General features: G+C 37.2%; 1 pseudogene; it reads right to left on the bottom strand.

The window, feature by feature from the left end:
* Window positions 1-38,572: 38,572 nt before the first annotated feature.
* On the bottom strand, window positions 38,573-96,779 carry LOC114386152 (annotated as a pseudogene).
* Between the last annotated feature and the right edge of the window lie 47,400 nt (window positions 96,780-144,179).

The following is a 144,179-nucleotide window of genomic DNA, read 5'->3' as shown; positions in this document are numbered from 1 at the left end:
TACAATTAAATCAAATACACACCAGAGATTGCTCTCTGAACAATAGAGATCAACTCTACACACTCAGGTCCAACACTTGATGTTAGGATAACATCAAGGTGGCTCACAAAACACTCAAGTCCCAAAACTCACAAAATAACTCTTCAATCCCGGACTTGGTGGAAAACTCGTGCAGCCTTCATGTTTATATAGCAGTGTGCGTATCTGGGCTGCAACAACTTGCGCTGGATAAGATCTATCATTCTCCTGAAAATCTGCACTTAAAGATCTAAAAGATAAAGTTTGATCTTTTAGTTTTTATCTTTAATCTTTAATCCCTGAACGAACTATTCAAGTTTGTAATTCGAACTTTAATTATCTTTTAATTCGTTCCTAGAGATAGATCGTCTAATCTGTTGCTAACTGCACAATAATCTGTTAAAGAGATAACAGATTTATGTGTCCAGTATTTTCGGGCAGGATGTCCTGGACATTGTATCCGACATCGTGGATCCTGCACAATCTGTTAAAGATATAACAGATTTATGTGTCCAGTATTTTCGGGCAGGATGTCCTGGACATTGTATCCGACATCGTGGATCCTGCAGCTTCAATTCTTCATTTGACATTTTATCTTGCCTTGTGCATTGTGCAGCCCAATCTGATTCCTTAACATAACGTTGGACATCATGTGCAGCAACTCCAGCTTTCCTTCATTGTCTAAGTGCTTATGTTTTAACAAAATCTTAGCCAATCTTTTAAAACTCAGTAGAGCTAAGCACTAACAATCTCCCCCTTTGGCAAATTTTGTCTAAAACATACTTAGACACTTCCTGAGCAGGTACGAGCAGTTATGCAAGTGGGATCAGCAACTTGCATTATCAGAGTAATCAAGCACAGCGGTATCTGTAGTGGCGACAGCAAAATTCTGCAAGTTGCAAGTCGTTTCCAGGATGTCAAGACATCTCACGTGACATCAGCTTTCTGCTCCCCCTGTCTCCATGCTCTTACTGCAGCATCTTCTATCAGCTACTAGTCTTTTCCAGGATGTCAAGACATCTCATGTGACATCAGCTTTCTGCTCCCCCTGTCTCCATGCTCTTACTGCAGCATCTTCTATCAGCTACTAGTAGTTACAGTAGCTTACATCAGTCATCATCAGCAGCAGCAGTCTCCCCCTCAAAATCATATACATACAACTCCCCCTCAACATCATGAATCATGCATAATACTACTATCGCATACATAGTATCCTACTTACTCAAAATCATGAATCATGCATAATAATTACTCCCCCTTTTTAGACAGAATTTGACAAAAGTAGAATGCATGAAATTAATGTGCAAATATTACAGACCAATAACTAGTAAAAGTAAAAGCAAAAATAAAGGTCTGATGGTCATGGGGTGGCTTTAGAATCATCATCATCGGATTCTGTATCCTCTGCTGCATCTTCCTCAGCGGCTTCTTCTTCTTCTTCAGCTGCTTCTTCTTCTTCCTCAGCTGCTTCACCATCATCAATGCCACTGTCTGAGAGTCTTTTGATCAGGCGTTCCAGCTCCATTTTCTTCTCTGTGGTGGCTTTGATGGTTGCTTCCAGCACCTTGCATGTGTCCTTGAGTTCAGCAATCAAAGCATCCTTGGGCACAGCACCTGAAGCAGCAGCTTTCCCTGATGTCGAGACAATGTCTGGGACATGTGTCCCCTCAAACAGTTTGTAATGCAGGGATAGAGGAGATTCTCTCTTCATCACAGAGTCAATGTTGTTTAAGATATTGGGATGTTGACTCAACATAATGCCACACAATACAGTTGGGAAGGCAATGGGTAATTTGACAGCAAAAGATTCTGAATGCTTAACAGTTTGGTCAAAAATATAGTTTCCAAAATTAAATTTGGACTTGGTTCCAACAGCATACAGAAATTTACCCAAACCTGTGGCAACAGTGGAAGTGTGATTGGTGGGTACCCAGTTTGCAGCCCCAATCCTGTGCAGGATTGCATACTTCACACTTAGCTTCCCTGCAGAAAGCTTCCCTTTCTTTGGCCAATGCTGGACTCGTTTGGCAGTGATTTCCTTGGCAATATGATGCTCAGACACAGCAATATCCACCACTCCTTCAGTTGGTCTGCCCAGGTATTTGTTGATTACAGCAGGGGAGAATCTAACACATTTTCCTCTGACAAACACTTTCTGATACTCATCACTCTTTCTGTTTGTTATGTCAGAGGGAATGTTGACAATGAATTCCCTGACTAGACTTTCATAGCAATCTCCCAACTTGGTGACAGTTTTCAGCAGTCCAGCAGCCTTGATGAGGTCCATGATCTCCTTGCAATCCAAGGCATCTCTTCCCAGTTCTCTTTCAACAGCAAGCCTTCGTTGATATACAAATTTCCACCTTTCAACATTGCCAATGGAGTGGAAAGAGATGTTGTCCAATGGTGCATCAGGGACATTTCCAGGCACCTTTTTCCCTGATTTCTTGGCCCTCTTGATGTCGAGAACATCTAGTTCGACATCATCATCAGAATCAGATGAGGAAATTTCTTTCCTCTTCTTGGAAGGGATCGCAACTTTGCTCCATCTGGATGTGGTAGGAGTGATTGGAGTGCTCTTCTTCTGTGCCATAGTTTTGATTCGTCCAGACCTGGTAATGGGGGTTTTTCCCTTTCTGCTTTGTAGTCTTTCTGCAATGCCAGGTGCCAACTTGTTGGCAATGGGTTCCTCATCAGATTCTACCTCTTCTAGGTCAATGAGGTCACTTGGAGCAGGTTCTGGTGCCCTTGGTGCAGGGGTCTCCTCTGTGGCTTGATCCTCTTCATCTGTTGATTCCTCTTTACTGGATGAAGCGAGGACTTCAGTATTTGGGGTGGAAGATGTTGGAACATCTTTATCAGCATCAGGGACAGAAACATTTGGGGTGCAAGATGTTGGAACATCTTTATCAGCATCAGGGACAGAGGCATCTTTCAAAATGCTACTCACAATACTGCGGATCTTCTTATCCATCTCCATGTCTACTTCCCTAGGACTTGTTGCAAGGTTAGGGTTTTCAGAAATCTTCACTCCCTGTTGTCTTTTAGGGACCAGTTTCTCAGGAACAGGGGCTGAACCAGGAATCATTTGTATGGGTTGGATAGTGAATTCAGGTCGTTCCTGGTGTGATGGTGCTTTGGTGGATGATGGAGATGATGGTACAGAGGGTGAACCAGGAGCTGAAGTTTCTTTTGGTGCGGTAGCCATGGAGAAGCAGAGCCTTTGGAGTGGTTTCGTAAATCTCAGAGAGCTGTTGGGGAATGCTGATGAAACCGAGATTACCACGTAAATATGAGTTTGAATGAGGAATGTAGAGGGACGAGTGAAGCAACAGTCGAATTTGTTTTGGCCCAGTAGTGAACGCGCTATTAACGTTTGAGCACGTTCAGGTAGAAGTAATTGCTATAAATCCTCTAGCAGACAAATGCCCAGCTTGCCCCTCAGTTTTTCAAATTGATTTGCATCCAATGCCTTTGTGAAAATATCTGCTATTTGTTCCTCAGTGTCAACATGCTTCAGTGTGATCACTTTATCATCAACAAGATCTCTAATATAGTGATGTCTAATGTCAATGTGCTTGGTTCTGCTGTGTTGAACAGGGTTTTTAGAAATATTAATAGCACTCAAGTTGTCACAGTACAATGTCATGACATCTTGTTCGACATTGTACTCCTTGAGCATCTGCTTCATCCAAACTAGTTGTGAACAGCTGCTTCCTGCTGCAATATACTCTGCTTCTGCAGTAGATAGGGACACGCAGTTTTGCTTCTTGCTGAACCATGAAATAAGATTGTTTCCCAAATAGAAACATCCACCAGAAGTGCTTTTTCTGTCATCTGCACTTCCAGCCCAATCAGCATCACAATACCCAACCAACATTGAACCTGAACAATGACAGTACATAATCCCATAGTCACTGGTGCCATTTACATATTTCAGAATTCTCTTTACTTGATTCAAGTGACTTATCTTGGGATTGGCTTGATATCTTGCACAAACACCTACTGCATAGGTGATGTCAGGTCTGCTAGCTGTTAAATATAGTAAGCTCCCAATCATGCTTCTGTACAGACTTTGATCAACACTGGTGCCAGCTTCATCTTTTGACAGCTTCAAGTGAGTAGGTGCAGGTGTTCTTTTATGGCTGGCATTTTCCATCCCAAACTTTTTGACAATGTTCTTTGCATACTTGCTTTGTGAGAGGAATATGGAGTCTTCCATCTGCTTCACTTGGAGTCCCAGAAAATAAGTCAGCTCTCCAACAAGACTCATTTCAAATTCAGATTGCATCTGTTGGACAAAATGTCGAAGCATCTCATTCGACATCCCTCCAAACACAATGTCATCAACATATATCTGTGCTATCATCAAGTTTTCAGCATCTTGTTTGACAAAGAGAGTCTTGTCAATTCCTCCCTTCCTATACCCTTGCTGAGTAAGGAACTCTGTTAGCCTTTCATACCAAGCTCTTGGAGCTTGCTTCAATCCATAGAGAGCCTTCTTGAGCCTGTATACATGATCTGGATGAGTTGGATCTACAAATCCCTTTGGCTGCTCCACATAGACTTCTTCATTCAAGTACCCATTCAGAAACGCGCTCTTCACATCCATCTGGTACAGCTTGAATTTGAGGATGCAGGCTACACCAAGCAACAATCTGATGGACTCAAGTCTAGCAACAGGAGCGAAAGTTTCATCAAAGTCTACACCTTCAATCTGAGTGTAGCCTTGAGCAACAAGTCTGGCCTTGTTTCTGGTTATAACACCTTCTTCATTGGTTTTGTTCTTGAAGATCCACTTGGTGCCAATCACATTAGTTCCCTCGGGTCTAGGAACTAGCTCCCAAACTTCATTCCTTTTGAATTGCCCCAATTCTTCTTGCATAGCATTGATCCAGAACTCATCAGTCAGTGCCTCTTTCACATTCTTGGGCTCAATTTTGGAGACAAAACATGAATTGGAGACAATCTCAATCTCCCTTGATCTTGTAGTGACTCCTCTGTTTGGATCTCCTATAATCAGCTCCTTGGGGTGCATCTTTTGGATTCTAATGGAGGGACTCTTGTCAGGTTTATTGATGTTTGGTTCATCTGTAGCAGAATCAGAGTTTTCTGCATTTCCTGCACTTTTAGCTGTATCTGCTACATCATCTCCCGATGTTCTGACATCTTCTTCGACATCCTTCTTTCTTGCTGGAGTTAGATCATCAACAACCACATTGATAGATTCCATCACAGTTCTGGTTCTGGAATTGAAAACTCTATATGCTCTGCTGTTTGTAGAGTATCCCAAGAATATTCCTGCATCACTCTTGGGATCCATCTTTCTCCTTTGCTCTCTATCTGCCAAAATGTAACATGGACTTCCAAAGATGTGAAAGTGCTTGACAGTTGGCTTCCTCCCTTTCCAGATTTCATACAGTGTGGTTGGAGTCCCTCTTCTAAGTGTGACTCTGTTGTGGATGTAGCATGCTGTGTTCATGGCTTCAGCCCAGAGATTATAGGGAAGTTCTTTGGCATGAAGCATGACCCTAGCAGCCTCTTGCAAAGTCCTGTTTTTCCTTTCAACTATGCCATTTTGTTGTGGTGTAATGGCTGCAGAGAACTCATGAGTGATGCCTTCAGATGTGCAGAATTCAGTAAACTTGCTGTTTTCAAACTCTCTGCCATGGTCACTCCTGATTCTCTTGATGACACAGTCTTTTTCTCTTTGAAGTCTTAGACTCAACTCCTTGAATACTTCAAAGGTGTCTGATTTCTCTCTGATAAAGTTGACCCAGGTAAATCTGGAGAAATCATCCACAACAACATAGGCATACCTCTTTCCTCCAAGGCTTTCAACTTGCATAGGCCCCATCAAGTCCATGTGAAGTAGTTCCAGCACCCTGGAAGTGGTCTGATGTTGAAGCTTCTGGTGGGACATCTTGACTTGCTTTCCAATCTGACATTCACCACAGATTCTGCCTTCTTCTATTTTCAGATCGGGAATGCCTCTAACAGCACCTTTGTCAATGATTTTCTTCATGCCTCTTAAGTGCAGATGTCCAAATCTTTGATGCCATATTCTGACTTCATCTTCTTTGGAGGATAGACATGTGGAAGAGTAACTGGTTTCTTGAGGTGTCCATAGGTAACAGTTGTCCTTTGATCTGCTGCCCTTCATTAGAACTTCACTCTTCTCATTTGTCACCAAGCATTCTGACTTTGTGAAGTTTACATTGAATCCTTCATCACATAACTGACTGATGCTGATCAAGTTTGCAGTCAGTCCCTTCACCAGCAGTACTTTGTCCAGACTAGGAAGTCCATCATGGGCTAGCTTTCCCATCCCAGTGATCTTTCCTTTAGAGCCATCTCCAAATGTCACATAGCTAGTGGAGCAAGGTTCAATGTTCACCAGGAATTCTTTAACTCCTGTCATGTGTCTGGAACAGCCGCTATCTAGGTACCAATCTTCCTTAGCTGATGCTCTAAGTGAAGTATGAACAACAAGACTAACAGTCTTGTGTTTTGGAACCCACACCATCTTCCTTCCACTGCTGCTACTTTGAGTTCCATGATGTGGATGGCCATGTAAATGATAGCAAAAGGGCTTTATGTGACCATACTTGCCACAGTAGTGACACCTCCACTTCTTTCTTTTGCTCCTTTTCTGCTGCGTTCCATGATGTCGAGACCGATGTTGTGACATCGTGGCTCCAGTGCTGTTTTTGGCAGGAACAAGTTCTGTCATGGTCGTTCTGCCAGCAGATTTATGATTAAATCCAAGTCCTCTCTGGTTTCCAACATTCTTCCCAAGCTGTAGCACCTCATCAAGCAAATCTGAGCCTTTATTCAGCATCTTTATTGATTTTGTCATGTTTTCCAGTTTAGAGTTCAGAAAACCAATTTCTCCTTTAAGTTCAGAGATTTCCTCTTCATGTGCCTCCTTCTCAGCCTCCAGATTTGCAATGACCTTCTTTAGTTGTGCTTCTTGCTGAAGAATCTTCTCACTTTTGATGCATAGTTCTCTATAGGCTATAGCAAGCTCATCAAAAGTGATTTCACTATCTGTATCACTTGAATCTTCAGCAGATTCAAATCTCCCAGTGAGTGCATTCACATCTCTGTCAGAATCACTTTCTTGTTCACTCTCTGTATCATCAGACCGACATACAGAAAGTCCTTTCCTCTGCTTCTTGAGATGAGTGGGACATTCAGCTTTGATGTGTCCATAGCCTTCACACCCATGGCATTGAACTCCTTTGCTGTGACTGGGCTTTTCATCTGACCTTTTCTGGTATTCACTACCTTTCCTGATGTCGAAAGGGATGTTCCGGACATGTGGTTTCTGCCTCCTGTCCATTCTGTTCAGCACTTTGTTGAACTGTTTTCCAAGGAGCACAACTGCATTAGTCAGACCTTCATCAGTATCCAGGTCATACTCATCTTCTTCTCCTTCATCAATGGACACGAACGCCAGATTCTTGCTCTTCTTTTCAGTCCTATCCGAGAGTCCTAGCTCAAAGGTTTGAAGGGAACCAATGAGTTCATCTACTCTCATGTTGCAAATGTCTTGGGCCTCCTCTATTGCAGTGACTTTCATGTCAAATCTCTTAGGCAAAGATCTGAGGATCTTTCTCACCAGCTTTTCATCTGTCATCCTTTCTCCCAAGGCAGTGCAGGCATTGGCAATTTCAAGAATGTTCATGTGGAAGTCATGAATACACTCTTCCTCCTTCATCTTCAGATTTTCGAATTTTGTAGCCAATAGTTGCAATCTGGACATCTTCACTTTGGAGGTTCCTTCATGAGTGGTTTTCAGGATCTCCCATGCATCCTTGGCCACTGTGCATGTGTTGATCAGTCTGAAGATATTCTTGTCAACTCCATTGAATAGAGCATTCAAGGCTTTGGAGTTTCCAAGTGCCAATTCGTCTTCTTCTTTTGTCCAGTCTTCTTCTGGCTTCAATTCATTAGTGGGCTTTCCTTCTGTGTCCAGCATCTTGGGATGTTCCTAGCCTTTGATGACAACTTTCCAGGTTCTGCTATCCAGTGATTTCAGGAAGGCCACCATCCTTGCTTTCCAATATTCATAGTTGGTTCCATCCAGAATTGGTGGTCTGTTCACTGGTCCTCCTTCTTTCTCCATGTTCATCAGAATTTATCTCCCTAGATCTCACTCAGTGATTTCGAGTGCCAGCTCTGATACCAATTGAAATTCTGATACAGAGGTCAGATGTCGTACCAGATGTCACGACATCACGCTTCAGAACATGGAGATTATATTTGACTGTATGAACAGATTAAACAAGTAGATAACACAAGAGAATTGTTAACCCAGTTCGGTGCAACGTCACCTACATCTGGGGGCTACCAAGCCAGGGAGGAAATCCACTAAAATAGTGTTAGTTCGAAGATCTAACAGCCACTGTTTACAACCTTCTCACCTAACCACTACCCGTGCAACCTCTACCTAAGAGCCACTCTTAGATATGAGAACCCCTCTCACTCCCTCTCAAACACTCTCCCGTGTTTACAATTAAATCAAATACACACCAGAGATTGCTCTCTGAACAATAGAGATCAACTCTACACACTCAGGTCCAACACTTGATGTTAGGATAACATCAAGGTGGCTCACAAAACACTCAAGTCCCAAAACTCACAAAATAACTCTTCAATCCCGGACTTGGTGGAAAACTCGTGCAGCCTTCATGTTTATATAGCAGTGTGCGTATCTGGGCTGCAACAACTTGCGCTGGATAAGATCTATCATTCTCCTGAAAATCTGCACTTAAAGATCTAAAAGATAAAGTTTGATCTTTTAGTTTTTATCTTTAATCTTTAATCCCTGAACGAACTATTCAAGTTTGTAATTCGAACTTTAATTATCTTTTAATTCGTTCCTAGAGATAGATCGTCTAATCTGTTGCTAACTGCACAATAATCTGTTAAAGAGATAACAGATTTATGTGTCCAGTATTTTCGGGCAGGATGTCCTGGACATTGTATCCGACATCGTGGATCCTGCACAATCTGTTAAAGATATAACAGATTTATGTGTCCAGTATTTTCGGGCAGGATGTCCTGGACATTGTATCCGACATCGTGGATCCTGCAGCTTCAATTCTTCATTTGACATTTTATCTTGCCTTGTGCATTGTGCAGCCCAATCTGATTCCTTGACATAACGTTGGACATCATGTGCAGCAACTCCAGCTTTCCTTCATTGTCTAAGTGCTTATGTTTTAACAAAATCTTAGCCAATCTTTTAAAACTCAGTAGAGCTAAGCACTAACACCCACTACTGCATCTGGAAGCATTTAATTCACTAAGCTGACACATGGCCTGTTGAGCGAAAGTTGCAGACCAATCAGAGCTGCAGATCTCGCTAAGCGTATATCCTTCGCGCTAAGCCCAAATCCTTCTCGAGTTTTCTAATTTTTGCATTGGGCTGAGCGAGTCTGCTCGCTAGGCGCGTGAATTTGAATTTTGAAAACTCAAAATTCATTGAGTGCTCGCTTAGCGAGTCACCCGCGCTAAGCGAGGCAGTCGAAACTGCCAAAAATAAACATTACTGCCTTAGGTAGTTTCTTTTGTGCAAATTATAACTTCCCTATCATTGGCATTCCTCACTGCAATTTCTGCTTCATTGCTCTCATCTCGTCTACCTCCGCTTCTTTGCTTTCCTCCTGCTAATTCTACTCATCAATCCAAGTAAGTATCCTTTATATTGCTTTTAATTTTCGTTTTTGAATCATAGGATATAAGACATGCTTAGGTTTTTAAAAGCTTTTATTTTGTGTTGATTCTTTTGCTATTTGGTTAGTTAGTTGATAACATGTTCTTAGGGGTTTTGTTTTGCATATAATGTATGTCATTTTGATGTGATTTGATTAGGTTTTGAGGCCTAATATGGGGCTGAAAAGCCCCAACTTTTTCTGGAATTTTTGATGCTCTCACTAAGTGAGCCTGCTCGCTAAGCGAGTTCATCAATTTCTGATGAACTCGCTAAGTCGGCCCTGTCCCGCTAAGCGTGTTCATCATTTTTGTTCATATGTTTTAATGTCTATATGAACTCGCTAAGCCACTGCACTTCGGCTTAGCGAGTGTTTTAAATTTCCAAAATTTGTTTGTGTGTTCATATGAACTCGCTAAGCCGGCATGCCGCACTTAGTGAGTTATGTTGCTTGAGTCAAAGTCTAAGAGGCTTTTGGTCTTCTGTTAGTGGCTAAGCGAGTCAGTCTCGCTAAGCCCAAAGCAATTTCATTTTCTGAGTCTTTGTTCATGCACTAAGCGAGCCAGTCTCGCTAAGCGCAATTTCTTCTCTATTTTGGAATTAGGCTTAGTGAGCCTGCTCGCTAACCCAATTAAGTTCCAGTAGTGTATATAGGCTAAGCGCCTGCTGGCGCTAAGCCTGTTTAGTGTGTCGCACTAAGCGAGCATGTCTCACTAAGCGCAATTAGCTCTCTGTGAAAGAATAAGGCTTAGCGAGCCATGCTCGCTTAGCCATTGTGTTGTGTAAGCTAAGCGAGTGTGTCTTGCTTAGCCAAAGTCTTTGTTTTTGTGTTGTCGCGCTAAGTGTGCCATGTGCGCTAAGCGTGAGCTGTTATTTTCATAAGGCACACTAAGCGAGCTAGTCTCGCTAAGTGCCCAGTGTATTTTTCTGTTGTTAGTTTGAAATAAAACCTGTCTAACTTAATTCATGTTATTCTTTTTTCTTACAGATGGCCTCAAGGAAGAGAAAAGCCACCGCCTCCAGACCCAGGGAGCCCTATGACACTACCAGGTTCACATCTGAGGGCGCCTGGGAACGATATTCACAGAACATTCACTCCTGGAACATTTTTCCGAAGAGGAATGTTAACCTTTTCGTCACGGAGTATAATGAGTTCCGTCGGGAGCTCATTAGGCGGAACTGGCACAAGGCCTTGACCCAGCACATGGATGGTCACACTGACGTGGCCCTGGTCAAGGAATTCTACTCGAACCTTTATGATCCAGAAGATAAATCTCTCAGACAAGTTCAAGTCAGAGGGATGCTTATTAAATTTAATGGTGATTCACTGAACACATTCCTAGAGACGCCCCCCATTCTGGAGCCAGAGGAGCAGTATACCTCATATTCCCTCTTCTGTCGGACGCGTATAGACCCTCAAGAGTGGCCACTAGACTCTGCATTCCAGGGAGGGGGTTTGTTTTAAATGCAGAAGATGCACTGGAAGCTGCTTAGGAAAGACCTCACCACTCTTGCATAGACATGGAGTGTCCTTTCCTACTCCAACCTCGCTCCTATATCTCACACATCCGACCGTAATATGGATAGGGCGAGGTTGGTATATGGCTTGGTAATGAAGATGAACATGGACGTGGGCTCACTCATCTCAGGCCAGATTTCACAGATGGCCCAGTCCAACTCCTCTCGACTGGTTTTCTAGCCCTCATTACTGCACTTTGCATATCTAGAGGAGTGGTTTCAGACTCACTGACTTTTGAGTCTCTTAGCCCTGCCATTAATTTGTCATACATAAAGAAGAATTGCTGGAACCTGGATAATCCCACGATCACTATTCTAGGGGCCCGCAAAACTAGGACTAGGGGACTAGATTCTTCAGCACCTTCTTCTTCTACTCCTGCTCTTTCTCTAGCACCAGTTCCCTCTGTTCCACCACCATAAGCTCTAGTTCCTTCCAACACCTCCGTTTTGAGCTCAGATCTCACAGTGCCGATGTTGTAGAGCCTCCACCATGGCTTATGCCTGGTGATGCAGAGCATTCATAATCTGGCTCAGCATCGGCCCATCATCAGTATGGAGGAGTTTGCAGCACAGGTGTCCTGACAAGGAGTCCAACCTTCTTCTTTGGGGAGAGATGAGGCTTCTACAGCCCAGGAGTCCCAGCCACAGCCAGAGGTCGTTTCAGAGGTCACTCTAGAGTCCACTCCACAGGCTTTACCAGTTACGACACCAGTATTGAAGGTCTCTGATGAGGAGGATGGTGCTGTAGACGCAGATTATGAAGCTGATATGATAGCAACGCAAAGCACTTGAGATCCCTGGCCCGCTACAACACAGGAGACATCTCAGCCAGCCCAGAATGCTCCCTCCTTACCTCAGGACGCGCCTGCACCAGAACAGGAGGAGCCATGACAGGATTACCATTTACTTTTCTTCTTTTGATACATTTTATGTTCAGTCTATGTTTTTAATTTTAGTTTATATTTCAGTTTATTTAGTTAGCAAATTTTAAAGCTTGTTGAACAGTTTACAATTTTGATTGATTATGCAGTGGTTTGATTGTTTGAAAATTTTGTGCTTGTGAATGAAATTGGATTGATCAATGGCATGAATTGAGTGAATTGCGATGATTAGATCATGTGCTTTGAATGAGTATGCAGTAATTAGAAGAGAAAGAACATGAATTAGGGACATGATTGAAAATGTTAGTTGGTTTGACAGGTAAATTGTGAAGGTAATCACTAGCCACTACCCGATGAATGTGTGATCCTTAACTGTGAGAGAACGACTAGCATTGAGAACCGATTTTTGCATGAATCTCTAAATACTGAATGAATGCATGATTTTGGAGATGATGAAGGCCATCATTGATTGAAATAGCCACTTAGCCAAAGAGCTTACCTTGTTCATGAATGATTTATCCCTTGCACCCATGTTGAGCTTAAAATTTGATTGATTGACTTGAACCTTGAGCTTGTAAATTGTAATCTCCATCTACCTTTCCTTAGTTTGTAGGAGAGCGTCATGGTTCAAAGCAAATTTGTCACAAATTTGGGGGAAGTTTTTGGGTGACAATAATTGTGGCAAGACAAATAATAGCACACACAATAATATCAAGAAGCAGCAAGTACAAGCTACTAAAATAAAAAAAATAAAAAAAGAGAGAAATTTCAAGAATAAAAGCTAAGTGCGTGCTGTTATTGAAGCTAAGTGAAGCTAAGGGCCTTAAATGAAAAAGGCAAGTAATAGAAGCTGGAATAAAAGAGAAAAGAGTTAATCTAAGGATGAATGCTCTCCTAAAATCTAAGCTTTGCATCCTAGAAAAACCATGATTTGTTTGCAGCCCAGCCTCTTTACATGCTAGAAAAGTCCTTCAGATTCAAATTTGTGTGTTTGTGACTGTATGACATGAGATGAAATGCAAAAGTTGAGACTTATGTTTGTTGTTGATTGAGAAATAGCCTTAAACACTTGTGCTTGAGAGAAATAGTGACCATAAGGCATTGGCTTGATGAACCTTCCTTGATATCTGTCTTGCTTGCTAGCTTATTTCACTTGTGTTGCTTAATAATTATGTTCCTATCTTTGAAATTCTGCATATCTCTATGAGAAGCTGTTGGTTAACTAAAAGCATTGCTTGCCACTTGTGTTCATATGATTGAATTCTTTGGAACAAACACAATTTTGAATAACCACTGTGGTCTTATCACTTGAGGACAAGTGAACTGTTCTTTCTTTGCTTGAGGACACGCAAAACTGTAAATTTGGTAGAGTTGTTAGTTGTCATTTACGACTAACTTTTGTATTGAAAAGCTTTATAAAATTATGTCTTTTCCCCAATTTATGGTTCTTTTTGTAGGTTTGTACATATTTTTATGTTTAGTTTGGTTTTTATTCAGTAGATACTCCCTTCATTGTGAATTAATGTGGTTCAACTTCAGTTTCAGGTGAAAAGATGAAGAAAAAGAAGGTTGCAGCAGCAAGTGTCTCGCTAAGCGAGGCATATGTGCTTAGCGAGCAACAACTGCTAAGCGAGGCACTGAGCTCGCTTAGCGAGTTAGGGGAATCTGGAAAAGAATCTACTAAGCATGCACGTGCCCAGTGCATCATCAGCTCGCCCAGCGAGTCATTTGTCTTTTCTGGCGCTAAGCGCGCCTGGCTCACTAAGCCAAAATTCACTAACTCTCGCTTAGTGCGAAAATGGTGCTAAGCGAGCCTTCGAGGACAGAAAGCCCTTAAAAGCAGAATTGGTGAGAAAAAAAGAGAGCTTTTTGGGTAGAGCATAGAGAATAGAGTGCAGAGCGTAAGCAGAGATGTAGCAAGGCAAGGATACACCAAAAACCTCAGCTTTCAAGAGGATTATAGGTTTTAGAGTGATTTCTAGGTTCCTAGAGGTGGAGGAGACATCCCCACTACTATGTAATCTGAATTTTACTTCACAAGCCCCCTATTGTAGCTGAAAGGTGATAACTTGCCATGGAAGGCTAAGGTTCTTGTTGGGAATTTCTGCTGAGCCTTGATGTAAACTCTTTACTATCTATTTAAATTCTTTTTATGTGTTCATTGCTTCTATCTGAATTTAATTTTTGCATGCTTTTGGCTTGATCATCCATTTGTGTGTAAAGTTAGGATTTTTAGCATTGGAAAATGTTTTAAATCCTTAGAACTTGATAGGGCAGGCTAGAGAACTGTATGTCTGGACACGGAGTGCTAGGATCTAGTTTTTTATATGCTGTAATCTTAATGCAATTCGTTTAGGCTAAGTTTGAAGATGGATCCGAGAATGAAGTTTAAATAGAATTAGTCCATTCATGCGAGGAATCGTAGTTTGGGGTATTTGCCCTCAGCATAGAACACAGAAACAACCTTAAATAGAGAAAAATACCTAATTACACCAAGTTACTCAATAGAAGGACCTAACGTTTTAATCATCTATTTATCTCTCACAATTAGATAGTGTATTCTGTAGTTATTTTTAGAATCATAGACACAATACTCTTTGTTTTTATTTCCTAGTTTTATACAAATGCTTGCTTATTGAACGAACGCTTCACTAAATGACACAAGTTCCTCGAGGATACAATACTTGGTCTTACCATTTTACACTACTTGTGTGACTCGGTACACTTGCCGAAGGCCTGAACAATTATCCAGATCGCCCAGCCCAGTACGTCCAAGCTCGACTTCCTTACGTTGATCACGACACTATGTGATGCACAGGGGGTTGATTCAGACACTTTGACCTTTGAGTCCATCAACCCTATGATCAACTTTGCTTATATAAAGAAGAGCTGCTAGAAGCAGACCCATCTATTGTTTTTTTAGGGTCAAGGCGGGTCCAGACCCAAGCCACTCAGGATGCTCCACTAGCACCACCACCAGTCATTCCTCCACCAGCCACCTCATCTTCCATCAGCCAACTCTTCCCCATGTTGCAAAGCCTCCACCATGGCCAGTATCTCTTGATGCAGAGCCTTCACCAGTTATCTCTCCAGCAACAAGTGATGACACCATAGGCATTCCTATCTCAGGTTGCCTGGCCAGGAGTCCAGCTTCCTTCTGTAAGGGGGGTGATACCTTTGGTACTGGTAATGATGATGCCACAAAGATTGGAGCTGATGATGATTACTTTGGAGACATCACTGCTGCACATGTTGCTTGGGATCCATGGCCCACACAAGAATGAGGCGGAGGCTGATAAGGACTTTTCTTTATTTTTCTTTAATTTTTATTTTTATTCTTATTTTTATCTTTTCGTTATTTTATTTTATTTTATTTTCTTTCTATTATGATAGCTTAATTTCAGTAATTTAAAATTCAGTCACTTAATAATTTCAATTTAGTTGAATTTTGATAGAGAAGTAGGTACTTATTGATTGGTTGCAAAACTTTTTGAGTGAATCAATTGCATGAATGAGATGAACTGCACACTAATGAATATCTTTGTGAAATTTATGATTCTCGTGTAAGTAGGCATTAGTGTAAGTGATGGAGTGTGAATTAAATGTACAAGAGTGAAATGGTTAGTATTTCTGACAGAAAATCATGGAATAAGAAACTGAATGCTTCATAATAACTGGTGAGTTGTGAGAACATTAAATTGTGAGAGAATGACTCGCTTTAATTTCCCGATTTTGCATGATTCTTGGATTCTTGAATGCATGTATGATGTGGAGATGATCAGGCCCTGTTGATTATTTCATTTTAGCTACTTGGCCAAAAATGTATCTTGTGAAAGAATGTATCCCTTGCATATTTTTTAAGCCTAATGTGAATGATTTGTCATTGAAACTTAAGCCTAATGAAATTGATATTAAGTAACTACCCTGCCTTAGGTGTAGGAGAGCACTTATGAATCCAGACAAATTTTTCCCAAATTTGGGGGAGGGGGGGGGAGTGTTTTGGATAAACTTTTGTTACAGGAATTTTAATAACAGAAAAAGCTAATGTGAGTCACAATATATGCTATTACTCCAGTCCAATATTAGTGCTTATTATTTCATTGTAAAAAAAATTAATTAAATTTTTTTATTGTTGTTATTTTGAGGAATAAAATTTGGAGGCAACCATAATCAAAGAAAAATGCAAAACAATAAGGTTGGTGTAGTGAAAAAAAAATTGAGTTATGGTTTGTCAAGAATTAGGGAATGAATGCTCTCCTAGAACCTAAACTTTGAATCCTAGAAAAATCATGATTTCTTTGTTAGCCCAGCCACGTTACAAGCATGATAAAGTCCTTACTAATCCACATTGTGTATGTATGATTGCATTGACTGAGATGATGTGCAAAGTTGGGAATTATCGCAACCTACCTTACGACAGGACAGCGAAAGAAAATAAAAGAAAGCATGTTCATCTCCTAGGGAGAAAATGAGTGGGAGTCACAACCAACATTTATTCGAGGAAAACATTAGAAAAACCAAAAGAGGTATGCAAATTTTGAACATAAGGGTTTGAGAGTTGTTTACGCATAGGGAAGGTATTAATTATTTTTCCAAGATCAGTGAATTTCTTTTCTTTTACTATATTATTTTTTTTATTAAATATTATTTTCTTTTAATCGACAAAGGTGTTGCCCTTGCACCTACGTATCCTCAGGTGCAGCGAGGAAATCATACCTACGTAGTTCTTTAAGTCTGAATGTTTGTGTGTTGAATTAATTTTATGTAATTTTTTGAAAGATTTATTTTAATTGCAAACAAAGAGTCGTTAAGGCATTGAATCTTGAAACGATGTTTTAGATTTTGAAAAGCGGAGGGAGTCGTTAAGGCGTTGGACCTTGAAACGATCTCAAGTGATATTTGAGTAGAAAAGATTACATATATAATATCAAGAGGGATACATAAGGGTACAAAGATTACATCAAAATCTTAAGAAAAACTAACCGACTGTTGCACAGGGTAAGGGCTTGCAAGAGAAATGATGTAAGAAACGATCCACGATTCGATTCGGCAGCGCCTCGGCTTTTCTTTTTTTTCTTCTTCTCTTTCTCCTTTCTACGTTTTTCCTCTCTTTCTTCAGTTCTCAGAACCCTTAAACCCTTCCCTTGCATGGCTATTTATAGGAAAAGGCCATTTGGTGCAGGGGAAGCTTGCCCAGGCAAGCTGGTTGCTTTTGGCTAAAGCTTTCCCATGGCCCAGGTGAGCCAGATGCTGGCATGGGCGAGTTTAGGTCCAGAAAGTTCCGAAAAATGACCATTCTGCCCCTTTCCTTGTGGCTTTTGTTTCCGGATCTGACAATCAAACATCAACCCTGAGCGACCCCTCGGCCTTGCGCTACAACTGGTGCCAAACATCGTAATTCAATTAGAAATGATCAAAACATCATATCCAAATAAAAACATTATACCCGGATTGAAATTAGGGTCTGAAAGTTGTCCTCTTTACTTATCTTTTATTTTCTTTTATTGAAAATAAAAGATAAGATAATGACACTAATTTCATTCGAGCGATTTGGCTATTCAAAATCGGACACCAGAGAAAACAAAGAAATGAAAACCGAAAAAAGAAAAAGGACATTGAAGTCCTGTAACACCAAACAGAGGACCTTGAAGTCCTACAAAACATAAACTAGAGGATATTGGAGTCCTATAGCATAAGAGCAGAAGACACTTGAAGTCTTTGAAAGCATAAAAATATAGGACGTTGAGTCCTAAGAAACACAAAGACAAGGACATCGAGTCCTATGAAAAAAAGACGAGGACATTAAGTCCTATGAAAGATAAAGTAGAAGACGTTGAAGTCTTTGAAAAATCGTAAAATAGAAGACATTGAAGTCTTATAAATCATACAGCAGAAGACATTGAAGTCTTATAAATCATAAAGCAGAAGACATTGAAGTTTTTGAAAGCGTAAAAGACAAAAGACATTGAAGTCTTATAAATCATAAAGACATAAGACATTGAAGTCTTTCAAAAGCATAAAAGCAGAGGACATTGAGTCCTATAGAAGATAAAGGCGGAGGACATTGAGTCCTATGGAAACATAAAGGCGAGGAGGTTAAGTCCTATGAAAAATAAAGGCGATGACATTAAGTCCTATGGAAAAATAAAGGTGGAGGACATTGAGTCCAATGAAACATAAAGGCAAGGACGTTGAGTCCAATGAAACATAAAGACGAGGATGTTGAGTCCTATGCAAACATTAAGACAAAGAACATTGAGTCCTATGGAAACATAAAGGCGAGGACATTGAGTCCTATCGAAAGATAAATGCGAGGATGTTGAGTCCTATGAAAGATAAAGGCGAGGATGTTGAGTCCTATGGAAAGATAAAGGCGAGGATGTTGAGTCCTATGAAACATAGAGGCGAGGACGTTGAGTCCTATGGAACATAAAGACGAGGACGTTGAGTCCTATGAAAGCATAAAAACAGAGGACATTGAGTCCAAGGAGACATAAAGGCGGAGTGTGATGAGTCCTATGAAACATAAAGGCAAGGACATTGATTCCTATGAAACATAAAGATAGAGGATGTTGAGTCTTATGAAACATAAAGGTGAGGGCATTGAGTCCTATGAAAACATAAATACGAGGATGTTGAGTCCTATGAAAAATGCCAATAGGTACTGTACCTAAGGACTCAACCGTATAAGAAAGCAAGAGGTTGACTCTTTAAAAGGGTCACTCATCCCAAACTCAAAGGATAGGACATGGGATTTTGGAAACTGGCATATAAAGAGATATCTATGCACTTATAGCCTGATATGGAGCATGAGTTATGGAATGCAGAGGCATGCAAATTTCATCTTTAAATGTAGTAAATGTAGGCTTTGTATCTAGCAATGCAAAAGGTTTTGAATCATGAAAATTGTGCAACGCTCATGAAATTCTTTTCCTCTTTTGTGATTTTGATTTTTTTTGTGTCAAAAAACACAGATTGACTGTCTCTTTCTAAAAGACATGATAACTCATGCGACCTCATCCTATCTTTTGCAAATCTCTTTGGGGACTCCTTCAAAGTGTATGTTTTGTTTGATTTAGTCACTTGACAATTTTGGAGTGATGGCAGTGGAGTCGTTTGATATTTAATCAATAAACTAAAATATTGATCATAGGGTTTGTCCTTTTCTTTTTGTTTAAAAACTTCGATTATTCTACACAGTAAGAAAATATAAGGCTTTGGGACCGATCGTATGCACCACTGAATGATGGCAATGGATTGTTACACTTTGGTATATGACCAAGTGAAACTTTCTTGATTTAAGATCATAGAGTGATGCCAAAGGTCTGTCGATCCTGCTGAAACTTGATGACATGAGCTGATCCCAAAAGAATTTATATAACGAAGGCTACCCTTGGGTTCAAAAGGAATCCTAAGGAGTTTGCATGAGTGACTAACATTAGGTGTACCCTACTATCACAATTGTCTTTGGGCATCTTTCACAAGCTCTTGGTCGAATAGGTTTGCTTCTCAAATGTGCAAGTGCAAACCTTGAGGCTTCTCTCTCTCTCTTTCTCTCTCTCTCTCTCTCTCTCTCTCTCTATATATATATATATATATATATATATATATATATATATACACACACACATTCTTTTCATCAATCACTAGCGTGTGCGGGTTCCTTTCCAGAATCCAAACTTAAAAGCAAAATTAGTCATTCCTTGATCCACATGGGCTTTATTGGGCTTGTAACGTGGTCAGGGGTAAGAGGGCTATGAAAGAAAGGATCAGAGAGGCTCAAAGAATGTTTAAGAGTTATATTGAGTAAGAACCTTGAGAGTTTTGCTTGTACTTTTATTGATTTCAATTTTTTTGGGTTGGGCCCTACTCCTTTTGTTTTAATCCTTAATCTTTATTGCACTTTTGTGCCTTTCTTGTAAAATTTGGAGATCTTTTGTCTCTCTTTTTTTTACTTGCCCTTGGCGGATTTGCTTTTTGCTTCTTTTTTTTCTTAACATCATTTTTGCCCAACCTAGAGCTTGGTAAACCTTATGCATGTGTTCTTTGCATTGCCCTTTCCATCAGTTTAGCGGTGGTTCCCTCTTAGGTTTTTTTTGTTGTCTTTTTTTATAAAAAAAAAGAAAACAAATATACTTTGGCTCGAAAGAGGTAGCAAGGGATAAATTAGTGTTTGGGATGAAGAAACACGACTATGTGTCATTTCAAATCTTGACTATAGACTTTTACAATTTAGATTTTGGGACAAAACCTTTGATAACACGCCCTTGATTGTTTTTCCTTTTTTATTTCCCTAACTTTTGCCTAGGCCGCCCTTTTGGGTTTTCAACCTATCGAGTGAGGACTTCTTGTATGTCCCAAGGTTTGCTTGAAGCTCATGCATGGTGCTTGTCATTGCCCCAATATAGGGTTCAGAGGTATATGTTGTTGTCGTTTGTCATGACCTTGAAGCAAGAAGAAATGGAAGAAATTGTGCAGGTTCTCGAAAATGAATTTTCAAGGACAAGAAATATTTAAAGGATTTTCAATTAATAGATTAAGTCAAATGACTCTTGTTCTTCACAACTCATTTTTTTCTCGAGAAAGACAACTTTTAAGAATGATAAGGTGAGGTCACATGAATGTTTATAATTCTTATTTTTTATTTTGAAACACAATTAATCAAATGTTTATTCGAATTTACTCGACGCTTACAGCACCCTCACCAAAGGTGTAAAACGTGCAATTTCTGATTGGGCAGACTTGGAGATCAACTCAGGAGCGCAAGTCACTTGAGCAAACAAACCAATGGCGTACATTCACATCCCAGTGAAAGTTAAATAAGCAAAGAATGTAATTGTGAGAGAATGAGAGACAACAACATCAAATTCATCTATATTATTAACTTTGTGAATGTTGTTTACAGTAATAGCATAAACCTGAAAATCCTAATGAGTCATTGGAAAACAACCTTCAAATTTCCCCAAGTATCATGCATATTGCTTAAAGACATCAAAATTCACAAGTGATTTTCCTCGTCAAATCTCAGCCAACCTGCATCGATCAGACTTTAAACCTTATGTTTCAAGGTCATACAATACTCAATGGAATGCCTTGGGACTCCCCCATGATAAGCACATGTTACATTGGAGTTGTATCCTCTAGGAAATGGAGGTTGAGGAATCTTTGATGGGCTCACGACTACCATTGCATTATCGAGCAAATATGGGAGTAAGTCAGCATAAGATATTGGAATTGAGGTGAATTCTATAGGCTTCTTTTTTTTAAAGTTCCTTCCCTGATTGATGTTTTGATTGGTATTAGGGGTGGTCTTTGGTCTTGGATATACAACAGGTGGATTTTGTGGCTGATTTAGGGGTGGCCTTTGTGATTGATTGGGCGTTCATGGTTGGTAGGATGGTGAGTAATGGGAAGGACTGATATTAGTTGAGTATTGATATTTTTGGGGAGGATATTGGTACATGGGATTTAAAAGGGCTAGTGGGAAATTTGGCCATCTAGGAATGGCAGTCACAACATGGGTTTATCCTTCCTTCTTATTGTGAATGTATGTATACATGATTTTGATGATGTCAAAAGAAGAATCAAACAAGGCTCATTTGCTTCAAGATTAATACAAGATTTTTTCAACAAACAAAGCCTTGATTCAAGATTTCTTCAAGTTCAAGCCTTGCCTCAAAACGAAAGGTTTCAAGTCATCCAAGGCACATGTAATCGATTACCAATACATGTAATCGATTACCAATGATTTGAAAGTGGGTAATCGATTACGCATCATATGTAATCGATTACCAGAGACTCTGAACGTTGGGAATTCAAATTTTAAATGAAGAGTCACAACTGTTTAAGAAAAATAACTGTGTAATCAATTACACTAATGCTGTAATCGATTACCAGAGAGGATTTTCAAGGAATATCGCCAACAGTCACATCTTATTATTTGAATTTTGAATGGCCATCAAAGGCCTATATATATGTGTGACTTGGGATGAAATTGTAGAGAGTTTTGCTTGCTCAGAATGTCTTATCCTCTCAAAAGAAAATGAGAGAGATTCCAAGACAACTACATTGTCAAATGCTCTCTCAAAAGAAACTCTTGGGCAAACACTTGCAAATCCATTAAGAGTTTCTCCATGGACTTCAATTGTAATATCCTTCTCTTTAAGAGAGAATTCTTCTTTCTTTCTTCTCATTCAAATAGATTGTTTAAGGGACCGAGGGTCTCTTAAGTTGTATGGAATACTGAACACAAGGGAAGGGTTGTCCCTGTGTGGTTCAGACTTTGTAAACGGATTTTTACAAAGGGAGTGAAAAATCTCAAGTGGGTTGCTTGAGTACTGGACATAGGCACAGAATTTGCTGAACCAGTATAAAACTGTGTTTTCATTCTCTCTTCCCTTATCTTATTTATTTTGTTGCAATCAATTATGTCTTGCATGTTTAAAGAACATTATTAAATTGATTGCTGCTTCTTTTGCATTTTGAGCCTATCTCTTTTAGAAGGGGGTTAAAGTTTGTTAGTGGAAAATTGATTCACCCCTTCGTATTTTATTGAGGCCACAAGGTCTAACACTTATTCCCTCTACTCATCCCAGCTCTTCTATTACTAGAACTTGCAATAGCAGCATAATCAAATTTCCCTCTTCTCAAACCCACTTCAATCCTCTCGCCAGCAAACACTAAATCTGCAAAACTTGAAGGCACGTAACCTACCATCTTCTCATAGTAAAACATTGGCAATGTGTCCACTATCATTTCTCTCTCCATCATCGAGGACGTTACTTGAGTTTCCAGATCTCTCCACCTTTGAGTGTATTCTTTGAAAGATTCATTGTCTTTCTTGCACATATTCTGTAGTTGCATTATATCTGGAGTAATATCAGAGTTATATTGATACTGCCTAATGAAAGCAGTCATTAGGTCCTTCCAAGAATAGACTTGGGAAGGTTCCAAGTTAGTATACCAGGTAATAGTTGCCCCAACAAGACTCTCTTGGAAGAAATGCATCAACAACTTTTCATCTTTCGCATATGCCCTCATCTTCCTACAATACATTTTAAGATGATTCTTTGGGCAAGAGGTTCCCTTGTACTTATCAAAGTCTGGCACCTTGAACTTTGGAGAAATAACCATGTCGGGTACTAAGCACAATTTTGCCATGTCAGCAAAGGCATAATTTCCTCCTCCTTTAATGACGCGTAGCCTCTCCTCCATATGCTCAATCCTTTCCTTCTCAAGTACTATGGAAGGCCCCTCTCCCCTTACAAAATGCAAGAGTTGTGATAACGGGTGACATTGAGATATTCCAGGAGCGTTCAACATAGGGATGCCGGAAAATGCCTACCCTTCAGTGGTATATCCTGGATAAACCCCAAACCCAGCCGGAGTGTGGTCTTGGGGAACTTCATGTGTTTCCCCCATGGGTTGAGAGACATGTGCATGATCAGATTGGGGTTGCTGATTCTCAATGAGTACGGGTACAAAATTGCTGATATTCTCACCAGAAGTGTATACAACAGTCGGCGATGTGTAATTAGGAGGCAACCCATATGGTGGGAAGGAATGCTTGCTTTGAACCTGAACATGATGAGGCCCACATGCATTTTTCGCTACCTCGCCTCCTTAACCTACTACATCTGAGACTGGACGATTCACTTGATTGAAACCGGTCGGGTGGATCGGGTCCATCTCAGTAGCAGTACTTGCAGCAACAACTGTAGCAGTGTCATCCTCCATCATCTTCCTCATGCTCATCATTGCTTCCATCATCGTTGTCATTTGTTCCTTCATGGCCTCCATATTGACTGATTTCACTTATTATTCTGGTCTTGGCACACGTTTGATAAGGGTTTCGTAAAGTGCAATCTTTCTCTTTGGTTACAATGATTACAATTCTAATTTCAAGGAAAGAATGCAATGAGCAATGTAACCAAAGTGGAAAGACAAACAAGCATGAATGCATGTGAATGATACGTTGTTGAAGTATTGTGAATTTTACACAAGACATTCAATAGAACATAGGGTCAAATCAACTCTAATTTTCATTAAATCTCGTCAAAGTCAAAGTGCAAATAAAGCATGGACACATCAACGATTCCTAATTTTGTAAGTTATTAGCTCAATCATGTGTTGGCAGTAGTAGTCAAAGAAGCTATGTAAATTTGACCCATCTTCTGCCCTAACTTTCGCAAGCTAGTTACTTCCATACTTTGACCTTGACTTAATAAAATCCTTTTCTTAAAAGACTACGCTCAGGTCAACCCTATGTTCGCAGGAATAGAAATTTTGATCGCCAATATTTCAACAACCTATCATAGAGGAGATATAATGAATGATCAGGGCATAGTTATGCTATGCATGACAAATGTATTTATCAACCCGACACAACACACCTGAAAGACCACCCTTTCTTGTTAACAATGCATTGGGTACCATGTTCACGTGATTTCAATCATTTTCGGGAGAAAGGATTGTATAACCCCAACATGGTTTGTTTATAGCTACTACCATGGTACCCAACACATGAAACTAAAAACTCAGTGTAAACTTTCACACTTCATTGTGACTTTTGGCGACAAAGAAGGGAACGTAAGGCATGAGCAGCTATACGGTAGGATTATGCACAACATGCAAACGATGATAACATAATGTATGCAATTGGCTAGAAAAAAAAGCATGCTAAATAAATATGTATGACAATTCAATGACTTACGCAAATGCAATGCATGAATATGATAAATGATAAATGCAAGAATGATATGTCCATTATGACGTCATGAAGAGATGCATGATGCAATCAAGGAAACCAGATGTCATAACTTGCCCTCCGACGGGGGCGCAACGCGAGACTCGATGGTGCGTCTTCCAAGAAAGGAAAATGCATGGAGTTGCCACCAATGTTTATTTGAGGAAAACATCGAAAAAACCAAAATGGAAAAGGTCAAAGGTCTGTGTATTTTGAAATGAAGGTTCGAGAAACATTTACGCACGGGAAAGGTATTAGCACCACACGTGCCCATCACAATGGACGGTAGCCTCTAATCCAGTGTGCAAATCATGACTTCAAAGTTTGTGTATTTTCCCTTTAATCTTTATTTTCCATTTTTATATTTTTTACTTTTTTGGGGTCGACAAGGGTGTTTCCCTCACTCCTACATATCCTCGGGTGCAATAAGGAAATCAGACCTACGTAGTTCTTTAAGAACTGAAGGTTTGTTTGTTACATTGACTTTATCGTTTTTTGAAAGATTGATTTTAATTTTGAACAAAAGTCGTTTAAGGCATTGGACCTTTGAAATGATCTTTTGATTTTTGAAAAGAGGAGAAAGAGTCATTTAAGGTGTTGGACCTTGAAATGATCTTCTCAAGTTTGAAAGGAGAGAATCGTTAAGGCGTTGGACCTTTGAATGATCTCTTGATTTTTTTGATGAAATGAAGAAGTTTATGAGTTGGTTTTATTTGGTTTTGGCTCATTAATCTTCAATCCCTTTTTAAATATAACTTATGGCATTAAAACTTATTTTACTTTGATGAAAAGAGTTTACGACACAAACGATCGTTCGAAAATTATTTAAACAGTGATTAAGTGAAATTACAACACAAACGATCGGTTAAAATTCATCTAAATAGTGATTAAGTGTGATTACAACACCAACAATCGGTTGAATTTTATTTTGACAGTGATTAAACGAGATTACGGTATGAACGATCGGTCGAAACTCACTTTAAACAAAGAAAAAGATCACCGATGATCGAAGAAGGAGATGAAGATGCACAAACAATAAAAGGTACCCCTAAGGGTCCATAAATCAAATTCAAATCCTTAAAGAAAGCATTAATCGGATGAAGAACGAAGAACGAATGACATACAAATGAAGAACGACTGAAGAACGAATGATGGACGGTGTAGGAATCGATCATGGATGCGATTCATAAGCATTTCAGCCTTGTTTTCTCTTCTTTCTAGACCTCTGGACCTCAAGAAACCTTAGGGACCCTTTAGTTCATCCTTTCCATGCCTATTTATAGCAAAACAAAGCATTTGGGCTAAAGGTAGCTCGCCCAAGCGAGCTGGTTACTTCACCATGAAGTAATTTTGGTGGCTCAGGCGAGCCAGAGGTCTGAAAAAGTGTAAAAGTGACCCTTTTGACCTCCTTTTTGAGTATTTTCTATATTTTCTTCTGAAACATAGAAAAACCTTTCGGATTGTGCGAAAACTCATGTCAAGCAACTCAATTTGGCAGGCAAGAATCAAAACTTGAGCAAATGATAGTCTCCAGACGAAATTAGGGTATGACAGGTTCCCTTTTTTACTTATCTTTTATTGGAAATAAAAGAGAAGTAAAGATAAAGACACTAATTTTGTTCGAGCGATCTTGCTATTCGACCGGGCAACTGGCAAAAACCAAGGAGTGAAACTGAGGAAGCATAAGGACATTGAAGTTCCTCTTTTTTCATTTTCTTTTTTTTAATTTTCTATATATCTATTTTTTTTATTTTCTTCTCATTATTTTTTTAAAAGCATAGAAACAAAGGACATTGAGTCCTATGAAGCACAAGGACAAAAGTCATTGAAGTCTTTGAGATGAAGACATTGTCGTCTTCGAAAGCATAAATGAAGGTCATTGTCACCTTTTGAAAGCATTTAATGACTGAAGACATTGTCGTCTTCGAAATGTAAATGAGGGTCATTGTTGTCTTTTGAAAGCATGCAATGACTGAAGACATTGTCGTCTTCAAAATGTAAATGAAGGGTCATTGTCACCTTTTGAAAGCATGCAATGACTGAAGACATTGTCGTCTTTGAAATGTAAATGAGGGGTCATTGCCACCTTTTGAAAGCACGCAATGACTGAAGACATTGTCATCTTCGAAATGTAAATGAAGGGTCATTGCCGCCTTTTGAAAGCAAGCAATAAATGAAGATATTGTCGTCTTCAAAATGTAAATGAAGGTCATTGTCGCCTTTTGAAAGCATGCAATGACTAAAGACATTGTCATCTTCGAAATGTAAATGAGGGTCATTGTCGCCTTTTGAAAGCATGCAATAACTGAAGACATTATCGCCTTCGAAAAGTAAAAGAAGACATTGTCATCTTGTAAAGACATTGTCGTCTTCGAAAGTAAAGAGGTAGCTGACCATAATTTTCTTTACACACCATCGAACTTGATTGTCTCTGGATGGCAAAGAAGACTGCAATAGTCTTGAAAACAATGAAAATGGATGACTATGATAGTCTCTGCATGCCAACGGACTCATTTGTCTCTGGATGGCAAAGGAGACTGCAATAGTCTTGAAAACAATGAAAACGGATGACCATGATAGTCTCTGCGTGCCATCAGATAGATTGTCTCTGGATGGAGAAAAGGATGCGGATGACCATAATTTATCTCCGCGTGCCATCAGACTTGATTGTCTCTGGATAGCAAAAAGGGTGCAGATGACTATAATTTGTCTCTGCATGCCATCGGACTTGCATGTCTCAGGATAGCAAAAAGGGTGTGGATGACCATAATTTGTCTTTGCATGCCATCAGACTTAATTGTCTCTGGATAGCAAAAAGGGTGCGGATGACCATAATTTGTCTCCGCGTGCGATCAGACTTAATTGTCTCTGGATAGCAAAAAGGTGTGCATGACCATAATTTGTCTCCGCGTGCCATCCGACTCGATTGTCTCTGAATAGCAAAAAGGGTGTGGATGACCATAATTTGTCTCCATGTGTCATCGTACTTGATTGTCTATGGATAGCAAAAAGGGTGCGGATGACCATAATTTGTCTCCGCGTGTCAAAATACTATGTTAGTCTCCGAAAATGTAAATGACAGAGGACTTTGAGTCCTATGAAACATAAAGGTGAGGACTTTAAGTCCTATGAAGGATAAAGATGAGGACTTTGAGTCCTATGAAGGCAATGACTTTGAGTCCTATGAAAGAATAAAGTGAGGACTTTGAGTCCTATGAAGGTGAGGACTTTGAGTCCTATGAAAGATAAAAGCGAGGACTTTGAGTCCTATGAAAGATAAAGGTGAGGACTTTGAGTCCTATGAAGGCAAGGACGTTGAGTCCTATGAAAGAATAAAGTGAGGACTGAGTCCTATGAAACAAGCCAATAGGTACAAGTACCAAAGGATTTTAACCTTATGGGAAATCAAGAGGTTGACTCTTTGAGAGGGCCTCTCATCTTAAACTCAAAGATTAGATTTGGGAATGCATTCATAGCCCAATATGAACATGATGTTTGGGATGCAGATGCATGCAAATCTCAAAATGCAGTAAATGCAGGCTTTGTATGCAACAATGCAATGCAATGGAAAATTGTACAATGTTCATGACATTCTTTCCTATTTTTTTTGTGATTTTCATTTGATTTGATTTTTTTGATTTTTTTTTCTTTTGTGGAAAACACATATTGACTGTCCTCTGAAATACATGATAACTTATGCAACCCCATCCTATCTTTTGCAAACCTCTCAGGGGAGGACTCCCTCAGAGTGTATGTTTTGTTTGATTTAGTCACTTGACAATTTTGGATGACAGCAGTGGAGTCATTTGACACTTAATCAATCAATTGAAATATTGATCCTAGGGTTTTCCCCTTTTTTTTGTTTAAAACATTGGTTACCCTGCTCAACAAGAGAAATATAAGGTTTTGGGACCAATCGCTTGCACCATTGAAGGATGGCAATGGATTCTTACACTTTGGTATATGACCATGTGAAACTTTCTTGATTTAAGGTCATAGAGTGATGCCATGGGTCTATTGATCCCACTGAAACTTGATGGCATGGGCTAATCTTGAAAGAATTTATATAGTGAAGGCTATCCTTGGATTCGAAAGGAATCCTCAGGAGTTCTGCATAATGTGCCTTATTATCACAATTGGTTTCGGGCATTTTCCATGAGCTCTTGGTCAAATGAGCTTTCTTCTCAGATGTGCAAGTGTGAACCTCAGGGGTTTCTCTTTTTTGTTATATATATAACAATCACAAGCGTGCACGGGCTTCATTCCAGAATCCCAACTTAAAAGCAAATTAGTCATTCCTTTATCCACATGGGCTTTATTGGGCTTGTAACGTGGTCAGGGGTAAGAGGGCTTATGAAAGAAAGGATTAGACAGGCTCAAACTCGAGAGCGTTGCTCATACTTTTGTTCCTTTTAACTCTTGGGTCGGGCTCTACCCCTTTTGTCTTATGCATTAATCTTTCATTGCACTTTTGTGCCTTTTTTTGTAGAATCTGGAGATCTTTGTCTCTCTTTTCTTCCTCACTCGCCTTTTGGCGGATTTTTTATTTCATTCTTTTTTTTGTCCAACTTCATGCATGTGTAGTTTGCATTGCTCTTCCCGCTGGCTTAGCGGTGGTCCTTACTCAGGCTTTTTATTTTTGCTTTTGCTGTTTTTGTTTTTAGAAAACAAATATGCTTTGGCTCTGAAGGGGTAGCAAAGGATAAACTAGTGTTTGGGACATCGAAACATGGCCATGTGTCATTTCAAATCCTGACTTAGATCCTTTTGTAGTTTGGATTTTGGGATAAAACCTTAATAACACGCCCTTGATTATTTTTTTTCTTTTGTTTTTTTTGTTATATTTTTTTTTCAACCTTAATTTTTTCTTAGGCTACCCTTTCGGGTTTTCGACCTACCGGGTGAGAACTTTGATTTGCCCCTATGCTTACTTGAGGCTCACGCACTGTGCCTCTCATTGCCCCAGTGTAGGGCTCTGAGGTGTCTATCGTTGTCTTTCATCATGACCTTGTAGTAAGGAAGAAAAGAAAGAAACTGTGCAGATTCTCGAAAATGAATTTTGAAGGACGAGAAATATATACAAGTTTTTCATTTGACAGATTAAGTCAAATGACTCATGTTCTTGATAACTCACCTTTCTCTCAAAAAGACAAACTCTTAGGAATGATAAAATGAGGTCACATGAATGTCTATATTTTTTATTTGAAACACAGTCAATCAAACTTCTTTTTTTTTAACTTCTTTGTTTTTGTTTTTGTTTTTTTACTTTTTGTTTTGAACTTTACTCATCGTTCTACGACATCCTCACCAAACGAGCAATTTCTAATTGAATAGTCTTGGAAGTCAAAACTCAGGAGCACGCAGGTCACTTGAGCAAACAAACCAATGACTTACACTCACATTCCAGTGGAAGTTAAATAAGCAAAGATGTAATTGTGAGAGGATGAGAGACAAGGATGACAAATTTATCCATTTTATTAGCACTGTAACTGTGGTTTACAATAATGGCATAAACTTGAAAATCCTAATGAGTCATTAGAGACATCTAACAACAACCTTCAAACTGCCCTATGTATAATGTCATTTGCCAATGTCAGAATTCACAAGCAATTCTCTTCAAACTTCAGCCAGCCCGCATCAATTAGACCTTGCACCTTATGTTTCAGGGTCCTACAATGATCAATGGAATGCCCCGAAACACCTTCATGGTAAGCACATGTTGCGTTCGAGTCATATCCTCGAAAAAATGGAGGTTGAGGAACCTTGGATGAGGTTATGGCTACCATTGAATTATCGAGTACATATAGGAGCAAGTTAGCATAGGACACCGAAATTGGGGTGAATTCTACAGGCTTTTTCATTGGAAAACTCCCTCCCTGGTTGGTGTTTTGGTTTGTGTTAAGGGTGGCGTTTGGCATTAGATGTGCGGTAGGCGGGCTTTGTGGCTGATTTAGGGGTGGGTAATGATAAGGGTTGATATTGGCTGAGTAATGAGATTGTTGAGCTGGTGGAAAATTTGGCCATTTAGGAACGGCAGTCACAACATGGGTTCCTTCCTCCTTCTCATCCTCTTCATTTGCCCCAACTTTCTCATTCATCAAAGCAGGATAATTAAATTTCCCTCTTCCCAGACCCACTTCGATTCTTTCGCCAACGAAAACTAAATCTGCCAATTGGGCTGACAGGTCCCTCTACCTCTGGGCGTATACCTTGAACGACTCATTCTCCTTCTTGCACATGTTCTGTAGCTACATCCTATTCGGGGCCATATCAGAATTGTACTGATACTGCCTAACGAAGGCAACCATTAGGTCTTTCCAAGAATGGACTTGAGAAGGTTCCAAATTAGTGTACCAGGTGACGGCTGCCCCAATAAGACTTTCTTGGAAGAAATGCATCAACAATTTTTCATCTTTCGCATATGCTCTCATTTTCCTACAGTACACCTTTAGGTGATTCTTGGGGCAAGTTGTCCCCTTGTATTTATCGAAGTTCGGTACTTTGAACTTCAGAGGAATGACCATGTCAGGTACTAGGCACAAATCTTCCATGTCAGCAAAGGCATAATCTTCGCTTCCTTCAGCGATAGCAGTAGGGACTCTTCCCACAGCAAAATGCAAGGGTTGTGGTTGTGGGTGAAATTGAGGGCCCTCCAAAGTGTTTGGCAGGGGTACACCACCAACTGCTTTCCCCTCAGTGGCGTATCCGAGGCGAGGCTCGAAGTCAGCTAGATTGTGGTGGGGTATTTCATGTGTCTCCTCCATGGTTTGAGGGATATGTGCATAATAAAATTGAGGTTGTTGGCTGTCAATGAGTATTGGAGTGGAGTTATTGACATTCTCATCGGGAGTGTGCGCCACATTGGGTGGTGCATAGTTAGGAGGCAAGCCATATGGCGGGAAGGCATGTTGGTTCTGAACTTGCACAAAATGGGGGTCGCTCATAGTTCCCAACTCTTTGCCTCCCTGACCTATCATATCCAAGGTTGGATGATTTATTTGGTTGAGGCCAGATGGAGGAGTCAGGTCCACCTAAGCAATGGCGTTGGTAGCGGCAACTGTAGCCGCATTGACCTCCATTATCTTCTTCATGCTCATCATGGCCTCCATCATTGTGGCCATTTGCTCTTTCAGGGCCTCTATGTCGGCCTTTATCCACTCTTGCACCTCGTCTACTTCACCCATTACTCTAGCTCTAGCACGCATTCGGTAAGGGCCCCATAAAGCGCGTTCTTTCCTTTGGATAACAATTATTACACTTCGAATTTCAAGGAAAGAATGCAATGAGCAATGCAACCAATGAAAAGCATGGATGTATGCGAATGATGCATTGTTGAAGTATTGCAAATTTTACGCAAGACACAGGTCGAATCAATTCAGACGACATTGTTTATTACATCTTGTCAAAGTCAAAGTGAAATTGGAAGTAACAAGGACATCAACAATCCTAAATTTGTAAATCATGTGTTGGCAGGAGACAAAGGAGCGATGTAACTCGATTCATCTTTTGCCTCAATTTTTGCAAGCCGGTTACTTCCATACTTGACCTTGACTTGATGAACCTTTTCTTAAAAGCATGTGCTTGGTTCAACCCTATAATCCGAGGAAAAGAAATTTTGATTGGCAATACTTCAGCAACCTATCATAGAGATGAATGACTGAGGTATGTTCATGATATGCATAGCAAATGTAATTATGAGATTGAGATGCCCGAAGAAACATCATTTTCCTAGTTAACCATGCATTAGGTACCACATTCACATGATTTTCAATTTTTTTTTTAGACAAATGGGTGTATAATCCCAACATGGTTGGTTTATAGCCATTATCCTGGTACCCAACACATGTAACTAAGAATGTGGTGTGACCTTTTTTATTCTCTTTTGTTTTTTTTTTTGTTCCCTTTTTTTTTCAGAGGAAAATGTAAGGACCATGCATGAGTGAACATGAAAATAAAAGGCATGTAGTTCATAGAACAAAAAGCATGTTAAATGAAGATACATGATAATGCAGTGATTTATGCAAATGCAATGCATGAATATGATGCAAAAGTGATAAGCCCATTACGACGCCATGAAGAGATGCATGACATAATCAAGGAATATGCCACAGTAAGTTTTTTATGTGCCCCCAAATTGAGGAACCTAATGGAAATGATCCAAAAGTCCACTTCTAGTGATAATTCCAAAGGGTGGTTTCAAGTAACTTTACTGGCTTCTAGAGATATCATCCTCTTAGGTAATACATTGTGGCGATAGGGACTATCAGCGAGAATGCATCACTAAAAGAGGAAAACTCTAGATGAAGCTTCACTATCATAAAGTGAGTCGAGGACCCAGCATGACCACAAATCAACCTCCACTCCTTATGGCTCACATAGACCCGGGTATAGGGCCTAACATCTCAATGTGTGTGTGAGGTGTAGGTGTCATGTGTATGTAAAAAAAAGCATTTCTAACTATGACTATAATCGATAGACAAACACACACCAAACACAATAACAAAGCAAAGGTTATGTACAAATATGGACAAACAAAAGATAAAAGGGAAAATAAATAAAGAAGACATGATAAAAACATTACACACTGACTGAATGGCCTAACTTTCTAACAAGTCCCTAGTGGAGTCGCCAATTGTCGCAACCTGCCCTCCGGTGGGGGCACGACGCAAGACTCGATGGTGCATCTTCCAAGGAAGGAAAATGTGTGGAGTTGCTACCAACATTTATTTGAGGAAAACATTGGAAAAACCAAAATGGAAAAGGTCGAAGGTCTGCGTATTTTGAAAACAAGGGTTCTGGAGTCATTTACACACGAGAAAGGTATTAGCACCCCACGCCCGTCACAAGGGACAGCAACCTCTAATCGAGTGTGCAAATCATGATTTCAAAGTTTGTGTATTTTCCCTTTTATCTTTATTTTCCCTTTTTATATTTTTTACTTTTTTGGGGTCGACAAGGGTGTTTCCCTCGCTCCTACGTATCCTCGGGTGCAATGAGGAAATCAGGCCTACATAGTTCTTTAAGAACTGAAGTTTTGTTTGTTACATTGATTTTATCTTTTTTGAAAGATTGATTTTAATTGTGAACAAAAGTCGTTTAAGGCGTTGGACCTTTGAAACAATCTTTTGATTTTTGAAAAGAGGAGAAAGAGTCGTTTAAGACGTTGGACCTTGAAACGATCTTCTCAAGTTTGAAAGGAGAGAATCGTTAAGGCGTTGGAATCGGTCAAAACTCGCTTTAAACAAAGAAAAATATCACCGATGATCGAAGAAGGAGATGAATATGCACAAACAATAAAGGGGACCCCTAAGGGTCCATAAATCAAATTCAAATCCTTAAAGAAAGCACTAACGAGATGAAGAACGACTGAAGAACAAACGATGAACGGTGTAGGAATCGATCACGGATGCGATTCAAAAGCGTTTCGACCTTGTTTTCTCTTCTTTCTTCTTCTTTTCTCTTCTTTCTGGACCTCAAGGAACCTCAGGGACCCTTTACTTCAACCTTCCCACGCCTATTTATAGCAAAGCAAAGCATTTGGGCTGAAGGTAGCTCGCCCAAGCAAGCTGAGCTCGCCTAAGCGAGCTGGTTACTTCACCATGAAGTAATTCTGGTGGCCCAGGCGAGCCAGAGGCTAGCCTGGGGTCTAAAAAAGTGTAAAAATGACCCTTTTGCCCTCCTTTTTGAGTATTTTCCATATTCTCTTTCGAAATGTTGAAAAACCTTTCGGATTACGCGGAAACTCGTGTCAAGCAGCTCAATTTGGCTAGCAAGAATCAAAACTTGAGCAAATGATAGTCCCTAGACGAAATTAGGGTATGACACCAGACATGATGATTTTTTTCTGTGTCTTTAATTTAGGAACCTAATGGAAAGGATTCAAAAGTCCACTATCTAGTGACAACTCCCAAGGATATTTTCATGTAACCTTACCGACCTTTAGAGATATCATCTTCTTAGGTAATACACTGTAGCGATAAGGACTATCAGCGCCAATGCATCACCAAAAAAGGAAAACTCTGGATGAGGCTTCACTATTATCAAGCGAGTTGGGGACCCAGCATGACCACAGATCGACCTTCACTCCCTATGGCTAACATAGACCCGAGTATAGGGCCCAATACCACAAAGTTATTGCAAAAAGTGTGGGTGTCATGTGTGAATGGAGCAACCTAAGAATTACTCAACCCCACCTGCAAATGTCATCTATCATAGGGTCCAATGGCATAATTTATTTCCAACTACAAAGGTAATAGATACAAAGATACACACCAAGAAGTAACAATGTAGCAAAGGTTATATACAAACACGAGCGAAACAATGAATAAAGGAAATGAGTTTGAAGCTAAACCACAAAATGAACGGTAACAAAATGAAACTTTAAAGAACATGAGCATAATGCAGGAATTAAAGAGAAAGAAAAAATAAATAAATAAAAGGTCACGATAAAATTGCACACTCGATCAAATGACTTAACTCTTTAACGGTCCCCAGTGGAGTCGTCATCTGTCGCAACCTACCTTACGATGGGACAGTGAAAGCAAATAAAAGAAAGCACGTTCGTCTCCTAGGGAGAAATCGAGTGGGAGTTCCCACCAACGTTTATTCGAGAAAAACGTTAGAAAAACCAAAAGAAGTCTGCGAATTTTGAAAAGAAGGGTTCGGGAGTTGTTTACGAAGAACGACAGCCTTTAATCGAGTGTGCAAAACGTGACTTCAAAATTAATTATTTTTCCAAGAGCAGTGAATTTATTTTCCTTTACTATATTATTTTTATTTGCTTAATATTATTTTTTTAATCAACAAGGGTATTGCCCTTGCTCCTACGTATCCTTAGGTGCAATGAGGAAATCAAACCTACGCAGTTCTTTAAGTCTGAATGTTTGTGTGTTGAATTGATTTTATGTATTTTGTTTTTGAAAGATTTATTTTAATTGCAAACAAAGAGTTGTTATGGCATTGGACCTTGAAACGATGTTTTAGATTTTGAAAAACGGAGGGAGTCGTTAAGGCGTTGGACCTTGAAACGATCTCAAGTGATATTTGAGTAGAAAATATTACATATATAATATCAAGAGGGATACATAAGGGTACAAACAAAGATTACATCAAAATCTTAATAAAAACTAATCGATTGCTACACAGGGTAAGGGCTTGCAACAGAAATAATGTAGGAAACGATCCACGGTTTGATTCGGTAGTGCCTCGACTTTTCTTTTTTTTTATTCTTCTCTTTCTCTTTTCTGAGTTTTTCCTCTCTTTCTTCAGTTCTAAGAACCCTTAAACCCTTCCCCTGCATGGCTATTTATAAGAAAAGGTCATTTGGTGCAGGAGAAGCTCGCCCAGGCGAGTTGGAGCTCGCCCAAGCGAGCCAGTTGCTTGGGCTTGAAGGTATCAGCTCGCCCAGGCGAGCAGGGTGCTTAAGGCTAAAGCTTTCCCATGGCCCAGGTGAGCCAGATGCTGGCATGGGCGAGTTTAGGTCTAGAAAGTTCCAGAAAATGACCATTTTGACCCTTTCCTTGTGGTCGGCTTTTGTTTTCGGATCTGACAATCAAACATCAACCCTGAGCGACCCCTCAGCCTTGCACTGCAACTGATGCCAAACACCGTAATTCAATTAGCAATGATCAAAACATCATATCCAAATAAAAACATTATACCTGGATGAAATTAGGGTCTGACAGGAATTTTACTATTCCGTTGTTGTAATTGAAACACTTATAACCGAGACACTTGTGGGATTGAGAGAAACACTAGCCTTGTAAGGAATAAAGCTGGTGAATCTTTCGTGAGACTTGTCATTCATGCTAACTGATTCATCTCTAAGTGTCCTTTCATGCTCCTTTCATGAACTTATGACAATTGTGAACCAGAGGATTGACTAATGAAGCTTTTCAAAATGTTATGCAGTTATCTCATGTATTGTGATTGGTAAACTTTTAACTTTATCTTAGTATAATCAGTTTGCTTTTACTTGAGGACAAGCAAAGTATTAAATTTAGGGGAGTTTGATAATTGTTGTGCATAAGTATATTTTGGGATTAAATCATATAGGAATTGTTAATTTTCCTCTCTTATTTCTTGCTTTTTGTGTGAATAATTGGAATTTTAACATCATTTAAGTTTTTGTGCAGAGAGTGTTCAAGTTTATGAATTTATAGTGTTTGGTGAATAACTGCCGTAGAAAAACAAAGTAAAGCACGAAAAAATAAATTGAAGATCTGAAGTTGCTCGCTCAGCGCGTCTCAAGCGCTCAACACGACGCAGTCGCTCAATGAGCAGAACACGCTTAGGCCAAAAAGTATGGAGAAGTCTGATATGTGAAGGCGCGTTTAGTGCAAATTACTCCCTGAGCGCAAGATTACCACCATACTCACTAAGCGTGATCTGTAATCACGCATAGTGCGAAGGTTGTGTGAAATACAAGCTGAACTGCACCTATAAAAAGAGGAAGAGGAGAAGGAGAAAAGAAAGACAACTACACACAGAATATTCAAGAGAATACAATTGCTTGAGAATTATATATTCATCTACATAAGTACAAACAAAATTCATGTAAACTCGACACTCGGACTTTTATTTTACTTTACTACTTATACAAATTGGTGCACTTGTCAATCGATCAACAATACACTCCCATACTATACATTCATATTTTTCTCTTCTTCCTGGTTGCTATCTGTTGAGGATGTCCGGTAAAAAAGGTTCTCGGAAATATTGTATCCGAATTTAGCTAAATGACTATAGATATTGTTTTAAGAGATTACTTTAATGTTTGATTATAGATTATTTTTAGAGTTTATATTAATAATCGACTATAGATATAATGAATTTTCTTATAAATAAGTTTTATGTTTATGTTAGGTGAAAAGTGGTTTGAAGATATTGATAAAATAATCAATTTTTTAATAGCAAAATTACCAAAAAAAGGTATGGATTTATATGCAGTAATTGATTTTGTATTTAAATTAGTTCGATATGAAATGGAAAAACAAAAGTTAACTGAAAAATAATCTGTTAACTTTCAATCATAATTTTCAATTTTTATCTTCAATTTTGTTTTCCTTGTTACTAAATGCATTTGAATAGTAACTTTTTTTTAAAAAAAAATGATACATGTATAGCCTGAAGCATCAAAGAACCGATTTAAATAATTGTACTTGGTAGTTTTCACGTCCAACACTTGCAGACCTGGATGCAGTTATTGTCGCCATCAATTTAGAATCTCCACTATGTTAATTTGAAGAGATTATTTTTTTAGTCATGATATTATCGGTATAAAATATGTATCAGTTACCAAAAATTATTGATCTGAATGTGAGAAGAATTTTATTAAAGATAATTAGTGAAATTTTTTAATAGAAATTAATTATCAACAAATTCGATAAATACCTTATAGTAATAATATGGTAAAAAAAAGTATCTATCAATTTGTTAATGACTAAAATCAGCTTATGTTAATTACCTTTACTTGTTACAGACTTCTTTTGGTTGGATTGATTGATAGAAAAGTAAAGGTAGCAAATTTGTTAAAAGCTGGTGGATGGGGTTCACTTAATCACACGGAGGAATTCTTTGTCACGGGATAAAATAGTATGGTGCATCACACTAAAGCACTTTTTGTAACAGATTTTTCATGAGTGCTTTATTTAATAGAAATTTTCCAATGCTTACACACTTTCATTTGCCTCCTTTACTGACAGTTTTGTAGCAAACATGGTAGATGAGTATCTAAATGCAAGAGAAATACAAATGATATATAAAGGCAGAAAATAAAACTCAGGATTTATTTTTACATAATTATTATTATGTTGTTGTGCTCTTGACCCTTTGTTAATTGCTAGGACAAAGTAGTACACGACTACGATATTCTCCAAGGGCCCATATGGGAAAGATGTTTCTGTATGCAGAGGGAGCTGTAGCAATAGTTCTGTTGGTAATTCCTGTGAGTTCCTACATATGATCAAGTTAGGTATTTGTTAAATACACACAAATATTTTTTTGGTGACATAATATTTAAGTTTTGAAATTATATATAATTGGGTCGTCATATTAAAGAAGAATAAAACTAAAATGATATATCTTATATATTATTCAACAAATAGTATTAATATGTTATCTAAAATATTATTAAGAGAGATCATATTATGAATATATTATCATTAAAAACATAAATTTAAAGAAAACATGAAATGCCAATATAGATTCAGATAATTAAAAAATATAACTTGACTTACCGAGTTTAATCTTCAAACTTAAAACCTATAAAAACTAGTTGAGTCTGACCGAATTAATATGGCATATCTTAAAAATATCACGATGAATTTTAATTGTGACAAATATATTTAAAAGATCAAAATATCATGTAATATCGTATAGTTTCCCATCAATTTTTATTCACATGAGTTGATAATGTAAATATATCAGCAAGAATGCAATGACTTTATGAAAATAAATTGATCTAATTCATGATAACTAGAATTGCCTTGTTTGCTTGATATACACTGGCTTGGTTAATGCATAAGTAAGTTTGAACTCAATACTGCATATAAAGTACTCAACTTTTTAGTTCACTCTTCTTTTGGCTTGCGAATGAGTATACAGGATATAACGTATATCATATTTGTATTTTTATTATTTAGCAAATAACATAATACAACATTATACAGGTTTGAATACAATATGCGTAGCGTTTAATCATGTTTCAAAGCAGTCTCTAATGGCATGGGCACTACGGGGAAAGCAGATCTAACAAATAAATCTCTAAATTAGTTATTCATATATGTTAGTTTTCTAAAACAAAAATTATCAAATTAGTTTCCTTAAAATTTAAAAATATTGCTGGAGGAAGATTTGGCTAGAGTGTGACTCCAAGCTGCTGGTGGAGGCTTTTGCTGACTCTCAGTTGGTGACTTGCTAAGTGTGTCTTAGGTGGATAAACTGTTTATATTATTGTAAAAATAGGATTTTGCTTGTTTCTCACATTTTTAGAGAAGGAAACACCTGTGTCAAACTCCTTGCTAATCAAGGAGTTGCCTCTCAGTTAGGTTTTTTTAGTGGAAATTAGCTCAAAGTTTTGTTAGGAGTGAGTGTTTTAGCAATAGAGTTGCTCTCCTTTCTTATAGATAGATTCACCTTATTTTCAACATGTATTTTGGCTTTGTAACCTTATGCTTTATTTTGCTCCTTTCTTCATCCTAATGATATTCGGTTTGTCTCTAGTTGGTTAGTAAACAAGTGCCAACATAATTGAAATGTTTTCAAGGGCAGGACCAACAGAAACAAAAAATTCTTTGAATTATCATTCTTTAACAATTCAACTGCAATTTTTTTCAAACACAAACATAAATAATAATGAAAATATTATATAATAAATAAAGATAAAATAAAAATTATAGAAGTTCAAAGAAAATAATATGAAAATAAGAATGACAAGGAAAAGCAAAATAATATAATTTATAATATTAATCTATTATATAATATTTCAGAAAAATATATAATGAACAAAGTATAAACTTAATATAATAGTTAAATAACAGACAAAGTATAAGGTAATTTCTCTTTCTAAAATAGGCTTAAATATTTTTTCGTCTCTACAATTAAGTATTTTTTTTTTTCATTTTCATTTTTGTAATTTTTTTCATTTTAGTTATTATAAAATATGTTTATTTTATTTTTTTCTTCCATAAAATGCTTTAGTTAATATTTTTAAAAGTTAAAAAATGCTTTGAACTATAAAAAAATATTAAAATAAAAAAATTACAAGAATAAAAATGAAAAAAAATACTAAATTATGGGACTTTTTAATATAAAAACTACACACTTTTTAATAGCTAACTTTTAATATAAAAACTTTTACACTATTAGATAATTAAAAATTATTGTTAGAATGAATTTTTAGGTAGTTAATATAAAAATCAATAAATTTATCATAAGATAGTTCATAATGAAATGATAGCGTAAAATTATTTTATATTTATTGTTAATAATTAACCTATTTTCTCTTCAAAATAAATTATATTACTAATTTTTAACTAGTTGTCTTTCTTACATGTTAGATAATTCGTTTTATATTTTAAACTAAATATATAACTTTAAGTTTTTAATTTAATAAAATAAAATTCATTTTGTAGTGTGAAATAAATTATCATAAAAATACTTATAATCCAATAAAATCGTAATGTGAGGGCCGTATCTAAAATTTAATAATATAACTTATAAACTATGATTTTCTTATTTTTGTAAATTTTGATGAGTTTTTAATATAAGCTTATACGCATAATTCAACATATAAATATAAGTGGTGTAAATGGAGGAATAAATAAATAATTTGTACTGAAATTATGTAAAAATTTGGTAGTTAACATTTTTTTAATTTATACTAATAATAAATGAAATACCCTGATTTTGGTGTACACATTTTACTAAACCATTTTATCTTTTATCAATTTTAAATTTTTATTATTTCTCTCCTAATAACTATCCACTACTCTCATGTTATTATTTTTTTTAACTTCTATTTTTTTTCTTTTTAGTTAAAATAAGTAAAGAGGCACTTTCCAGTAGTAATATATATATTTTCTCAAAGATAGTTTAAGAATTAATATTCAACCTTTTCATAACATCTATAGGGCTAAATTGACACTTAACACAGTTTTCACTTTAGGGTATGCTTAGTGGAGTGATACAAAATTGTACGATATTAAATGAAATTTTCATTCGTAATTATATGTGATACAAAATTGATATGTATTAGGTGAGATGAGTGTTAGTATAAGAAAAAATCAAGGAGTAAATAAGAACTATGCAATCACATAGGAAAAAAGTTTTTTAATGATTGCAATACTACTTAAAAAAGGGTTAAATGACTTTATAATTCAATCTTAAACCTTTACAATTTGATTTTATGACTAAGATTAATCCTCCTTACTCTCTCATTGCTCCCCTTCCACATGAGATGTATTATTGATTGCTACTATATTGTATATCTATATGGTTGTTACTTGTTACCTGTTGAGGAAACTCCCCATTTTCTAGCTGTAAATCGATTAAAACCTTGGCCGCATGATGCAATGGGGCTGGATCTCTTTCTGCCTATACCACAAAATAAACAATGACTTTATAGTGGCTCTTGGTCTCATCTTAGAATTATGAATATTATTAATTGAACTTTGTTATACCTGCCCTGCTTCAATAAGTGCCAACATAGCCCATGCAGTGTTAACTACATTAGACTTGTTTCCTTCCATATTTGTGTATATCTATTTTAGTTGTACCATTAATTAGTGTAGTGAAACGTTATGCTACACTCAAAGAAAAACATATATAGTTATGTGTAAACTATTTTATAAAACATGAGACTTAGATGGGGACATAAGTTACCATCGTTTGGCATGTGATGTAGCTCTTTCCCCAACCACCACAAAGTTGTTGCTTGGAAAGCAAAAATTCACATCCTCTTCTAATGCTTTGGCTATCTTGATAACTCTTACCGGCTATGATGAGTCCCTTTATTCCAAACCATGTTCCATAAGTATAGCAGACTCCCCATGACCCATACCTAGTTAATTAAATGCAATTATTAGTACATTTGGTTTTATAGTAATGAAAAAAAAAACATTTTTACTCAATGCCTTCATTAGCTAATAAAATTTTTGAAGAGACATAAGGTTGGCTTAATTGTTGGAAGGTGGGCTTAAGGGAGAAGGGGAAAGGGAGAAGTCACGGGTTCAAATCACTATTAGAAAATACACTTTCAACATCGGTTATTTAGAACATTCTACATTGGTTTTAAAACCGATGTTGAAAGTGACGATGTTGAATGTATGAATGTTAACATTGGTTTTGGAGAACCGATGTTAACATACATATGACAACATCGATTCTCTAAATAACCGATGTTAAACACAATGAACAACAACAAAAAAAGTGGACGCATGATGAACGTTGACATCGGTTTTCCAGTAAAACCGATGTTAATATGTTAGTTTAACATCGGTTTTCGAGAAAAACCGATGTTAATATATACCCTTAACATCGGTTTTTCTAGAAAACCGATGTCAACGTTGATGATGCATACACTTATTTGGTGTAGTTCTTTGTGTATAACATCGGCTAATTATAAATAACCGATGTTAATATTTAAATATTCACATCGGTTAATTATAATTAACCGATGTTAATGTACACTAGTTGACATCGGTTATCTGTAGATAATCGATGTTAAAATACAAACGCCGACATTGGTTATTCCCCAAAAACCGATGTTAATATACAAACGTTAACATCGGTTTTGTATTATAACCGATGTTGGTTATGATATTAACATCAGTTTTTGTTAATAACCGATGTTGTTTTCAAATATTTTTTTTATATACACTTTCTGTTTTTACAGTAAACCCAAAATTGTACCTGTCAAATGCAATTTTAGGAGGCCCAATTCATAGCAAAGAAACATTTTGTTCTGCTTTCAAGCAGTTTTAATGATAATAAACATCAAATAGCAGATTTATATATTATAAAGAACAATCAACAAATGAATTCAATGTTCATGTTACATAGAAAATGTAAAAAATGTTAAAAAATTTCCCTAAATCCTAGGCCTGGTCTCTAACTCGGAGATAAAATTGTGCCCACTGGATCCGCAATGCTTTTAATCTCTCAGGCTCCAATGGTCTAGGGTCGTTAAAATACTGCATGATTAAATAAATCATATTAAGTTAATAATGTAATACAAATTATAAATAAATCGATTTTGTTTGAAATAAACTTACCGCTTCCCAATTATTTCTAAAACTTCCTAAAATGATGGTGGACATCCAGTGCATGACATAGTAGCCGCACTCAATAGTTCCTTTTTGTCTATTACACTAAATACATAATGAAATTTGGATATTAATTAAACAACTAGTGTACAGACACATAAAGAAATATATATAAGTGGAAGTTTTATGTAAATGACGTACCTTGACGACAATCCACCTAGCAGGAGCCTTTGATTTAGGCTGTGGAGCAACATCAAGACCCTTGATAGCACTGTTCCATATGAGTAACAATTAAAAACTGCTGTTGTACGTTGAGGTATTACAATGCAAATGTATTGAAAAGAACACTAACCTATTAATAATCCCCTTAAGGTAGTTGTCTGGCCTGTTATGCAATGAACAAAACCAGACAACTAAGTGTTCCTTGGGCAGGATGACCACCATCTGCCAATGTCCGCTGCAGTGGAACCTAAAATGGGTTAGTACATTAGTAAACATTAATTAAATTTTGTTATTTTGTGACTTACCCATTTAGGTAGGCTCCAAGATACACATCGCGTTGTGAACTCTGCATCCAACTCTTTATGTAACTTTCAGATTCAAACTGTGATTGCCCAGACCTCTGAATGGACTGAGGCTCGAGGAATCCATAGATATCAGAATTCCCCGCTCGCATACATTTTTCAGCAGTGGGTACAGGAACCGCAGCATGTGCATCTTTAACCTCGTCCACACTCACCTTTACTTGGCCAGGCAACAAAGGAGTGTTATGAACAAGAGTGGATCCCTCATAAACTCTCCCCACGGCAACCAGGCAGGCAGGATCTGCTTCTATGTACAAGCCGCACCTGTCAGAGTCACCCGTCTCAGGATCGTTTCCTGAGGGATCAACACAACTCCCCTTTGTGCTCACCCGAGGACCGGAGGGACCAGGACCAACCAGAGGCTCAGGAGGTCCCTGAGATTGCATCTGTGACTGAAGTTGGCTGAAGGATGCCATGACCTGCCTCGTCACTTTCTCTGTGATGGACTCTTATAGCTGGTCCCTGATCTGCTGAGTCAGCTGCTATAATTCGTCAGGAGGCAGGGAGGAAGCGCTGCGGGACGTCCGTGGAGCCGATCCAAAGTATTGCTTGATGGTGACACCGGCTCCAGCAGCACGGACACGTCCAGGGTGCTTTGGACGTCCAATAGCAGCGGCCAAAACATCCTAACGTCCATGGGGGACGAACGATCCCTGTGTGGCCTACTCCTCAAACGAATCCTGCACAGAAAACACACAGTGGTACATGGCATTCTCAAAATATTCAAACATAATTGTAATGGTTAGTTGAAAATGACTTACAATCTTCTCAGCGATTTCCTTTGCGGCCTCGGTCGTCATCTCCCCTGTCTTCTTCGTGTGGGCCATCTTCCACTTCATGTGGCGTCTGACCGGGGATGGAGGGTCGATGACGCCATCAACGCTTCCTGACTGTGCAACTTCCTGCATCTTCTTCTTGGTCTTCTCAGCCAGGAAAATGTAGTTGTCACTTACTAGGTTTGGTGACCTCTGTCTCTACAGAAAATTACATTAGAGGATGTTAATCAATTCTCCTTCATCATGATCATTTCGATTAGCATGAACGTCGTCAGCTTCTTCTTCTCCCACAACGTTACCAGTGATTTGAGCGATCAAAGGACTAACACAGGTGTCCATGTATGAATCATCATCTTCTACATTAACACCAATTGTTTTGCCCTGCAGAACCACGCACCACCTTTCATCACAAGGGTCTTGCACGTAAAATACTTGTCTAGCTTGTTCTGCCATGATGAAAGGGTCATTGTGGTAACCAAGTTTCTTTAGATCTACCAGGGTAAATCCTATATCATCGGCGCGCACACCGGTGTTGCTGTCAACCCATTTACATTTGAAAACACATACTGTAAATTTCACATAATTAAGCTCCCAAATTTCATCAATGAACCCAAAGTAAGGGATGGAAGCTACACAGGGATTGGCGTCATTGACACTTGCAAAGTGTTGAGATTCAGCCCATATACTGGAAAGTCATTAATGGTACAAAAAAGCATTGCACACATTTCAAAGGTCTCCTTGCGAAACGCATCAAACACTACAACCCCCTCGTCCCACAAATTTCTCAGATCTTCAACCAACGGACTTAGATAAACATCAATGTCATTTCTTGGCTGTCTTGGGCCCGATATCATCATAGACAACATCATGCATTTTCGCTTCATGCACAACCAAGGAGGCAAATTGTAAATTACTAGCAGAACTGGCCATGAACTGTGTTGAGTGCTTAAGGTGCCATATGGATTCATTCCATCACTGGCTAGTCCAAGTCTAAGATTTCTTGGCTCATTCCCAAAATCCGGATACAAACCATCAATCTTCTTCCACTGGGAGCAATCAGCCGGATGACAGACCATTCCATCAGAAATCCTTCCATTTGCATGCCATGTTAGGTCTTTTGCGTCGTCTTCGTTAGCAAAAAGACGCTTAAACCTTGGAATGATTGGAAGATACCACAAAACCTTTGCTGGCGGGCCCCTCTGTGACTTTTCATCATAATTGTTTTCCTCGTCATCCTTCACTTTGTACCGCGAAGTCCCACACATAGGGCATTTGGACATTTGTTGGAATTCATGCCTGTAGAGTATGCAATCATTGGGGAAAGCATGAATCTTCTGATACTCCATACCCATGGGACACAGTATCTTCTTCGCCTTATAGTAACTTTTAGGCAACGTGTTGTCCTCTGGAAGCAAATTGTGCACTACCTCAAGCAGTGAGGTGAAACTTTTGTCACTCCACCCATACCTGGCCTTCACATTAACCAGACTTAACACCGCAGACAACAGGGTTAAGGAATTCTTGCACCTCGTATACAAAGGCTTCTTTGAATCATTCTATAATCCTTCATAGACAGGGGCGTGTGCTTCTTGAAAACACTCTTGTCCAAGGTCACGAATCATGTCCTCCAAGCGATCTCCCATTTCTACATCAAACGGTTTAGATTGGGACCCACTCTGCATGTCAGTCACTTCACCATGCCATATCCACGTCGTGTAATTCTTCTTCATCTCATCACACAATAGATGGTCTCATATGTCATCAAGTAGTTGTCGTCTTCCATTCAAATAGTTGATGCAAGGACAATAATATTTCCCTTCTTCATTCGGTCGACCTCTTTCTAAAGCAAATTGCAAAAACTGCTCGACGCCATCCTCATATTCTGGGCTCATCCGACTTTGATTGATCCAACTTCGATCCATCTAAGCAAATCCATGCATGCAAATCTCACTTTTTTATTTATAGGTGTGGCCCTATCCCATTTAGGAAGACTGTCTTTTATGTTAGCCTCAAACGTCAGGGTTACCATTATTTACAAAAATTTGACTAAATTTATGCAGCATTTCGCATTGGTCTCCAAGTACACGACATGACATCAGTTAAATGAATTTCCCGATAATCAAGTATGCTCTCAGAGAACAACTTGAAATGCATTGAACAGAAATTTAATCAAATTAATGAGAATAACAATAACCTTCACGAATGAATCTAACATAAAAATACCAGTCTCCCCAAACTGTCCAAACGGACAATTCAAGACTAAATACAATGACTAATGCAAACTGTCCGCAAGAGTCATTGCATTCAGTCTCAAACGGGAATCTAAGGTTCACTCACCATGAACAACAATTGTTTATATAGCAAATTACACTGATCACATACAAGAACATACAAAAGGTAAAATTCAATCACAGACAAATATAGACATCAGCAGTTGTTTATGTAAGTAATTTCAAATGCTGGGTTTCAAGGGTGCTTATGCTTTATTATTGTAGTTGGGCATACGTATGTGTGTGTGTATCATGAGGGTCTGTGCCATCCAAAGGCAATTCCTTTGTCAGCTCTAATATTAAGACAAGTGTGGAGAGTAGGCAGAAAATTGTTGAGTGTGGAGACTAGTGGGTGTGTGTTTCTGTGTGTGTGGCTGTGTGGCTGTGTATGTGTGTGTGTGTGTGTGTGTGTGTTTGTGTGTGTGTGTGGGGGTGTGTGGTTGTGTATGTGTGTGTGTTTTTGTGTGTGTGTGTGTGTGTGTGTGTTTTTGTGTGTGTGTGTGTGTGTCTGTGTGTGTTTCTGTGAGTGTGTGTGTGTATGTGTGTGTGTGTGGGTTTCTGTGTGTGTGTGTGTGGGTGTGTGGCTGAGTATGTGTGTGTCTGTGTGTGTGTGTGTGTTTCTGTCAGTGTGTGTGTTTATGTGTGTGTGTGAGTATGTGTGTTTCAGTCAGTGTGTGTGTGTGTGTGTGTTTCTGTCAGTGTGTTTCTATGTGTGTGTGTGTGTGTGTTTTAGTCAGTTTATGTGTGTGTGTGTTTTTTTTGTGTGTGTGTGTTTCAGTCAGTGTGTGTGTGTCTGTGTTTCTGTGTGTGTATGTGTTTCTCTGTGTGTGTGTGTGTGGCTGTGTGGCTGTGTATGTGTGTGTGTGTGTGTGTGTGTGTGTGTGTTTCTCTGTGTGTATGTGTTTCTCTGTGTGTGTGTGTGTGTGTGTGTGTGTGTGTGTGTGGGTGTGTGGCTGTGTATGTGTGTGTGTGTGTGTGTTGAAGATGCACACAAAGCGATGCAGTGTTAAAAGGGTCCAGAAGTTAGAAGCTGAGCTTAACAAGCTTGAATCTGAAGCTGAACTATCGGGTCTGAAAATCAATTTTGGTAAGAGTAGATTCGGAGCTGTCGGGATTTCTGATCAATGGAAGCATGATGCAGCAAAGTACTTGAACTGCAGTTGCTTAACTCTTCTTTTTGTGTATCTTGGCATACCTATAGGGGCTATTAATGCAACAAAATGGTGAGCTATGGACCAGAGTTTTGAATTCCAAATATGGTGGATGGAGGAACCTTGAAGAAACAGGAAATTCAGCAAAACAATGTGTTTGGTGGAGGGATGTAAAACAAGCTTTCAATCAATCTCATCAGGGACTGGTTATTCAAAATAACACGAGGTGGAAGGTGGGGGATGGAGAGAAAGTTAGATTCTGGACAAATAAGCGGATTAATCAAGAGGAGTCGCTAGCAGAAAGGTACCCCAGGCTATTTATTATATCCTCACAGCAGAATCACACCATTAGGCAGATGAGAACTCAAAATGACACGGGCTGGGAATGGAATTGTTCATGGAGAAGACTGCTTTTTGACAATGAAATTGACACTGCCATCAGTTTCCTTAGGGAGGTACAAGGACAAAGCATACAGCAACAGCAAATTGACATTTGGGAGTAGATAGAAGATTCATCAGGGATTTACACAACTCACAGCGCCTACAATCTGATATAGGAGGAAATTGCTGGTGGCCAGAAGGAGGATTGGAGTATGGAACTATGGAAGACAAAGATACCTAGCAAAATTGTGGTATTCGTTTGGAGATTATGCAGGGGCAGACTGCCCACAAAGCAGAATCTGCGAAAAAGGAACATACAGATCACCTATTTATTCATTGCAACAAAATCCAACCAATTTGGTGGGAATCGATGTCATGGATGAATATCAAAGGCACTTTCCCCTTCAGCCCGAAACAACACTTCATGCAGCACATTTCTATCCAGATGGAAGGATTAAGGGCTAAGCGATGGAGGTATTGGTGGCTACCAGTAACATGGTCTATATGGAAGCACAAAAACAGAATTTTGTTTGCAAATGCATAATTTGATACTAATCGGCTTTTTGAAGATGCTATCTTTATAATTTGGACTTGGCTTAGACAATTTGAGAAGGACTTCACAGTCCACTATAATCAGTGGTCAAGTAATATTAGGCAAGGCTTTTTGTTTTTGTAGAGGGAGTGCACATAGTTTCAGAAATACTTGTTCACTACACAAGTAGACCTATTACACTACTTATGTACTACATATAATAGTCCATACCTTTGTAATTAGTACCTCTGGTACTTTATTTCAATACAAATTATAATTTTGCTGATAAAAAAAAAACATAATACAAGACAGAGAGAACGACAATGGCAGTCACAACATATATATACAGAACGCATGAACATATCAGTCCAATGAAAGAAAGGACATGTAGACAGGCATAGCATAAGTTACAAATATACCAGTAATGCATACAACAACAATTTCAAATTAGTTTTCGAATCAAACATATAAATACCTGAGTTTGAGGCTTCAAAGATATAATCAAAGCGCTTCCACAGCAACGCCAATTAGCAGTAGTAAATGATAACCCTAAGAAAAACCATACAGAAATTAGCCACAATGTATTTAAAGCCTTTTATCAACAATATGAGGGCTGTCCAGTATTCAAATAGAGAAGAACCATAATGATAATGGGTTTAGCTTTTTCCGTGAGTAATGGAGAAGGAAAACTTGTCTACAATAGTACTAGTAGTTGTTTCATTTGCAGACTACATAATTCATAAATGATAAGGGGATCCACAAAATTCAGAAGAAGCTCAATGAAGTGGAGGATTTAACATCTAATAGAAGCCTATCTGATGATGAGATAAAGTCTAAGAGAGAATTACAGCAAGAATTGTGGGAGGCCTCAACAGCTTATGAATCTTTATTAAGGCAGAAATCTAGAGCTAAATGGCTAAAAGAAGGGGACAACAACTCAACTTATTTCCATAAAGTCATCAATTTCAGAAGACATTATAATGGTCTTCAAGGATTTCTCATTCAGGGTGAATGGATTCAGAACCCCAATGATGTTAAGAAGGAGGCTGTGAATTTTTCCCTCAACAGATTTACTGAGCAGCAGTTTTGTAGACCCACTCTTGATGGAGTGCAATTCTTTTCAATAAACCAGGAGCAGAGGGAGTTTTTGGCTGTTCCTTTTTCGGATTTGGAGATCAAAGAAGCAGTGTGGAGTTGTGATGGGGACAAATGTCCTAGACCTGATGGCTTCAACTTCAAATTCATTAAATAATTTTGGGAAATGATAAAAACTGACTTCAGAAGATTTGTAGATGAATTCCATGTGCATGGCAGCTTCCCTAGAGGCAGTAATGCTTCTTTCATAGCTCTAATTCCCAAAACCAAACACCCCCAGCCATTTGATGACTACAGAACAATCTCCTTGATTGGATGTATGTACAAGGTGATAGCTAAGTTATTAGCAAATAGATTGAGACAAGTGATATTTGGTCTGGATATCAACTTGCCTCCACTCAGCATCTATATGAATTTTGATTAATGGCAGCCCTTCTAAGGAATTTCTCCCTACAAGGGGTTTGAGACAAGGGGATCCCCTAGCTCCCTTACTATTCAATATTGTATGTGAAGGTATTACTGGTATGATGAGACAAGCAGTCCACAAAAACCTCTATAGAAGCTTCTTGGTTGGAAAGAAAAAGGAGCCTATCAACATTTTGCAGTATGCTGATGATACTATCTTTGTAGGAGAGGCTGTGTGGGAGAATATTCATGTTATAAAGGCCTTATTAAGAGGATATGAATTAGCTTCTGGTTTAAAGATTAACTTTGCTAAAAGTCAGTTTGGGATAATAGGGGGTGGAGTCAATTGGTCTTTGGAAGCAGCCAATATTTTGCACTGTTGAGAGCTGGAATATCCTTTCCTCTATTTAGGCTTACCTATTGGGGCTAATCCTTCTAGCCAGCTGGTGTGGGAGCCTCTCATTTCTAAATTCAAGTCTAAATTAGCCAAATGGGCTCAAAGAGATATATCCATGGCTGGGAAGATCACCCTTATCAATTCTGTCCTTAATTCCCTCCCAATTTATCTCCTTTCCTTTTTTAAAATTCCTCAGAGGGTAGTCAAAAAGCTGATATCCCTCCAAAGAAATTTTTTGTGGGGTGGGGACAATGACCACAAAAAAATTCCTTGGGTCAAATGGGATGATATTTGTTTGCCTAAGACTGAGGGGGCCTAGGGATAAAGGATATCTCTAAATTCAATTTAGCTCTGATGGGAAGATGGATATGGGCTTTTGCATCTGAGCAACAGCAGCTCTGGGTCAGAATTTTAACTTCAAAATATGGTGGTTGGTCAGAATTCCAAAATGGTAGTGACAAACGGGGCTTTTCCCACTGGTGGAGAGACATTAGAAATCTGTATCACCAGTCGAACTGCAGTATCTTTAAAGACAACTTGGCTTGGAAGGTTGGGAGTGGGGAGAATATTAAATTTTGGACTGATAAATGGCTAGGGGAACAACACACCCTGCAACAGAAGTATAATCAGCTTTTCCTTATAAGTAGACAACAAAAGGACCACATCTCTCTAATGGGACATTTTAATCATAATAGCTGGAGGTGGGACATGAGGTGGAGGAGAAATCTCTTTGATCATGAAAGCCATTTGGCTGTGCATTTTATGGAAGAAATTAGTTCTGTTCATATTCAAAGACAGGTGAAAGATAATATGCTGTGGTTGGCTGAATCTAATGGTCAATATACTACTAGATCAGCTTATAGCTTATGCATGAACACCACTTCAGTATATTCTGATGGCAACATTTTTAAGACTATATGGCAGTTGAAAATTCCCCCTAGGGCTGTGATCTTCTGTTGGAGACTACTTAAAAATAGACTACCTACCAAGGTCAACCTTTTAAGAAGAAATGCTATTACTCAGGAAGACACTTGTTCCTTATGTGGCTGTGTGCAGGAGGATGTATGTCATTTGTTTTTCAACTGTAAGCTGACAAATGGCCTGTGGTGGGAATCTATGCGCTGGTTCGGGTAGTAGGTCCCCTTTCCATTACCCCGGTTCACCATTTTTATCAGTTCTGTGATGGGTTTGGGGCAAATGTGAACCACAGTACAAGATGTGGGTGGTAGGTTGCATTAACTAGCTCTATATGGCAGCATAGGAATCATTTGATTTTCCAAGGAAAAACTTTTGATCCCTGTAAAGTCATGGATCATGCTATTTTCTTAGCTTGGTCATGGTTAAAGGCTAAGGATAAAAATTTTAGTACTACCTTCCACTACTGGTCCTCTAATATTTCCAATTTCCTTGCCTAGTTGGGGTTGGATCTGGCTGTTATTTGGCTTTTGTGATGGTCTTGTTGGAGGGTAGCACCTTGGTGCTTTGTATTTATAATCTCTGGTACCACTGGTACTGGTTTTTTTATTAATAATATATATATTTTTAGCCTTCCAAAAAAAAAGTGATATCTGGTCCTATTTATACTAATATTCTTGATCAATTACTAGTGTGATACTATGAATTAATGCACACTGAAGCCCAATATCACTCCTAACATAACACTACTATCTTGGATGCCAAATTATTTTGGAAATTGGAAATGAACAATAAACTGGATGACAATTTTTCTTTCAAAGGGCTTGCATGCTCAAGGATCATGATCAAGCTAGATCCTGGATTTGAACATTCATAGTTCATCCTAATCTCCTTTAAATTTTGATTTGATGTACTAAGCCTTTACTGTTACTATTGTCTATGTATTTAAACTTTTAGAAATTTTTGGGTCTGTCATTATCTACGGTCATTAAATGTTTGCGAATAAAATGGTAAATTAGACTTGATAAATTCCAACTGGTAACTGAATTTGCACAAAAGGTTATTATGCCTTGAAAAATTCTCAGATTGATGTATGCAATATTTTGCTTTCCTCTAGGACTTGGTTCAAAGTGACAGGGATGATCCTAGCCTACCACTGGTTACTGCACCTTAAAGAAAATTCCCTGGGTAAAATGGGAAGCTATTTGCTTACCTAAGGAGGAAGGTGGTTTGGGGATTAAAGAAATATCTAAATTTAATGAAGCTTTGCTGGGTAAATGGAGGCAGCACCAGAGATGCTTTTATTATCTTTTCATTCAGTACCACTTGTACTGTTTTTGTTTATCTCAATAATATATTATACATTATGCAGTAATAAGGACTCTTTGTAGTGGAGGGATCTAAAGATAATTTTTCAGAATACACAACAAGGTGAGAAGATCAAAAAAGGGATCTCATGGAAGGTGGGGAGAGGGGACAGGTTCAAATTCTGGGAAGATGAGTGGATACAAGGTGAGGTCTCATTAATCACAAAGTATCCCAGGCTGTTTGTAATCTCTCAACAGCAGAACAACTCAATCCAGCAGATGGGAGGCTTCAAGGATAATGAATGGGAGTGGAACTTGTCATGGAGGAGGCCATTGTTTCATAATGAACAACGGCAGAACAACTCTATTTTAGTCTGACTTGGAACCAAATTATGGCCATCCAACTACATGTATTTCAAGTACCTCTGGTACTTTTTATATATATGAATATAATTATCTTTGCTGATAAAAAAAAAATTATGCCTTCCAAAAAGAAAGTACAAAAAAAAATAAAAAAGTAAATACAGTAGGGAGGCAGAGATATAAAGGTTGCCAACCTGACTGTCTGATCTCTGTGTATTCCAACAAGTAGAAAATCTCCAAGATCCCTAGCAAGCCTCAAGATCTATATAACATAAAGGTCAGTTAATACAATATCAAGCCACACATCCATTTAAACAATCTAAATGGTAGTAGCAACATAGAAGTCAATTATTGCAAGAGCCTAGTATAATTTATCATGTCTCACCCTCCCAGAATAACCCTCATCTAATAACCCAAGATTTATTTTCTATAGCCAGATATAACAGGCAAATGGCAATAGATTATTGAATAAAAACAACATAAGCAGAAATCAAGATGCAGATGAATCAAAGAGGGGGACAGTCACATCCTATTTTCATAGAGTTATTAATTTGAGGACGAGGAGAAATGCTTTGAGGGGGTTGCAGATTTGTGACACCTGGGTGGAAAATCCTAACATTATAAAGGCTGAAACCCTTCATCATTTTCAGATAAGCAGTTCACTTCAGGATATGTTATTGTAAAACAGTTACAAGCATAATAACTAAATGCAATACAAGAATATGAGAACTGACGAACCCAGTTACTTTGAATAGGTAACTGTTTTTAATATCAATAGTTACCTATTTTTATAGTCCAAAACAACTATCAACAGTTACCTATTTTAATCCCACATTGTAACATAACTAAATGCAATAACCTATTTTAATATCAACAGTTAACTATTTAAAACAGTTACAAGCATAATTTGCAATAACAGGATATGAGTAGAAACTGCCAATACGAGGCAAGTGAATAGTTTATAAATAGTCTGGAAGCATTCAACAATTAAGCGAATAAAATAGAAAAGAGAGCAAGCAACCCAGTTCCTTAAATCCACTTGGGTAAAAACATTATCTATACTTAAGCATTACTTGCTCAAGAAACAAAAAATATGTTAAAACAACAATAGTGAAGCCCCCTCTGTTGGACAATAAAATGTTAAAGCAATTGCAGGAAATTTCAATAACCCTGTGGATCCATCTACAGAAATCATGGTTGATTCTCTGTTATAGTGCAAACAGAATAACACCTTACTAAAAATCATGCAACATTACTTATTACTACCCAGAAAAAATAAAATAGGTCAAATGAAGTATAGAAGTTAGTGTTACCTTGATGAAGAGAACCCAGCAACACACGCACGTCAGCGGAGCCTGTACAATCGCAAACAAAATGTTATCTGATGCCACTCCCAATTCGGGTCAAACCACTCACAATGAAACTTAGCATACACGAATTTCACCTACGTACCTCGCGGAGAAAGCTTTGACCTTTGAGCACCGACGACTGTTTCAGCACCCTAGTAGCAACTTTGTATCTAGGGTTTTCTTCGACCCAGGACAATGTGGGTTCTATGGGGTTCGAGCGATGACAATATGGGTTTTCCGGCAGCGTAGGGGGTTCTGTGGGTTCCAGCGAGGACAATGTGGGTTTTCCGGCAGTGTAGGGGGTTCTGTGGGTTCGACCAACGACAATGTGGGTGTCGACGGAGCGGTTTCCGGCAGATTTTGGGCGAGAGGAGAAAGAGAACAGCGATTTCAGGCGGGAGGAGAAAGAGAAGAGGTAGGGCAAGGTTTTCGAACGCGCACGGCTTCTGAAATCTCTATTTTTTTAAACTTATAAACACAACAACATCGGTTTTTTATGGATAACCGATGTTAACTAAATGTACTTAACATCGGTTTTGTAAAAACCGATGTTAACATCAAATACATTACATCGGTTTTTTAACAAACCAATGTTAAAATCAACTCCTTAACATCGGCTCCCTCAAAACCGATGTTAACTCTATGAAGTTAACATCGGTTTTGCCCAAACCGATGTTACCATATTCATCTTAACATCATGTTAACATCAGTTTTTTTAAATAACCGATGTTAACATGAAGTAGTTAACATCGGTTTTGCTAAAACTGATGTTAAGTAACTCCATTTAATTACAAAAATGTCACCGTGCTTTCGTTAACATCGGTTTTAACTATAACCGATGTTAATTGGGCGATGTAGAAAGCTTTTTTTTTAGTAGTGAATCTCTTCCACTGACATTTCTAACATAATTAATATTTGTCGATAAAAAAAAGTGTTAAGAAGTTTGCAAGAAAAAAATATTAGAGTTAATTTTCAATGCTTTTATCTATTAGGCATTCTGTATCATTATTTTGGTCATTCAAAATGTTTTTCCTTTAAATTTATCTAACACAATTAAACCAATGAACCTCTCTTTTGGATGATATTTTCTACTTGGAAATTTGTTGTATTGCCTAGATTCTTGAACTTTGCAAGGATGACATGCATTAAAGAAGTGAGTTTGTGGACAAATTGAGCAAACCATGAGCCATCAGCTAACTGCATGCTTTTGATATAGTTTGCTGCCTTAGCTATACAAATTTCTATTTCTTTCTTTTTGTGCTCAGGATATCATTGTGTGAATAAGGCAAGACCTCCAATGGTTGATGTAGTACATTCTACAAACCTATAAAAAGTTACGGGCTTATTTATTATCATAGTTCAAAACAAACATATTCTCATAATATAAACGGTACGAAAATTATATATGCTAGACATACTGGTGATCGATCATGACATCTTCAAATGTTTCAATTGGATTTAATTTCTGTGGAAGAAACAAAGAGTATTAAAAAACTGAATTTACCTTTCTCATTTAAGATAAAGTAAGTTTCACCTCCATCCATGCATAAGATCTTGTAAGTTCAAAGCCTCTGAATCCGCCATTTTTATTCTGTAATATAATGGAGAAAAAAAATTGGCTAAGCTACGATGTTAAAGTTCTAAATTTATAATTTTAAATTGTGGTAGCAATTGCAATTCTCTACAAATGCAAATTGTTAAGGCATGAACTTATTTTATATTTGAACTCCATAATCTATTATGAGTCACATTTAAAATCTCACATCTCAAGCTCTCACTTATTAAATCTTACCTTTCATTTTTCACTAACTTGTGACCTAAAATTCTCTTCTCCCTTCCAAATTTCCTCTAAATATATTAAATCAAGAAAGAGAAAGAATGGAAAAATTGTGTGGTGACTTTGATGCTTTCATTGTAGATTTTTTATGATTTTATAACATGCCACAATCTTAATATTATATATTACTTTCGAATTTGTTAGAGATTTGCAACCAATCAACTTCACACTGTACCTGTATGGATAAAATCCAATTAACACCATTATATAGTTGTTGTAACAATAATTTATGGCAAACTGAAAAAATTACTGGCTGAGTCGCGGACAATGTCGCTTTCTTTAAGACGTTTCGTGGCATTGCCAAAAATTGTGCAAGCAGACTATCAATCACGAAGTCCCCAGGATGAAACAGCCCAGATCATTGTATAAGATTTCCACTGTGATGCAATCCTACTCCGCAAGGGCATTGGATAGAAAAACTCCAAGTAGATTGGGCCAGAGATGCAAGAGAAGGCCCTAGGGTTCTTATGAGCCTTAGGGTAGATTTCGGGCCCATGGGCTAAGTACGAGCCCGCTTATCTTTGTAAATATTAGATTAAGGTTTCATTATTTTTGGGCCTTGTATTTAGGGCTCCATAATGTAGGTAGGGTACCCTAGAAATATAGGATTTTTCAGCCCTTGTATTTTAGGGCACCTAGACTAGTTTTTGTATTAGGGGTAGTTTTGTAATTTCACATGCACTAAGTGGATATTTGATGTGTGTGGTTGGAAATAAATTTAATTGAATTGGTAGAAGCCCAATCCAATTAAATTTTAGAGGGGGAGGTGAGCATTTGCTTACTACACCCCATTGCCACATCATATAGTCACACTTTGTGCATGTCCTTCATGCTTTTCATGCCTCATGACACCTAAGCACACTTAGTGGAGAATCTTGGAATTGATCTTGGATTAGTGGGCTGAACCATAACTAAAATTCACTAATCATAATTAGTGAAATTTTGGCTCCAAAGTTTGGCTCCACAAATTCAATTTCAAATTCAAGTGAAATTTGAATTTCCCTCCAATTTTGTGTGACACTTAGGCTATAAATAGAGGTCATGTGTGTGCATTTTTTTCAACTTTGATGATTTGAATATTAAACTTCAGATTTCAAAGCTCATTTAGAGCACAAAATTTCGTGCTCTTCTCTCCCTCTCCCTTCATTCATCTCATTCTTCCTCCAAGCTCTTATCCATGGCCTCCTATGGTGGTGAGCTTCTTCTAGACTCATCTTCTCCTTGAAGTGGCGTCTCCTCTCTCTCTCCCTTTCTCCATTCCGCTGCCATTCATCTTCCAAGAAGCAAAGGAATCCATTGATGAAGAAGATCCTAGGCCTACAAGCTCCAATGGAGCTTGCATCATGTGGTATCAAGAGCATCTTCATCTAGGTGATGTTCTTTTGCTTCCTCTATCTTTTTGTTCGGTGAATTCTCTTTAATTCCTTGTTCTTCATCTTATTCTCCATGTATATCCTCCATTGTCTTGTGGTTTGGTGCTGTTTAGAGTAGATTCAAAAAAAAATAAACCGATTAAATCTTAGATCTACACTTGTTCTTGCATTTCTATGGTTCAAATTTTGTAGATCTACTCTTGAATCTTGTTTTTGTGTTGATTTTAGGTTCTATCAATTTTCATTCATAATATTCTTGTGCTGAACCTTTAGATCTAAATTTTGTTCCAAAATATTGATTAGAAAAAAAAAACACAAAAATCTAAGTGTAAATCACTTAATCCATGTTGTCTTAGAGTCATGTTTAGTCATAGTAATTGTCACATTATGCTCTAAGTTTGTGTTGAATTTTTATTTTGTTTTTTGAATTCTAGATACATTTTTTCATGTATTCTTGTCATTCTTAGCCTATCTTTTGAATTTTGAGTCTAATTCATGCATGTTATTTAGTTCATAACATGTTCTAAATCAATTCCTAGAAGTAGTCTTGTTGTTGAACTCTCTTTTTGTTTTCTAAGATTCCTACATGATGCCTATGATGAAGTTGAGATGTGGTGTTGAGTTGTGGCTGGATTTGTGAATCAAATAAGTCTTGAGCTCTCTTGAATTGTGTTATTCAAGATAATTGAGCATAAGCAAACACAAATTGTAACTATCCAAGCCTTAAGCAACATAAACACTACTCTTGATTTCTAGGTTGAAATCGCTGGTGCAGGCAGCTTGAACATACAAAAGTGTATAAATTACTGGGAATTGGTCACTACGATTTTTGAGCTGAAACTTTTACCGAATTTTCTAGACATCTGGACCAAAATTATAAAAAAAGAACCAAGCGATTTGGATTAAAGGAAAAAATAAGAAAAATCTCACAAGTTGGCAGAAAAATCAGTGTCCAGGAAAAAAAAAGAAAAGTGAAAGGAAAGTGTGCTTGTTGTTTTGGCTCAAAATTTGTTCTATAATTGGTGCATATTTTATACCAATCCTAGTTCTGAAATTTCAATTGAACATTATTGTGAAAACAAGTGCCAAAACTAGAGGTTTCTTGAGTCTTTTTTTTTTAGAGTTTTTCTACTCTACTCTAGAGCCATTCTAGGTTTCTCTTTGAGTCCTAGCTTGCTTTTTGTGCTTTTCATTGCTTTAATTGTTGAATAATCCTTGGAAATTTGTCTTGTTAAAACTCTATTGGTTTAGCTTTCATTTCATTTTTTTTTTGTCTTTGGTTATTGCTTGTCTCTTTGTTTTCTTGCTTGTGAGTTGCCATATAGGGAATTGGAAAGGAGGATTGGTGCCATATCTTGAAGAATTTGAGTCAAGAAGCAAGGGGCCAACCACCTTAAGAGCTATTGGACTAAGAAGCACTCCAAATTGAGTGAAACACTAAAGAGAGAATAGCCACCACAATTGAGGACTTTTTTCTTTGTAATTTTGTAATTGGCAATTTGCTTTGCTTTCAAATTTTGTAACAAAAAGGCCTTTCATTGGAAGTAAGTTGGGAGCCTCCGCTAGGTCACCCTACTTCCATTTGTGTGTAATAATTTTAGGCAATTTCCCCTTAGGATAGTGAGTGTTTTGTTGGGAACCTTAAATGAGGTCATCCAAACACTCTTAGGATCCGCCTAGTTTGCATTTCTTGCACTTTAATTTCTTGCTTATTTTCATAGCTTATTTCCTTTACCCTCCATTGTCAAACTGCCTAGATAGCTTGCCTTTTACTAATTAGTTTTTACCTTATCTTTCACACCTCTTTTAGTGTTTATTTTGGCTAGTTTCAACCATAGTTTATTTTACCTTTTGTTTTCAAACCCCCAACAAGAAAGAACCATAACTTAGGAACCAACATGAGTCTTCATTCTTCATCTAGTGTTAATGGTGAGGGTTCTACTCCTAAGGACCCCTTGTATAAGATATTAGATGAGTTGAGATCCCTTAAGTTGTGGAAAGAAAAACAAGAGAGAAAAGAAAAAGGTAAAAAAAGAGTGGAAGAAATAAGTCAAGATGAAAGAAAGAAAATAAGAGAGGAAGAAAGAAGAAAAATAATGAAAGAAATGAAAAGAGAAAAACACGTCTCCTATAGTAGTCATAACTCTTGCAAGAGCCTAAGTGAAGAACTTCGTGACTATTATGAAGGAAGGCATAGGTCACATCTTAGACCTCACTCCCATAGGAGAGAAAATGAAAGAAAGCCTCAAGAGGTTAACATTAAACTCCCATACTTCCATGGGAAGGACAATGTAGAGGCCAATTTAGATTGGGAAATAAGGGTAGAGCAACAACTTAAAAGGAAGTCTACTTCAAAATCTTATGGCTCTCACTCTTATCCAAAGAAAGACCAAGGTCAAGGAATCTTAGGGGTGAGACCTTCTAAGCCCAAAGATGATAAGGGGAAGACAATAGAAAAGCAACCCCTTAAGGCTAGTATGCAAGAGAAGACTAGCTCCATGAAGTGCTTTAAATGTCTTGGAAGAGGACACATTACTTCTCAATGCCCCACCAAGAAAACCATGATTATGAGGGGCCAAGACATTTATAGTAGCCAAGATGAGGCTACTACTTCACCTTCCTCTAGTAAAAGTGAAGAAGCAAAAGGGGAAGAATCTAGTGAAGAGATCTACCCCCAAGAAGAAGGACAACCTTTAATGGTTAAGGAGGAGTGTAAGGAGGTAAGTGTCTCCTCCAAGAGGTTAGCTAAGAAGGAAAGACATTTTGAAATAAAGGCAAATATTAAAGAAATTTCCCTTCTTAGACAACCTCCACATTTTCTCCTTTGTAAAAAGACACTTGTTAGCATTGCCACATCTCTTAGGCTTGAGTTTATTCCTCAAGTAAAGGAGTTGTTGGATGAGGGTTTGGTTCGCAAGAGATTAAATCCTTGTGCTTTGTTGGTGCCCAAAATAGGTATTATTAGGCACCAAATCCCTAAAATAGGTGGTGTGATGAATGCTTTGGGTGGTGCAACACTCTTTTGTAAAATTACTCATGCACCCAACATCTTCATGATTTGTGTACATAGGGACTCATTAGGTAGGTTTGTTCTTATTTTTAGTTTCAATACAAACTTAGGAACACATATGGGACACCTTAGGTTTGTCATACTTTTTGGTAGGAATAATCAACATGAAAATACAGAAAAAGGTATGTTCTATTGCTTTACTTTTCTTAATTTTTTAAATTGTGATCAAAGGGTTCCCATGAACCCTAAGAGAATAAAGGTCATTCCTGAGTGGCCCGCTCCACCAAGTGTAAGAAAAATTTGGGGCTTCCAAGACTTAACAAACTTTTACAAAAGGTTTGCCCCATATTTTTCTATACTTGTAGCACCACTCATTGAGTTGGTGAGGAACCATGTTCCTTCATGGGAAGATGCCCCGGAAATGAGTTTTCAGACCTTACCTTACTTCAACATACTAAACACCACTAATACATATGTTTTTGTTCTTTTTACAGGTGTTAAGGGAAGGAGCCCAGAGTATCAAGAACCTCAGGATTTGAGGTCAAATCCTTTTCAAGGGGGAGGGAATGATGCAATCCTACTCCGCAAGGGCATTGGATAGAAAAACTCCAAGTAGATTGGGCCAGAGATGCAAGAGAAGGCCCTAGGGTTCTTATGAGCCTTAGGGTAGATTTCGGGCCCATGGGCTAAGTACGAGCCCGCTTATCTTTGTAAATATTAGATTAAGGTTTCATTATTTTTGGGCCTTGTATTTAGGGCTCCATAATGTAGGTAGGGTACCCTAGAAATATAGGATTTTTCAGCCCTTGTATTTTAGGGCACCTAGACTAGTTTTTGTATTAGGGGTAGTTTTGTAATTTCACATGCACTAAGTGGATATTTGATGTGTGTGGTTGGAAATAAATTTAATTGAATTGGTAGAAGCCCAATCCAATTAAATTTTAGAGGGGGAGGTGAGCATTTGCTTACTACACCCCATTGCCACATCATATAGTCACACTTTGTGCATGTCCTTCATGCTTTTCATGCCTCATGACACCTAAGCACACTTAGTGGAGAATCTTGGAATTGATCTTGGATTAGTGGGCTGAACCATAACTAAAATTCACTAATCATAATTAGTGAAATTTTGGCTCCAAAGTTTGGCTCCACAAATTCAATTTCAAATTCAAGTGAAATTTGAATTTCCCTCCAATTTTGTGTGACACTTAGGCTATAAATAGAGGTCATGTGTGTGCATTTTTTTCAACTTTGATGATTTGAATATTAAACTTCAGATTTCAAAGCTCATTTAGAGCACAAAATTTCGTGCTCTTCTCTCCCTCTCCCTTCATTCATCTCATTCTTCCTCCAAGCTCTTATCCATGGCCTCCTATGGTGGTGAGCTTCTTCTAGACTCATCTTCTCCTTGAAGTGGCGTCTCCTCTCTCTCTCCCTTTCTCCATTCCGCTGCCATTCATCTTCCAAGAAGCAAAGGAATCCATTGATGAAGAAGATCCTAGGCCTACAAGCTCCAATGGAGCTTGCATCACACTGCACTAAGGAAACCTTTCTAGAATTACACCCTCTTGTATGACTTGAAAAGTCACTCTAAAGCCACCCGAAAATATGACTTGAAAAGTCACTATTATAGCCAACCGAAAATATGACTTAAAAAGTCACTCTTATAGTCAACCGAAAATATGACTTGAAAAGTCACTATTATAGCCAACCGAAATTTTAGAGCGACAGAAAGAAAGAAGGAGAAGTTTGCCGGAAATGCATCGGCTGAAATATGGGAGGGAGAAAGAAAAGTTGAGGAAATGCTTCTCAACTGGGACAAGGAAAATGAAGAAAATGGCTCTCTATATATAAGGAGTGAAACACTATTCAAGTGTTTATCTTGAGCAATGTGGGACTTGAAGCCTTTTTTTCTTTCAAACTTTCACTCATTTTCTCCTTTGTTCTAACAATCCCCCACTTGAAATTTGAAAAGAAGATTTTCGAGGATTTCATAAAATTATGCATAAACAAAGGTGTCATACAACTTGAACCTTTGCATATTGTGTAAGATTTAGATTTTACTAGAGTGACTCGAAGTCTTGAACTCTATCTCCAACATCAAGCCACACACAACATTTTCATAGGTGTATTTTATAAAGCTCGTGCGTTAAAGGCCATGCACGTCTATCCCGGTATAGTGAACGCTCTAGAAATTTTTGCCTAAAATTTCATATGAAGCGGCCCCCACTTCAACATTCACATAGGTGAGTCTATCAAGAGTACTCTTGTAGCCTAGGTACTCCACTCAACATAGAGTATAGATCTCATTAAGAATCATGAATTTTTTTTCCATAACTCATCCTCTTGTTACTTCAGGAATCATGTTGTTTTCACTTATAATAGCATGTTCATCTCATATCACTTCATAACTTGTTATTACCCATTGAACCTAGTTCTTGGGATCTCCAGTCATTTAGGTCGGGTTACCATCATGAATGATCATCGCAGTAAGGGCAATAGTCCCATTCTTTTAGAAGTGTTTTGGACTTTCTCTCTAGCTAATCCTTTCATCAAAGGATCTGCTAAATTATCATCAGTGCGTACGTGATCCACTCTAACAGCTCCTGTTGAGAGTAATTCTCTAACAGTGTTGTGCTTACGACGTATCTGTCGTTTCTTGCCATTGTAATAATGGTTCTCAATTTTTGCACTAGCTGTGGTACTATCGCAATGGATCAACACAACTGGTATCGGTCTTTCCCATAATGGAATCTCTGCAAGTAAGCTTCTCAGCCAACTTGCTTCCTCACTAGCAGTTGCTAGTGCTATCATCTTAGATTCCATAGTGGACTGAGCTAAGATAGTCTGTTTCTTTGACTTCCAAGAAACAGCCCCACCAGCTATGCTAAATATATAGCCGCTGGTTGCTTTGGAATCATTTGAAAGAGTGTTCTAATCTGCATCGTTGTATCCTTCAAGTACAGCGAGAAACCTTTTATAATGTAATCCAAGGTTTATGGTTCTTTTAAGGTACCTCATAACCCTTTCAATAGCATACCAGTGCTCCATACTAAGTCTATTGGTAAACCTGCATAATAATCCCACAACATAGGCTATGTCGGGTCTAGTACAACCAGTGGCATACCTAAGGCTGCCAATGATACTTGCGTACTCAGTTTGTCGTATACCTTCACCAGTGTTCTTAAACAGTTTTACACTTGGATCATATGGATTACTAGCAGGTTTACTGTCAAAGTAGTCCTATTTCTTTAAGATCTTCTCAATGTAGTGAGATTGATCCAGAGAAATTCCCTCTTTTGACCTAGTAATCTTAATACCAAGGATTACACTTGCTTCTTCAAGGTCTTTCATATCAAAGTTGTTACACAACAATGATTTCACATCGTTCACTACATGAATATTTGAACCAAATATGAGAAGGTCATTGACATATACACATATGATAGTGCAAATATTATTTACAGATTTGTAGTAAATGCATTTGTCACTTTCATTCACCTTAAACCCATTCGAGACTATTAAGTTATCAAACTTTTCATGCCACTGCTTAGGTGCTTGTTTTAGACCATACAAAGATTTATATAACTTGCAGACTTTATATTCTTGTCCATGAATCACAAACCCTTCAGGTTGCTCCATATAGATTTCCTCTTCCAATTCACCATTTAAAAAAGCAGTTTTAACATCCATTTGATGTACCACTAGACTGTGAATAGCAGTAAGAGATATTAACACCCGAATAGATGTTATTCTAGTGACTGGTGAAAAGGTGTCAAAGAAATCCACATTCTCTCTTTGCCTAAAACCCTTGGCTACAAGGCGAGCCTTGTATTTATCCACAGTACCATCAGGTTTTTGTTTCTTTTTCAAGATCCATTTACAACCAATTGGTTTGCAACCAGGAGGCAAGTCTACTAAATGCCAGGTCTTGTTAGATTCTAAAGAATCCATCTCATCATTAATGGCTTCTTTCCACAAGTCAGCATCCAAAGAAGACAAAGCTTCTTGGAGGTTTGATGGATCCTCCTCTAATGTATAGGCCATATAATCGGGCCCATAATCTTTAGCAATTCTTTCTCTCTTACCTCTTCGAGGCTCTATATCTGGTTCTGGTTGTGCAAGATTTTCACTACTAATAGCAGGAAGATGATTGGATGAAGTACCCCCACTATTCCTTAATTTAAAAGGAAATTTATTTTCATAAAAATCAGCATCATTTGACTCTATGATCACTTTTGCGTTTAGGTCATAAAACCTATACGCTTTGCTATTAATAGCATAACCAATGAACACACATTCATAGGCTCTACTTGCAAGTTTAACCCTCTTGGGGTCTGGGATCCTTACATAGGCCAGACATCCCCAAGTTCTCAAATAGGACAAATTTGGTTGTCTTTTCTTTAATATCTCATAGGGAGATGTCTTGATTTTTGATTTGGGGTTTCTATTTAGCACATAACAAACAATTAATAAAATTTCGCCCCACCAAAAAGATGTTGCACTAGAACTCAACATGGTAGCTACAACTAATTCTGTAAAAGTTTTGTTCTTTCTTTCCGCTTTACCGTTCATTTAAGGTGAATATGGAGCAGTCGTCTCATGTATGATTCCATGCAAATTATAAAACTCATTAAACAAACTGGAATCATACTCTGTGCCTCTATCACTTCGAAGTTTCTTAATTTTCTTATTGAATTGATTTTCAATTTCTGTTACAAATAACTTAAACATGTCAAGCGCTTCACTTTTATTTTTCATAAGATATACATATGTATAATCAGAGCAGTCATCAATAAAAGTGATAAAATATCATTTTCCATTTCTGGTCAACGTTCCATCAAATTCACATATATCAGAATGTATTAAATCCAATGGCTCAGATTCTTTAACTAGTGATTTATGTGATTTCTTAGTTATTTTAGATTGACTGAAAAAACACATTTTTCAAAGTGGTTTGAAGATAGCTTTGGGATGAAACCTAAGTTACTCATGTTAGATATGCAACGACTATTTATATGAAAAAGTCAAGAATGCCAGATATTAAAATCACACAACATGTAAGCAGAAGGAGAAACTTTACTAATATCAAGATTCAATTTGAACATGCCATCAGTGGCGTACCCTTTCCCTACAAATACCCCATTCTTGGTCAAAGTAAATAAATCTGCACCTATGGTCTGAGTAAACCCAGCCTTGTTTAAAAGAAAACCAGAAATCAGATTATTTCTCATCTCTGGAGTATGCATCACATCTTTAAGGATCAAAGTCTTTCCAGAGGTAAACTTCAGTTCAACATCTCCAGTTCCAGCAACGGTAGTGGTGTGGGAATCACCCTGCAACACTTTCTTATTTTCAATATTCGTGTATGTTTTAAACATAGCACGATCATAGCAGACATGGCGGGAGGCGCTAGTGTCTACCCACCATCCATCTGATCCTCCAATCATATTGATCTCAGTTATCACAGCTATGTATGCCTCTTGAGTCATGTTAGCCTGGGGAGCACCTGTCATTGAAGGATTTCTGCATTTACATGCCATATGTCCCGGTTTGCCACAATTGTAGTAGAGAAATGGCTCACCGGGATTATTCTTGGCAGGTGGATGTTGTCTAGCATGTTGGACCCTTGAGGGGTTCTTGTTGCGGTTTGAGGTATTGTTCACATTGCGGTTCTGATTCTTAAAGTTTTTGCCAATAGGCTTCAGAACTGCACCTGTGTTCTTCCTTTTAGTGTTGTTGTGAGACACAACCAACACTTCATTTTTCTGATCTTGTCTGCATGCCTCTTCCTCAATGCGCAGACGTGTGATCAGAGACTCCAAAGAGAATTCTTTGGTCATGTGTCTGAGAAGGTTTTTGAAATCCTGCCAGCCAGGAGGCAGCTTGTCTATGATGACAGCAACCTGAAATTGCTCATCCAATGCCATACCCTCTGATATGATATCATGAGCAATTTTCTGTATCTCATGGGATTGAGACTCTATTTATTTATTATCAGTCATTTGATACTTGAGGTAGCGGCTAACAACATACTTTTTAGTCCCAGCTTCCTCAGTATCATACTTCTTTTCCAGAGCTAGCCAAACTAATTAGGCAGACTTATATGGGCTATAATAATCATAGAGATTATCAGCTAACCCATTCAGAATGAAATTCTTGCATAGGTAATCATTTTCATTCCAGAGAGCTAATTCCATAGTCATTTTATCCTTCACTTCCTTCTCAGCATCCTCAGGTACCACCAAAATATCAGTGTTCAAAACGTAGGCAACTTTTCTCATAGTTAAAGAAAACATCATCTTTTGTTGCCAATGTTTGAAATGATTCCCTTCAAACCTAAAAGGTTTGTTGAGGTCATTTCTGTTCGAGCTAGTAATATCTACAGTAGCCATAGCAGAACCAAAACCGTCTTAAAATTGTTGTAACAATAATTTATAGCAAACAGAAAAAATTAATGGCTGAGTCGCGGACAATGTTGCTTTCTTTAAGACGTTTCGTGGCACTGTCAAAAATTGTGCAAGCAGACTATCAACCATGAAGTCCACAGGATAAAACAGTTCAGATCACTGTATAAGATTCCCACTGCACTGAGGGAACCTTTCTAGAATTACACCCTCTTGTATGACTTGAATAGTCACTCTAAAGCCACCTGAAAATATGACTTGAAAAGTCACTATTATAGCCAACCGAAAATATGACTTAAAAACCGGAAATATGACTTAAAAAGTCACTCTTATGGCCAACCAAAATTTTAGAGCGACAGGAAGAAAAAGGGAGAAGTTTGCCGGAAATGCATCGGCTGAAATATGGGAGGGAGAAAGAAAAGTTGAGGAAATGCTTCTCAACTGGGACAAGGAAAAATGAAGAAAATGACTCTCTATATATAGGGAGTGAAACACTATTCAAGTGTTTATCCTGAGCGATGTGGGACTTGAAGCCTTTTTTTTTCAAACTTTCACCCATTTTCTCCTTTGTTCTAACAATAGTTGTTCTACATCCATTCCTCTATCAACAATATCAAATGATGCCTTTGATAATAAAATGGTTTCCTAAAAAAGATATGAACAATTTAAATAATATGATTAACTTTGTATTAAAAAAATTATGTAAGAATCTATTAACTCAAGTTTGAATATAATTTGAAAGTTCAACCATCATCTAATTAATTTTATTTAAGCATACAAATCACTATTATTATGCTTCAAATGAAAAATTCTCTGCAAGTCTAAGAACATTATTTGCTTTCCAAAATTATAGGTCACCTTCAGCTTCAGTCAAAATAGTAAAGTATATGGTTCTTTAGATCATGGAGAACTTCATTCCCAGGGCTATGTTTTTCCTAATTGAAGTGGCACTAATGTTTAACAAATCAAGCTCTTATTGAAATTAATAACCAACTCATTCATGATCACCTTTAAGGCTTCTCTAGTGCAATCTGACACTGGCCAACCATTGTCTATAGTTGAGAAATTTCAACCACCTTTAGAAATGTGGCGATACCAATCACTTGGAGTACCAGAACTATTTGTTGTAATCTTCAAATGCAGCCGTTGCATTTATCATAATCAATATTTCATAATCTTAGTTTTTTCAACAACTTTATATCAATATACAATACCTGTGAGAATTTTATGAAATTATTTGCTTTCTTAAGCATGGAACCATATTCATCCTTAAGATTAGTAGCTAAGATTGCTTGAATAGAAAGAACCGTGTCCCATAATTGAGAACCACCATATGACTGACATTGAATTGCATTCATTAGAATTTGCAGCTTAATTTTTAATCAGAGATCTAAATTAAAGTTAATGTGCATGCATTTGTCAAATTTTGTAGAAAAAAAATAATTTATTTTTCCTATAAAACTTGATAACATATTGTTGAAAGAGAAAAGAAAAAATTGATGTAGAACCTGCATTTTCATTCCATCCTCAGCCACCCAGAGATCATCTTTGATTCTTGAAATGTGACGCTTAAATGCTTGGGAATTGGGGTTCTCCAACCAACAACAAACCATGTTTAATACCTATTTTAGAGGGCTTGTCAATTTGGTATTTTGATTGTCTTTATTCAAATTACTAAGAAATTAAACATAATGCTATGAGAGATAATTTGCATTCTAGTGCTTTTTGAAATATTTTGATTATATTAAATCTAATTCAACTACATTACAGTCAAGACTAAGACAATTATACATTATAAAATTGAAATAAGTAAGACAAATAAAATCTTGAGATAAGAAGAAATCAAGGGAGATTTTTTTTCCCATCTTTATCACTTTGGACAAGTAGGAGATATGTCTATGTTCCTTAGTTACATTTTTGTGTTAAAATGGTTGAATTATGATACGTACATATCATCTAATGTGCAAATGTATTCTATGATTAAATATAGACTTGAACTTATAATTATTTTTGTATTAACTTAATAATATGAGCTTTAAAAGCCAATGATTCATAACATGATATAAGACTAATATGCAAATGCTAACACTAATAAAGAAAATTCTAATTCTATCTTAATTCAATTTGATTGTGTTTTTATTAATGTTAAGATCATTAATCATATCACTATTCCATGATTTATTGTAATTATTATCTTTCTTAGTTACTTTAATTAGGAATATGATTTAGGTTTTTCTAATTACCATAATCACATAATTATTTAGACATTATTAGTTACCTTAATTATGAGATGAATTAGGATTCATTATTTCCTTGTTTTCCTAGGCTTTACTTATAGATAAATGATGTATATAAATTTGTGAATATCAATTTGAAAATAATCATTTCTTCCATTTCAATGTGGTACTATATCCATCCAATCTTTGACCAAGAATAAGTGCTAATTTTTTTTAAAAAAAAAGGATCAAAGATGGAAAAAAAAAGAAAAAAAAAGTGTGAATTAGAATAATTAGACACAATGAAGAAAATGTCATCTCCATATAATTTAAGTTCAAACAACAACTCAATGGATGCAACCACCTAATAAGTTCAATAACCGAGCTGAGTCATAAGAAACAGGTTAAATCCAACATAACCTACCTGGCTACCTACATGATGGAGGGATGACTATTCATGAGTATGCTATCCAAAATTTCATTGGAGGGACAATTGCCTCAACAATCGATGCAAGGAGGACTCACAGACTTGTGCAATAAGCAATGATAAATTTTTGTAGATATGTTGAACAATTGCAAAAGTGTTGAAAGAATGATAGGTAAAGAAATAATATTGGTTTTTGGGACAAAGGCACCAAATCACATGATTGACAATTGCCTCAACAATCAATGCAAGGAGGACTCACAGACTTGCGCAATAAGCAATGATAAATTTTTGTAGATATGTTGAACAATTGCAAAAGTGTTGAAATAATGATAGGTAAAGAAACAATGTTGGTTTTTGGGACAAAAGCACCAACTCACATGATTGCAAATTTAATGCTTATGCTAAAAGCTATTTAAGGATCCATGTGTGATTGCCAAATGGAGAGAAGTTGTGACAAATAAGGAAGGCATTGTAATTATTGAAAGATGGTTATGTAGTATGTTGTACACATGCTTAGAATGAATTGAAACTCAATCTCAAAGTTCTAATTGATAGATGTATAATTTATTTCATAAACTCTCTCCATTTTATTCATGATTTCACCTTGAGGATGCTAATTGGAGTTTGGGAATGGAGATATGGGCTTTATTGTTTTAGACGACTTTGGCATGAGAAAGCATATAAAGTTGGTGCATCGTCTTTGTTTGATATTTAGAATCAACGCACTAGACATCCTTGTTTGAAGTTTTTTTAGTTAATCTTAAATGTTAGTAGTAAAAATAATGTTCTTGAAAATAATCATGTGATATGTGTCAAAAGGGAAAAGAAAAATAGTGACAAGTTTCCCTTGAGAAATTATATTGTCAATAGCTTTGAATTGATTCATAATGATTTGTAAGGATCTTATAAAACTCCATTCTCTTGTGATGCTTATTATTTCTTAATTATAGTAGATGATTTTTCTCAAGTAATTTGGACCTACTTATTGCTTGATAAAAGAAAGTTATCATGAGTTTTGTTGAATTCCATTGCTTTAATAGAACCACAATATGATAAGTAAATGAAAATTTTCAGTGATATCAGAAAAGAATTCACATGTTTAAAAATACAACTACTTGAGCGTGAAATTATGTTTTCAAACATCATGTACATGAACCACTAACAAAATGGTTTGGTTGAAAGAAAACATAGACATATCCTCAATGTTTCTTGTGGACTAATATTTCAAGTCAACATTCCAATCTCCTTCTTAGGTGAATTCATCTTTGTTAAGTCATAAGGCAAATTAGGATTCAAATTTTTTTATTTATGCAAATAGAATATTATGTTTTTACAATAATATCTTAATGTTTTCATACAAAGAGCGTCTGACTAGTTTTGTCTGTACTAAAATATGATATTGGTCAAGTGTTAGGTTTGTAAGGATGTAATATAACATCCCAGGAGAATCACATCGAAATGAAATGAATCTAGAGGTTGTACAAGTATGTGAATGTACAATTGAGGATAAATTAATAAAATTAATTGACATTACCTATACCAACAAGATACATCTACTTTTTGATAGCCTATCACTTATAAATTCTAAAATTTTGTGTGTTTGGCTTGGAGTAGTTACAGGATGGATGACCTTTTGGAAAGTTTCACAAGACGCATGAGAGTGAGGACAAAAGATGCTAAAAAGTCTCGTGTTGATTTGTGGGGATAGTCATTGATCTTAAAAGTAGTTGTGGAGATCACCAAGATCTCGAAAAAGACTACTTACAGAGGATTTTGACCAACAAAAAAGATGAGAAAGTGTAATAATGTGAAGAATCATAGAGTATGAGCCTCTGAGATGTCAATGATCAGAGGTGTTACATGTAACACTTGGTGCTCTGATGTTTTGATCCATCTTGTAGTGAATAAATGAATATTCATCATAAGATTATTCAAAAAGTATGAAAGAGAAATGATTCAATGAAAAAGGTTAGGTGTGCCAAAAGCAAACTACATAGTACTTAATTGCACAAAAGCATTTATGATCATTGTCACAAGATATGGAGTGCGGAAATTAAGGCCTTATATTGTTTGTTTCATGTTGTGTCATGTTAAGTCCATTTTTATCGGATGATATGGTATTTAATGCAAGCAGTATGAAAAATTTTAAGAACCACAATTCAACATCTCCTTCTTCTGTTTCTCTATTTCTACAATCTTAGCACTATATATGTAATAAGTAGAGCACTAATGCCGCGATTGAATGGGGCGACTCCATATAAGGTGATCAATGGACAACTATTTTTGTCTGGTCAACTAGGGAATGAAGGATAATAAGTTTGCTTGTCAAAGTAAACAATACATGTTCATGGAGTACACCTAAAACAACACATATTTTATATCAAGAGATGTTAAATCTTTTGAGAATGAGTTTCCTTTTTTCCTAATCTAGCTTATTAAAACTTGTGCTAAAATGAGAGTGTAGTTTGAGAGTACATCATTGATATAGTGGTTCTTATAGAATGCAACATTATTAAAGTAAAGGGGTAAGAAAATAAAGGTTGTTGCTCAAGATGATGCAAGCACCATGATGCTAGTAGCAAAGATACAAGAAAGATGAGGAATCGTTGGGTAAGGGTAAATATATTGTTTAATACCATTTTTAAATCGCCAAGTTATATGACGTACACTATCCATACTAAAATATAGTTGTTCACTCTTCCCATTACCTCTTAAAAAATTAGGTGTGCTCTATCCCTTAACACACAATATGAGTTGTTATAACTTTTATATACAACACCACATGTTCCTTATATAATTATGATTTTTGAGAAAAAAAAAACACATGACATTATGAGAGACAATGAAATTATTCAAGGAAATCTTCATTCTTCTTATGTTTTCACTCATACGTAGTTCCTAGACATTTTCACTAAGTTGTTGGGACATGATCCTTTTTATTTCTACTCGACAAGTTGGACATTTGAAATCTCTTACACCAATTTGAAGAGGTAATGAGAAAAATTATGATTATATAGTACTTTAGGGTAAGAATCATTGGATAAGTCTAAATCTTCTTACACTAATTTGAATATAGTAGTCATGATTTGTTTCAGTGATTGTTATAATCATTAGTTTTCTAAATTATTTAGACATTCTTAATCACTGGTATAATTTTTTTATATACAATAATTAGGACAATACTTTATTATGTTTTCCAAATTATCCTAACTATAAGATCAATTATGATATAGTGAATAAACACGAATAATAGTATGAATAATAATCAATTCTTCCATATAGATAAATACAATTACCTTACTAACGGTAGCAATACAAATGTAGTTTGTGTTTTCATCCTTGTAGTGTATATGCTTCATTACATGACAAAGAGCTTTCTGTCTTAGCTTAGAAAAAGGTCAGTGCATGAAAAGAGATTCTCCTATACTGTGAAAATAATCCCATAAAATATTTTGAATCATTGAGCTTGGATGAGACCTATCTTCCTACAATAATTAGTCTATACTATATTATAATTAACTCATATTTTCTTAATAATAAGATTCATAATTTATTTTCTTTTTAAGTCAATTAGATTTATTTCACTATCACATTTATGTTTAAATAACTCCCTTTCTTAATGAAATTTACGCAAGATAATATTTTGTTAATATCAATTGTAACATCAATCTCCAAAATTATTTTCAAATCTAACAATTTTGTTAACATTAATCAATTATTAATAATATATTATAGATGAAGATTTTCCATGTAGGCAAATGTCACGTGGTCATACCAAATTCATTTCTTTTTCTCTAAAATGCCACTAAATAATTTTGTTTTATTTTAATTATTCAAAATACATATTTATGGTAGTTAAGGTGGTAATTTAATTATGAAATACTCAATTACAATAACCGATCATGATTAGAGCATTTTAATTAATAATATAATTATATATTTTCATTCAAATTAATTAATCACAATAACATATATTTTTATTCTAATTTAAAGTAAATTTAGAAATTCTAGCAAATATTTATTTTAGGCAAATGTATCTTAGGAATTTTTCTAACTGATATATAAATATTACTTTTTCTATTTTTAATTCCAAAGAAATATAAACTATATTAATAAAGATAACTGTAGATGTAATAAACATAATTTTTATAACAAAGGTTTTGCCACATAAACAGATGTGGTGTGAAATATCACATCCATTTTCTCTCCTAATAAATGTCACTAAATTATTTTATTTTATTTTATTCATAAAAACACGTATTTATGATAATTAAGGTGATTATTTAATTTTGAAATGCTTAATTATGGTAATTGATCATAATCATAACATTTTAATTAATAATGTTAAACTGTAATTTTGATCACTCTATAATTTTAAATTCGTGATTTTGGTTCTTCTATTTCTAAATCAAGACATGTAATCCTCTTATTTTTTTCAAAATAAACAATTTTGATTCTTCCATTAATTGACTATCTAAAGTCAAATATTAACTTTGTTGTCACATATTATTGCTAAAGTGACACGTTATTGACACGTTAAAGTGACAAGAGATTAAGTAAGGTGACACAATATTTTATCATGAGGATAAATCAAATTATATCGATATAATTTAAAATAAAACATTGCATTAGTATCAAAAAAAAATTATTAATTAAAATTGGCACAATTTGATCTTTTTAGCTAAATGCAATCCAACCCAACTCATGAACATTCCTAATCAACTCACCTATAAATACATAGAAGCAAAGAACAAACTCCCTTTTATTCTTTCTCTGTAAGGTACTATTCGAATGTTTTTTCATATCTCACTTTGAGTTTTCTAAAACAGAAAAACTATTTGATCAATTCATGTAAACATTTATATATACACGGTTATTTTTTATTCCATCGTTTGTTTCTAAATAGTCAAATACTAACATTTTTTTTTACTTTAATTCAATTTTGAGACAAGGATAAATACAAATAAGAAATAATTTCATTTATCTTATTATTATTATTTTTTAAAATATTTATATTTTTCAATTGGGTTTAACACATTGTGTTTCATATTTATTATTAATTAAATATTTGTTGACATTATTTTATAGTTTCTTAATTTTCAACTATTGATTTTACACAAGATTTAAAGAAGAGGTTTTACAAAAGAAGATATATTGAATTCTATAATATTATTAATATAATATTTAATCTTTCTTTTATTTCTAGTTTTTGTTTAATTAATTAAGGTAGATATAATTAAAGATGATTTTTTGTATTAGTGTGCATATATATTAAAATGAAATAAAGAGAGAAAAATACATGTATACACAAATACAACTCACTACCTTGGCACATGAATTTTTAGCTTGATTCTAGTCGAGGAGATTATAAGGAAGGGTATACAGCTCTCTTCTAAGAGATAAAACAAGTGTATTTATAGGACCTATGAACCTTTCGCCATAAAAATAGGACATGGGTAGAAACACCTGCCGAGCCTGACTCCATATTCTTCCTGCAAATAGGATGATGTGACTTTTGTAGATAACTTTCTCTATACTATTATTACAACTTTAAATAATAAATTAACATTTACACTTCTTGATACTTTTTTCTTAATTAAATAGGTATACAAAATTGATGTTAAAAAATATTATTGTGTGAAAATTATGTCCCTCATATATAGTAAGAAATTTATATATAATTTACATAATTAAAAAATTGTTATTGGAGTATAAGTATGAGGTGAAATTTTATATCATGTAAGAATAAGAATATTGAATCATACACATAAAAGAGTATATGATATTGATGTATTTGACAAATCAAATATCATTGTTTAATAATAATGAATAGCATATAAGTGAAGGAAAGATTTATAAACTATAACTTTAAGATTTTTGGTTAAAGTTTAGTTTCAGTTTATTTATGTGGTTGTTTATGACCAATTAGTGTATATATAGAGAGAGGACATATCATATAAGAGAGAGATATCTTATATGAGAATGAGATGATTAAATCTTAACCATATAACTAAATATGAACAATCAAGATTTAATTTTAAGAAGTCAGGTGACTTTTTAAGTAGTTACGTTACATTAAATCCTCTCACTCATATATATGGGGTTAGCTAAATGAATAGATTAATAAATTATAAGTATAAATTTCCTTAAAATACACTCAGGCGTAACTTACTAACTTAGTATCTATATACTATCTATAAAAGAGAACCCTCTGGAAATTCCTAAAATACCCCTGTCTAAGATTGTGACAGCTGTCCATTTCCTTGGTTTTTTGGTCTTTTAGCCCTTAATTTTCCACTTTTCTGATGCTTACAGGTGTTTAATTTTGCTGATTGTGGCATTTACACGTGTTTTATTTTGCATGTTGTGCATGTGCTGGCCTTTGCCTCTTTACGTGGTTTCTTGCATTTCATTCTTCAGTTTGCGTGTTTTTGCTTTTCATTTTTCCAGATACATACTAGCTTAATTTGGGTTCTGCTTGGTGCTGTTTTGATGTATGTTTTCTTACATTCGATGTTAGCTTATGGTTTTTTGGCTTTTCTTTTCTTACATGCATATTACCTTTCGGGTTTTTGGCTTTTGTTTCTGTGCTGTTTTCATGTTTGTTTTGTTAGATGCATCTAATTTTTTCATTTTGTTGTGTTGGATGATGTTTGGTTTGCATGTTTGGTTATCGTGTTTGTCTGTTCGTGTACTTCTGTTGTTCTGTTCTGGTACTGTTTTCATGTGTGTTTTCTTACATGCATGTTAGCTTCTCATTTTTGTGTGTTGAACGAGGTTTTGGATTTTTTCTTAGCTTATCGTGTTTCTGTTTTGATGGTGGTTTAGTTGTTTTTTTTTTTGCAGTATTATGGCACGTTCTCCAGACAAGATAAAGACCATCGATGGCTCAAAAGAAACTCTTAAACTTAGTGTGAGGATCAGTGATCTATGGTTTATTGGCACTCCTAACAAATCTGAGCAAGCTGAAATGGTGTTTGTGGACTGCGATGTATGCTTAAATTTTGTGTTTTTTTTGTAGGTTTATTACTTATTACTTATTGTTCAGTTCATTGTATTGTAACCTTAATGCAATCCAGGGTGATGAGATCCACGCTGTTTGTGAACAAGACCAATTGAAGTAAAAAAAAATGGACTTGAAAGAAAATTGTACTTATGTCATGCACAATTTTAAAGTGCTAAAAAACAATGGTCAGTACAGAGTGTGTGATCATCAATTTAAATTGGTGTTTATTAGGGTTACTGTTGTGAGGGAGTGTGTTCTAGGGGACATCCCTTTTAGAAAATACAGGTTTGCTGGATTTGCAGATGTTGTGGCTGGCCAGTTTGAACGTGGACTATTGGTTGGTATGTTAACTTATATTTTTGCAATTGAGTTTATTTTGAAAGTTTTGTTCTTTTTGGAATTAAATAACATTCCCTGATTTTCCTACTTGCTTTAGATGTTATTGGTGTTGTGGAGGAGGTTGTCTTTCGCCAAGTTTCAGGAAAAAGGTAGAAGGGTAGTCTTCAAACTAAAGGACTTGAGGTAAAGTTCGATTCTTGGTGACAATTTGTGCGATATGCTTTGTCAAGTTGTGGCCATGATTATATTATTATTAATAACTGATTGTCTCATAACTATTTGTTTCTGATAGCCAGCAATTGCTATCTTGCACTTTGTGGGATGATTATTGCTTGCAGTTTTTGAAGTTCTTAGATGATTATGAAGGTGATGGCCCAATTACAGTTCTATTGAGCCATTGTAGGATCAAGGAAGCGCAGGGTATATCCTCATCTTGAATTTATTGATTTCTCTCTTTATGCTATTGTATGTTATGATTATGTTTTTTAAATGATTTAGGATCTTATCCCGCATCGATCAACAATTCTTTCAAGGCTTCAAAGTTAATTATTAACCAGCCCGTGATGGAGATTCAAGAATTCAATGAACGGTATTTTTTGTATGTGTTATGTAATATATGTTGATCATTTTTTGTCTTATTTTTGTTGTTCATTCTATATTTGTAGGCTTGCAGAGTTGGGCATTGAGGCCCGGTCAGGTTTTAAATCCCATGGTGAAGGGAGTACACAACTTTCAGGTTCTATCCAATTATCATCAAAAGAATCATTCTTTGGCAAGGCTGAGGCAAAGACTATTGCTGACATAAACACCATCCCTTAAGTAATGATCTTATATAGATTTTAATTCTTTGTCATGCATTATCTGAAGCTTTTTTATTTGATGTGTATGTTGTTTCACATAGGAAATTGTTTGTCACTATTGACACAATTACTAGGATTGTTCTGGACAATCATTCATGGTGTTATACAACTTGCATTCAGTGCCATAAAAAAAGTGATGTAGAGATAGCGCCCTTTACATGTGCATGCAACAAATACAATAAGGAAGCTATGCTTAGGTAATTGTGATATTTTAAAATGTTGTGTATTTTTCATGCCTTCATCATTTTTTTACTATTGGTGCATATGGTAGCAGGTATAGGCTTGAGGTGATGATCAACCAGGGAAATGAAAGCACAAAATTGCTGCTTTGGGACCGTGAATGCAGTGAATTAATTGGTCAATCAGCTGATGCAGTTAATAAGCTTAAAATTGAAGTGTGTTTTTGGATTCAACCGTAACTGTTTATGTTTGATATGTTATTTTTTGTTTGTGTAATACAATTATTCTCTTTGAACAAGGATGGTGATGTTGATTTGAATGCTTCACCCCAAGCACTTGATAAGCTGCTGGGTTATGAACTTGCTTTCAAGATAAAGGTGCAACCCAAGTTCAGGAATTATGTTGTTTTGAAGTGTTCAGCTGACTCGAGCTTAATAAATGTTGTGATGGATATGCTAGCTGATGCTGAGGTAATGTTCAATGTAAGTTATTTGACATTAACTGTTGTGTAAAGTATGTATTCTATTCATATTTATTTGTTTTCCATGGGTTGTGTTATCTTCAATGTATGTCTTATTCAGACATCTTCAAAAATGGATATCCCGGTTTCTGATTCCAATCATTCTTCTCAACATGAATCTGTGAGTTTTGATGACTGCTCTCATTTTTTAATATGATCTTTCTTGCAATTCTTGCATTTTGACACTTCATGACTTTCAACTTAGCATTCAACTTATTCGTTGCTATTTGTTTTATCCAGCAATCCCTCTCTGTGACAGCAGACCATGATCCACTGCTTGGACTCCCCTTGACGCCTACAAAGCGGCAGACATTTCAAGATTGTGATGATGAGGCAAGGACCTCTCAAATTTCACCTGCACAGCTTTCATCCAACAAATTAAAAAAACATGACGCAATTTAGTGCATTTGGTTGTTTTCAAGCTATGTTGAACAATTTATTTTGCCTTGCTATTTGTATATCGTACATTGGCTCCTACCTTTAATTCTGTTGTGGTGGTGTTGTTTTAGAACTCTGATCAGAACTTTTGTTTAAATTTTAATCTTATTTTGTATGCAAGTATCCTGAGATTTTAGTTCTGTGGCTTATCCGATGTCACCTTAACTATTGCACTATATTTCAAAATCCTTATTTGTTCAATTGTTAAAATAAATATCGACAGACCATGCTTATATTAATGGTTATAAAACCATCTTTGAAGAAATCGACCTATGAAAATGTTATGAATTCAAATATATCGGGTAGATAGAACAAGTAAGATTTGAAAATACAAATTAGAGATTGCCAGATAGAAAGTTCAGAAAACATGTTATTCACAATCATGATAACTTAAAATTCAATTAAAGTTTTAACGGACCATTAAAGCATCTAATTTTAAGGTGTGCATCTTTAATTGTCTGAGCACAAAGTATTCACGAGAAACAAATTAAAATATTAGAAATAATGACCACGAAATATTGATCACTAGCACAACTAAATCAGCATTCATATCTGATTAATTCATCTGATTTTAAGGTGTGCATCCTTAATTGTCCGAGCACAAAGTATTCACGGGAAAAAAATTAAAATATTAGAAATAATGACCACGAAATATTGATCACTAGCACAACTAAATCAGCATTCATATCTAATTAATTTTCTAACAGCAGAATATACATACCAAGACAAAAGTATCAGCTTTGGAGTCTCGAGAAACATGATCTTGGATCATCAATGATATATAATTAAGTGTTTCTTTATTATCAATTATCGTTTAGCATGATTTGTTATTTTAGATGCCATTTTTTGCTTGATTTTACTTTGGCAAATGCAGAATTTGATATTTGATAAATTTACTCCATCTTTCATCATATGTCTCAATATGATGTACAATTAATAAGACAAGTAAAAAAACAATTTCTCTTTAGGTTGACATCCTAATTCTGCCATGCATAACATTTTCGATATCACATTTCTTATCGATGGCCCCAAAGCATAGGTATAATAATGGTTATAAATGCATGTCTAATCATTTTAGTGCATTTAATTAGCTGTCAGAATTCATAATTTTAGTGTTTTTCCTTATGCTCACTTTTTATTACTTACTTTACAAGTTTTAATGTCGCCGTCAAAACCATCGCTATAATCATGCCTATACAGCATGTCTAATCATTTTTATCAAAGTATGATCCATTTAACCAGCTGTCAACATTGATAATTTTAGTGAACAAGTCAAGTTATGTCTTGGTCCGAGTGGAATAACATTTCTTTTCTACATGTCCATGAACTTTTGCAATTTTAATTTTGCATGTATTGTAACATTGAAACAAGAAGTCAGTAAAAATTTTATAACTCGATCAAGATTAACAACAACCATCAAGAACATGGATAACCATGAGCATGCAAATCATCGTGACACAGCACAAGCCAGGATAAAGAATAAAGGTATCAGGCAGCACAAAGTTAATGATCAGGCTCAGAATATTGATTGTAAGCAATTCAAAATATTATCTTCCAAATTACAGTTAATAATTCTAATTAGTTTGTTGATTTAGTAATACAATATCCACAATTTTTGTCACACAAAGACAAGCAAACTGTAAGGTGCATTCAATATTATGTGAATCCATTCCACATTAAATAAATTTCACTAAACTTAGATTTAATTCACTTTTTTAGTTAATATTCCTGATTCATCAGAGGATGAGAGTTCTGAATCAACACACCAATTAAAATCGACTTTATCAAATTAATTTTCAACATTATAATGCTATAATCTAATCTAAATGCAATTTTCATAGGCTGTGTTTCAGTTTCTTCACCTGAAAACCAAAATTATATGTCCTCAGCTAATGACCCCGCAATTAATAGAGAAGGTAACGATTAATATTCATAAACACTATGTTATTAGCTTACTGTCGAATATCTTTCACTGTACAAAATTGCTTTTGTTTATCGTGTTTCAATTTACATGTTTTCCTAAAATATTTTCAATGTCCAACCTCACTTTGCCATATGTCATTAAATTATTTCAGGATATTCTGATCTTGGTGACCAACTCATGCAGTGTAGTCACTGTAATGCAAATATGTGGTATGATGAAATAGTCTCAAAAGATAAAAGAACTACAAATCCAATATTCAGTTTATGTTGTGGAAATGGCAAAGTTGAACTTCCATTGTTACAGAATCCAGCTAAATATCTCTACCAACTTTTGTATGATCATGGTACATCTGATACTAAAAATTACCAACAGAACATAAGGACATATAACATGATGTTTGCCTTTACTTCTGCTGGTATTAATTTTGACAAATCAATTAATAATTCAAGAGGACCTCCTACAATAAGAACTCAAGGTCAACCATGTCATAGAATAGGTAGTATGTTACCAATTCTTGGGAAAGAACCAAAATTTGCATAATTGTATATCTTTGACACAGAAAATGAAGTGTAGAATATGATTAATGCAATAAGGTAGTTAGTCTTTCATTGTTATTATTATAAATGCACAACATTGATCAACAATCTTACATTTAAACAGAATTCAATTGTTTATTCTGCATTACTAATCTTGTAATCATCGTATATATAATTGTTTACTTTGCTCCGCAGTCCATATAATCAAATTAAAGAACACATTGTTTCACAACTTAGTGAGATACTGGATGAATACAACGTGCATGCAAAAACTTTCAGGATGGCGAGAGATAGATTGCAAGATGTTCAAGTGAATAATATCAAGTTGAAATTGATTGCTAATCGTGAGAAAGATGGTCGTACATATAATGTACCTACTGTTCCTGAAGTTGCAGCACTAATAGTAAGCGATTTTGATGCAAATTCAAAAAGAGATATTATTATTGAAACTCAGCATGGACAACTACAAAGGATCCATGAATTACATTCTAGCTATCTAGCTCTACAATACCCTTTCTTATTTCCTTACAGGGAAGATGGATATAGACCTGATATTCTACATAGCATTCAATCAGATGGTGAGAAAAGGAAAAGAAATCGTCTTACAATGAAGGAGTGGTTTTCTTATAGGCTACAATGCAGATCAAATGAGTCTAAAACTTTGTTGAATTCTAGGAGACTATTCCAACAATTTGTAGTTGACGGGTATACTATGGTTGAGTCAGAAAGGCTTTCTTACATCAGAAACAACCAAAAAAAACTTTGAGTTGACAAGTTTTGTAGCTTACAACAGTCATTGGATGATGGAAGTAGGAAAGGCCTAAATAAAGGTAAAAGAGTCATTTTGCCTTGAACTTTTGTTGGCAGTCTGTGCTATATGGATCAACTTTATTTTAATGGTATGGCCATATGTAGCCATGTGGGCTTCCCAAATTTGTTTATTACTTTAACCTGTAATCCAAACTGGCCTGAAATCCATAGATTGCTGAATCCGTTGAATCTGAAAGCAGCAGATAGGCCAGACATAATCTCCAGAGTCTTCAAACTAAAGTATGAACAAATGCTTATGGACTTGACAAAGAATCACATGCTAGGCAAAGTTATTGCATGTAAGTTGATTCTAAGTTTGGTGAATTTATATTATGTGTGATATTGTTATTTTACATTGCCAATATTAATCACACAATCATATCTAATAACTTTAATTGTTGTCTATTAACAGACTTACTAATAAATTGCAGATATGTATACTAATAGAGTGACTGTTGTTTTGATTGATGAAGATAACGATCAAACTGAGAATGGTGGCACTCATAATGATGAGATCAAAGAATATCTAGATTGCAGGTATTATTAAAACTTGATCTCTAATTTATCTGATCATCATTGTTATAACAACTACTTCTATCTTCCTAACAGATACATATGTCCCTGTGAATCTACTTAGAGAATCTTTGGATTTCCAATACATGGCAGAAAACCTGCTGTTGAAAGATTACACTTCCATCTTCCAGGCCAACATAGTGTTCTCTATGAAGATCATGATGATATTGATGATGTATTGTCTAAGCCAAGTATCTCTGATTCAAAGTTTATTTCATGGATGAACACCAACCAAAATTCTATTGAAGGGAGAAATCTTACTTATGCAGAATTTGTTTCTAAGTTTGTATACAATGAGAAGAAAAGATGTTGGCACCTTAGGAAGAAAGGTTATACCATTGGCAGATTACTATGGGTTCCACCAATTACAGGGAAATTATTTTATTTGAGAATGATGCTTACTGTTTGTAAAGGACCTACCTCATTTGAGGATTTAAGAACAATTGATAATGTTCAGTATTCTACATATAAAGAAGCATGTTTTGCTATGGGATTTTTACAAGATGATAAAGAATTTATTGAGGCAATCAAGGAAGCAAAAGACTGGGGTTCAACACATTATATAAGAAAACTATTTGTGTTGTTACTTTTAACTGCAACAATGAGCAAACCTGAACAAGTTTGGGACCAAACTTGGCATTGGATGGCTGATGACATTGTCTATAATTATAAAAAATCATCAACAAGTCCAGGTTAGTCCTAATTTCCCATCAGACAAATCAATATTGATACGACACATAATTTGACTTTTTTCCCTTTTGTGTATTAGCATTACAGCTTGATGATAGAACTCTTCAAAATTTGGTCTTGCTTGAAATTGAAGAACTGTTGCAAGCAAATCAAAGATCTCTTAGAGACTATCCTTCAATGCCATATCCAGAGGATGCGAATTGTCCAGCTTATCTAGACAATAGCCTTATATTAGCTGAACTGAACTACAACAATGAAGAACTTAGATCAGAGTTTGAACATCTATTTTCTCACATGACAGGTACATTAAGTACAGAGCAATTTACCCCTTTGAAAATTATTATGTGCATTTCCTTCTTAGCTTTTCTCATCTATAAATTAGTATTTTAACTTCATTCATTTATCTTTAAATCTAACACCACATATCAATGATTCCAGATGAACAAGGTTCAATTTACAACTAGATTGTTGAAGCTGTTAATAAAGATGAAGGTGGTATGTTTTTTCTCTATGGATATGGAGGTAAAGGAAAAACATACATTTGGAAAACACTTGCAAGTTCACTGAGAGCTGACAATAAAATTGTAATAATGGTAGCCTCTAGCAGCATAGCTTCTCTGCTATTGCCTGGAGGTAGAACTGCGCATTCAAATTTTAAAATTCCAGTTCCAGTTTTTGAAGACTCAACTTGCAATATCCATTAAGGAACTCAATTAGCTAAACTATTAAATCAGACAAGTCTAATCATTTGGGATGAAACACCCATGGCTCACAAATTCTGTTTTGAGGCACTTGATCACAGTTTTAGAGATATCATCAAACACAACTCAAAGGACAATAAAATCTTTGGAGGTAAAGTCATGGTCTTTGGTGGAGATTTCCGGCAAATCCTGCCAGTCATTCCAAGAGGCAGCCGCTCTGATATTGTTAACGTAACAATTAATTCCTCTTATCTATGGGATCACTGTCAGATCTTGAGACTGACAAAAAACATGCGTTTACAAAACAATATGCAAGCAACAGATCAAGAAGAAACTGTAGCTTTTGCACAGTGGATTATAGATATTGGTGATGGTATTATTGGAGATGAAAATAATGGCTATGCTACTATTGAAATTCCATAGGAACTATTAATCACAGAATATAATGATCCTATTCATAGTATAATTAGCTCTACATTTCCAGATCTATCTCATCATCACAATGATCCTGAATACTTCCAAACCAGAGCAATATTAGCTTCTACAAATGAAACAGTGCAACAAGTTAATGATTATATGCTTACAATGATACTGGGTAATCATATAGTAAATTATCTTATTCTGTTTTTCATCTTTTAATCAACTTTCCTGGATTTTACATTTTTGGTTGATGAATTTTCTTTTTTATGTCTAAAATATTGATAGGTGAGCAAATGGAATATCTAAGCTCTGATTCAGTTGACAAATCTGAAATCATTGAAAGTTGTCATTTCCGCTCACTGACAACTGAATTTCTGAATTCATTGACAACATCTGGCTTACCCAATCACTGTCTCAAACTCAAGATTGGAACACCAATAATGCTATTAAGGAACTTAGACCAAACTCAAGGGTTGTGTAATGGTACTAGGTTAATTACCACAAGACTAGCAAAACATGTTATTGCAGCTGACATAATATATGGGACAAATATCGGAGATCATGTATATATCCCACGAATGTCTATGTCGCCTTCACAGTCACCATGGCCTTTTAAGCTATTGAGGAGACAATTTCCGATAATGCTTTCTTATGCCATGACAATTAATAAATCCCAAGGACAATCACTATCTTCAGTTGGACTTTACTTGCCAAAACCAATTTTTTCACATGGCCAACTATATGTTGCATTATCAAGAGTCAAGTCAAAGAAAGGACTTCGAATTTTAATACATAATCAGGACAAAAAAAAATTACTTCAACCACGAATGTGGTTTTCAAAGAGGTCTTTACAAATATTACAAGGTAAATCCAATTTATTTCCGATTGCAAATTTAATTCTAACCACAACTGAATTTGCTTCTTACTCATATGATCTCTGATATACAGTTAAAACATCATCAAATGAGCCAATCTATAATTCATTAATTTTAGAAAACCAGTCTTCCTTTATGGAGTGCATTTTCTTATTTGCTGCATTTTAAATTTTCATCCCTTTTCATGAACTCCAAATTAACCATTTCTTTCATGAATTGCACGAAAGAAAATAAAATGTTTATCTCAATTTAAATACTACCATTCAGCAAGTGAATTCTATATGTTACTCTGGCTGTTTTCCTAGGATGATACACTTATTATTATTCTTTTAGTAGAACCATTTATCTTTTCTTAGATAATCAATTGGCCTTGCAAAATATTATCTATGCCAAATCATTATTGACTTCAGCATTAGACAGGTCATTCATCTGATGATGCAAATTGTATTTATAACAATAGAAAAAATTAACTTACTCTTTGTTATATTCAGCAATAAAAATACCTCTTCACCTGCCTCCACCACCACAGTCTTTCATACTTATCATTTTGCCAATTCACGTCCAATCTTTGAACGGAACATTCAATGCTCCACAGTTCCCAAACCACTTAACTTGCCGTCACTTACACCCCCCTGAAAAGTAATGACCCTTCCATCACCCACTACTTTACATCATCAGACCACGATTTATTTCTCTACCACCTTCATTTCAACTCTTACCAAATTATTCTCTCAAAGCGACTACTACCATGTCTCCCGCTTCATCGACTGCCTCAAGCAAGGTAAGCCTAAACCCAAACCTGACTGCATGTTCATTCATTTCCTGATTTTTCTCTTGCATTTGGTTACATTTTTCATCCATATCCCGAACCAAAATTCAACATCTTGCCATCTATGTTTGTAAGTTTTCGAATTGCAATTTAGGACAGACATATTGAACAATTCTGCGTTTGAATCCATCATTGTCTGACTCAACTTTCTTTCCTGTGGCAAAGCCCTAATTCAATTTTCCCTGCTTCTGCTTCATTTATTTGTGCCCATTGTGTTAGGTTTCTTGCATACTACGTTATCATCTATCTTACCCTTTAGATATTAGTAACGTTTAAATCTTATTTTTGTCCCTCACACTTTTTGCATTCATGTTGTGCTTTTATCGCAATGCATGTTCAATTTGGACATTTTGTTGATACTAATTCAAAAACCTGTTCCAGTGATTCTAATGTTCTATTGTTAAATACATAGTAAGAAATTTAAATATTAATTTAATTTTCTTCATTGCTAATGAATCCTGAAAATTATTCAATAATTTTGAATGATGCTACTATATTGTCACTGTCAATGAACCCTAGGTAGCATGTCATCTAGAATAACATTTGACTCATGCATGTAGGAAAAAACAGCCTATGCATATCCTGTGCGATTATACCCCATCCAAAACAGAACAGAAACAATATTAAGTTAAATCTTTTTAAATGCCTATTAAATTTCGTAGCATTCTATTACCATTATTTCCAACTATTGTATTAAGATTCTAGGTAGTTTGGTTATCTACACGATCTATTACATTGTTTTTATGATGCTGACTCTGCCCTTTCAAACTTTCTTGCTTTTGGTCCTTCATTAGCGTTATGAAGTGTATTTTCTTATTTGTTCGATCATATCATCTCTGATATACATCATCTATTATATTCTCTTTATAATCTTGATTCTTCTCTTTCAAACTTTCTTGCTTTTGGCCTTTAATTCGAATCATGAAATGCATTTTCTTATCTGTTCGATCATATGATCTCTGATTAAGAACTTTTCTTGCTACTGTATTTGCTTTTGCTGCATTTTCTGATCTCTGCAATGTTCTATATTCCTCATTTTCATGTTTTGCATCTAATTTCCTGCGTCTTATTTTATATGCATCTTCTCTTATCTTATTTTAATTATCCTAAATTAGAACTGTTAAATCCAATTACTACTACATTGCAGCAACACCCCAATTTAGACCTGCAGACAATTGAATTAGTCGATATACATGTTTTTTAAATGCTAAGTCCATTTTTTTCTCATTGCACTGCAGTTGAGATTGCCTGCTATCAGACAACAATTGATATTGCAATTTAAAGCTGCCTTCCATTGTGACAAGGTTAAATCAAAACCTTTATTTCCATATTTTATTCTTTGTGCTTCTGATATTGTTTTTCTTTTTTTAAATACTTTTTCCCCATTGCAGGACGCCATAGAAATACCAGGCTTCTATCAGCGCCAATGGCTACCAAATTATCCTGAAATTGTTGAATTTAAGTATGATGGGGAAACCTACAAAATTCAAGTTAGACAACACAAAGGAAAACTTTACTTTGCTGATGGGCTAACAAGATTGAGGACAGAATTGCAGATTTATGACTCTGTGAAGATAAATTTCCTGGCTTGCGACCACCCCTCAAAATTTGACCTCCACTTCACTCCACCATTAGACCAGAAAAAATGAAAAAGGCGTCGTGCAACAAGAAAACACATCTGGACATATGAAATCACCCAATCAATGCTAGGCGCACCACATCCATTGGTAAAATATTCATATCCATTTATATCTTCTATACAAATATTAATTTCAATGCCTAACTCTTTTTTTTTTCCTACAGTAACTTCCAGCCTCTGTCACACAATGCCTAATCCACTGTGGTGATCATATTACAATTCTCAGAAGATTCGGACCTCCACTGCAATGGAATGTAGTTGTGCTCGACAAAGGCATTGGTGATAAGTATGTCATTCTCCCTTGGTATAAATTCCTTCAAGAAGGTGATTTTAGCCATGGAGACGAGCTCTCATTCAACTATAGGCGTGCTGAGAAGATATGGGAAGTTGTCATCAGGCGTGCAATTGATTGGGATGATAGTGATATAGATTAGGAAAATCCACGATGTTATTTTGCAAAACAATGTTTATATTTATTTCCAACGTCTTTATATTTATCTTCAGACAATTTGACATTACAACTATTTTATATGAATGTTATTCCTTTTATCTTTTTACAATGTCTTTTTTTTATTCTTCCATCGAAAATCATTTAGACAAAAGACCTGTGCATGCACACGGGTTATCCACTAGTTCCTTTTAAAAAATAAGTAGGTGTGAGTTAGTAAATCCTATACACATTTGCTAACATGCACCCACTTTTTTTTTAAAAAAAAGAAATTAACTAGTTATAATTATAAGTTTTGTTAAAATATACCCAGATATAACTTACTAACTTATTTTATCTTAAAAAATAAGTGAGTGTAAGCTAACAAATTTATTTATAATATATATGTGTATGTGTGTGAGAGAGAATAAGTGTGTGTATGTGTGTGTGTGAACATGTAAATTTAATTGAGGAGAGCAAAACTTAAAATTCATTCATGACAACCTGGATGGAAAGGAACAAAATAGGGAAACAACCATATTTCTGGTGGGATTGGCTTCAGTCCGCTCCATTCATAAACGCCAAGCATCTATTATTCCAATAATTCATTTTGATCACTATATACGCACTATTTGAATAGATGATTAAATAAAAAAAATTCCACAATAAACTGTATGTATCGCTTGGCAGAATCAAAACTTTGTCAAACATACATGGTTAAGTTTTTTTCAATTCACAAGTATTGTTTTCAGAAGGTAACTCTATTTCAAGTATAACTAAATATAAAATATAAATGCTTCTTGTATTTAACATATTTAAACCATGCTTTTATTTATAAAAAAAACTAATTCAAACCAAGTTGGTCACAAAATTAATTAAGAGTTAATGTAGGTTAGCAATATATTTAGATTGAAATGTAAGAGTTAATGTGGTATTACATTATTATTATGTTTATTTTAACCTCAATCCTGTCTTTTAATGGGACATCATCCGCCCTTAAATTTTTCACTACCTAAAAAAATCTCTATTTGCTTTTATATAGTAAAATCTATCAAATAATAAAAAAGATAGTATTGTCATTAATTTATAGGATTAAGATAATAATGTAAAATTTTATTGTATTTACATGGGAGGAAACAATTTATTGAATGAACAAATCTGTGTTTGATTCTATTTGTGTGTAAAAATTCTTTTGGACTAATGACAATCACACACACTATGTGAAATTAATTTTTAACCATTAGGAAACACCCATATTGTATAAACTAATAAAAAAAATAGTGTTATCACTAGTATTAATAAGATACCGAGAGCCAGAGTTTTCCCCAGGAAGGAATATAAGTGGCTCCTCCACCATCAAGAATCCATGTCCTTGCTTTTTCTATAGCGCCTTCTCCACCATCAATGTCTTCTCCAAGCAATCTTAAGGTCACATAGTTCAAAGCTGATGCAAACATTATGCTGGACCCTTCTATATGCATTCCCCACCCTAGAGTAAATAACTAACATTATTCATCATATATATAACAAGGGCTACCTAGAGTAATATATTACCCGTAGCTGAATTTTGTCTTTCTAATTTAAACTATTGGTTAAAATATAATTTTGGTATTTCTATTTCATTAATTTTTAATTTTGGCACCTTATAAAAAATAAAGAATATTTAATCTCTATTTTTTAAAATAAATTTTTTCTGTTCAACTATCATTGACGTGATACTATAATACTGAATTTTTTAGTTATTAATTTGATTAGTGGAACATTTAATAAGGATTTAATTAAAAACTATTAATAATTAAAAAATTAAACCACTTTAAATCGCGTATAAATTTAATTAAATTATTTCATATTATAGTTCAGCATTAGTGATTTAATGGTCAATGTCACAAAAATTGACAATGGAATCAAAATCCTTAATTTTGAAAAATAAAACATCAAAATTATATTTAGCGTAATCTATTCACAAGTATTCCATGCTAATTTAGTCAGAATTGTCTAACCATAAAGTATGTACGTATATATATATATATATATATATATATATTTTGAAAACATATTGTCTTAAAGATATATACAATAATCACTGGCGGACCTACATTGGATTGAGGGTATGCACTTGCATTTTCTCATTTTTTAAAATTCATTAAATTTGTAAATAAAATTTTATATTTTTATATTTTATTTTATTTATATTTATATAATTAAACCCACTAATTTTATTTTTTATAATTTGCACCCAGTAATCCAGCAGCGTCTTGAATCCGCCACTGACAATAACCGATGTTTACCTAAAAAAAGATATATATAATAAATCCACTGTAAATTGTAATACATACATACTTGGTGATTGAACACATAGCCACGTATTTCACTTTGATGCTCAGGTGTCAATATTTCATTAAGGGCTCCAATAACTGATAAACCAATTACCTACACAAAATTAAATCAAGAATGCACGTGTGAGGCAATTCCTTACTTTGATTGACACATAGCTTGGTCCCAAACTATTGTTGATTGGTTTATTTTTACATGCATTAATAGGTTGGAGTAGCATGAACGTAATATGTAAAGTTAATTTGGTTCTGTAACGTGCATACATATGGGAGAATAAGGTGGTAATCACTTAAATTAATACGATTAACTAAATTTTTGTTCTTGAACTTTAATTTCAAGTATTTACTTTTAATTTTTGAACAAAATATTATGGCTCTTCTTATCTGTGTTGTTATCCATGGATATTTTTAGTTCCTATCATTAAATATATCATTGTTAAATGATAACGTAATGTTAATAATATTATTATTTGATTATATTTTATGACGATTCATTTTTAGAAGTTTAAATCAGTTAAAAAAAATGCTTGATGCTAGAGTGTTTAAAATGTATTAAACAATTTCTGGGATTAAAAATCATTCAAAATTTCTGGAATATTAAAAATCATTCATAAGAGAATATATCTTGTTAGGAGAATATATCCCGGTCATTGTGAAGTGCAGTGCGCGTTGAAGAGAGGGGATGTGGTTGAACTCAGCCAATTCATGGTAAAGTACAGATTAAACATCTTTGCCACTAGATCTGGAATTGCTAGAGTATGTTTTAAGAGATCTGGATTCTATTCTGGCAAGTGATGTCCATGGATTTGGAGAATATTAATGGTTGTGAATATGCAACTAGGTTAATTAATTTGTTCTCTAGGTTGCCTTAAGCAAATAATATGTAGTTTCCATATGACAATGGCAGATAGGCCCCACTGGATGATTACACAATTCTTGTTCAATCCAAAGATTCAACGTGCTACCCTTTCATGCAACTGTGGCTTCTATATTGAGGTTACTGTAGAAGTTAAAGGAAAGGTCAAATGACTTTTTTTTTTTTACTTTTATCGTATTTTTTTTCAATTTAATCTTTTATTTTTAAAATTAATTAGTTAAAATTGGTCATTTTGTCCATTAAAAACTGATTTCTTAATAATTTATAAATATCGACGGTTAAAAAATTTCACAAAATGTGTTTCTTAATTTTTTTTCCTCTTCTCCCTTTTGTCCCCATTTTTTTGCCTCTAAACCCTAACTTCCTCATACTCCACTACATCATCTGCCCGCCTCACCCCTTTCATCGCCCTTGCTGCTACCACTCTTGCCGATTCCATCAAGTCTACCTTGCATCCTCTCCAATATCGAACAAAATGACACAAGTGAGGGAGTTGCGGTTCTGATGCAGCGGCAATTGGTGAGGAAGAAGAAGTCTTTGTTGTGGACCTTAATGGTGGGGGGGGGGGGGGGGAAGGAAATTAAAGGTCGAGAATAGTCTAGGGTTGGCTTGAATCCTGATGTAGTTGAGTCGGATCTGGGCTAGACAAAAGTTTTCCAAGAATCAGATAATTAAAAAAGAATGGAAGGAGCAATGTAACATCCTTGATTGTGGACTTCTTAGAGACTCACACGGTGAAACTTCACATGATGATACTTCACTCAGTTTCACGATGGTCAAAACCCTCCACGAGTTAGAACCCTTTGTAAGTAGATAATTAAAAAAGAATGGAAGGAGCAATGTAACATCCTTGAGGCATGGACAACCAGCTCTAACAACACTCAATTGCTTTCAAGATCATTAATTGTCTCCACAAACCAACATGAGACTTTTGAGCGTGTTTTGTCCTCACTCGCATCCTTTCTGAGAAACTCTCTAGAAGGTCACCCATCCCATAACTACTTCAAGTCAAGTACGCTTAATTGTAGATTTTTTAAGTAATATGCTATCAAAAAGTAGATGCATCTTGTTGGTATAGATAGTATCAATTAATTCTTTTAAGTCATCCTCAATTGTACAATCTCATACTTACAAAACCTCTGAATCTCTCATTCTGGTATGATTTGTTTAGGATGTTACAAGTAACAATGAGGAGAGTAAAGTTTACCAAAAGAAGAACATTCCTGTAATTTTAATTATGACAATATAATAAGCCATGCCTAATATAGTTTTTCATATTTAAGTGATAAACTATCGCAAAAATAGATATATCTTGTTGGTATAGATAATGTCAATTAATTTCTTTAAGTTATCCTCAATTATATAGTCTCACACTTACACAATCTCTAGATCTCTTATTTTGGTATGATTCGTTTGAAATGTTAGAAGTAATAGTTAGGTGTGTAAAGTTTACCAAAAAAAAAACATTTCCAACCATTTTAATTATGACAATATAATAAGCAATGACTAATACCTAATATATGTTTCCATATTTAGTGGTATTCATTAAACGCCATATTTAAGAAGATCGAGTTGAAAAAATGGATGGATAGGGTTGAAATCTATCTATACTAAGTCTTATAAATGAGATGTATATGGAAAAGGCTATTGTGTCCATGCTCCAGCTATTGACATGTGTCCAATTTATTTGTTTTTTGGGCATTTATGCATCACACTTCCAGGTCTGTTGGTTGCTCCATGTATTATTGCACGTGTCTTCTTTTTCTTAAATTGCTTACAGGTGTCATGTGCTGCTGCATTGCCCATCCATTCTTCACTAAGTGCGTTTCCTTTCTTTCTTCTTCATTACATTTTGCTTTCTTTCTTCTTCATTGCCTTTGTTTCTTCTTCATTTTGTTTTCTCCATTTTTTTCCTTTTTTCTATTTTTTTGTTGTTTTCCATGTCAGGTCTGGGTTTTGTTTTCTTTATGCTTAAATACTTAAAGTTTCCATTTTTATTTTCACCTATTATTATCCAGTTTTGGTTTTTCCTATTGAGCTTTTGTTTTGTCGGTTTTGGTTTTTGATGTCGGGATTTTGTTTGTTTCCTAATATCTATGCATGTTTAGTTGTTACCTTTTTTTCCCAATTCTGGCTTACCTGATGTCATTTGGTGTATGATTTGGTTGTGTTATAGGCAGGATGATGTGTCATTATTTTCTCCTATTTCTTAACCCTTTTTATCTCCAATTTAATTACTAATTTACTCTAATTGTTAAATTTATTATTCAGTTTTATTAATTGGGCCCACTTGACTAATTTGGTGTTTTTAATTCAATTTCAGGATAATTATAAGCAATTGGGCTGAGCCAGATTGGACTGGAAGAGAGAAGACAATTTTATTAGATTTTGTCTAATTTCATTTTATTGCGTTCAGTTTTTATTTAGTATTTTTATTTCATTTTAGGCCAAAATAATGTAATCAGGCCCAGTGACTTTGAGTGACCCTTATAAATAGCACAGCCTTGGGATTCGTGTAGGCTATTCTATTATTCAAGAGAAAATACCCAAGCTGAGTTGTCGCAACGTGCCCTTTTGCGGGCGGGCGACGCGTGACTCGCGGGATGCGTGTTCCATGAAAGGAATACGCGCGGAGTCGCCACCAACGTTTATTTGAGGAAAACGTCGGAAAAACCGAAGGAAAACCGGTCAAAATGAAAATTCTAAGTTCGGGAGTTGTATTTACGCTTGAGGAAGGTATTAGCACCTCTCACGTTTGTCTCAAAGGACAACAACCTTTAATCGAATATGCAAACATGACTTTGATTTTTATGTTCCCTTTTATGTCCTTATATCCTTTATATTTTTTTTCTTTTTGTGGTCGACAAGGGGTGTTCCCCTTTGCTCCTACGTATTCCTCAATTGTGATGGGGAAATCAGACCTACGTAGTTCTTGCTTATGCATGAATCAAGTGATTCTTTTTTACTTGAAAGGTGATCATTTTAAGGAGTTGGACCTTGAAAAATGATCCATTTTACTTAGTAAGAAACAGAAATGATAAACTTTCAAAATTTCTATTTTTGTGGACGAGCTTGACTAGGCAAGTCGATTTTAGCCTTAGTTTCACTTTAGTTATTTAGTCAATTCAATTAAGAATGAGAAATCCCAAAGAGAAAACGTCCGATTGATTTTTCGCTTTATTTTACTAAAAGGTATTTTTTTTATTATTATATTATTATTTACCTCTTTTTTTATTTCCAACGTGGTTGCGGCACGACCGATCGGTCGGAATTCATTTCAACCAAAATTAACGGATGATACAATTCAAACGATCGGTGGAAATTTATTTTATTTTTAGGTTAAGCGAGAAATGACTTAAATAAATGGCTTAAGCACGTCAAAAGGGGGTATAAAAAGTAAATGAAAACGAGAATAAAAATACATGAAACCAAATGTGGACCACCATGGGTACATAGAATGAATTGAAAAGCTTGGTTTGAGGTACTTACCCGTTGAAGACTGAAAAACGATGAAGAACGAATGAAGAACGTCGAAGAACGGTCGAAAATCTTCGCGAAATCACTCACGGAAACGTTACGGAAACGTTACGGAAGCGTCTCGGCTTGAATTTTCTTCACGGAACTAATTTTCCTCAGCTATTTCGAGAAAGAGAGAAGTGCCTAAGGGGCTGAACCCTTTTCTACTTCACTTCTCCCCCTATTTATAGAAAATTGGGGGAGAAGCTTGCCACCCAGCTCGCCCAGGCGAGCAAGGTTGCTTCCTCCAGAAGCAACAGCCTTCTGGAGGGCCCAAGTTGGCCTGGTTGCTATTTGCACCCCCATTTTTACTAAACACACCCCCTGCCCCCTTTTTTTGGTGATTCTTTTTTCGTAAAGTTACGGAAACTTACGAATTTCGTAACGATACTTGTTTTCTTTCCGTAATGTTACGGAACCTTGCGGATTACATAATCATCCCCTTTTTGACTTACGGAATGTTACGGAACCTCACTATTTGTGCAACGATGCTTCCTTTTGATTTACGGTGTGTCACGGAACCTTACGGATTGTGCATCAATATTTTCCTTTTTCTTTTCTCTCTTGTTTTTCTTTCCATAACTTGAGGGAACTCAACTCATCTAAGATTCTAGATAAAGGGTCTTTATGACTAGTACCCTTGCCATTAACACTAGATGAATGATGACTCATGTTGGTTCCTAAGTTGTGGTTCTTTCTTGTTGGAGGTTGGAAACAAAAGGTAAAAGAAACTATGGTTGAAACTAGCCAAAATAAACACTAAAAGAGGTGTGAAAGATAAGGTAAAAACTAATTGGTAAAATGCAAGCTATCTAGGCGGTTTGACAATGGAAGGTAAAAGAAATAAGCTACGAAAGTAAGCAAGAAATGTAAATTAGGCGAATCCTACGAGAGTTTGGATGACCACATTTAAGGTTCCCAACAAAACACTCACAACCCTAAGGGAAAATTGCCTAAAATTATTACACACAAAGGGAAGTAGGGTGACCTATTGGAGGCTCCCAACTTACTTCCAACGAAAGGCCTTTTTGTTACACAAAATTTGAAAGCAATGAAAGTAAAGTAAATTGTCAATTACAAAATTGCAAAAAGGTCCTCAATTTAGGTGGTTTTTCTCTCTTTGGTGATTCACTCAATTTGGAGTGCTTCTTAGTCCAATAGCTCATAAGGTGGTTGTCCCCTTGCTTCTTGACTCAAATTCTTCAAGGGATGGCACCAATCCTCCTTTCTAATTCCCTATATAGCAACTCACAAACAAGGAAACAAAGAGACAAGCAATAACCAAAGACCAAAAAAATGAAATGAAATTTAAACCAATGGAATTTTAACAAGACATTTTTTCTAGGATTATTCAACAATTAAAGCAATGAAAAGGACATACAAGCAAGTTAGGACTCAAAGAGAAACTTAGAATGGCTCTAGAGTAGAGTAAAAAAACTAAAAAAAAAGGCTCAACAAACCTCTAGCTTTGGCACTTGTTTTCACACTAATTTTCTATTGAAATTTCGGAACTAAGATTGGTATAACATAGGCACCAATTATAGAATAAATTTTGAGCCAAAACAACAAGCACACTTCCTTTTCACTTTTTTTTCCCTGGATACTGATTTTTCTGCCAACTTGTGTGATTTTTAGTATTTTTTTCCTTTTATCCAAATCACTTTTTTATTTTTGTATAACTTTTTTACAGATGTCTAGAAAATTCAGTGAAAATTTCAGCTCAAAATTCGAAGTAACAAATTCTCAGTAATTTTTACAAGTTTGTATGTCCAAGCTGCCAGCACCAGCGATTTTTTTTTTAAGCATGGTATATTGATTGCCTTGGGCTTACTTTCAACCTTCCTAAAGAAGCTAGAGCTTAGCTACACATACCTCTCTAATAGCTAAGCTCACCTCCTTGAGATGAGAAGCTAGAACTTAGCTACACACCCCCTATAATAGCTAAGCTCACCCCCATGACAAAAAAACATGAAAATACAAAAAAAAAGTCCTTACTACAAAGACTACTCAAAATGCCCCGAAATACAAGGCTAAAACCCTATACTACTAGAATGGCCAAAATACAAGGCCCAAACGAAGGAAAAACCTATTCTAATATTTACAAAGATAAGCGGGCTTATACTTAGCCCATGGGCTCGAAATCTACCCTAAGGATCATGAGAACCCTAGGGCCTTCCCTTGGATCTCTGGCCCAATCTACTTGGAGTCTTCTATCCAATGCCCTTGCGGGGTAGGATTGCATCAGTACCTAAAGCAATCGTTAGTGATCAAGGAACCCATTTTTGCAACAAATCAATGCATGCCTTGCTTAAAAAGTACGGGGTTGTACACAGGGTATCCACACCATACCACCCCCAAACCAATGGACAGGTAGAAATTTCTAACATGGAGATCAAGAGAATTTTAGAGAAGATTGTGCAGCCAAGCAGAAAAGATTGGAGTACTAGGCTTGATGATGCTCTTTGGGCACATAGGACTGCCTACAAAGCACCTATAGGAATGTCTCCTTATCGGGTTGTCTTTGGAAAGGCATGTCATCTTCCAGTGGAGATTGAGCACAAAGCATACTGGACAGTGAAGACCTGCAACTTCTCTATGGATCAAGCTGGTGAGAAAAGAAAGTTGCAACAGAGTGAGTTAGATGAGATCCGCCTAGAAGCGTATGAGAATGCCAAGTTCTACAAATAAAAGACCAAGAAGTTCCATGATAGCATGATAATTAAGAAGGACTTCATGGTTGGGCAAAAAGTGTTATTGTATAATTCTAGGCTTGGACTCATGAGTGGTAAGTTGAGGTCTAAGTGGATTGGTCCTTTTGTTGTTACTAATGTTTTTCCTTATGGTACAATTGAGATCAAAAGCGACTCCACAAACAAGAGCTTCAAGGTCATTGGACACCGACTGAAGCCATTCCTCACAAACCCTTCTTTAGTGGACGCAGTGGTGGAAGAGACTTCCTTACTCCACCCTACTTTTCTTCCAGCATGACTTAGGGAGTTCTTCTTTTCCTATCTCCTTCTTTACTTTTGATGCACTTGTCCAATTTTATTGATTGATCTTATTGCTTTGAATCTTGTGATAATGCCACATTGAGGACAATGTGTTGTTTAAGTGTGGGGGGAGATTGTTCTTTCTTTGGGTTTTTCTAGGTTAAATTTGTGTTAAATTTGTTATGTTGGTTTCATGTTTTGTGTACAACATTACATGTTTCTCTTTGAATTTTGGGTTATGTACAGGAAATAGGTAATTTTTTCGAAATAGGAGTTTCTTGGCATTTTGTGAATTGAAATCCTTGTCTTCTCTACATGTCAAGTTAGTTATGAAAGGTTGAATTGAAAGTGATAAATTTACCATTGGTGACATTTTGAGCCATCATTGTTTATTTTATTCGGTGTGCTTTGCCCCATTGATTACTTGCACAATAGCCTTAGCTTGACTCTTGTTGATACTTCTTGATTCGCATGCATGTTGGTAGATGATTTAGGCATTTTATTCTTATAAGCCTCTAGCCAAATGAGCCTACCTTGAATTAATTCCTTTGATAGCCCTTTTGAGCCTATGTTTCCCTTTCCTTGTTTTGAAGCTCACTACAAACCTTAAGTGAAAAACCATGATATCACCTTACCCTTAAGGAATTTTGGAGCTTCGGAATTGTTTTGGGAATAAGTGTGGGGGGGTATGTTTCATTGGAAGATATGATTTTTGGCCATGCTTAATGTTTTATTTTGGCCATGCTTGATGTATATATATTTTGCCTAGTTCTTGCTTTAATCTTCAAAAATTCAAAATACTTTCAATTGCTGCAAATTCTGCAAATTCGTACTGTTAAAAAAAAAAACAAAGAAAAGAAAAGAAGAAGAAGTGAAGTTAAAATAAATGAGGTCTTGTTTTGAGGACTTGATTTGGGTTGAAGCCTTGGTTGATTTTGTTGATATTAGAGGGTTTGGTTTTACTACTTGTGCTTAATTTCCACTTATTCCCCATCGCTCCTCTATTCATTTAGGGTTTTAGCTACTTATCCCATACTTCCCTCTACCTTGTCCTTGGCCCCATTACAACCTTTAAAGACCTTTTGATCCTCATGTGCATGTGTTTTTCAAGTTTGTTTGTCAATTTTAGAATTTTGCCAAGTCTATGTGGTGTTTGTTTTCATGGGTGCCTTGAGAGTAGACAGTAGCCTAGACACTTGAGAGATAGAGTGAATATCTTGTGAGGTTATATCACTTATATTTGAGTTGATTGACTACCTGACCATGTTTGAGATGCTTGGATGATTTTCATGACTGTCTTGATTCTTTAACTCATTACACATTGGATATTACCTATTCCTTTCATTCCCTGAGACTCAGTGAGAAATATGTAATGGCTTTGGTGTTTGTTTATCTCTCTTTAATGTCTCTGGATTTGTTCTTTGCTTTGTTTTTAATTTTGCCCAGGAGTGCAAAAAGCTAAGTGTTGGGGATTTTGATGTGTCATTATTTTCTCCTATTTCTTAACCTTTTTTGTCACCAATTTAATTACTGATTTACTCTAATTGTTAAATTTATTATTCAGTTTTATCAATTGGGCCACTTGACTAATTTGGTGTTTTCAATTCAATTTCAGGATAATTATAAGCAATTGGGCTGAGCCAGATTGGACTGGAAGAGAGAAGACAATTTTATTAGATTTCATCTAATTTCATTTTATTGCGTTCAGTTTTTATTTAGTATTTTATTATGTTTTAGGCCAAAATAATGTAATCAGGCCCAGTGACTTTGAGTGACCCTTATAAATAGCACAACCTTGGGATTCATGCAGGCTATTCTATTATTCAGGAGAAAATACCCAAGCTGAGTGCATGGAGTTTTAGGGTTTTACATTTTTAGCTTTGTATTACTGTTCACGTGAATGCATTTTCCATTTTCCTGCTTTCAATTGCAATTTCGTTTATGTTCCTTCTTCCGCATTTAGGTTCATTTACGTTTTCTGCCTTTAGCTTTATTTATGTTTTCTGCTTTTACCTTCATTTACGTTTCTGCTTCTAGTTTCATTTACGTTTTCTACTTTTGTTGAACTTATGGAAGGCTAAATTTCTAGTGTTGTTTCCCTCTGAGGATGAAGCATAACTCTCTTTGAGGTTCTGCTTTTAATGTTGCTCTCCTATCGGTTTTCCCTTCACCAATTGACCCACATGCGTTCTGTTCATTTGTGCATGCTTCGTGTTCGATTAATTGCCTTTGTGCTTAAATTACATTCGTGCTTAATGAACAAGGGGTTAATTGGTGTATGTGTTGCTTAATCACATATTGACAAACCTAAATTGATTTTCGCTTAGTAAATTAAATTAGTGTTGGATTAAGTGGTTAACTGCAAGGGGTGAAATCCTCATAACCTAGGATAAGAGAATGGCTTCTGGATCAGAGGAAACAACACGTTTTTAATACTACTAATTTCGTATTCCAATCTGCTTGTTCTTAAATTCACAAATAAACATCCCCCCAATTGTTATTGTTATAACGAACCATATTATGAACATTTGGTTAGTCATTGCTCGTTGGGAAATGACCTAGGATCACTTCCTAGTTACTACATTCTAATGTTTATTTGATTCGGGTACGGCCTCGATCACAGGGTCAAGGAGATCGCCGAATAGGTAAGTCTTTCAGAGGAGCATGAGCTGACCTACAATTGTTAATTTGATTTAGTGTATGTTTTGGTTGTTATTTAGGCAGGGTGAAGGAGATCACAATGGTTGTTAATTTGTGAACAAAAAAACTCCTGGGGGAAATATCACAGGTATAAAATCCAGCAGGAGGCAGGCAAAGAAGCGATTAACAGGTAAACATAAATAAGATTATTACTTCACAAATGTTGTTTATCTCACAAATGTTGAGCAATACTTGTGCATGTTGGCTTTGTTTCATGATTAATATTTGCCCTTTTGCACAATGTGCAATATTGTTTTTTTTTGTACGTTGTTAATTGCTTATGGATGTTTATTTGTTGTGTTGAGTTGGTCCTAATTTGATTTGGTGTATGTTTTGGTTGTTATTTAGGTAGGGTGAAGGAGATCACAAAAAGGGTCAAATATATCAACAATGGTTGTTAATTTGTGAGCAAATAAACTCCTGCGGGAAATATCATAGGTGTAAAATCCAGCAGGAGGCAGGCAAAGAAGCGATTAATAGGTAAACATAAATAAGATTATTACTTCACAAATGTTGTTTATCTCACAAATGTTGAGTAGTACCTGTGCATGTTGGCCTTGTTTCATGATTAATATTTGTCGTTTTGCACAACGTGCAATATTGTTTTTTTTGTATGTTGTTGATTGCTTATGGATGTTTATTTGTTGTGTTGAGTTGGTCCTAATTTAAGCGGTTCAAGACAATCAGAAAATCGACTACTTGTTATTCTTTTGTAAGTAATTCCGTTATGTCTGATGTCATACCATGTAGCTGATGGTTTTCTTGGTGATTGCCTTATCAAATACGGGGCACTGAAAGTTACTATTGTGGCGATGGTTCATGTGCTGCGGCCTGTTCAATTTGTTGTTTTTTTGCGCTTTTCCATTTGGGTGTGAGTTTCAACTTTTTTATGGATTCCCGATCATTCCCTCAACTACTCCAAAGCTTCTTTATTTGTTTTTGCTTCATTTGCTTATTGCTGAGTGTTCGATGGTGCTTTACTTGCTTTGTTTTTCATGCAAGTATCTTGAGTTCCAACTTAGTTTTCCTCCTGCTGACACGTGCTTGATAGATACTATATATTCTTGTTACTTTTTGGTGCTGCTGTTGGCTGTCCAAAAAAACAGAATCGGGTCAGCTCAATTGTTCTTTCAACCTTAGTTATCATATTTATGGTTTGACTTATCATAGTTTTTTTTTTCAATAAATAACATTCTATTTGTTGTTGTTATCATGTTATGTGGTTGTTTTGTGGTTTCAATTTCTATGTATGTTTCTGAGTTTTTGTTCAGACTGATGGCACGTATTGTTGACAAGATAAAAATCATTGATGGATCTAAAGAAACTCTGAAACTTGCTGTAAGGATAACTGAGCTCTGGTTTGTTGTGATGCCGGGCAGATCTGAACAAGCTGAGATGGTCATTTTTTACTCTGACGTATGCTTTTAATTTGTGCTTTTTGTTCATGAATTGTCTTTGTTTGTAGCCATTAGTTATATATTTTTATTATTCATAGGGTGACCAAATCCATGTGGTCTATAAGCAAGACCAGTTAAAGACATGGAAAATGGATTTGAAGGAAGGTTGTACTTATGTGATGCACAATTTTAGAGTCAGCAAGAATGATGGAAAGTACAGAGTTTGTGATCATCCATATAAATTGACATTTATTGGAGTTACGATTGTCAGACAGTGTCAATTGGATGGGCTTCCTTTTAAAAATTATATATTTGCAGATTTTTTGGATGTCATTGTTGGCCAATTACAGTCTAACCTATTAGTAGGTTAGCACAGCTAGATTTACATTTCTAATTTCATCACCAGTGTTTGTGGGTTTTGTTTTCCGTTACTGATTTTTACTCAATTTTTTAAACATCATTGGTGTGGTTGACGAGGTTGTTTTTCATTACATTTCACCCAGAAGTAAGAGAGTTGTTTTAAGCTTATGAATTTGAGGTAAACGTCTGATATGTTCTATGAGTTATTCATGGTTGTATGATTGTATCGTTGTATGTTGTTAATTGATTGTTTGTATAATGGTTTATTTTTTTTTTCTTCAGTAACCAATTGTTGTCTTGCACTCTATGGGACGATTATTGTCTTCAATTTTTGGAATATTTGGATCAACATGAGACTGAAGGGCCTATTATTGTGTTGTTGACCAATTCCAGAATTAAAGAGGGCCAGGGTATACTGTGATATATAGTTTATTGTTTTTCATCTTCATCGCATCCAACTTATGGTTTTATTTCTGACTGGTGCAGGATCCTATCCATGCTCAGTTAGCAATTCTTTGAAGGCTTCTAAATTGACTATTAATGAGCCAGTGGCACCAATTGAAGAATTCAATAAGAAGTATTTGCCTCATGTTGTTATTAATATATGTTTGTTTTTCTTTCCTTCGGTCTGTTATTGATTTAGTATGTATAGGCTTTCAGAATTGGGCATTGAGATCTGCTCAGTTTTGACACGTCGTTCCCAGTGGAGTTCACAACCTTCAGGTTCTGCTCAGTTATCATCAAGGGAAACATTCATTTCCAAGTCAGAGGCAAAGACCATTTCTGAGATAAACAACTTTTGTGAAGTAATTATCTTATATATGTTTACCTGTTTATCGCTTCTTTGGCTGCCTCCTGCTTAATTTTATGGCTGTGATATTTCCTGCAGGAGTTTGTTTGTGTTACTATTGGTATAATCACGATAATTGTTATGAACAATCATTCATGGTGTTATGCAACTTGCATTCAGTGCCATAAGAAAATAGATGTCTATACAGAACCGTTTGTGTGCCCATGTGGCATGCATAATGATCGAGCTATGCTTAGGTCTTTGTTTTCCTTTTTAAATTTTTGTGGCACTATATTTATGTTTGAATTTATATTTAGCATTTAATGCTATTATATATGTTTCCAGATATAGAGTTCAAGTGATGGTCAATTATAAAGATGAAAGCACAAAATTTCTCCTGTGGGGTCGTGAATGCACTGAATTGATTGATCATGTAATTTTGGTATGCGGTTCCGCATGTGTACAGGAAGAAACAAAAATAGCTCTCATGTATTCATCATGTAATTTTGTACACTTTTAAAAAATTACACAAGATATGACTTTAAAGAAGGGGAGGCTAAATGTTTTATCAATGAATGAATGCTACTTCTATTCCTCACAACATACTTGATATCAAATTCCTTATCGGTCAACGCCTGTGTCGAGCTTAATAGACTGAGTTTAATTTAATTTAAGTTAATTTATAATATGTATCAAGCAAAATCTAGTATGCAGTTCTGCATGTATACAGGAAGAAACAAAAATAGCTCTCATGTATTAATCATGTAATTTCGTACACTTTTTAAAAATTACACAAGATAAGACTTTAAAGAAGGGGAGGCTAAATGTTTATCAATGAATGAACGCTACTTCTGTTCCTCACAACATACTTGATATCAAGTTCCTTATCGATGTTACCAATCCATGTCTATAGGTACATGTGTCATTATTATTTGAATTAAAAGTTTCCATATTTTGCCAGCTGTCAATTCCAAATTTGTTTTTACACTCTTTTAGTTGAATTTCATTACTTACTACTTAAGTTAATTATGACAAAGCTCATTTGAATAAGCTTTTACAGAAAAGTTCAACTGAAACGTGCTCAACAATCCTTGATGTTTGCTTCTATCTTTTAGCATTTGAGTTTGCAATATAATTGTTCCTTCCAACAATACTCCACTGTCCAAGTATAAACTACAATATGATCAACTAAAGGCAACAGGAACATGGAAAACCATATATTTATAAGCAAGTCTGATTCAGCAAAAGCCAGGAGCAACAGAAAGCGTATTAGACAACAAAAGGTCCATCTTAATGCTCAGGATATTATCCATGCAAGTGTCAATCCAACTTCATCCCATATTGAAGATCATTATAACTAACCAAAGACACCACTGCATAGTGTCCATGCAACTGTCAATCGGGCTTCACACGATGCTGAAGATCATTGTAAGCTATCAAAGATACAATTTTATATCTTTATATTCAGCTCATATTAGTTAATTACGTTGATACAATATCCATATATAGTTTGTTGTGAAAAGCTAAGGAATTCGTAGGTTTGATGCAAGATTATAGCAATGCATGTCATTTGATTATTTCGTTTGAATCATTATCATGATTTCCTGTTTTTGTCATCCTTTTTCTGTTTAGATGTTAATGTCTACGATTCATCAGAGAATGAGAGTTCTGGATCAACAGAAGGTAGTATTAAAAATCTCCTTCATTAATTTATTAATTTAACTTCCAATCATAATACCCAACTCAATTTTTGTAGAATCTCAGACTATTTCTTCAATTGGATATCCAAACTGTGAATCATCACATCATGATTCTTCAATGGACACAGGAGGTAAATGTCTTATAGAATTCTTTTTGTTTTTAAAAAAACACAACAAAATGCATTTTAAAGTATTTTGATGTTCGCTATGAGTTAATGTTCTGATATGTATTTTAGACATTCCTGTAAAAATGAAATTATCCATGGTTACGGTTATGGTCTAATATGTAATGTTATTATTTCAGAATATTTTGATCTTGGTGACCAGCTCATGCAATGTAGACATTGTAATGCAAAAATGTGGTATAATGAAAGCATATCAAAACATTCAAATACCTCAAGCCCACAATTCAGCCTATGTTGTGGAGATGGCAAGGTTGAACTTCCATTGTTACAAAATCCACCTAAATTTCTGCAGCAAGTTCTAATTGAGCAATATACAGCTCATGCAAAAAATTATCAACAGAACATAAGAACTTATAACATGATGTTTGCATTTACTTCTGCTGGTATCAAATTTGACAAAACAATTAGTCATTCGAGAGGCCCTCCTACAATCAGAATTTAAGGTCAACCGTGTCATAGGATTGGAAGTCTATTACCAATGCCTGGAAAAGAACCTAAATTTGCACAATTGTATATCTATGAAACAGAAAATGAAGTTCAAAATAGAATTAACACCATGAGGTAGCTAACAACACAATGCCAATATAACATCTCCGATTTACATTGATATCTATTGTTTATTTTACATTAACGTCCTCTTAATTTTTTATATATTTGAATATCTGGTTTTTCAGCCACTATAATGAAATTGAGGCACATATTGTCTCAAATTTGCAAAAAATGCTAGATGAAAGCAATGCTCATGCAAAGAGTGTGACACCCTCTACCCCTCACATATATACTAATAAGGAAAAAAAATATTCAAATATTAATTAAAAGTATTTTTAAAACATATTTTTTTACAAGTCTTTCAAAGGGGAAAAAGGCTCACATTCATTTTCTTCTACATCATATTCAAACTTGCCCAAATAAATAATAAAGTATTCTCGACTCAAACAAGGTCGTCTAAGCTTCATACAATTAATATAGAACCTATATCCTAATGTCACATCCTATCAGAGCGTTGTGTTCCCGTGTCCTCTAGCATGAGGTTCTTCATAGTCATCCACCTATTCATCTACTCCCCCGAACACAAGTTCAAGATCATCACAGGATCCAAACACAACAACACACAGGGAGTGAGTTATCACATTCCTAACTAATAGAGAAACAAGACAATTAAATATACATATTATATAAATGAGATACCACTTGCTTAAACATAGCTCATGTAACTTCACCACTTCGTCATTCAAAATTCACTTTTCAATCATCAATCACATTACACAAGAATCCCACACTTCGATCAAGATATAATAACACATCAATTAGCAAGCATATGCAATAGTTATGCTAAGACTCAATCCTATATGCAATGTGGTACCATGTCAGTGAAAAACCACCCTGGGGCGCTTAGGAGTACATAACAAGACACACCACACAATGGGTTTGTCAGGTCACTCTCACTAAGTAAGATCATAGGGAGACCAGTCAGGGTCACGATGTTTTGCGAGAATGCTCCAACCATATGAGATCAGCATAGGCTTAAAGGAGCACTCAAACCCGGTGACCCCCAAAGCCTACACTCCGAAGAGTCCGTCAGGGCCTCTCCCTCCCGATTCAGGTCCAACCCCTAAAATAATTTTTTTTGCATGCAGACACTGCTCATGAATTATACAATACCCACGACCTTACACTCGTGTTTTAAACACGTTCAACACAATTGCGCTACGATTTAACACTGGTTCCTAAATAGGAAACCTACATTTTCTCTTTAACACTGCGCATCAACGCTTTTCTCAAGGTAACGCTGGTCGGGTTATTGTACAATTCATAGCTTACAACACAAGTAATTTCACATCAAGTGTTAACTGCACACTAATCCATAACTAGAACTCATTCACAATTTCACATCTCATAGTGTCACAATCCACCATCACATGTTTACACGTATCTCACAAATTAACACATGTTCAACTTTACACGTATACTCAATCTCAATAACAATATTATAATCTTAAAGCAACATGTTATTCTACAATTCATCACATACTCACAATTTGAATCATCATTTCATATCCTCAATATAAAAATTTATATAAAAGACTATCACAATATGAGGACTAAAACCCCTCAAATAATATTACACAATTATATCAAAATCATAGGTTGAAATATACAAATATCAAGAGCACAATTTATCAAGCAATTTTCATTAGGACATCAATATTTTATTTATAATCATAAAGGAAAAATTGCAATTTAACAAACATCCCAAAATAAAACCCCAATTTAATCCTCTAAGGATCCCTACACATGTTCTCACTAATCCCCAACTGTGAATAACGGTTCCCTAAGATTCCTCCAGTTTTTCCTCCGACTGCTCCGATAGAGTTTCCAAACGTGAGAGAAACGGAGAAAGGATTAAAGGCTCCATTTGGACTATCTTCATGCGATTCCTTTTTCTCCCTCCACGAACACTATTTCGCAAATCCCAACGGTCAAAGCGTGCACAACTGAATTTCAAACAACATATCCAAATTTTACCACAATCCAACAGTTAACGAAACCGGGATCGTAGTTTTACCAAGATAGCTCTGGGTTTCTGCGGGAAAGAAAAATGCTACAATGCGAGGGGTATTTCTCTTATCTCAGACTTGATATCGAAATTCCCAACGGTGAGAATTCTTGGAATTGAGTTGCAAACGTGGTGCTCAAATTTTACGACGATCCAACAGTGAATGAGTCCAAGATCGTCGTTTTTCTGAGACATGTTTGGTGGGCTGCGGGAAAAAAAAGGTAAGGGTTTTGAGAGGAGAAGGGAAAAAACGAAAATGAGGGAAAGGAGAGACAGCGTCAGTGTGAAAACTGACCTAACACTATTTATAGCTAGGTTTACTCTATTTATTTATTTAGTATTTTATAAAAATAAATTCTATTTTATTCTCTATCAAACAAATAAATAAAATACCCTTTTTATTTTCTCTCAAATCATTATTTTAATTGATAATTATATCTCCTTATTTATTTATTTATAAAATCTCATCATTTTTCTAAAAATTTATTTATTTAAAAAAATACAATCCTTTTTAATCTAGATTACAAAAATTGGGATGTTACAAAGAGTTTCAGGTTGACAAGGGATAGATTGACAGACACTGAAGTGCATAATGTCAGACTCAAATTGATTGCTGGTCGAGAAAAAGATGGTCGTACATATAATGTACCAAGTGTTCTAGAAGTTTTTGCACTAATTGCAGGTGATATTGATGCAAATTTGAACAGAGATATTATTGTTGAAACTCAAAATGGTTAATTACAGAGGATACATGAATTACATTGTAGTTATCTAGCTCTACAATATCCTCTATTGTTTCCTTATGGAGAAGATGGATATAGGCCTGACATTCTACATCGTGATACATTAAGTGGGAAAAAAAGAAAAAGGAATCATCTTACAATGAGAGAGTGGATTGCTTATAGACTGCAATGCAGACCCAATGAAGGTCAAACTCTGCTGCATTCTAGAAAACTATGTTAGAAACAACTAAAAGAAACTCAGAGTTGACAAGTTCTGTATCTTTCAGCAGTCATCGGATGCTGGATGTAACATCCCAATTTTCGTAAACTAATTTAAAAAGGATTGTTATTTGTGAATAAATAGTTTTAGAAAAAAAAAATGATAAGGTTTTATAATTAAATAAATAAGGGGAAATAACTTTATTAATTACAATAATGGTTTGAGAGAAAATAAAAAGGGTATTTTATTATTCATTTGATGGAGAATAAAATAGAGTTTCTTTTTTTATAAAATAATAAAAATAAATAAATAGAGTAAATAATAGGTCGTGAATACCCCTAGCTATACATAGAAAAATGCTAGGTCACTTTTCAGACTGACTCCTTAGCCGCCTCCACATGTCTTGGGAAAACAACGATCTCGAACTCATTCACCGTAGGATCGTCATGAAATTTAAGCACCACGTTTGTAACCCAATTACGAGCATTATCACCGTTGGGAATTTCAAAATCATGTGTGAGATTAGAGGAATAACCTTCTCATTGTAGCCTTTTATTTTCTCGTAGAAACCCAAAACTGTCTCGGTAAAACTATGATCCCAGATTCGTTAGCCGTTGGATTATAGTAAAATTTGGATATTTTGTTCAAAATTCAATTGCTCACACTTTCACCGTTGAGATTATGAAGATAATATTCGTGGAGGGAGAAAAAGGAATCGCATGACGATAGTACAAATGGAGGCTTCAATCCCTTCTCATTCTGTCTAATATTTGGAAACCCTATCAGAGCAACCTGAGGAATCTCAGAAACTTGTTAGAGATGTCTCTATCACTGTTGGAAGACATGTGAGCCCGCTTAGAGGTAAGGGATGAGTTATTCACAATTGGGGGTTAGTGAGAACATATGTAGGGATCCTTAGAGGATTAAATTGGGGTTTTATTTTGGGATGTTTATTAAATTACAATTTTTCCTTTATGATTATAAATAAAATATTGATGTTCTGATGAGAATTTCTTGATAAATTGTGCTCTTGATATTTGTATATTTTGACCTATGATTTTGATAATTGTGTAATATTATATGAGGGGTTTTAGTCCCCAGGTTGTGATAGTCTTTTGTATAAACTGTTATATTGAGGATATGAAATGATGATTCAAATTGTGAGTATGTGGTGAATTGAACATGTGATGAATGATGGAATACATGTATATTGAGATGTGTACTGTGTTGTGAGCTATGAATTGTGCAATCACACAACTGTAAGACCCTTTAAGGGCGACGAGTTTTGCGCGACGAGTATTGTGATGGGATCCATTGTGGGAACCCGATGAGTTTAATCACAAGCGCAATGGGTTTAAATGATTTTGAAAATAGTTGAGTAGTTGTGTGTATTGCATAGTTCATAGGTAAAGTGAATATGATTCATGAGGTGTGATAACATGCAATTTTGAGATTATACCATTGTAATTGAAATCGAGTGTGTGTGATAAACTGAGTATGCACGTGATTGAGATATTGTGTGCATTGAGTTGTAAACTGTAGATTGTACAATCACACGACTATAAGACCCTTTAAGGGCGATGAGTTAATGCTAAATCCCTTTAAGGGCAACGAGTTAATGCTAAGACCCTTTAAGAGCGACGAGTTAATGTTAAGACCCTTAAAGGGCGACGAGTTAAAAATATTTGTGAACAATTGAGGAGTCGTGTGTTTTGTACAGTTCATAGATAGAGTCTGTGTGCTAAAATGTTTTCTGGGTTGGACCTGAATCAGGAGGGAGAGGCCCTGACGGACTCTTCGGAGTGTAGGCCTTGGGGGTCACCTGGTTTGAGTGCTCCTTTAAGCCTATGTTGATCCCATATGGTTGGAGCGTTCTCGCAAAATACTGTGATCCCTATGATCTTACCTAGTGAGAGTGACCTGACTTACTAGTGTGTGGTTTGTCTTGTCATGTACTCCTAGGCGCCTGACGTGGTTTTTCACTGACATGGTACCACTTTGCATATAGGATTGAGTCTTAGTGTATATGTTGCATAATGCTTGTGTATTGATCGATATTGATTTACTTGATGATATTGTGTTTTGATCCTTGAGTACGTGAATGTTGTGAAAATGAATGAAATGTGTGGTGTTGCGATGTAATGTTGTGCGACAAAGTGGTAAAATAACGTGAGTGATGCTTAAGTAAGTTGTATTTTGTTTATATGATATTTATACCTACATGTTATATTGTTTCTCTCCATTAGTTAGGAATGTGATAACTCACTTCCTGTGTGTTATTTGTGTTTGGATCCTGTGATGATCTTGAACTTTGTGTTTGGGGGAGCAGATGAATAGGTGGATGACTATGAAGAACCTCATGCTAGAGGACACGGGAACACAACGCTCTGATAGGATGTAACATTAGGATATAGGTTCTATATTAATTGTATGAAGCTTAGACGACCTTGTTTGAGCCGAGATGACTTTATTATTTATTTGGACAAGTCTGAATAAGAAGAAAGTCAATGTGAGCCTTTTACCCCTTTGAAAGGCTTGTATTTAAAAATGTTTTAAAAATACTTTTAATTAATATTTGAATTTTTATTCCTTTATTAGTATATATGTGAGGGGTAGAGGGTGTCACACTGGAAATACAGAAGGTTTAAGCCAAGGCAAGAAGATCATCTTACCTTCAACCTTTGTTGGTAGCCCACATTACATGGATCAACTTTATTTTGATGGCATAGCTATATGCAGCCACATAGGCTTCCCAAATCTTTTTATTACTTTTACCTACAATCCAAATTGGCATGAAATTCATAGGTTGCTGACACCTTTGAATTTGACAGCAATAGATAGGCCAGAAATAATCTCCCGAATTTTCAAGCTTAAATATGGCAGATGTTATCAGGCCTTACAAAGAATCACTTACTAGGCAAATTCGTTGCATGTAAGTTGATGCTAGTTCCTTTTTTTGCTACTAACAGATAAGCTACTTATTGTAAATTATGTTTTCTTTAATACCTTTTTATTAATGATATTTGGTTACAATTACAGACATGTACACAGTGGAATTCCAACAACGAGGACTTCCTCATGTCCATTTATTGTTATTTTTACACGCCAACAACAAATATCCATCTCGAAACGATATTGATCATATTATATCAGCATAAATACCTTCACAGGAAGATGATCCAGAACTCTATAAATTAGTGCGAAATCACATGGTTCATGGTCCATGTGGAATTTTGAGGCCTACATCTTCATGCATGAAGGAAGGCAAATGCAGTCGATTTTATCCAAAAGAGTTTCAGCCCACAACTCTTATAGATGGAGATGGTTATCCTGTGTATCATAGAATAAACACTGGTCGGACAATAACCAAGAATGGGATTATAATTGATAATAGATGTATTGTACCCTACAATCCAAAATTGCTGAAAAAATACCAAGCACATATAAATATTGAATGGTGTAACCAAAGCACTTCTATCAAATATTTATTCAAATACATCAATAAAGGATATGATAGAGTTACTGTTGTCATGGTACATGATAACAATGGAACAGTTCCCCATGCAAACACTCTGAATGATGAAATCAAGGAATATCTGGATTGCAGGTATGAGCCGAGTTTAATGTGTAAATCATGTTATGATTGTATTTAAAATATATTTATTTTCATTACATATCTTGGAGTATCTTTGGTTTTCCAATACATGGTAGAAAACCTTCTATAGAGAGGCTACATTTCCACCTTCTAGGACAACATAGCGTTCACTACCAAGACCATGATGATATTGATGATCTCCTCTCTAACCCAAGCATTTCTGAATCAAAATTTATAGCTTGGATGAATACACACCAAGCTTTTGTTGAAGGTCAAAGCTTGACTTGTTCTGAATTTGTTACTAAGTTTGTGTATAACCAGAAACAAAGATGTTGGCAACTTAGGAAAAAGGGTTATGCTATTGGCAGGCTTCAATGGGTTCCCCCAACTACAGGGGAATTATTTTATTTGAGGATGATGCTGACCGTCTCTAGAGGACCAATCTCATTTAAAGATATCAGAACAGTTGCTAGTGTTGAATATCCTACATATAGAGAAGCATGTTTTGCTATGGGTTTTTTTTACAGGATGATAGAGAATTCATTGCTGCAATCAAGGAAGCAAAAGACTAGGGCTGAGCACCTTATCTAAGGAATCTTTTTGTATTATTACTTTTGACGGGTACCATGAACAAACCTGAACAAGTGTGGGAAAAAACTTGGCATTGGTTAAGTGATGATATTGTATATAGTCATCGCAGATCAACAAGCACTCTAGGTTGGCTTACATATAGCTTGACACAGAAAATTTTTCTCATAAACATTATCTAACTTCCTTTTCAAATGTCTTAGGATTACATATTGATGACTGTAATCTGATGAATTTTGTATTGCTTGAAGTTGAACAGTTGTTACAAGCCAATCAAAGATCACTTAAAGACTATCCTTCCATGCCATATCCTGAGAACGCAAATTTACTAACACATGCAGACAATGGCCTCATTTTGTCTGAGCTGAATTTCAACAATGAAGAACTTAGATCAGAATTCCTTAACCTTTTTTCTCAAATGACAAGTTTATTTATTGTACTAACTTGCCTTGCTTATTTTCCTCCCTTGTGTTTCACTCTGGAATTTCAAGCTGTTATTAAAACCAGAACAATTTTTATGCCTACAGACCAACAAGCAAAAATTTATAACCAAATTATTCAGGCTGTCAATAAAAATGAAGGTGGAATGTTTTTCTTATATGGATATGGAGGAACAGGAAAAAAATTTATTTGGAAAACACTTGCAGCCTCATTGAGAGTTGACAATAAAATAGTTATTATGGATGCTTCTAGTGGCATAGTTTCTTTGTTATTTCCTGGAGGAAGAACAACACATTCAAAATTAAAAATTCATGTTCCCATATTTGAAGACTCGACATGCAATATTCATCAAGGAACACAATTGACTGAATTATTGAATGAAGCAAGTCTTATCATCTGGGATGAAGCCCCCATGGCTTACAAATTCTGTTTTGAAGCACTTGATCAAAGTATAAGAGATGTTATTAAGGCAAAATCAAGTTCTGATAAAATCTTTGGTGGTAAAGTTATGATATTTGGTGGAGATTTTTGACAGATTCTGCCAGTCATTCCTAGGGGTAGCCGGTCTGACATTGTTAATGCAACTATAAATTCATCTTATCTATGGAATCATTGCCATGTTTTGGCACTGTCGAAAAACATGCGTTTAGAAGCCAATATAGATGCAACAGACAGAGAAGAAACTTTAGCTTTTGCACAATGGATCCTTAATATTGGTGATGGGATTGTTGGCCAGCAAAATGATGGTTATGGTTCAATTGAAATTCCATAAGATCTGTTAATCACAGAATATGATGACCCACTCTATGCAATAGTTAATTCGACATTTCCAAATTTATCTCACCATCATACCAATCCTGAATACTTTCAATCTAGAGCGATATTAGCTTCCACAAATGAAACCGTACAACAAGTTAATGATTATATACTATCATTGATACCAGGTGATTTGTTAGTCGGTGAAAATGACTAACTTTTGTGTATAAAACTTGTGTATATTGTATCAAACTTCTCCAATTTATAGTTGTTTTGTAATATTATAAGTACTTTTTGTTAAATATAGGTAATAGATAATTTATACTTTTGTTTTGTGTGTTTAATAATCAATTTCTCTCAATTTCAGGTTAATTAGGAAAATTGGCAAAAGTGTTGTTTTCAATGCGTGCTAAGAGATCCAGATTTGCGCTAAGCGTGCGAGCACGGATCAACCCACCTATTTAAGCTTGAAATCAGATTTTTTGGGGGAGTTTGGCATTTTTCTTGAAGAAGCCTCTGCATGCACGAGAGTCTGGCCTTAGCTCGAAGCTTTTGCATGTTTAGGAAGTTCTAGAGAGAGAAAGGTCTGAGATTTTGCTGTGTAAAGATCTGCAGAGACGAGAGTTCGAAGTGGAAGCCATTCTGAGAGCTTGAGATGAGTTTGTGAGTGATTGTGAGATCCTAGAGGTGAAGGAGACCACTTCACCACTTGTATTTTTACAATCTTTCATCTTGTTCTTCTCTGTGTTGTAAAGGAGGTTTCCAGACCATGGAAAGCTAAATCCTCTGTTGGATCTTCCCTGTAGGTACCTGATGTAAATATATTTCTATCTATGTAATGATATTTTGTGTGTTCTCTGTGCTATCTGCTTTTCATTCCAGTATGCCTATACCTTGATCATGTAGATGAATGCTTTGTTAGGGTCATTCAACAGTGGAAACTGGTTTGATTCTAAGGTCCTTGATAGTACGGGACTAAGTTGTTGTACTATCAAGAGGAATCGGGGTACAAGAACTTAGTTGTGTATGTGTGTCTTAATGCGATTGTCATACCCTAATTTCGTCCAGGGACCATTATTTGGTGGCATGCAACCTTCGCTTTACCGCCTCGAGGTACTTAACACCCATTGTTGCACAATCCGTAAAGTTCCGCGACATTCCGAAAGTCGAAAAGAAGCATTGTTGCGCAATCCGTCAAGTTCCGCAACATTCTGGAAGTCAAAAAGGGCATTGTTGCGTAATCCGTAAAGTTTCGCAACATTCCGGAAAGAAAATGGGTGTCGTTACATAATCCGTAAAGTTCCATAACGTTTCGGAAAGAAAACAGTCAAAAACACAAAAATAGGGGGATGAACTTATCAAGATAGGGGTGTAAATAGCAATTCGAATCTAGGCCCTTCCAGAACATTTTGGAAGTTGGGTTGCTTAAGGAGGAAGCAACTGGGCGGCAAGCTCCTCCACGTTTTTGAAAAATGGTTTCCGGGGCTTTCTTGGCTTCCGTAATGCTTCCGTAAAATTTACGAAAACCTTGGGTAAGCATATTTCACTTAACATTGGTGAAAGGGAAGAGAAAAAAAAGATGAAAATCAAATCCAAAACACTTCCGTAACTTTTCCATAAAATACGAAAAGGGGGGTGAACTTAGTAATTTGGGTGCGCTTTGAAATTTTCTTCATTAAGTCTCTGGGCGGCAAGCACCTCTCTTTTTCCCTATAAATAGGGGAGGGTGGGGGGGCTGTTTCAAAAATATTCCAGACCCCTTGGCTATGCATTTCGGCTATTTTGGGCAAAAAACACGTTATCGTGAAGAAAAATTGAGTCGAAGTGCTTTCGTAACGCTTCCGTAAGCGATTTTGTGGAAATTCTTCATCGTTCTTCACCGTTCTTTGTTCGTTCTTCATCGTTCTTCAATCTTCAACCGGTAAGTTCCTGAAATTGAATCTTTCAATTCATTCTATGCACCCTTAGTAGTCCCTACTTGTTTTGTGTACTTTCACTTTAATTTTGCTTACTTTTAGTTTTCTTTTCTTCCATTTTTAACGTGCTTTAACCGTTTATTTAAGCCGTTATCTCGCCTAATAAATGATAAAATGAATTTCAACCGAACATTTGTGGTGTAATCTCGTTTAATCACTGTTAAAACAAAATCTAACCGATCGTTCACGCTGTAACCTCGGTTAAACAAAAAAAAAGCAAAATAATAATAATAAAATAATCAATATATCTTTGAATCAAATAATCAAAAAAATCAATCGAACGTTTTTCTTTGGAAGTTTCCATGAATGAATTGACTAATAACCAAAGTGAAACTAAGGCTAAAATCAACTCACAATTCAAGATTTGTCCGCAAAAGTCACTAAAGACCGTTTTAAGGTCCAACGCCTTAAACGGTCCTCTTTGCTTTTATCGGTTAACATGGACTGTTCAAAAGCATAAAATCAACATGTAACTTTACTGCTTTTGCAAGAACTACGTAGGTCTGATTTCCTCATCGCAATTGAGGATACGTAGGAACAAAAGCCCCGCTTTTGTCGACCACCCCAAGAGATCGTTAATGATCCAACGCCTTAACGTTTCTCTACTTTCAAAAACCAAGAGATCGTTAATGGTTCAATGCCTTAACATTTCTCTCCTTTCAAAATCAAAAGATCGTTTAATGGTCCAACGCCTTAAATGACCTTTCGTTCGGTTAAAATATATCTTGTAAAAAAAGATAAAAACAACTTAACCAACGTTTAGTTCTTAAAGAACTACGTAGGTCTGATTTCCTCATCGCAATTGAGGATACGTAGGAGCGAGGGAAACACCCTTGTCGACCACAAAAAGATAAAAAATACAAAAAAACACAAAAAGCATAAAAAACAAAAAGACATAAAAAAGGGAAAATAAAACATTTTGAAGTCATATTCGCACACTTGATTAAAGGTTGTCGTCCCTTGTGATGGACGCGTGGGGTGCTAATACCTTTCCCGTGCGTAAAAACAACTCCCGAACCTTTCACGATTAAAGTTCGTAGACCACACCTTTTTGATTTTTCTGACGTTTTCCTCAAATAAATGTTGGTGGCGACTCTGTGCATTTTCCTTTCTTGGAAGACGCACCCGTGAGCCCTCGCGTTGCCCTCCCACCGAAGGGTAGGTTGCGACAGTTGGCGACTCCACTGGGGACTGTTTTTAGAGATTTAGACCTTCTAATCTCGTGCAATATCATGACTTCCTCTTTTGTCGGTTTCCTTTTATTTCTCTTACGTTCTTATATATAACTCTTTGATGCTTTTAGTGTGTTTTTGAAATGTATGCATGAGATAGATATTTATTCATTTGATGCACACATACACCAACACTATTTATACACACAGTGAGTTAAAAAGGGGGGGCCCTATACCTGGGTCCATGGGAACATAAGGAGTGGAGGTGAATCTGTGGTCATGCTGGGTCTTCGACTTGCTTGATAACAGTGAACCCTCATCTAGAGTTTTTCTCTTTGATAACATATTGTTGCTGGTAGTCCCTATTGCCGCAATATGTTTTTCGAAGGGGATGATACCTCTAGAAACCATAAAGAGAGATATGACAACCTTGGGAATTATCACTAAAAGCCTTTTAGTTCCTCCCGTTTAGGTCCCTAAAATAGGGGCACGAAGCGAACACGCTGCGTGCGTTTTAAACATTGCCATGCATATAACCTAAATGTCATGTACGCCTTTGCTGTATGATTATTTGAGGATATTTCCATGTTGTGTACATCCCCCTGTTGCACTTTTGCGCATCTGCATCATGTCGTCACACATGCGTTGTATGTTGGTCTCGTCGTTTGTCACGGGAAGCTAGAAGGTCCATATCACCTTCTTAACTGTACACATAGGGCACTGCGCCCCCAAATGTGCAAGTAAGAAGATATAATTTTTTGGTCTCTCGTGTCCATAAATGCATTTATATCATACACCGCATAAGCATCTCTTCATGGCATCGTAATGGACATATCGTTCCTACATCTGTCACTTACCATATTCATGCATTGCATTTTGCATAAGTCACTTCATCACCATGCATCTGCATCTAACATGTTTTCTGCATACCATTTGTTTTCATGTTTACTCATGCATGATCCTTGCATTTTCCTCTACAAAACAAAAACAAAAAAGGGCGCATGAAAATTCACGCTGCATTCTTAGTTGCATATGTCCGGTACCATGAGCCAACCATGTTGGGATCATAAACCCGTTTCACTTAAAAACAAAATGATTGAACATGGTACCTAATGCATGGTTAACTAAGAAAAGATGTTTCTTTGGGCATCTCAATTTCATAATTACATTTTCCATGCATAGCTTAAGTATGCTCGAGTCATTCATCTTTGTGAAATGTTGTCGAAGTATTGGCGATCAAAATTGCCATTCCTTAGGTTATGGGGTTGAACCAAGCTCATGCTTTTACGAAAAGGTTCATCAAGTCAAGTTGAAGTATGGAAGTAACCATCTTGCAAACAATTGGGGCAAAAGAGGGATCGAGTTACATCGCTGCTCCATCTACTACCAAACACATTTAGGACTGTTGATGTCCCTGTTACTTCCAGTTTCACTTTGACCAAGATGTCATGGACCATGTTGAAAATCTAAATTGATTCAACCCCATGTCCTGTAGAAAAATTCGCAATACTTCAACTGTGTATCATTTGCGTACATCCATGCTTTTCATTGGTTGCATTGCTCATTGCATTCTTTCCTTGAAAAAAATAAATTTAATCATTATTATCAAAAAGAAAAGAACACGCTTTACGATGCCCTTATCGAACCCGTGTTAGAGCTAGAGTAATGGGTGAAGTAGAGGAGGTGCAAGAGCAGATGAAGGCCGACATGGAGGCCATGAAAGAGTAAATGGCCACAATGATGGAGGCCATGAGGAGCATGAAGAAGATAATGGAAGCCAACACGGTTGCAATTGCCGCTACCAACGCTGTTGCTAAGGTGAACCCAATGCCCCCATCTAGCCTCAACCAAATAAATCATCCAACCCCAGATATGGTAGGTCTGGAAGGCAAAGAGTTGGGAGGTTCGAGCAACCCTCATTTAGTGCGAAAAACAAGCATGCCTTCCTACCATATGGCTTGCCTCCCAACTATACGCCACCCAATGTGGCGTACACTCCCAATGAGAATGTCAATAACTCCGCTTCTATACTCATTCAGAGCCAACAACCTCAATCTGATCATGCACATGTCTCTTGACCCATGGGAGAGACACATGAAATGTCCCACCACAATCTAGCCAACTTTGAGCCTTGCCTCGGATATGCCACTGAAGGGCAAGCAGTTAGTGATATACCCCTGCAAAACACTTTGGAGGGCCCTCGGTATCACCCACAACCACACCTCTTGCATTCCACAAGGGTAAAAACCCTTATGCTATGGCAGAAATGGGAAAGTTAGATCATCTAGAGGAAAGGCTCAGGGCCATTGAAAGAGGCGAAGATTATGCCTTTGCTAACCTAGAAGAGTTGTTCCTAGTACCCAATATCATCACCTCTACCAAGTTCAAGGTGCTGGACTTTGACAAGTACAAGGGGACTACTTGCCCCAAGAACCATCTAAAGATGTATTGTCGAAAGATGGAGGCATACGCAAAAGATGAGGAACTGCTAATACATTTCTTCCAAGAAAGTCTTACTGGGGTAGCTGTTACCTGGTACACTAACTTGGAACTTTCCCGAGTCCATTCTTGGAAGGACCTAATGGTTGCCTTCGTTAGGCAGTATCAGTATAATTCTGATATGACTCCGGATAGGATGCAACTACAGAGCATATGCAAGAGGGGGCACAGATCTTTCAAAGAATACGCCCAAAGGTGGAGGGATCTGGTAACCCAAGTGGTTCCCTCAATGACGGAGAAAGAGATGATCGCAATAATAGTAGACACATTATCAGTGTTTTACTATGAAAAATGGTGGGGTACGCACCTTCAAGCTTTGTGGATTTGGTCTTCACCGACAAAAGGATCGAAGCGGGTCTGAAAAGAGGCAAATTTGATCATCCTACTTTGATGAGTGAGAAAGCTGGGGCAAATGAAGAGGATGAGAATGAGGGAGAAACCCTTGCTATGACTGCCATTCCTACACGGTCAAATTTCCCATCAGCCCAACAATGTCATCGCTCAGCCAATATCGGCCCTTCTCATTACCCATCACCCAATTATCCACAAAAGCCATCCCTAAATCAACCACAAAACCCACCTACCACACAACCAATGCTAAACACCACCTTTAGCACTAACCAAAACACCAACCAAGGAAGGAATTTTGCAGCAAAAAGCCTGTAGAATTCTCCCCAATTCTGGTGTCATATGCTAACTTGCTCCCATATCTACTTGATAATGCAATGGTAGCCATAACCCCTGCTAGGTTTCCTCAACCTCCATTTTTCCGAGGATACGACTCGAACGCAACATGTGCATATCATGGAGGAGTTTCGGGACATTCCATTGAGCACTATATGACCTCGAAGCGTAAGGTGCAAAGTCTAATTGATGCGGACAGGCCGAAATTTGAGGAGAATTGCTTGTGAATCCTAACATTGACAAACGACACCACACATGGGGCAATTTTGAAAGCTATTGTTAGATGTCTCTAATGAATCATCAGGACTTTCAAGTTTATGCCATTATTGTAAACCACAACTACAATGCTAAATAAAATGGATAAATTTGACATCTTTGTCCCTCATCCTCTCGTAATTACATCTCTGCTTCCATTGGTTTGTTTTCTCAAGCGACCTGCGCTCCTGAGTTTGGACTTCCAAAACCGTTCAATTAGAAATTACTTGTGCTACGCATTTGGTGAGGATGCCGTAAACAATGCGTAAAGCAGAAAAGTTCAAAAAGAAAAGGAAAAAAGCATTTGATTGACTGTGTTTTCAAGTAAAATATAGACGTTCATGTGACCTCATTTTATCATTCTGGAAATTTTATCTTTTTTAGAGAAAAGTAAGTGTTGGATCAAGTGGCCTCAGAATAATTAAGAAGGGGGGGTTGAATTAATTATTCATAAACCTTTACTAATTAAAAAATATACTCTTCTAAGGCTTTTACTATGATGTTAAGTAAATGAAGAATAGAAAAGAAACTTAACCAAAAGTAAAAGCGGGAATTAAAGTGCACAGCGGAAATTAAAAGAGTAAGGAAGAAGGAGACAAACACACAAGAGTTTTTATACTGGTTCGGCAACAACCCGTGCCTACATCCAGTCCCTAAGTGACCTGCGGTCCTTGAGATTTCTTTTCAACCTTGTAAAAATCCTTTTACAAGCAAAGATCCACAAGGGATGTACCCTCCCTTGTTCTCTTTGAACAACCTAGTGGATGTACCCTCTACTAGAACTGATCCACAAGAGATGTACCCTCTCTTGTTCTCAGTCAACAACCCAAGTAGATGTACCCTCTACTTGTACCACAAAGGATGTACCCTCCAATGTGTTAAGACAAAGTTCTCAGGCGGTTAAACCTTTGAAACTTAGTGAATGGGGATACAAAAGAATTCTCAGGCGGTTAGTCCTTTGAAATCTTTTGTATATGGGAAAGGGAAAAATCAAAAGAATTCTCAGACTATGTCGTTTTGAATTCTTTGACAAGGGAGAAGGGAGACACAAAAGAATTCAGGCGGTTAGTCCTTCGTTCTTTTGGAAAAGAGAGAAGAAAGACACAAAAAGAATTCAGGTGGTTAGTCCTTAGCGAATTCTTTTTGGCAAAGGGAGAAGGGAATGAAAAAGATGAATAGCAAAGTTTTCAAGGTTTGGAAAACCAGAAAACTTTTGAAGGCTTTTGGTAAAAGGAGAAGAAGGAGGAGTTCAAAGAGATTAAGAAATCAATTGGGAAAAGTTTTAAAGGATGTTTAAGATATAGAAATGAAAATCAAAGTCTTGCTTTTATAGACTCTTCATGTCTGGTCAAGAGAACCATTAGAAGAGTTATAACCTTTAGAAAAACTTAAAAACTATTTTGAAAAGTTATAACTTTTAGAAAAACTTGAAAACTATTGGAAGAGTTACATCTTTTGATTTTGTTCAGAAACTATCACTGGTAATCGATTACCAAATCAGTGTAATCGATTACACAAAGCTTTTTTGTGAAAGGATGTGACCCTTCACAATTAAATTTGAATTTCAACGTTGAAACACACTGGTAATCGATTACCAAATACTTGTAATCGATTATAGCATTTTGAAATTAATTGGAACGTTGTAAATTCAGTTTGAAAGTTTTTTGAAAACCATTTTGCTACTGGTAATCGATTACAATAATCTGGTAATCGATTACTAGAGAGTAAAAACTCTTTGGTAAAAGGTTTTGAGAAAAATTCATGTGCTACTCAGTTTTTGAAAAAACTTTTTAATACTTATCTTGATTGAGTCTTCTCTTGATTCTTGAATCTTGAGTCTTGAATCTTGATCTTGATTCTTAGAACTTGAATCTTGAAACTTGATTCTTGATTCTTGAATTCAACTTTCCTCTTGATCCTTGAAGTGTACTTGATTCAATCTTGAACTCATTCTTTGATTCTTGAGATCATCATCTTTGTTATCATGAAGTGTTCTTGACTTTTGAGCCTTTTGTCATCATCTTTGTTATCATCAAAACTCTTTGAATCAATCCTGATTCATCATGAAGCTTGCTTCTACAGTGAGTTATCAAGAATAGGAGTCATTTGACTTAATCCATCAATTGAAAAAATCCTTCAACTATTTCTCGTCCTTGAAAAATTCTTTTTGCGAGAATCAACCACCTCTTTCATTCTTCCTTGCTAAAAGGTTGTGAAAAAAAAAACAACGATGGATACCTCAGAGCCCTACACTGGGGCAATGAAAGGCACCATGCATAAACCTCAAGCAAACCTAGGGGCAGATTAGAAGTTCTCACCCAATAGGTTCCCAACTACAAGGTCATGACGAAAGATAACAATTGATACCTCAAAGCCCTACACTGGGGTAATGAGGGGCACTGTGCATAAGCATCGAGTGAACCTAGGGGAAGATCAAAAGTTCTCAACCGTCGATGTTTTTAAATGAAAAGAGGAGGACAAACCCTGGGTTTTCAATGGATTGATTAAACGTCAAACGACTCCATTGTCGTCACTCCAAAATGGTCAAGTGTTTAAATCAAACAGAACATACACTCTGAGGGAGTTCCCGGAGAGATTAGCAAAAGATAGGATGAGGTTGCATGAATTATCACCTCTTTCAAAAGGACAGTGAATCTGTGTTTTCCAAAAAAAATCAAATCAAACCAAAATCACAGAATAGGGAAAGAATGTCATGAACATTGTAAAACTTTCCATTGCATTGCATTGTTGCATACGAAGTCCGCATTTACTGCATTTCAAGACAAAGGTTGCATGCATCTGGATCCCTAAAAATCATGTTAACTACATAGATTTCCTACATCTATTGTCCAATCTTTTTGAATTTGGAAGGACCGGCCCTCTCAATGGGTCAATCTCTTGCTTTCTCATCAGGGTGGACCCTTGGGTACTAGTACCCTCACCTTCAGAGGGCTACACGCCCTAGCCTTTAGAGGGCTACATGTCCTTGCCTTCAGAGGGCTGCACGCCCTCACTTTCAGAAGGCTACATGCCCTCACCTACAGAGGACTACACGTCCTCGCCATCAGAGGGCTGCACGCTCTCGCCTTCAGAGGGCTACACGTACTCGCCTTGAGAGGACCATACGTCCTCGCTTTCAGAGGACTACACGTCCTCAATTTCAGAGGGCTACACGCCCTCTCCTTCAGAGGACTACACGTCCTTGCCTTTAGAGGACCACATATCCTTGCCTTTAGAGGGCTGCATGCCCTCGCCTTCAGAGGACTACATGTCCTTACCTTCAGAGGACTACACGTCCTCACCTTCGGAGGACTACACGTCCTCGACTTTAGACGGCTACATGCCCTCACCTTCAGAGGACTACACGTCCTCGCCTTCAGAGGGCTACATGCCCTCACCTTCAGAGGACTACACGTCCTCGCCTTCTAAGGTCTACATGCCCTCACCTTTAAAGGAATACATGTCCTCATCTTCAGAGGGCTACAGGCCCTCACCTTCAGAGGACTACACGACCTCGCCTTGAGGACTACACGTCCTCACCTTCCGAGGGCTACACACCCTCACCTTCAAAGGACTACACGTCCTCGCCTTGAGGACTACACATCCTCACCTTCAGAGGGCTACACGCCCTCGCCTTTAGAGGACTGCACGTCCTCGCCTTCAGAGGGCTACATGCCCTCGCCTTCAGAGGACTACATGTCCTCGCCTTCAGAGGACTACACGTCTTCGCCTTTTAGAGGACTGAACATCCTCACCTTCAGAGGGCTACATGCCCTCTCCTTTAGAGGACTACACGTCCTCGCCTTCAGAGGGTTGCACGCACTTGCCTTCAGAGTACTACATGTCCTCGCCTTCAGAAGGCTGCACGCCCTCGCCTTTAGAGGACAACACGTCCTCGCCTTGAAAGGGCTGCACGCCCTCGCCATGAGAGGGCTACACGCCCTCACCTTCAGAGTACTACACATCCTCGCCTTCAGAGGGCTACACGCCCTCGCCTTCAAAGAACTGCACGTCCTCGCCTTTTAAAGGACTAAACGTCCTTGCCTTCAGAAGACTACACGTCCTCCCCTTCAGAGGGCTACACGCCCTCGCCTTCAAAGGACTACACGTCCTCCCCTTCAAAGGACTACAAGTCCTCACCTTCAGAGGATTACACATCCTCACCTTCAGAGGGCTACACGCCCTCCCTTTCAAAGGACTACACGTCCTCGCCTTTAGAGGGCTACACGCCCTCGCGTTCAGAGGGCTACACGCCCTCACCTTCAAAAGGTTGCACGCCCTCGCCTTTAGAGGACTACACGTCCTCACCTTCATAGGGCTACACGCCCTCACCTTTAGAGGGCTACACGCCCACGCCTTGAGAGGGCTACACTTCCTCGCCTTGAGAGGGTTGCACGCCTTCGTCTTCAGAGGGCTACAAGTCCTCGCCTTCAGAGGGCTTCACGCCCTCGCCTTCAAAGGACTATACATCCTTGCCTTCAGAGGGCTGCACGCCCTCGCCTTCAGAGGACTACACGACCTCGCCTTCAGAGGGCTGCACACCCTCGCCTTTAGAGAACTACACGTCCTCAACTTCAGAGGACTACACGTCCTCTCCTTCACAGGACTACATGTCCTTGCCTTCAGAGGACAGCACGTCCTCGCCTTCAGAGGACTGCACGTCCTAGTCTTTAGAGGACTACATGCCCTCGCCTTGAGAGGGCTACATGCCCTCGTCTTCAGAGGACTACACATCCTCGCCTTCAAAAGGCTACACGCCCTCGCCTTTAGAGGGCTACGTGTCCTCACTTTCAGTGGGCTCCACATCCGCACCTTAAGAGAATTTAGGGTCCTCTGCCCCTAATGCTTAACCGAGACTTGCGCTCCCGGTTAAGGAGCTAGTAGTTTCCTTTTATCAGTTCCTGGGCCACCCCCTGATCTCGGAGGAGGGCCAACTGTGCGAGCACATTTAGAGGGAGGCTATTGTGCAGCTATTATGCATATCGGAGCAAGATTTCACCCGTGCCGCTGCAAAGAGACGAGTGCAGATCATGCGCACCAACATGACCACTCTTACACAGATATGGATGGCGTTGCTACTTAGCAACATTCTGCCCAACGACCACAATGCCGATCTTCCCCTGCGGAAGTATCAGTTGGTTTGTGCCGTCATGACATAGGTAAGTATGCACGTGGCTTAACTAATTTCTGATGCCATCCACTATTTGCAGGGATCGCGCCCACAAGACACCCAATGGACCCGAAGAAGTCCAACAGGGCCCTGAGGTTTCCAGCTCTGGTTACGGGCCTCTGTCAGTCCTACAGGGTGCCCGTCCCCCTTAGCAAGGTCATGCCATCGTGGCATAGGTAAGTATGCACATCACTCAACTGATTTCTAATGTCATCTATTGTTTGTAGGGATCACACCCGCAAGACACGTAGTGGAGCCAGAGAAGTCCAACAGGGTCCTGGGGTTTCAATCTTTGATTACGGGCCTTTGTCAGTTCTACGGAGTGCCCGTCGCCCCCAACAAGGTCATCAGGCCCCCTATTAGCCGGACTTTCATAAAGAAGTACTGCGCCCCCTAGGGAGGTGCAGGGTGAGACACCACAACAGTCTGGGGATGGCCGACAGTGGGCAATAGACACACCGTCGCCACCTCCAGAGCCCCTCAGCTCATCTACAAAGGCTGAAGCGTTGCCTATGACCCGTGACCGACTAGCAGGTGACCAAGTCCAAAGCCAAAGGTAAGCAAAGTACTAGGTCTATGACCGACAAGTCATCACGCGTCCAGCTCAAGACACAAAAGAAGTGCTACTAGGAGGCAACCTAGTACCTTTTAAATCTCCGCTTGTTATTTGATCACCTTTTTTTTCTCAAGTCATAGTAGGACACACCTAGTTGCTCATGATCCTAGGAATTTAAATAAAACAAGCACAAGCTTGGAAGGTAGTCATACCTCACAAAATATATGTATGTGTGTTTAGGTAGTGAAAATACCATAGATATGCATGTATGTAGCAAAAAATACCTCACAAAACATATATATGTATGTTTAGGTAGCAAGATACCTTGGATACACATGTATATAACAAAAATACCTCAAAAAAATATATATACACATGTTTAGGTAGCAAAATACCTCATGAAAAAAAACAAAAACAAACAAGAACAAAAAATATATCTTTCGGCTGAAAAGCCAGCACGCTTTTGAAAAGAAATAACTTCCAGCTTTTCTTTGAAAAAGGATTCACCGATCAAAACAAAGGGTTTTTTAGAAAAAAATGTGTTTACACCTGAAGGGTGAATGCTATAAAAATTTTCCCGAACACCTAAAATGGACTCGGATGAATGCATGAATTGATAAACGAACATATTTTGGAAACACTGGGTTGACTTAAATAGGGAAAATGAATCCTGAGCCCTAGTGTCACATGACCATAAAAACTTGATGCTTGAGTGTCCACATGGGTGCGTGCATGACCAGTTTTGCATAAAATTTCCAAATCATCATTGTTGCATGTGTGTCATGGAAATAATGTGGGACATCCCCTTTATCCCTGAAATGCTGGCCAAACCAACATCCTGACATATATCATGTCCAGCTGTTCTACAAGCCTTGAGCTAAAATCCTAACTCACCATAAACCTTGACCCAGGGTGAGAATGTCCATCCTCGTTCTCGAAAGAAGACAAAAAAAAGAAGGAGAAGAAAAAAGTTCCCGATCATAGATCGGAAGAAAACAAAAGAAAAAGTTCTCAATCAAGATTGGAAGAAAGCAAAAAAAAAAAATTCCTGATCAAAGATCGGAAGAAAAAAAATATACATAAAGGTCTTTGGACCAGACAATATTTGAATTGTCACAAGTAAACAAGAAAAGAAAGAAAACCATGACTTGAAGTGGTCCCCTCCCTTTGATTGCCAACCAAAATCTTGTGTGGTAGCGACTTTCTCGCCCCGCACTAAACAAAACAGAAAAGGAAAAGGCCCAAACACTCAAAGCCAAATTTCCCACCAAAAACACCATTCCCGAAAAAGTCCTATTGATCCATGATCACACACGTAATCTTTGATTTGATAGGAAATGATTTGCAAAATTAAGTCATGACATATCTATGGTTCGGAATTAGGATAAAACACTTACCTGTGTGAGATTGATACACTTCGAGAGATTTTCTTCTATTTTGTTGGACCCAGTGTTTCCTTTAAATGGTTGTTTAGAAACAAAATGCTAACATCCAAAATCTCATTTATGGTTATGAGAAAATTTCATCAGCATACTCTCCTTCCCCAATAGACACATTGTCTTTCATCAAAAAATCATATGTTGCTCTGATCAGTTGGAGGTTTTTTTTTTTTTTTACTAAAGCATGTTCGCATTTTAGTGAAAAAACACCGAGACTATTTTAGTCTCACAAAGGCAAGAACTACGTTGGTCTGAATTCCTCACCGCGATTGAGGATACGTAGGAGAAAAAGCCCCGCTTTTGTCGACCACCCTACCTTTTGTTATCGTGACTCAAGAGTCTGATGGCATGCGGAGACACCAGACGGTAACCCGCAAACACCCTTTGCTATCCAGCGACCCGAGAGTCTGGTGGCATGTGGAGACACCCGACAGTAACCTGCACACACCCTTTGCTATCCAGCGACCCAAGAGTCCGGTAGCATGTGGGGGTACCATATGATTATCCGCACCTTTTGTCATCCCAAGACGGCGAGTCCGGTGCCATGCGGAGGTACCATATGGTTATCCGCACCTTTCGTCAACCAGGGGCAAACAAGCCCGTTGACGCGCAGGGACTAACATCTTCTTCTGCACCTTTCGTCAATTAGGGGGAAAGCGAGCCTATTGACGCACAGAGACTAACATCGTCTTCTGCACCTTTTTTCATCTAGAGACGGCAAGTCCGATGACATGCGGGGGTACCGTATGGTTATCCGCACCTTTGGTCATCTAGAGACGGCAAGTCCGATGACATGCGGGGGTATCGTATGGTTATCCGCACCTTTTGTCATCCATAGACGACAAGTCCGATGACATGTGGGGGTACCGCATGGTTATCCGCACCTTTCGTCAACCAGGGGAAAACGAGCCCGTTGACGCGCAGAGACTAACATCGTCTTCTACACCTTTTATCATCCTCACCCATGAAGTCAGGTGACATGCGGGGATACCATATGGTTATCCGCACCTTTCGTTAACCAGGGGCAAACGAGCCCGTTGATGCGCAGAGACTAACATCGTCTTCTGCACCTTTTGTCATCCTGAGACGGCAAGTTCGATGACATGCGGGGGTACCGTATGGTTATCCGCAGCTTTCGTCAACCAGGGGCAAACAAGCTCGTTGACGCGCAGGGACTAACATCGTCCTCTGCACCTTTCGTCAACCAGGGGCAAACGAGCCCGTTGACGCGCAGAGACTAACGTCGTCTTCTGCACCTTTTGTCATCTAGAGACGGCAAGTCCGATGACATGCGGGGGTACCGCATGGTTATCCGCACCTTTCGTCAACCAAGGGCAAACGAGCCCGTTGACGCGCATAGACTAATGTTGTCTTCTGCACCTTTTGTCATTTAGAGACGGCAAGTCTGATGACATGCGGGGGTACCGCATGGTTATCCGCATCTTTCGTCAACCATGGGCAAACAAGCCCGTTGGTGTGCAGAGACTAACATCATCTTCTACACCTCTTGTCATCTTGACCCATGAAGTCAGGTGACATAGGGGGATACCGTATGGTTATCCACTCCTTTCGTTAACCAGGGGCAAACGAGCCCGTTGACGCGTAGAGACTAACATCGTCTTCTGCACCTTTTGTCATCCTGACCCATGAAGTTAGGTGACATGCGGGGATACCGTATGGTTATCCGCACCTTTCGTTATCCAGGGGCAAACGAGCCCGTTGATGCGCAGAGACTAACATCGTCTTCTGCACCTTTTGTCATCCTGACCCATGAAGTCAGGTGACATGCGAGGATACCGTATGGTTATCCGCACCTTTAGCTAACCAGGGGCAAACGAGCCCGTTGATGTGCAGAGCTAACATCGATTTCCGCACTTTTTGTCATCCAGGGACAACAAGTCAGCTGGCAAGCGGAGATACCTTAGGGTCATCCGCACCTTTCGTCAACCGAGGCGAACGAATTCGACGGTATCAAGATGATGTTGGTCGTCCGATTTTGATTATTTTCAATATTTATGCAGGTTTTTACTCTCGTCGTCCGGAGACATTCAAGCCCGACGATGCACGAGATTCTTCTCTACTGGGCGGGGGGCAATCAAGTTCGATGGCATGGGGAAATGTCGTCGTTGTCCCATTTTATCACTTTCAAGACACTGAAGTTTTGTTGACGCTTCTGATGCCTTTTTTCTCTTTCTGAATGACAGTTCCGCTGGTTGAGATATTGACCGGCCAAATGATGTTCCGCTCGAACGAAATTAGTGTCTTATCTTTACTTTGCCTATATCTCCAATAAAAGATAAGTAAAGAGGGACAATTGTCATACCCTAATTTCATCCGGGGACCATTGTTTGGTGGCATGCAACCTTCGCTTGACCGCCTCGAGATAATTAACACCCATCGTTAAATAATCCGTAAAGTTCCACGACATTCCGAAAGTCGAAAAGAAGCATTGTTACACAATCCGTCAAGTTCCGCAACATTCCGAAAGTCAAAAAGGGCATTGTTGCATAATCCATAAAGTTTCGGAACATTCTAGAAAGAAAATGGGTGTTGTTACGTAATTCGCAAAGTTCCGTAACGTTTCAGAAAGAAAACAGCCAAAAACACAAAAATGAGGGGGTGAACTTATCAAGATAGGGGTGTAAATAGCAATTCGAGTCTAGGCCCTTCCGGAACATTTTGGAAGTTGGGTTGCTTAAGGAGGAAGCAACTGGGCGGCAAGCTACTCCATGTTTTTGAAAAATGGTTTCCGGGGCTTCCGTGACTTCCGTAATGCTTCCGTAAAATTTCCAAAAACCTTGGGTAAGTATATTTCACTTAACATTAGTGAAAGGGAAGACAAAAAAAGATGAAAATCAAATCCAAAACACTTCCGTAACTTTTCCATAAAATACGAAAAGGGGGCTGAACTTAGTAATTTGGGTGCGCTTAGAAATCTTCTTCATTAAGTCTCTGGGTGGCAAGCACCTCTCTTTTTCCCTATAAATAGGGGAGGGGGGCTGTTTCAAAAATATTCCAGACCCCTTGGCTATGCATTTCGGCTATTTTGGGCAAAAAAACACGTTTTTGTGAAGAAAAATCGAGTCGAAGTGCTTCCATAAGCGATTATGTGGAAATTCTTCATCGTTCTTCACCGTTCTTCATCGTTCTTCAATCTTAAACCGGTAAGTTCCCGAAATCGAATCTTTCAATTCATTCTATGCACCCTTAGTGGTCCCTACTTGTTTTGTGTACTTTCACTTTAATTTCGCTTACTTTTAGTTTGCTTTTCTTCCGTTTTTAACGTGCTTTAACCGTTTATTTAAGCCGTTATCTCGCCTAATAAATGATATAATGAATTTCAACCGATCATTTATGTTGTAATCTCGTTTAATCACTGTTAAAACAAAATAATGATAAAATAATCAAAATATCTTTGAATAAAATAATCAAAAAAAATCAATCGAATGTTTTTCTTTGGAAGTTTCCTTGAATGAATTGACTAATAACCAAAGTGAAACTAAGGCTAAAATCAACTCATAAATCAAGCTTTGTCAGCAAAAGTCACTAAAGACCGTTTTAAGGTCCAACGCCTTAAACGGTCCTCTTTGCTTTTATCGGTTAACATGGACCGTTCAAAAGCATAAAATCAACATGTAACTTTACCGCTTTTGCAAGAACTACGTAGGTCTAATTTCCTCATCGCAATTGAGGATACGTAGGAGCAAAAGCTCCACTTTCGTCGACCACTCCAAGAGATCGTTAATGATCCAATGCCTTAACGTTTCTCTACTTTCAAAAACAAAGACATCGTTAATGGCCCAATGCCTTAACGTTTCTCTCCTTTCAAAATCAAAAGATCGTTTAATGGTCCAACACCTTAAATGACCTTTTGTTCGGTTAAAATATATCTTGCAAAAAAAGATAAAAACAACTTAACCAATGTTTAGCTCTAAAAGAACTACGTAGGTCTGATTTCCTCATCACAATTAAGGATACGTAGGAGCGAGGGAAACACCCTTGTCGACCACAAAAAGATAAAAAATACAAAAAAACACAAAAAACATAAAAACACAAAAAGACATAAAAAAAAGGGAAAATAAAACATTTTGAAGTCATATTCGCACACTTGAATAAAGGTTGTCGTCCCTTGTGATGGACGCGTGGGGTGCTAATACCTTCCCCGGCGTAAAAAAAACTCCCGAACCTTTCACGATTAAAGTTCATAGACCACACCTTTCTGGTTTTTCCAATGTTTTCTTCAAATAAACGTTGGTGGCGACTCTACGCATTTTCCTTTCTTGGAAGACGCACCCGTGAGTCCTCGCGTCGCCCTCCCACCGAAGGGTAGGTTGCGACAGCGGTCCTGGTTGAGTTTAGTCTTACAAGAGGAATTTGCGGACGAGGCTTGATCAGGATTAGGCTAAGCTATCATGTGGAATCGGGGTCTAGCAGTCCAGGAGACAACATAGGAATACATGAGCATTATTAGATAGAGAACATCCTTTTAACATCAGGAACCTATTAGGAAGACCAATGCGTTCTCTACTTGTTTTTAGACAACATTTCTCTTGCGTTATTTTCTTTCTTTTTGCATAGATAGTTTACATACCTGTTCATAATTACAAAGCATCCTTCTTGCCAGACACCTATTTACCAAAATAACTTGCCAGATAACACAAGTTCCCCGAGAGTTCGATACTCGATTCTTACTGTTTTATACTACTTGTGCGATCCGGTACACTTGCTGGCCGCGAACAAGTTTTTGGCGCCGTTGCCGGGGAACTTTTTTTTTATTTGTGAAGTTAGCTCATTTTTAGGTGTCTATTCTTTATTTGTTATTCTTTGATTGTTTCTGTGAATATTTGTTCTTATTTATCTTCTCTTATTAAACTAGATAACCGTTGTTCGGTTAGTACTGTTTATGCATAGATCTCCCACAGGCACTTTAGTTCCTTTGGACTTAGAAATTGAATCTACACTGAGAAGGAACAGGGCTGAAAGGAGAAGGAAATTGTTGCTAGACAGAACAGTTGCATCCATTCTTGAGGAAGAGACCCATTTTTCTGATTCATCATCATCTGATTCGCCATCATCAAGGGAATCCACTAATCATTTGTCTGAAACTGTTACCATGGCAGATGAGCACAACCAGAGGACTACCCTTGAGGACTATTCAAGTAGCTCGGTACCACAATTTTTCACTAGCATTGCACATCCGGAAGTGCAAGCGCACAACATCACCTACCTACATTCTTTGATCCATCTGATACAAGGGAATTTATTTCAAGGATTACCTAATGAAGATCCCTATGCACACTTGGCAACATTTATTGAGATTTGCAACACTGTTAAGATTGTCGGTGTACCAGATGAAGCTATCAGACTCAGCCTTTTCTCATTTTCACTGGCAGGAGAGGCCAAGAGGTGGCTCCATTCATTCAAAGGTAACAGTCTCAAAACCGAGGAAAAAGTTGTGGAAAAGTTCCTAAAGAAATATTTCCCAGAATCTAAGACTGCTGAAGGGAAGGCAACAATATCTTCATTTCATCAATTCCATGATGAATCCTTGAGTGAGGTGTTGGAGAGATTCAAAGACTTACTGAGAAGAACTCCCACCCATGGATTCTCCGAGCCAATCCAACTGAATATGTTCATAGACCGGCTAAGATCACAAACCAAGCAATTACTAGATGCTTCTGCTGGGGGAAAAATAAAGTTAAAAACCCCAGAAGAAGCAACTGAGTTCATAGAGAACATGCCAGCCAGTGATCATGCCATTCTGAGGGACAGAACCCATCAACCCACAAAGAAGAGCCTGTTGGAGCTAACATCACACGATGCTTTGTTGGCACAAAACAAGTTGCTATCTAAGCAACTTGAGATCCTAACAGAAACACTTGGTAAGCTGCCAACTAAACTATCGATTGGACAACCTACACATTCTTCTATTTTGCAGGTCACAAGTTGTACCATGTATGGTGAAGCTCATGAGACAGGCCAATTCATCCCCACTGAAGAAAACACTCAAGAAATTCATTTAATGGGGAATCAGTAGAGGAAAGGGTATACTCAAGGAGGATTTTCAGTCTTCCAGCAAGGTCTTTATAATCAACAAGGACAGTGGAGGACACACCTTAGCAACCAGTTCAATAAAGACCAGGGTGGATCCTCAAACAGGCCAATTCAACAAGGGCCTAACATCTTTCAGAGGACGACTAAGTTGGAAGAGACCTTGACTCAGTTTATGCAAGTAATGATGTCAAATGGGTGAAAAGACAGGTGCTGAGGTTAAGGAAAATGATGTGAAGGGTAAAGAGAATCAAGAAAAAGGGAAGAAAATAATGGTTCAGAATAAAGAGATGGAGAACCAAGAAAAAGAAAAAGAAGGAGAAAAATAAATAGAAAATGAGAAAAATGAAAAAAAAAGATTTCAGAGAAGAGTAGAAGTGGAAAGGTTGTGGGCAAAGGTGTGCAAGTACCATATCCTGTGGTACCTTCCAAGAAAGAAAAAGATCGTCATTTGGCAAGATTTTTGGATATTTTCAGGAAACTTGAAATAACCATGCCCTTTGGCGAAGCTCTGCAGCAGATGCCACTCTACTCCAAATTTTTGAAAGATATGTTGACAAGGAAGCACAAGTACATTCATCAGGAAAACATCATAGTGGAAGGAAGTTGTAGTGCTGTGATCCAAAAGATTCTTCCACCTAAGCATAAAGATCCTGGGAGTGTAACTATTCCTTGTTCAATAGGAGAAGTCAATGTGGGAAAGGCGCTGATTGATCTGGGAGCCAACATTAATTTGATGCCACTCTCCATGTGTAGAAGATTGAGAGAGTTGGAGATTATGCCCACTCGAATGACTCTACAATTAGCTGACCGCTCCATTACCAGGCCCTATGGAGTAATTGAAGATGTATTGGTCAGGGTCAAGCATTTTATCTTCCCAGCAGACTTTGTGATTATGGATATCTCTGAAGATACTGACATCCCTGTAATCTTGGGGAGGCCGTTCATGTTGACTGCAAGCTGAATAGTTGACATGGGGAAGAGGAAGCTGGAGTTAGGTTTTGAAGATCAGAAAATTGATTTTGAATTATTTGTTGAAGACAAGCCTGCTCCAGAACACAATGTTTGCTTACAGGTAATGGGAGAAGGTCAAGAGGTTCTGAAGGTGAGAACCAAAATGTAAGATCACCCAGCGAGGTAAAAGTGTCAAGCTAATGACATTAAAGAAGCGCTCCCTGGGAGGCAACCCAGTTTCAATTTGTGTTATTTTTGGTTTTTCATGCATTTGATCATTGGGTTTCAATTTCTTAGGAAAGTACTAAGTTTAAACTTAAAAAATCTTTTTGAAAATTAGTCCTTTCGCTAAGCGCTTGCTTCTCGCTAAGCGCATAATCTTTCATGCGCTAAGCCACTAGTTTCAAGCGCTTAGCGCACAACCCTGGTACCTGAGGTTGATTAATTTAGCTAAGCTTAAGCCTGAACGTTATGCGACATCTTATTCGTGGCTAAGCGGGATCTATTGTCGCCAAGCGCAATTCCTTACGGCCTTAATTGAGGTCCATGACGCTAAGCGCCAGTCATGGCAGCTAAGCGAGATTCTTTGCAGCAATATGAGCGCTAAGCGAGTACCTCTCAGCTAAGCGCGTGCTCCTCTGTACTTAAGATGCATCATTTTAGCTACATTGGCTAGGGCCAGGCTTAGCGAGAGTTGCAGCTTTTCTAATCTGCAGGTCTCGCTAAGCGGACGTACTCTTGTGCTATGCCGAGTTTCTGTTCAAAAAAAAAATTCAAATTTGAAACGTCGGCTAAGCGCACGTGTTCGCTAAGTGAGCCTGGTTGAGAAACCAAATGTCTCTCTTGCTCGCTTAGCGCAACGGTCCGCTAAGCGAAGGTATCGAAAAACTACTTAAGTGAGTGTAACAGCAGTTACACTCATATTTTCCAGATTACAGAAACCTCGCCTCTGCTTTCTCTCTTTCCAAAAATTTTCACATTTTGCATCTATACTCTCTTTATGCATTTTCGACTTTGAAGCATCAATCATACACCATCCAAGTAGGTCCCTTGATTCTTTTTCTCTTTTTCATGTCTTAACTCTAGGGTAGAAGACTTTAACTGTAGCTTTAGATTTTTAGGGTTTTTATGTTTTGTTAGAATTAGTTTAAGATTAGGGCTATGTAAGCTTGCATACTGACTTGAGTATGGCATACACATTGCATGTTTGATATGCCTTTTAAAGGCTTGAAGAGTGTGAGAAAACGGGCTGTGTTTTCTGGAAAACGCGATGAACTTGCTAAGCGAGCATGTTGCACTAAGCGAGTTCATCAATACTCATTGTATGTAAGCATTATCTGAAGAAATCGCTAAGCTCGCTTACCGCACTAAGCAAGTTCATCTTTTGAGGAAGAACACTAATCCTCTTGTTGAACTACTTGTGGCTAAGCGAGGTAGAATCGCTAAGCCCAGGTAACTTAACCATTTTTTTTGTGATAGCCGCGCGCTATGCCAAGCATTCCTGAGCCAAGCGCATTTGGTTGCGGCATCCGCTGAGCTAAGCGAGCTTCACTCGCTAAGCTCCCAACACTTAGTGAAATTTTTGCTCATTTTGGTGCCGCTAAGTGCAAACTTCAAGGAGCTTAGCGCAAATCCTTGCGGCACATGTTCAGCTTAGCGGGCACTTTTTCGCTAAGCCAATTCTGCAGAATCTAAAAATTTTGCAACTTCCGCTAAGCGGCTCCACATGTTGCTAAGCGATGGTGTTCTTTTATGAAGGCCTGCTAAGCAAAGTGTGTCTCGCTAAGCGGCCAATGTCGTTTTCATTTTTATTTTTCAGTTTTTGAAATGTGAATAACTATGTCCTGATTAATTGTTCGGTTCCTCTGTCTACATATGGCTTCTAGAAAAAGAAAGAGCATTGGTACCAGGCTCACATCTCAGTATGACACAAGGAGATTCTCTTCATTAGATGCTTGGACCAGATACACTGATAATGTTCTGGGAATGAACATTTTACCTGAGAGGAAAGTAGAGCTATATCACACTAAGCTAGATGACTTTAAGGCCGAGCTGGAGAGGCGTAATTTCCATAAACGCCTCACCAATTTAGTCAATGGGAGCATAGATCTGGCTTTTGTGAAAGAGTTCTATGCAATTCATACAGTTCTGAGGATCGTCCACCAAAGCAGTCCAGAGTTAGAGGTCATTTGGTGAAGATTGATGCTGACAGTCTCAACACATTTTTAGAGACACCTGTGGTATTACCTGAGGGGGAGACATTACCCGCTTACTCCAAATACTGCAGGTTGCCTACAGACTACAGAGAGATAGAGGCTGCCTTATGCATACCTGGCTGAGGGTTCATCTTGAACTCTAAGGGCCATCTTGGGAGGATTTTCAAGAAGGATCTTACTACACTAGCTCAAGTGTGGAGTGTCTTCTCATACTCCAACTTGGCCCCCACATCACATACTTCTGACTTGACAGTGGATAGAGCTAAGCTGATTTTTGGCCTAGTCTCTCACTTGGATATGAACATAGGAGCGCTGATCTCTGGCCAGATGACCTCTATAGCCCAGTCCAACACCTCTAAACTTGGGTTCCCTGCTCTAATCATTGCATTATGTAGAGCCAAAGGGGTTGTATTTGACAGCCTTACCTTCAAGTGCCTAAGCCCGGTCATAAACTTGGCCTACATCATGAAGAACTGTTGGAACCCCTAGGATCTAACAGTTGAAATTCTGATACTGGGGACAGATGTCGTACAGGATGTCACGACATCACGCTTCAGAACATGCAGATTATCTTTGAATGTATGAACAGATTAAACAAGTAAATAACACAAGAGAATTGTTAACCCAGTTCGGTGCAACCTCACCTACATCTGGGGGCTACCAAGCCAGGGAGGAAATCCACTAAAATAGTGTTAGTTCAAGGTCTAACAGCCACTGTTTACAACCTTCTCACCTAACCACTACCCGTGCGATCTCTACCTAAGAGCCACTCTTAGATATGAGAAACCCCGCTCACTCCCTCTCAAACACTCTCCCGTGTTTACAATCAAATCAAATACACACCAGAGATTGCTCTCTGAACAAAGGAGATCAACTCCACACACTAGAGATCAACTCTACACACTAGAGATCAACTCTACACACTAGAGATCAACTCTACACACTCAGGTCCAACACTTGATGTTAGGGTACCATCAAGGTGGCTCACAAAAGACTCAAGTCCCAAAACTCACAAAATAACTCTTCAATCCCGGACTTGGTACAGAACTCGTGCAGCCTTCATGTTTATATAGTAGTGTGCGTTTCTGGGCTGCAACTTCTTGTGCTGGATGAGATCTATCATTCTTCCTGAAAATCTGCACTTAAAGATCTAAAAGATGCAGTTTGATCTTTTAGTTTTTATCTTTAATCTTTAATCCCTGAACGAACTCTTCTACTTTGAAATTCGAACTTTAATTATCTTTTAATTCGTTCCTAAAGATAGATCTTCTTATCTCTTGCTAACTGCACAATAATCTGTTAAAGATATAACAGAATTATATGTCCAGTATTATCGGGCCGGATGTCAGGACATCGTATCCGACATCGTGGATCCTGCAGCTTCACTACTTGACTTTTATCTTGCATTGTACAGCAACTCCAGTATTCTCGGGCAGGATGTCCTGGACATTGTATCCGACATCGTGGATCCTGCAGCTTCAATGCTTTTAGTAATTCCAGTATTTTCGAGCAGGATGTCCTGGACATTGTATCCGACATCGTGAATCCTGCAGCTTCAATTCTTCTTTTGACATTTCATCTTGCCTTGTGCATTGTGCAGCCCGATCTTATTCTTTGACATAACGTTGGACATCATGTGCAGCAACTCCAGCTTTCCTTCATTGTCTAAGTGCTTATGTTTTAACAAAATCTTAGCCAATCTTTTAAAACTCAGTAGAGCTAAGCACTAACAATCTCCCCCTTTGGCAAATTTTGTCTAAAACATACTTAGACACTTCCTGAGCAGGTACGAGCAGTTATGCAAGTGGGATCAGCAACTTTCATTATCAGAGTAATCAAGCACAGCGGAATCTGTAGTTTAGACAAGTTGCAAGTCGTTTCCAGGATGTCAAGACATCTCACGTGACATCAGCTTTCTGCTCCTGCTCCCCCTGTCTCCATGCTTACTGCAGCATCTTCTATCAGCTACTAGTCTTTTCCAGGATGTCGAGACATCTCATGTGACATCAGCTTTTTGCTCCCCCTGTCTTCATGCTCTTACTAGTAGCTTACATCAGTCATCATTGGCAGCAGTCTCCCCCTCAAAGTCATATACATACAACTCCCCCTCAAAATCATGAATCATGCATACATCGTATCCTACTGCCATACATCGTATCTATCATGCATAATACTACTATTGCATACATAGTATCCTACTACTCAAAATCATGCATAATAGCAAGCATAATACTATTACTCCCCCTTTTTAGACAGAATTTGACAAAAGTAGAATGCATGAACTTAAGGTGCAAATATTACAGACCCATAGTAAACAATTGTTCAAAGGGACATGCCCCTTTAGCTAGCAAAAAAAAAAAACATAAGGGTCTGATGATCATGGGGTGGCTTCAGAATCATCATCATCGGATTCTGTATCCTCTGCTGCATCTTCCTCATCGGCTTCTTCTTCTTCTTCCTCAGCTTCTTCTTCTTCTTGCTCAGCTGCTTCTTCTTCCTCAGCTGCTTCACCATCATCAATGCCACTTTCTGAGAGCCTTTTGATCAGCCGTTCTAGCTCCATCTTCTTCTCTGTGGTGGCTTTGATGGTTGCTTCCAGCACCTTGCATGTGTCCTTGAGTTCAGCAATCAAGGCATTCTTGGACACAGCACCTGAAGCAGCAGCTTTCCCTGATGTCGAGACAATGTCTGGGACATGTGTCCCCTCAAACAATTTGTAATGCAGGGATAGAGGAGATTCTCTCTTCATCACAGAGTCAGTGTAGTTTAAAATGTTTGGATGTTGACTCAACATAATGCCACACAATACAGTAGGGAAGGCAATGGGTAATTTGACAGCAAAAGATTCTGAATGCTTAACAGTTTGATCAAAAATATAGTTTCCAAAATTAAATTTGGACTTGGTTCCAACAGCATACAGAAATTTACCCAAACCTGTGGCAACAGTGGAAGTGTGATTGGTGGGTACCCAGTTTGCAGCTCCAATCCTGTGCAGGATTGCATATTTCACACTTAGCTTCCCTGCAGACAGCTTCCCTTTCTTTGGCCAATGCTGGACTTGTTTGGCAGTGATTTCCTTGGCAATTTGATGCTCAGAAACAGCAATATCCACCACTCCATCTGTTGGTCTGTCCAGGTATTTGTTGATCACAGCAGGGGAGAATCTAACACACTTTCCTCTGACAAACACTTTCTGATAATCATCACTTTTTCTGTTTGTTATGTCAGAGGGAATGTTGACAATGAATTCCCTGACTAGGCCTTCATAACAGTCTCCCAACTTGGTGACTGTCTTCAGTAGTCCAGCAGCCTTGATGAGGTCCATGGTCTCCTTGCAATCCAAGGCATCTCTTCCCAGTTCTCTTTCAACCGCAAGTCTGCGTTGATACACATATTTCCACTTTTCAACATTGCCAATGGAGTGGAAAGAGATGTTGTCCAATGGTGCATCAGGAACATTTCCAGGCACCTTTCTCCCAGATTTCTTGGCCCTCTTTGATGTCGAGACATCTAGTTCGACATCATCATCAGAATCGGATGAGGAAATTTCTTTCCTCTTCTTGGAGGGGATTGCAACCTTGCTTCTTCTGGATGTGGTAGGAGTGATTGGAGTGCTCTTTTTCTGGGCCATAGTTTTGATTCGTCCAGACCTCTTGATGGGGGTTTTTCCCTTTCTGCTTTGTAGTCTTTCTGCAATGCCAGGTGCCAACTTGTTGGCAATGGGTTCCTCATCAGATTCTACCTCTTCAAGGTCAATGAGATCACCTGGAGCAGGTTCTGGTGCCCTTGGTGCAGGGGTCTTCTCTGTGGCTTGATCTTCTTCTTCTGTTGATTCCTCTTCACTGGGTGAAGGGAGGGCTTCAGCATTTGGAGCGGAAGATGTTGGAACATCTTTATCAACATTAGGCACAGAAACATTCGGGGTGGAGGATGTTGGAACATCTTCACCAGCATCAGGAACAGAGGCGTCTTTCAAAATGCTACTCACAATACTGCGGATCTTCTTATCCATCTCCAGGTCTACTTCCCTAGGACTTGTTGCAATGCTAGGGTTTTCAGAAATCTTCACTCCCTGTTGTCGTTTGGGAACCAGTTTTTCAGGAACAGGGGCTTGACCAGGAATCATCTGTATGGGCTGGATGTTGAATTCAGGTCGTTCCTGGTTAGATGGTGCTTTGGTGGATGATGGAGATGATGGTACAGCGGGTGAACCAGGAGCTGAAGTCTCTTTTGATGAGGTAGCCATGGAAAAGCAGAGCGTTTGGAATGATTTCGTAAATTTCTGAGAGCTGTTGGGGAATGCAGAAAACGAGATTAACACGAAAATATAAGTTTGAATGAGGAATGTAGAGGGACGTGTGAAGCAACGGTCGAATTTGCTTTGGTTCAGTAGTGAACGTGCTATTAATGTTAAGTGATTCGTTTGGGCACGTTCAGATATCAGTAGTTGCTACAATTCCTCTAGCAGACAAATGCCCAGCTTGCCCCTCAGTTTTTCAAACTGTTTTGCATCCAATGCCTTTGTGAAAATATCTGCTATTTGTTCCTCAGTGTCAACATGCTCCAGTGTGATAACTTTATCATCAACAAGCTCTCTGATATAGTGATGTCTAATGTCAATGTGCTTGGTTCTGCTGTGTTGCACAGGATTTTTAGAAATATTAATAGCACTCAAGTTGTCACAGTATAATGTCATGACATCTTGTTCGACATTGTACTCCTTGAGCATCTGCTTCATCCAAACTAGTTGTGAACAGCTGCTTCCTGCTGCAATATACTCTGCTTCTGCAGTGGATAGGGACACACAGTTCTGCTTCTTGCTGAACCATGAAATAAGATTGTTGCCCAGATAGAAGCATCCACCAGAAGTGCTTTTTCTGTCATCTGCACTTCCAGCCCAATCAGCATCACAATACCCAACCAGCATTGAATCTGAACAATGACAGTACATAATCCCATAGTCACTGGTGCCATTTACATATTTCAGGATTCTCTTTACTTGAGTCAAGTGACTTATCTTAGGATTGGCTTGATATCTTGCACAAACACCTACTGCATAGGTGATGTCAGGTCTGCTAGCTGTTAAATATAGTAAGCTCCCAATCATGCTTCTGTACAGTCTTTGATCAACACTGGTGCCAGCTTCATCTTTTGACAGCTTCAAGTGAGTAGGTGCAGGTGTTCTTTTATGGCTGGCATTCTCCATCCCAAACTTCTTGACAATGTTCTTTGCATACTTGCTTTGTGAGAGGAATATGGAGTCTTCCATCTGCTTCACTTGGAGTCCCAGAAAATAAGTCAGCTCTCCAACAAGACTCATCTCAAATTCAGATTGCATCTGTTGGACAAAATGTCGAAGCATCTCATTCGACATCCCTCCAAACACAATGTCATCAACATATATCTGTGCTATCATCAAGTCATCAGCATCTTGTTTGACAAAGAGAGTCTTGTCAATTCCTCCCTTCCTATACCCTTGCTGAGTAAGGAACTCTGTTAGCCTTTCATACCAAGCTCTTGGAGCTTGCTTTAATCCATAGAGAGCCTTCTTGAGCCTATATACATGATCTGGATGAACTGGATCTACAAATCCCTTTGGCTGCTCGACATAGACTTCTTCATTCAGGTATCCATTCAGAAATGCGCTCTTCACATCCATATGGTACAGCTTGAATTTGAGGATGCAAGCTACACCAAGTAATAATCTGATGGACTCAAGTCTAGCAACTGGGGCAAAAGTCTCATCAAAGTCTACACCTTCAATCTGAGTGTAGCCTTGAGCAACCAGTCTGGCCTTGTTTCTGGTTATGACACCTTCTTCATTGGTTTTGTTCTTGAAGATCCACTTGGTGCCAATCACATTAGTTCCCTCGGGTCTAGGAACTAGCTCCCAGACTTCATTCCTTTTGAATTGCTCCAATTCTTCTTGCATAGCATTGATCCAGAACTCATCAGTCAATGCCTCTTTCACATTCTTGGGCTCGATTTTGGAGACAAAACATGAGTTGGAGACAATCTCAATCTCCCTTGATCTTGTAGTGACTCCTCTGTTTGGATCTCCTATAATCAGCTCCTTGGGGTGCATCTTCTGGATTCTAATGGAGGGTCTCTTGTCAGGTTGGTTGATGTTTGATTCATCTGTAGCAGAATCAGAGTTTTCTGCATTTTCTACACTTTTAGCTGTATCTGCTACATTGTCTCCCGATGTTCTGACATCTTCTTCGACATCCTTCTTTCTTGCTGGAGTTAGATCATCAACAACCACATTGAT

This window comes from Glycine soja, chromosome 15, assembly GCF_004193775.1.
Source record: "Glycine soja cultivar W05 chromosome 15, ASM419377v2, whole genome shotgun sequence".
NCBI classification, from domain to species: domain Eukaryota; kingdom Viridiplantae; phylum Streptophyta; class Magnoliopsida; order Fabales; family Fabaceae; genus Glycine; species Glycine soja.
This window is presented reverse-complemented; position numbering and strand designations above follow the sequence as displayed.